The following is a 121,592-nucleotide window of genomic DNA, read 5'->3' as shown; positions in this document are numbered from 1 at the left end:
TAGAGTACAAATATTTTCAGGGAAAAATAATCTCTTGGAATCCTAATAGTTTGAAGAAAACAAAATAATTAGCCCCCAAAAAGTGGTCACAACATAAAACACTAACTTTTCAAGGGTTATGGCATGAATGATTATTCTTTCTCAATACATCAATAATAAATCTAGCTATGGCGCAAAACAGATGTCTGGATGTAGGTCAGTCCACTGGATAAACCAGCGTTTGAAAAATTGCTACACGTTATTTGTCAAGTACTCCAAGTAGGGCCTCGATTTCACTTTATAAATTGTACTGTGAGAAAGAATAGTTTTAAAAAAAATTGTTTACTTAAACTCTTATTGATTCTGAATCAAGGTCAGGAACTAGGTCAGCATAATATACAAAGTTTATATTATTAGGTGTTTATGAAATAGAGTCAGGCCAGACTTAACTGAATTTCTGGAAAACGTAAACTCCAGTAAATAAAGTTATACTACAATAGCATGTAATAGAATCAATTTTTATATTTTAAACTAACAAACAAGCAATTAAATTAAATAAAATATAAATTAAATCAAATATACATAGTAGCTGTCATATAGGCTATCTCTATGAGTTGTCATATAAGCTATATCTATGGGCTGTCATCTAGGCTATCTCTATGAGTTGCTGTATAGGCTCTGTCTCTGGGCTGTCATTGGCTATGAATATGGGCTGTCATATAGGCTATGTATATGAACCGTCATATAGACTGTCATGTGGGTTGTCATATAAACTATACATATGGGCTGTTATATAGTCTATTTCGATGGGCTGTCATATAGGCTATCTATATCGGCTTTCGTATAGACTGTCTCATGGGCTGTCATATAGGCTATGAATATGGGCTGTAATATAGGCTATGTCTATAAACTGTCATATAGGCTGTCTATGGACTGTCATATAGACCTGTCTATATGCTGTCATATAGGCTGTATGTGAGCTTTCAGGTAGTCTATGTATTTGGGCAGTTATATATGCCATGTATATGGGCTGTCATATAGGCTATCGCTATGGGCTGTCAATGGTCTGTCATATAGGCTAGAGCTATGTGCTGTCATACAGGCTAGTTCTTTCAAGATTTTGAAGCTGAAGATGAGAAAGCCACATTGATGGTACCTAGTACACTTTTAGCAGGACATGTAGTCTGAGCAGATACAATATTTGGCAATCTGTGGACAACTGCTTGCTTATAATTGAAACGTTGACATGGTTTCTGTATGAAAGTTAAAGTTAAACTTTGGTCAAATTTTGGAAAGTAAAATACCAAGAATGGTATGTTATTACACATTAAATTGATATTTTGTTCAATAAATGTAATTTAGTAATTAAAACATTATTTTCAATAGTGGCTGCCTCTTAGGGAAAACACTGCTAATTTTCAGTAAAGTCTAAGAAAGTTAATGTGACGTCATGGGCGCCACTCTTAATTTACTAGACTTAATTTACTAGTTTCAGTCAATAATAATGTCGCCTAACTTTAACCTCCGTAAAGGATATCATTTGATGCCCCAATGCTAGACTGCCACACTGCAGACATCATAGCGATATGACTGAAAAATTGTTACAGTTACGTTAAAAAATCCAAATCACACACACACACACACACACACACACACAAATACATCAGGAATGGAATGCTTATAATCACACTGCTTCACACTCACACCCATTGGCAAATGGAATAGTATCTCTTTTCTAGAGTTTTGGGTAGCCCTGAAAATGGCTGTTGTTTTTTTTTGAACTTCAGAGTCTCCTGGCTAATGCTGGCATCTTCCAGGTCTGGCACCGCACACGCATCGTCTGCTCGAATCCCCTTCCCAATTTACCCTTGTGGTTGGGAGTGCAGAGTCTTGATGAGTAGCCTCAGTACCGAAATCTTCAGTTTCTGGGATAACGAAAACTTCCATCTGTCTTCTTCTTCTTCTATCCCGTAGTCTAGGATGCTGTCCTTGTCTAGGTCTCATCCTAGGGTGAAACCTGATTCCTCTCTTCTTTTCCTCCTCTTCTTTCTTTCTTCTCTGCTCCTCCTCTTTCATTCTTCCTTCTTCTACAATGGTCTCCGCTGTCAGCTCATTCAGGAGACGCCTGACGTTTTCCAGGTGTATCTGGAGTTCCATCAGTTTGCTTATTCTGTTACTCATTCTTCACTGATGTCTCGTCAACAATGGATGGTCAGACTGGAGATTGCCCCGGTTTTATGGTCAAAGCTCGGACGCGAAGGAAAACATCCCTACACGGTTTTCGAGTCGGAACGTTCAAATAGTGTCATGTGAGGGATAGAGAGAAGTCAAAGAGCATGAATCACGATACCCATAGCCAAACAAATGACAAAGGCATTTTTTTTCGAAACACAAAATTTTTTATTCAAAATAACTTAACACTAACAAGTAACAAAATTGTTAACAATAACCATATAATTCAACTCACAATATTTTAACACTAGCCATTCAATTTAACTCACTAACGTTTTTTCAACTAACACTCTATTTTGGACAGGGTTGACAACATGGTGAATGAAATTGAGATTTCCAGTGTGGAAAGTCATTGAGTCATTGATGTATACTACATTTCATAGCTAAAAGACAAAAGATAAGTATAATGGTCACAAAACCATCGATATACTTTGTCATCGTTTCTAGAAGAATGACGATCAAAATAAGTCAAAAAATATTCTTTTGGTGATAATAAGTGATCAATTCGATTCGGACTTTCTCTTTGAATTTGTCTAACAAGTAACCGTTTCTTCGTTTTGTCTTCCCACTCTTATCCAAGAGGGCTTCGATGTAGTGGATCTCTTGAGTCGTTAGTGGAGGACAGGAATGTTCACGCAAGTCTTTATGCCACCGATGTAACACATCTTTTTCATGCATGAGACTCCACGCTTCGTCCAGATATTCGTCGAATTTTTCTTCTTGTCTGATGTTTTGACATCCACAGTAATCGTTCTTCATCCATATCGTAATTGTTTCTGCCAAGTATGTAGCACAGCAGGAGACCAATTGCTGTTCTTGTTCTGGCCATCTCGACTTGATCACGATGTCCTTTCCGTCTTTGTCTTGGGATTCTCCTTCCACGGTCTCCTCACATTCCATCCTCAAAGATTCTCCACTAGGTAAAGAGGGAGAACAGTCTTCCATGGCTTCTAATAGTCTAGAATGACTTCTCTCAAACTGTTGATTTCTATCGTATTGTCAAATTCTGCATACATGATGACGTTCACTGTGTTATCTGGGGGTATTGGATTCGCAAAATGAAGTTCCACACGAATCTGGCCTGATTTTATAGGGTGGAAATGTCCCTCGTCGCTACCTTGGTCGGGAGTGAAATCAAATGCCCACAAAGCATAGCCTCCTGCATAATCGTCGTACGAAATACCGTGACTGGTGTTGGTCCCTAACTGCTCCGTGGCTTCGTACAGGGACAAGTACGATCTCAAATAATTCCTGTCACCAAACTTAGGCTCAAAGGGTCTGGTACACAAGGTCTTGCAATCGCGACTGACTTAGATTTTGGCTACATTGTAATGTTGAAACTGGAAAGGGTTTTCGTTGTGAAGTCTTTTGAAGGCTGAATTCTTGACGATGCCAATGATCAAACGTTTGGGTAATTGTCCTTGGAACAGATGATCTTCGATCATGGATCGTTGTCCAGCAGGAATAGTGAACATTTTCACTTCCACTCTTCGTATAGGATACTTGGCGGTCGTTCTGCTCAAAGTGTGACTGATGTCATTTCCCACTTTAGGTAACACTTCCACACGACGCACGTAGAGCCTGGCTTCTTGAATGATAGTTTTGTATTCGTTGGCATGGGCCATCAAATGGAAAGCAGCAGTACTACGATTCAGTCTCAGGCTGATATCCACGCCGTTCAGCAAATACGTTTCTTGTAACCACATGCCTAAATGCAAACGATCCAATAGTTCTAAGCTACGTCCTTGCAGAATTTTCTTACGACGGTCATTAAACCACACATTGTGAGGATCGTCATCTGCTGTCAGAACTGTGTCGTTAAACGTGTTCTCACCCGATGTGTCAGGTTTCCATACCACGCAAGCATCCAGATGAGTATTCTTGGCTTCTTTTCCGTACGTCAAGAGATTTTCCAGGTACGCTCGATAAGGGTAAGTATCCATGCTGCTGATGACCAGTTTGTTATTCAAGTACAAGTCCACTTCTCTGAACAAGAAATGCATGAAATTGTTGACAGGAGCTACTCTAGCATCGGCTCCTGGATTAGTTTTGTCTGTTTTGATCACTTAGACTTTCAAGTACATGTAACTGCTATTCAGATCGATGTAATCTTCGGGCTGACCTTTGATATCCAATTCAATGGGAGCTGAATCCATCAAAGAGGAGACGGGATGAAATTCCACCCACTGGGATTCTTGCATCGTCATCATGGTGGGTGGCATGGCAGACAGATCCAGTTCTGACTTGGAACAGGCGCAAGACTCTCGGTGCATCATTTTTCTGTTTCTAATACTTTAATAATCGAAAACGTCTAAGTTCTTCTTTTCGTTGTCTTTCTAGCTTTAGAAGTGTGAAGTCTTGTAAAAGGGTGTTTTCTTCTTCGTCTTTTTCTGCCTTGTCGTTGCTGTGTCGTCAGGGAAGTAGGAATGCCTGACTCGCTAGTGCTCAGGGCATTTACACGAGTTTCTCATCGACCCAAAAGGTCTTTGCCTGTTTGCAATAAGACATTTTTGCCTACCCTCAAGAAGGCTTCTTAAGGTTTTGTTTGTCGATGATGACATTTTGGAGACATTCTTTGCCTTGCGTCAGTGCGGCATCTTTCAAGGCGTGTAATCCTCGTGTCACCATCGGTTTCAAATGGAAGCCACCGAACAAAAGGCCGATTTTAACATATCTCCTAAACCATGTTCTTGCTGTCGAGCAACTGCTCGGTACACTGGATACATGACTTACAACTCGTTAGAGAACCGTTTTCGAAAATGGAGTTTCACTGTGACTTTTCCTTTGGTGAATGTAATGTTTTGTCCCAGATCTCCTCTTATAGCAATGTTGACAGTGTCAAAATACAACTTACTGACCGGCAAATAATGAAGATGTACAATTTCGTGGTGAACGTGATAAGTGTTTCCACCTTCCTCATCCGTGACCGTGGCAGAATCCACTTTGAAAGGAATAACACGCAGTAACGGTACGGAGGCGTGTCCCACCACATTGTACTCCACCACATCGGAGTACACAAAGATCAAATTCAAATCTTGGTTCATTTCTACTGGAAAACGAAATAACTTGGTAAAATAATCATTGTCGGAAATGACTGGTAATTCGTTTTTCTTCATCATGGTCATCCTCATATCGATCTGCCCGCTCAACATGTCAAACAATTCAGGACAAAATAAAATAGACATGATTTTACCCCCGTCAAAAATTTCATCAGGAAGCGACGAGCTGCTTTGTGGTACTCCAGGGTGACACTTTTTCTGACACTTTCCAGAGCTTTAAGAAACACGACATCAAATCGGGAGGCAATGGTGCTCACTAAATGTTGACCACTAAAATAATAGCCTGGGGGAACGAACAAGTGGTAGGTCCACTTTTGAGTTTGTTCATTATAGGTTTTATTGTCATATTTTAAAGTATTCAAGTACTTTTGCATTTGCTCGTCATGAACTTCCACTGAAAAATTTTTGATTGGGAAGGACATTGAGGACTTGGGTCGGGTGAATGATTTCCACTAAAGCCACTTCCCAGTGGGTTTCGTGATCTAATTGAATGTTCTGAGGTAATTTGACCGTGTAACAGCACAAAGTGTTATTGGGAAACACGTTCATGGAACTGTCACTGGGAAAGGTTAAGTAAAATTGGTTAGGGCGACTCATAATAATTCCAGAGTTTTTGGTTGTCCGAGGGGTTACTGGAAGTCAGAGGAGTGTCTACGCCCAAAATGGGGCTAATGTTGTTGTTGTTGGAGTGGTGACTGGCACTGGTACTGGACACAAGGTTCCCGTTGTTCCCGTTCGAAGTGAATTTCAGGGAGGGATTGGGAAGCAGGTAACCGATGCAACTGCTTAATAAAATGGTCCACAATTGTTTGTCTCCTTGTTGCAAACTCAAATTGGCAATGGCTGCACCGATGACACAATACACCACGAAGATTTGACAGAAAAAGACGATTTGCGTTTTAGGCACACGTTCTCCACACCACACCCACACGGGTTGTTTCTATAAATCTTGCAGAGAAGAACTGGGCGAAGGAGTGGTAGCAGTAACTGAGTCTGTGTGAAAGGGCATGATGGTCATTTCTTTTTATAGTCGATGACTTGCGAAGCGTCGATCCAAGAATCAAAACTGGGTGGATATCCTTTCTAACGTACTTTGACTTCTTTGACACGTCGTTTACCAACTTTACGGGTTCTGCGTTCGAGAATGCTTTCGATATCGTACACGTCGTCTTCTTTTTTTGGTGACACGTTGTAACTCGGGTAAGCAAAACGTTCCTTTTAACACTTCTCCGTTCATGTCTTCCAATTTATAGACGGCAGGATGACGACCATGCACTCGTCTAGTGACACGAAACAATTCAGTGGTCCAGTTAGGTAAGTAACCTTTGTCAAAAGTGGGTTTGGTTTTGCCAATGCGCACCCAATCTCCTACGGTCAACACTCCACTTTTCTTGAGGACAGCCCTCGTCGGGGACGTGCCAAACAGGCAATCAGAAACCAGCACTTCCTTGTCGGGAGTCACTTCTTGCGGGGCACGTCCAATGCTTCGATGGTAAGATTGGTTGTACGCTTGCTCCAGGTGCGGCAAGATGTCGATGTACATCAGAGTGTGGTGATGCGTAAAATATTTCCACATGCGTTCTTTCAAAGTGCGTTGAAAACGTTCCACGATACTCTCTTTGGTTTCAGGATTCTCGGTGGTAAAAAATGAATGTCACGTTTCTTTAATTCTTTTTGGAAAGCTTGGATCAGAAATTCGGTGCCTTTGTCGGTTTGCCACCTGTTGCAGGGCTCGCACTAACTCGCTGCTCGATTTGGAAGTCAATGGCACGACCCAGGCAAATTGGGAAAAGACGTCGATGACACAAAACAAGTATTTGTAGCTACCATTGTAGGTGGCCAAATGAGAGACATCGGCTAAATCGGATTGCCATTGATGATCGATGCCTTCCACTTGGGTGCGACTTTTGGTAAACTTGCATCGAATGGGTTTTGTGTAAAGTGAAGGTAGCTTGTTCTTGTAACCATTGTTGTACTTGAGGTAAACGGAGACTTTTCAGTCGAGTTTTGGCAGCACGATGCAATTTTTGAACTCCTGCGTAACCTGCAGGATTGGATGGATCGTAGTAAATACTGGCTAACACCTTTTTCACTTTTTTGTTTGTTAATAAGTGACCCACTCTTCGCTGATGCTACTTGGAATAGGGTGTAAGGATGGTTTGGAAACGGATTTACGTGTCCGATGAGCCAAGGGAGTAGAAGTCGAAGCTAGTGGTCGAGGTGGTAAGGGAATGGCTTTGGTTTTCTTTTCCTTTTTTTCACTTCTGGTTTCACTTCTTTTTTTTCTCACTTCTGTCGAAGGGGGAGTGGACATCATCTTTTTAACCCAAGCTTTCATTTCTTCTCGTTGGGGTGTGGGGGAAGGGGTCAACAAGGATGCTTTAAACTTACTAGAAATGGGAGCTGCTGACGGTGTTTGAAAAACTTCTCGTATCTCTTCTTCCTTAGGCCTTCGTGGGGTAGCCTCTCCCGTGACCACTGGGAATGGTGGTGGTGGCGGTGGTGTGGGGGATGGACTTTTCATCAAGGTCTTAAAATCTTACAGAGTGGGTAGAGCTGTTTCGTCTAAAGCTTTCTGGTGAAAGAGTTGCAGTCGTTGCAAGAGTTGACCGTACATTTGCGATTTTTCTGTTTTGGACAAATCTTGGCCATCCATCAAGGACTGCAATTCGTGTTGTAACTGAGACATCTCGGTCAGATGGGGATTGGGAGGTAAATGCGGGGTTCGTTGTTCTTGCCAACGATGGTATTCCATCCATCCTTTGTAAGTCACTAAAGCTAGTTTTTGTCCTTCCATTGGATGTCAAGGGTTACGTCTGAGATCTTGGGATTTCAGAGGTCCTTTTTATCTTGCTCCCACGAGTACTCCCAACATGGTTCCCAAGACTCCTTTCAGCAAAGGTCCTAACAAGATGTGTAAAATTCCTCCACGTTGGACCAACATCTTCTTTTGACGAATGGTGATTTTCTTTTGAACTATTTGGCGAAGAACGTGACGATGTTTGCCTAAGCATTGTTTCTGGTGTTTGGACAAAGGGATCGTATCTTTCAAAACGTTCAAACAACTTTCGCACACGGTATCGATGACATCTTTGGAGGCCGCTTGAATGAGTTTTTTCCGCATGGGTGGAGAAGCTTTGGACAGGACAGATAACATGTCCCCATATTTGACTAAACGAGGAGGCAGTCCTTTCCTTTTCTTTCCTTAGGGTTTAGAAGAGGAATGTTTTCTAGAGGGTGCCATCTTTGCTTGTTGGTTCCGGGACATTCATCAAAAATACACTAACGTCAATGACTAAGGACGCGCCCTTTTATCATTTTTTTTTTGACTATTGCTTTGTCTTAAAGGTGACATTGTGTTTTCCAAAATCGCCAAGGAATCCTCCCTTTTGGGGACTCCTCTTTTTCTTTGAACGATGGTGTCTTCTAAGGGTAACGTCGATGCTTGGCTAAGCGCTTTGTCGAATGACGAGACTGTCTTTGTCTCTTTTTTTTTTGGACAGGAGAATGATGATAGTGCTGGTGTGCACTTCTTTGTGGTGACATCTTTTGGGAGATCAGGAGCTGGAACGCGTCGGCATTGATTTTCTTTACGTCGTAGCAATTTGAGGACAGGCAACACGCTTCGTGGAGGGGTTCGCAACGGACGAAAACGAGTCAGTTCTGGCTAGGACAAATCCAGTAAACTCTCTAACATGCCCGATCTCTCTTGGACTTGGATTTTGGGAGCAGGTACTTTGTGAGCATCTGACACTGCTGATAAAGAGGAGGAAGGTGTCACCCCTGGAGGAGAAGTTCTTGGAGACACGGGCTTCCAAGGGGTCATCAACGGAGAAGTGGATGAACCCGAGGCTGCCGGAGACGCGGTCACCGTCGTTGCAGGTCGTGGTTTGCGAATGTAAGGTTGCGTCCTGGCCGAAGTGCCTCTCTTGCGAGTAGAAGCTGTTTTCGGTGGGCTTTTCTTTTTCCGCCGTGGTGATCTGGTCTGGACACCATTGCTTTTTTTCTTCGTGGGACTTCGTTTGGCTTTTTTGGGAGTGGTTTTTTTCTTGGGGAGAACTTTGGGGGCATCAGGATCCCATCTTAAGAGGGAGCGAATGATGACACCTTCTAGATTACCGCTTGCTCCATGTTTCAAAATGATTTGCTTTTTGGTTTGAGTGTCGATGCGGCGATCGGCCAGTTGGGTCAGAGCGACTTTGTTTCTATCAAAAAAGCGTTTGGTTTGATGAGGAATCTGAATGATGCCTTGCAGTAATTTACGTGCTGTCACCGTGAACCATCGTAAGACTTCTTTGAGACTGGCTTCAAAGACACGAGCACATATTTGTTGATTTTTTTCGCGACTGATGTCATACAAGGCACGAATCAATTTGACGGAAAGATGAGACTGAAGGGACGCCATGTTGACGCTGTGTGAGACAGACCAAAAGTGACCGAGGTTTTTATAGATTTGTTTTGTTGGTTAAGTCGAGGATGGAGACGTGTACAGGACAGGCCCTCCGTCTTGACACCAGTGGTGAAACAAATGGGTATGAAATCGCAAATCATCGGGGGTAGTAGGTTTCAAATCGACAAGTAAATAGTCGTACTCCTGAGTGCGCCAAGGCATTCCGAACTGTTTGGCTAAGGCTTGCACTTGCAATTTATCTCGAGGGCTTTTAAACAAGACCACGTAATGAGCATTGAGACTGATGGTGCGATGGGCTTTACTTTGTTGAAACAAATTTTGAGTGCTGTAAACGACACTGGCATTACGATGATGCCCTTTGCACGTAAACCAGTTTAATTTCTTCTTCGTCTTCTCCTAACATGTCGTCAAAAATGACCAAATGGGTTTGACGGGGGTCAGACACGATTCCGTCGTCTTCGTTAGGAATGCCTTCCACAAATACGATGGAATCGCCTTGACTTTCTCGCAAGAGACTGTTACGCCGATTGCCACTCTTTGTAACACCACACGATACGTTGAGGTGGACGATCGATCAAATGATGTTTATGTTCGATCAAACGTTTGACAAATTCGGTTTTGCCTGAACCGCTAGGTCCAGCAATGAGCATGTTAAAGGGATGACGAAGATATAAAGCCTTCGAACTGGCACGATCTAAATGTTCGTCGATGACAGTGGAGGAAGAGGGAGCAGAGACAGTAGAGGTAGCCATAGTGTCAGGAATGTCACTTGTCACACGATCACAGACAAGACAAGAGTTTATATACTTCTTCAGGACACGTTTATTAATGTTATTTAAATATAAAGACATAAGACAAAAAATACATCAAAGTCAAATAGTTATGTACAACGATAAATGACACATGAAAACGATCAAAGTGGAATACACACAAGTCTCTGTACATCATGTTTTGGGTAATCTTCTGACAAGATCTACAGAAGGTAAGGTCACACAAGTGTCCTCCCGAAAGGGTCTTTCAGGAATGTCCATGACAGCGAATGTTCTCTTGTAAAGTATCCATTCAGGGCTACTGATATCGTCCCACTAAAAGTAAATAGTGACAATTGGGAGACCATCGAGCATGTTCCAGGTAGGCCGTATCTTGTGGTTCCCAGTGGTGAAGTGACACACCGCAACTGAAACACTTGACTTTATCCCCTTCGCCCAAGTAGAAAAATCCGGCTCTGGCTAATTCTTCGGGGGTCCGTCCTCCCAGATACTTAGGCCATTTTCCTTTGAACGATTGAAAACGATTTTCAAAGTTACAGAATTCAGGCAATTGCACAGGAAACGAATATTCGTCTTTCACAGGATCTCGATGAGGGTAGGGTGACATGGATAGGAGTTTGCTCAGGGCTGGATGACATCCATAGGGTGGTAGACGTGAAGGTTGACATCAACATTGACAAGGAAACCCAGTAAAGTGTCCAAGATGACGAGTGACATCGCTTTCGCATCCATCAGGTTTGACACGCACAGCATCACTTTCCATCATAGGAGTAGTGGTAATAAAGTTCCCATGATGCTTTACTGCATCACTGAGGTCACAACGTTCAGCAGCGCTCACATCGTAAGGTTCAGCATCGCATTCCACTTTAGAGACCCCAAATTTGAATTGTGCCTGTCTGAACTTGTTTTGTGTTTCTCCGAAAGAATTCATCTTGTTCGCTTGGTCTTGGTAGTCATAATACACTATCGATCTTGCACATAGTCCCTTTTTATATGCTGACCAATATCGATGTGACCGTACGGCAAAGTAAAGTGGTTGGGAAGTCGCACTCGCTTCTGGTACACGATTTGATAGACTTTTTCCAAGGGTCAACTGACGATTTGGTGAGTGGGTAAACGTACAATCTTGTTTGGTTGATAGGTGGTCACTTTAAACTTTCATCCTCTCTAGATTGCAAGGCTTCTTTCAATACGCCAAAGTTCACCACTCGACTGGTACGATAATTCAGAGTCAATCCTTTCACTTTACACTCGGTGTACACTTTTCCTTGCTTGTCCCGGTATTCGTAGCCGTAATTTTTAGGACCGCCACTAGCGAAACTTAGAATCTATTCGTCAGGTTATTCATCTGTCCAGGCTCCTAAACGGTCTCCTTCCATGTTAGGGTGTTGCTGACCCGGTCGATCGATGTAGATGCAAATGTCCGTGTCAAAGTACAGGACGCGATCCCCTAACAGTTCTAAAGCATCGTACAATTTTAAGCGAGCATGAGCTGTCACGTAAGCCGCAATGATGACATTTCCAAATGCGTCGACTTCAACAAAGTCCAGATCTTCTTCGTGATTGACTAAGATCAAATCCTTGCGAACGACGTCCACGTGTTTCATGAATTTGGTTTCGTCGTGAATCATCTAGAAGTAGCGGGAAGGTTCTGTCAAATACTCCGTCTTGGGTAAACACGACCGTTGTGCCATTTTACCCCACAAGCAATTTAACATCGTTTTGGCAAACGATCGCCTACCTTCGTTTTTCTCAATGTGGTCCAAAGTGATGCCTTCTTGTTCCCAGTGTTTCTCTTTGAATGTTTTTTCGTCTTCGGGAGTGTGACACCAGGAAGGATATCCGCTGGCTTCTTGTTTCAGTTTCAAAAAGGCATTCATGGAGTCTGCGAAAATGCCTTTCTGAGTGGGGTTCCCTTTTTGGTATTGTTGTGTCTTGGGAAAGTGGTAAATTTTGTACACTTCTAACAGTTGATATCCCATGTCCAGAGCTTTAAACAATTCTACGCTGACCCACGTCCCCGTCAAGGCCCGTTCTTCCGGGTTGTGCTGACAAGGCTGGTCTTGGTTGCACGTTTCGGAATAAGTACGGCACAAAGGAAACATCAGTTTGCCTTGACAATGGCGAGGTAACACGGGATGGTACAAGTCTGTGGGAGGCAAAACTTTGCACTTGATCAAGCCTTCGTATTGTCGAATGTTTTTCAGGTCGATGCATTCCGTCAGCAATTGCGGGCGTCCTGCAGGAAAGTGACACTATTTGCACACGTAGGGATACAGTGAGCACACGTCCAATTATTTGATTTCTTCTCTTTTATCTTCGTCGGCTTGGGACAGCAAACAGGTGGCATTGGTCCTTCCTCTGTACAAACTGTACCTCGGGTTCAGGGGTCCACCCACTGGTAACTTTCTACGATGCGTTTAAACTCGGGATCAATTTTTAAACGGTGATCGTACTCGTATTCCCACATTTCCACTACTTGGTATCCTTGCTGTTCTAAATTTAGGCGTCTCTGACAAGTGGCCTGGTACAAGTCTTCCATGGTTTGGTTCGTTGTAAAAACTGATTTTTAGTGCCACGATCAGGGTAGCAGACGGGACATCCGTGAAATAAGCAACCGTTAAACTCGTACACGATCTTGGGGTTTTCTAACTCCCAGCCATCTAACGAATGTGTTCCGATGTTCTTTTCACCCCTTCCGTTGAGGACATGTTGAATCCATTTGTCTTCCTTGTCGCACAAGTAATGTAACTAACGTAGGGCTTTGACCGAGTATTGACGTTTGACATAGTTAGTCGTTTGAGGACTGATGTCAGCTAGGCTGTTTTCAGGCAAGGATTATTGTCGGTACACTAAGGAACACGCTTTGGCAATGGTGCAAGCTTCTTTCAAAGGATCGACCCCTCCGTGTTCCATGAACAGTTCTCGAAATTTTCCACAGCAACGCCGTAAAATGTCCATGTCGGAACGACAATACTTTAACATTTCTTCCTGAAAGTCGAAAGGGTCAGAGGGATGGGTGCGGTACCAAGCGTAGAAGGCTTCTCGTTGTTCGGTACGCATGTTGTCTGGGTCGTAAAAGTGAGCCTCAGGCAAATGGGGTAGAACGGCATGGTGATTGGCTTCTGTATTGAAAAAGTGTGGAAAGTAACCTTTGGCCATTTCTGTCATTCCAAAAGTTTTAGGCATTCGACTCAAAGGCATAGCCAAGTAACTCATCGAATCTTTAAACTGTACTTGTCCCACTTGCATGAAAATGATTTTGGCTCCGTTCAAAGTGACTTTAGGACGTTCGGTGCCTTGTTCCGTATAGTATCTCAAAAGAAACTGTCCATCGTATCCCGCGAAATTGTGGGCCATCACTCTGGCATAGCGATGAGAATCTCCGTAACGTTCGATGTCCTCTTGGCTCCATGCCTTGTCGATGGGGTTTAAGACCCATTGGGCAAAATCGGCTAGCGTGTTCGGTCCTCGAAAGATTTTTTCACGTCCTCCAGGAATCTTGCTTCAGTGAGGGCAATGACTCAAGATAGGTTCTTTAATGTACTTTTTGCACGCTCGATGAGCCACGCAGAAATTAGGAATGTGAATGCCGGTCTCATGCATGATTCGAAATCTAAAAAGATGAAATTGCCTTTCTTCTTGTGGTCCTCATCTTTCTCTTGTTGGGGTTGGTATTTTTGCATGTAACATTGGTGTTCCAAATCTACGATTTGGTGACAAATGTGACATTTTTTCTTTCCTGAACATATGTGTGCCTTGGTACTGTTGGTACGTATGCCTTGTCCACACGTAGGATACAATCGCAGCAGCTGACAAGCACATTTCTGCCGGAACCTTGTGTCTTCAAATGTTGTTGGTAACAGGTAGGGCTGACATACGTGCGCTGAGAAGCTGGACAATGCACTCGTTCTTGTCCTTCGTCCAGACAGGGTTGAGAGGCCAAACATCCTGAGCATTTCGATCCACAATGTTTGTGTTGCTCTCGATTGTTATAGCCATAGTCATATTGTTCACAGTAATAACCGTATCCCAGGAATGCACTGTTCCTGGTAATGGCATCGAAATGTCCATGGTAATGATAGACATGAATGTATTTTCCATCTTTAAAATCTTGGCATCGGAACAACAGAGGCCCGCGCACTTCTTGAGGGTGCACTTTCAAGGTGTAGCGTGGAGCTAGGACATCTTGCAATTTTTGAATGTCAGGAATACCACAGGGTGTGTCTTTGGACAGGCCGGCTTGTTGTAACAGGAGTTCTGCTTCACTTCGTTGTTTGGCTCGGTCCGATTTTCGAATATTCTCCCAGGCTTTTTTCCATTCTGCCGTGTCGTTCTTGTTGGCATAGGTTTGTCCCACCACGATAGCCCTGGTTAAACACATCTGGTGTTGAGGGTAGTGAATTCGGACGAGGCTACGCTTAATGCTGCGAAGGTCGTCAACCAATAAGACCTTTTTGCGTTGTCTGGTCCCTTGAGGAGGAGAGACGTGGGTCATGGACAGTGTGGCTTTTCCATCGGTGATGTCAAACTGGTCATTCGATTGTTGTACGTGTTGAATCTTGTCCATGACTTTGGAAGCGGTCAATTCTGCAGGGCTGCTAAACTCGATCCAAACAGGGGATTTCAAACCGTCGTGTTCTAGTGAAAATCTGAAGCGATCGTATTCTTTGGGTTGACATTGTCGCTTTAGTATGGTGAGCAAAGAATCCCACACCTCGGTGATGAACCCTTCTGCTTTCTCCAACAGTATGTGGGACTTGAAATCTTAAAACTTCATCGTGTATTTGTAAGCCGTGGTTTTAAATTTTCTAGAGGGGCGCATTTCCGTCTCTCGAATGTGATTGTACTTTTCAGGGTTGACTGGTGAACTTTGGCTAGGTGTAGACTCTATGAGTCTGGATTCTGGTTCACTCGTGTCCTCTTCAGAATCACTTACATGAATTTGTGCCACGACTTCAGCGATGGTACGAGGCGATAGATCACGTTTCTGCCTCTTACTGTCTTCTTCTCCTTTCTTCACGAATCAATGTGATCGTTTCATCTTGATAGCAAAAAGTCAAATGACTACATGTGAAACATCATGGGTCACTTTATATCCATGGCAGACCAGCGTATATAAAGGGTGTGTGAGTTGCCTTCCACTATTCATTTCACTCTCATTGGATCAGAATACACCTGACATAAAACGTAAGTGTCTCTTGGTTGTAGAATAAGAACATATGGACTAAGCAAAACTCTAGAAAAGAAACAGTATTCAATTTGCCAATGTGTGAAAGTGGAGATTACTTTTTGCTAGAAGATTTAAGGCTTTCTATTGTTGAAACAGTATTTATGCTGTATAGTCTGTTGCTGCAAAAGGAAATATCTAGAGCAAAGTGCTTAAGTTTGTTCAGTTTTTTTATTTCAAGCCCTACAAAAGGATACAAGTTTGTCTTGAAAGAGGATTGAAACTCGGACGGGAAGGAAAACACCCCCTTTGTTACTACAGTTAGCTTCCGATGTGTTCATTCTAATCACGCTTGCCGTATATCTTTGTGTTTTAGAGGTCATATTTCTTCTTAAGTAAATACATGCATCAATAGACAGACAGCTTGGATCATCATCCTTGAGGTTCACAATTTAAAAAAAATTAAAACAAACAAAAAACCATGCAACTCAGTACTGTATCACTTCTGACTCTACCGATGTGAGCGTGTATGTCAAAATGTTTAAGTGAGGTAAAAAGAAACTGACAGTTTCAGAACGTGAACCAGTACTGTGACCTTTCAGTAGTTGATGTTGTAAGAAGAAATGGTACAATACTCAACACAGGGATTTCAAGTTCACACTCCAGTCAGTCTGCACTACATAGGTAACAACGCAAGAGCGTAGGCATTATTTTGCCACACTAACTTCGAACAAAACAATGCATCGCTCATCATAAACGATTTCAATGGCTAGACTTATTTTCTGACCACGTTAACTACGAATTGACTTAAGTAACAGTGTCGAGTTAGGTCGTGTCTCACTGCTAGGTGATTTATAAAATAATTAAAAAAAGTACAACTAACGCAAGAACAATCGTACCCTGGGCGATCCCACATAAATTGTGTCAGTTTTATAGTCAAATACATCACATCATATTTGGATGAACTATTCTGTGAGAACTCTACATCCAAGTTATCAAAAAAGGAGGAATTTTTTGGTCTCCATAATCTTCAGTTCACTCTGGTGATATTTAATAATAGTGAATTTTTCTATGGCTGTGATTATCTGAGTGGATTGAGTGTTTCTTTGAATCTTTCTTCAGGAAAATATACTGTAAAAACAGACTAAGTATCTTGATATGTTCTACAGTAGGAATAACTCTCTCTCTCTCTCTCTCTCTCTCTCTCTCTCTCTCTCATAGCAGTTATTATTGAAATTTTAATGGTATCTGTTCCCGTGTGAAGATACCTCTCAAAATTTGTGATCAGTAGTCACCCTATTTCTGTGAACTGTTTCGTTTGTCATGTAAAAAAAAAATTTTTTGAAACACTTACATCCTTACAAATTGTAAATCAGTAAATCGCTGGATGAAATAAAATCTTGAGTGGACGAACTTGTACAATTCAGGTATCTTGGCTTTCTCTTTATTTTGGCACTGCAATGTGTAAAGGAAAAATTCTAACATTAGACCTACCGTTTTTCAAGAAAGGAAACAAACAGAAGGCTTTTTCAAGAATGACGCTTGTGACATTGCACTGTATAACCCTGCCTATGGTTAACTCTGAAATCTAAAACCAAAACACACGTTCCGAAAAAATGTAACAATGGTCAAGAATGACGCGAGTGGCATTGCACTGTATAACCCTGCCTATGGTTAACTCTGAATTTTAAAACCAAAACACACGTTCAGAAAATATGTAACAATATTAGACCTATTTTCTCCCAGTTTAGGCTGTGGATAGAACAAGGAACGTTATGGTGCTGTTTTTTTTTTCTTCGTTTTTTTCTCCGCCTTAGATTTGTGAAAACTTTGCAACATTGTTGGTAGCGTGTGATGCGAAATACAGGATATATCTTAAATCTGAGACATGTTAAGCAGTCAGTCGACAATAAACATCACATTACCTTTTGATGAAATTGAAGAATGAATGAAAACAAAGAACATATTTCAAATAGAATGTATGTTTGACTCAATAGTTATTTGTCCTATAATACCGCAAGAATAACGGAGCCAAAAATGGTGTCCTACGTTTTTTTTTTCTTTACCATTTTTTCTTTCTCTTTCCACTGTAATGTTAAGTCTATCTGACCATCTCTCAAAACATTCCAGACTAAAGTACTGCCCGTTCTACTGTCACTCAATGCAGTAACACTTGTATGTGTGTGCGGGCGTGTGTTAGCTTTCGCTTACACGCATATCGTTTGCATGAACATTTAATAACAAAGAAATAGCAAACATTGACGTAAACAATTTTATGTAACCGTGTTGGTGTATGTCATCGTTCTAAATTTTGGTACAAGTCACTTTCGGGTCTACTAGATTGTACAAAATAATCTTCATGAGGTATCAAACAAATTTATTTCTTCACTGGTCGTGTTGGTTCTGTCATCCTACTGGATTTGCCACTGTTGTTCTTTCACTCTCTTGATCTCATTGAGCGATGCATTGTTTTTCTAAGGCAGTGATGCAAAATAATGCCAACGCAACAGCGTTGTTACCACTGCAGTGCAGACAGATTGGAGTGTAAACTTACAATCCCTGTGTTGCGTATTGTATCATTTCTTCTTGCCACATCAAATATTAAAGGGATAGTAAATGTGTGTTTAGTTGTTTGCTTCTCCGCGTGTGTGAATAGTAGAATTTGGGTTTAATTTGGCTTCTTCCCGTGTGTGGATAGTAAGTAGTTGGGGGGGGGGGGGCACCCTACGTACAATGGGAATTAGCATTACAGGGACCCCTGGGACACTCTACGTACAATGGAAATTTAACATGGCGAAAACTCGTGGGTCACTCTACGTACAAGGGGAATTTAACATGGGAAATAGAGTTTGGGCTTGTTTAGGGACAAGGGGAATTGAACATGGGATTTTTTTATATTTTTTAAAAAAAAATTTTTTTAAAAAAAAAGGGGTAGGCAATTGAAAGGCTATCTCTTTTCGAGAAATATGGGTGGCCCTGAAAAGGGCCTTTGGGTTTTTTTTTCTTCTTCTTTTAACTTCTTAACTTTTTCCACCATCCTCTTATTTTGTCCATCATTCCTTTCTTCTTCTTTTCTATTCCGGCAGCCAGTCCGGGTGGCCCATGGCCCGGAACTTCTCTTGGATTTTCATCCAGTTTGTGTTCAGTTTTTCTAGTTCATCCTTTTTTTTCTATTTTCTTCTTCTTTTCTTTCCTTTGACCACTTTTCTTTTATTATCTTGACTTGTTCTCTCATCACTTTCCTCATCATCTCCTCTGCTTTCATCATTTGGTTTAAACCCTATTTCACATAGGACCACTCAGTCCACTCCAAAATATCTTTTAAAAAACACCTCACTTCAATAGCATAATCAAGGGCCTCTTTCAGTTTACCTACTATCACATAGTCAAGTTTTATGAAGCCTCTTAACTTTTTAACTTCCTCTTCAATCATGTCCACAATCAGATCCCTGGCAAGTTTTACATTCGTCACTTGACTTTGACAAAGTCCTTAGTAACTTCATGCATCCACTCCTTCTCTAGCCTTTCCACCACATAGGCTGCATCTGTCATCCAGTACCAACTATCCTTTAGCTCATTAAATAGTTCAATACTCATTTTCTTGGGTTCTTCCGTAGAATGGTTCCAACGACAAACTTGGTGGGTTCTTATAGTGAAAGCGCGGACGTCATGGAAAACATCCCCCTAAGAACATAAAATTGATCTTACCTAGATCATGACCTAACAACGCGCGTACGTGAAGGAAAACATCCCCCTACTTTCTCATTTCATATAATAAAACCCTAACTCTTCACATACGCTAAGAAACCTATAATCTGCTATTCACACTAACATACCTGAGCTCTTACAAACACTAACACACATTCACTCACATTTTTTTAAAAGAGTTAGTGTTTATATTCACACTACTCTACCTACACACATTGGCAAATTAATAGTTATTTCTTTTCTAGAGTATTGGGTAGCCCTTAAAAGGGCTGTTTTTTTTTTGAACTCCAGATGCACCTATCTAATGGTTGCACCTTCCTGGCCTGGCGCCACACACGCATCTTCTTCCCCAGTCTCCTTTCACCTTTCTTCTGGGGAGCGCAGAGGGAGGATGATTCGCTTCAACACCCCAATCCTCTGTCTCGGGAATATTGTACGACATCCTCTCTTCTAGTTTCTTTTCCTCCTCTTCCCTCTGTCTTCTCTCCTCCTCTTCGTTCTTCATTCTTTCCTCTTCTACTATAGCCTCCGCGGCCAGTTCATTTAACAGGCGTCTGACATATTCCAGATGTATCTGGAGTTCAAGAAGTTTGCTTATTCTGCTATTCATTCTTGTGTTGATCAATCAACAAGGGTAGCTAGACTGCCCAGCGAGTTTCAATTTATAGTGAAAGCGCGGACGTGATGGAAAACATCCCCCTAAAAACATAAAATTGATCTTACCTAGATCATGACCCAAAACAACAACGCGCGGACCTAAAAGAAACACTCACTCGCTTTTTTATGCTGCCCATCACTATTTTAAATTTTTTTATAAATCACTTCAATAGACTATCCACATACACAAAGCAATCCAATCTAACCCCAAATATACACCTCAAACACCAAAAAAACATTATTTTAATCTACTATCCACACCAACTTACGTGAGTACTTACAAACACAAACACACAAACACATACCCTCACATTTTAAAAAAAAAAGAGTTAGTGTTTATTTTCACACTACTCTACCTACACACATTGGCAAATCGATCGTTATTTCTTTTCTAGAGTATTGGGGTAGCCCTGAAAAGGGCTGTTTTTTTTTGTTTGCTATGGCATTCTTTTTTAGTTTCTAAGAATGCGATGTCCTCTGAGGATAGACTTTCTGGCGATAGGTCTGCTTCTTCGGAAAGAGAAGAAGAACTCTTTGGTGTCGATACGACAATCGACAAAGCCTCTGTCAGCTTCAGGTTGTTGCTGCTGCTGTTGCTGTTGTTGCTGCTGTTGCTGCTGTCTCTGAAGTCTGTACTTCTCTGTCCATTCTTCTTTTTCCCTGTTCATTTCTTCTCTGAAGAGCTCTTCTATCAGGTCTTCAGTGATTTTTAACATTCTCACATTCTCTATTTCTTCTGGCTTCGGTATCAGACTGTGTCTGACCCTATGCAAATTCACGTAGGCTTCGTTGAGCTTAGCTAGTTTGGAACACATCTTCTTAGGAGGATGAGTCGACAATGGATGGTTAGACTGGAAACAACCCCGGTTCTTAAAGTCAAAGCGCGGACGTGAAGGAAAACATCCCCCACACGATTTTCGAGCCGCAACGTTCAGTGAGTATCATGAGAGGGATAGTAAGAAATGAAAGTGCATCAATCCAACATTCTTATAGCTAAACAAAAGACAAAGGCATTTTTTTTCAAAACACAACATTTTTTATTGAAAAATCACTTAACACTAAACAACAACTCTAACATTTTTAACAATAATCCAACAATATAACATCAAACAATTTTTTCTCCATTGACAATCTACTTTAAACAGGGCTGACAACGTTGTGAATGAAATTGTGATTTCCACTGTTGGAAATCATTAGGCCATTGATGGACACTACGTTTCCTAGCTTGAGACAAAAGATAAGCCTAATGGTCACAAAACCATCGATCTACTTTCACATCGTTTCTTGAAGAAGAACGAGGATCAAAATGAGTCACTAAATGTTCTAAGGAATAGCCCAGGCTGCGATGATGCAGAAAATACACACAGTACTATCCACACACCAAGGAATCTGTGCCTTGTAATTTCACATTATTGAATCGGGTGGTCTGAGCATTTCTTCTCATAAAGTCGATGATATCGTCTTCCAAAGGGGGCAATCCGTACGAATCGAAATATTCCACACATCCTTCTTGAGGAAAGTAGACGGCTACCCAGTGGGTTCCTGGGAGATGACTGTCGTCCGTGTTGATCACGTAAGCTTGATGGTCTTTAGGTTTGCGATGAGGGAGTTCATCTTTAGCACAGACGACAGGATTCCAAGAAGCCGTATACGAACTGTGGTTCAAAAGGTAATAAAGTTCCCAGGTATCCATTGTTTTGTGTGTTGTTTTCTTCTTCACAGGTAATAATAAGTCGTCAATTCGATCCTGACTTTTTGCTTGAAAATGTCTGACGAATAAACGGTTATTCGTTCTGTTTCCTCACTCTGATTCAGGAGAGCTTCGATACGATGGATCTCTTGAGTGGTTAATGGTGGACAAGAATGTTCACGCAAGTCTTTATACCACTGGTGCAACACGTCTTTGTTCGAGATGAGACTCCAAGCTTCGTCCAGATACTCGTCCAATTTTTCTTCTTGACTTAACATCAGGCATTTATCGTGTTGAATTTGACTGGGATGATCGTTTTGACATCCATAGCAATTTTTCTTGATCAATTCCGTCATTTTTTCGACTAAGTGTTTGGCAAAACAGCAGACTAAATGGGCTTCTTGTTCTGGCCATCTTGACTTCATCATGACAACTTCTTCGTCTTTGTCTTGGGATTCTTCTTTTTCCACGGTCTCCTCACATTCCATGTCCAAAGTTTCTCCACTAGATAAAGAGGGATAACAGTCTTCCATGGCTTCTAATAATCTAGAATGACTTCTCTCAAACTGTTGATTTCTATGGTATTATCGAATTCTGCATACAGGATGACGTTCACTGTTGCTGGTAGTTCTTTTGCAAACTGAAGTTCCACACGAATCTGGCCGGATTTTATAGGGTGGAAATGTCCCTCGTCGCTGCCTTGGTCTGGAGTGAAATCGAAAGCCCACAAAGCATAGCCTCCTGCATAATCCTCGTGCGTAATACCGTGACTGGTGTTGGTTCCTAACTGTCCGGTAGCTTCGTACAAGGACAAGTACGACCTCAAGTAATTCTTCTTGTCAAAGGCGGGTTCGAAAGGTCGGGTACACAAGGTCTTGCCATCGCGACTGACTTCGATTTTCTTCACGCTGAAGTGTTGAAAGTTGAAAGGATTTTCTTTGAAGGCTCCGTTGAAGGCTGAATTCGAGACCATACCAAGGATTAAACGCTTGGGTAACTGTCCTTGAAACAGATGATCTTCGATCATGGAATGCTGTCCAGCAGGAATGGTGAACGTTTTCACTTCCACACGTCGTATGGGATACTTGGCGGTCGTTCTGCTCAACGTTTGACTGATGTCGTTTCCCACTTTGGGTAACACTTCTACGCGTCGTACATGGAGTTTGGCCTCTTCGATTTTGCTTTTAGGAATGCCAGTCTTATCAGGATCAGCCTGCAAATGGAAAGCGGTACTGCTGCGATTCAGTCTCAAGCGGACATTGACCCCGTTCAGCAAATATTTCTCTTGCAACCACATGTCCAAATGCAAACGATCCATCAGTTCTAAACTCTTCTTCTCTAAGATTTTGAGTTCTCTTTGCTCAAAGCCGGAATTGCTTTCATCCAATTTTTCGAACTTGCCCGCTTCGTCAGGTTCCCACAGCACGCAGGCATTGAGATGAGTATCCTTGGCATCTATTCCGTACGTCAAGAGATTTTCCAGGTAGGCACGGTAAGGGTAAGTATCCATGCTGCTGCTGACTAGTTAGTTGTTCAAGTACAAATCCATTGAGCTGAACAAGGAATGCATGAAATTGTTGACGGGAGCTATTTGTTCAGCGTCATCTACTCCATTACCATCCTTATCTAGAACTTGGACTTTCAAGTACAAGTAACTGCTATTCAGATCGATGTAATCTTCGGGTTGTCCTTTGATTTCAAACTCGATGGGAGCGGAATCGGTTAATGAGGAGACGGGGTGAAATTCCACCCATTGGGATTCTTGCATGGTCATCATGGTAGGGGGCATGGCAAACAGATCCAGTTCTGTCTTGGAACAAGCGCAAGACTCTCGGTGCATCATTTTTTCTGTGTTTCAATAATCGAAAACGTCTAAGTCTCGAACGGTTCTTCTTCTTTTCTTGGCCTTTTTAGCTTGAAGTCTAGTGAAAGGGTATTTTCTTCGTCGTCGTCTCTTTCTGCCTTGTCCTTGCTGAATGCCTGACTCGGTAGCGTGCAGGGCATTTATAGGTGTGTCTCGTCGGCCTAAAATGTCTTTACCCGTTTGCAGCAAGACATTTTTGCCTGCCCTCATGAAGGCTTCTTTAGGGTTTTGTTTGTCGATGATGACATTTTGGAGAAATTCTTTGCCTTGCGTCAGTGCCGCATCTTTCAAGGCGTGCAATCCGCGTGTCACCATCGGTTTCAACACCGGGGCCACCGAACGAAAGGCCGATTTTAACATGTCTCCTAAACCGTGTCCTCGCTGTCGTGCAACCCCTCGGTACACTGGATACATGACTTACTTACGAATCGTGAGAAAACCGTTTTCGAAAATGGAGTTTCACCGTGACTTTTCCTTTGGTGAATGGAATATTTTGTCCCAAATCTCCTTTTATAGTAATGTTGACCGTGTCCAAATACGACTTGCTGACAGGCAAATAGTGAGGATGGACAAATTAGCGGTGGACGTGGTAAGTGTTTCCACCTTCCTCGTCAGCGGCCGTGGCAGAATCCACTTTGAAAGGAATGACACGCAGTAACGGCACGGAGGTGTGTCCCACCACGTTGTACTCCACCACATCGGAGCACACAAAGATCAAATTCAGTCCTTGGTTCAGTTCTACCGGGGAACGAAAAAACTTGGCAAAAGAATCGTTGTCAGAAATGACTGATAATTGGGGTGGTGTTTTTTGTTCTAATTTCTTCCTCAGATCCATGTCACCGCCCAACATGTCAAACAATTCAGGACAAAATAAGAAAGACATGATTTTGGACCCCTCAGGAAATTTCATCAATAAGCGACGAGCTGCTTTGTGGTACTCTATGGTGACTTTTTTTGAGGTAAGCTCCAAAACTTTCCCAAACACGCCATTAACACTGGACAACAAATTTTTACAAAAGTCATGTTACTGAAATAAAATTAGTCAATTCTTATCAATTTTTATGTGCTGAACACGAATATGACAGTCAAATTGCAAAATTGGCTCTAGTTTTTTTGTAATCTGCAAGAAATTAATGTTTACATAACGAAATGCATTCCAATAGTAAAAGGTCAACTGTAATAGCCTACCTATAAAAAATCAAGTCATTGACTACATCTTAGATTTCTTCGCCTGTCTCTTGTACAGCTGTTCGGGAGCATCTCTGAGGAGTGTCCAGCAGTAGTCAGCCAGCATTGTAGTGGACCATTTTCCCTGGTATCTTTGTTCCATTGTTGCGATATCTTGATGAAAACGTTCGCCGTGTTCATCACTAACAATACCACAGTTGCTAGGAAAGAAATCCAAATGGGAATGAAGGAAGTGAATCTTTAGAGACATATTGCAGCCAAGTTTCTTATACTTCATCAACATGTCTTCTACTAGTTCCTTATAGTTTTCTGCCCTAACATTTCCGAGGAAGTTTGTAGAAACTAGGCGAAAAGCATTCCATGCTTGTTTCGCGTCACCTTCCAGCAAGTTGTTGAACCGGTCATCTTTGAAAAGCTCTCGAATCTGAGGACCCACAAAAACTCCCTCTTTAATCTTTGCTTCGCTGAGTCGAGGTAATTTTTCATGCAGGTATCGGAATGCTGGCAAAGTCCGGTCAATGGCTTTCACGAAGTTCTTCATCAAACCTAGTTTGATGTGAAGGGGTGGTAGCAAGATTTTCTGAGCCTCAACCAGAGCTGGGTGTTGGATATTCTTCTCTCCAATGGCTACATTCTGCCTGTGAGTCCATTCCTTCCTCATGTAGTGCATTTCCCTTGCTCGGCTATCCCACTCGCATAAGAAACACATGTATTTTGTATATCCTTGCTGCAGTCCCATTAAAAGGGCAACTACCTTCAAATCACCACAGAGGTGCCAGCTGTACTTGTTATACTCAATGGAATTCAGTAGCTGCCTTAAGTTATCGTATGTCTCTTTCATGTGGACAGCATACGCTACTGGAATAGATGGAAGAATGTTTCCATTGTGCAAAAGCACAGCCTTGAGACTCAGTTTCGAAGAGTCCACAAATAGTCTCCATTCTTGTGGGTCATGAGTGATTTTTAAAGCATTCATGAGGCCCTCAATATCGGAACAGAATATCAGATTACTTTCCTTTCTGAAGAAAGGCTCCAATTGCTGATGGCGCTTTCGATATGCAGTAATTGTGACATCTTCTTCTAGAAGATTCCATTGTTGGAGTCTTGATCCTAGCAATTTTGCCTTGTTCTTTGATAAGTCCAAATCACGAATCAGGTCATTTAGTTCTTCCTGTGTTATTCTGTGTGGGGTTGATGATGCACCACAGTGAAAATCTGGATCACTGCATGCTGATGGACCAGGAGAAGAACAGGTCGACTCACCTTTGTCTTCGTCAGATGAATCAAGAGAATATTCTGCTGGAGGTTCTGGAATAGGAAGTCCCTCACCATGTGGAACTGGTCTCAATGCAGACGGAATGTTTGGGTAGACTATTCTCGACTTCTTTCGCTTCGTTATTCCGCCGGAAAGAGGAGGAACGAAGCAGAAGTAACAGTCATTTAGGTGGTTGCTTGGCTCTCTCCACACCATTGGGACTGCAAACGGCATTGATGACCTTTTGCAATTCAACCACTGTGAAAGCTGTGTTGTACATGTAGCACAGCATATATGCGGAGCCCAAGGCTTGTCTTGGTCACCAACCTTGCATCCGAAGTAAAGATGATATGCCTTCTTCACTTGAGAATTGATACTTTTCTTCTGGTTGGCAAATGTCACTTCCCCACAAATATAGCAAAAATTGTCCGCGGTATTAACACACTTTCGAGGCATTACTGTTCTTTATTGTACGTAAATGGATAAAATAATAAGTTTTATGTAACAGTAGCTTGAACTGTCTCGCACAACGTCTAAAATATTTTAAATGCTGAACCTATCTGATTGGGCTTTATATAGTACACTGCTTACGTCAGCTTCAGCAGCCGCCTGGCATTAGTATAATAGGCCTACACATGTATAGTACACTGCTGACGTCAACTTACTTCAGCAGCCGCATGGCATTAGTATTGCATTGCATCAGAAAATGATGCAATCAACTGTGGATGATGTGAGCATGATGGTATTATGCAATGTTAAATCATTATTCCGGATGTTGCTGCAGTCCTACTGGAGAAATTTACACAGTGAAACATAGAAAATGAGGTATATGAATATCTTCAAAACGAGAGCCAATACAAATTTTTCATGGTTATATTCGTGTTCGGCACACCAAAATACTACAGATTAGGGCCTTTTCAAGTCAGTAATGATTTCACTGTTGACCAGTGTAAACTTGGAGCTTATGGTGCTGACCAAATGATGACCACTAAAATAATAGCCTGGGGAAATGAACAAGTGGTAGGTCCACTTTTTAGTGCTTTCATTATAGGTTTTCTTGTCAGATATGGTTCTCTTATCCAACTCCAGTTGCAATTGTGGGTCATGAACTTCCACATCAAAAAAATTTTGATTGGAAAGAACATTGTGGACTTGGGTCGGGTGAATCATTTCTACCAAAGCCACTTCCCAATGGGCTTCGTGATCTAAGGGGATGGCCTGAGGTAATTTGGCCGTGTAACAGCACAACGTGTTGTGGGGAAACACCTCCATGGAACTGTCACTGGGTAAGGTTAAGTAAAATTGGTTTTGGTGACTCATAATTCCAGAGTTCTGTGGCTGTCCGAGGGGATATTACTGGACGTCAGAGGCGTGTCTCCGCCCAAAATGGGGTTCTGGTTGTGATTGTGGTTGGAGTGGTGACTGACACTGGCACTGGACACAAGGTTTCCGTTCGAGGAGAATTTCAGGGAGGGATTGGGAAGTAGGTAACCGAATCAACTGCTCAATAAAATGGTCCACAATTGTTTGTCTCCTTGTTGCAAACTCAAATTGGCAATGGCTGCCCCGATGACACAATACACCACGAAGATTTGGCAGAAAAAGACGATTTGCGTTTTAGGCACACGTTCTCCACACCACACCCACAAGGGTTGTCTTTGTAAATCTTGCACAGAAGAACTAGGTGAAGAAGAAGGAGTGGTTGACGTAGCTGCGTTTGCTGTGTGAAAGGGCATGATGGTGACTTCTTTTTATAGTCGATGACTTGCGAAGCGTCGATCCAAGAATCGAAACTGGGTGGATATCCTTTCCGACGTACTTTGACTTCTTTGACACGTCGTTTGCCCACTTTACGGGTTCTTCGTTCGAGAATGCTTTCGATGTCGTACACGTCGTCTTCTTTTTTGGTGACACGTTGTAACTCGGGCAAATAAAACGTTCCTTTGAGCACTTCTCCGTTCATGTCTTCCAATTTATAGACGGCAGGATGACGGCCATGCACTCGTCCAGTGACGCGAAACAATTCGGTCGTCCAGTTAGGTAAGTAACCTTTGTCAAAAATGCGTTTGGTTTTGCCAATGCGCACCCAATCTCCTACGGCCAACTCTCCACTTTTCTTGGGGACAGCCCTCGTCGGGGACGTACCGAACAGGCGCTCAAACACCAGCACTTCGTTGTCGGGAGTCACGTCTTGCGGGGCACGTCCGATGCTTCGATGGTAAGATTGGTTGTACGCTTGCACCAGGTGCGGTAAGATGTCGATGTACTTCAGAGTGTGGTGATGCGTAAAATATTTCCACATGCGTTCTTTCAAAGTGCGTTGAAAACGTTCCACGATGCTGGCTTTGGTTTCGGGATTCTCGGTGGTAAAAAAATGAATGTCACGTTTCTTTAATTCTTTTTGGAAAGCTTGGTTCAGAAATTCGGTGCCTTTGTCCGTTTGCCATCGAAGAGGGTGACGACCGCTTTGTTTCAGCACTCGTTGCAGGGCTCGCACTAACTCGCTGCTCGATTTGGAAGTCAAGGGCACGACCCAGGCAAATTTGGAAAAGACGTCGATGACACAAAACAAATATTTGTAGCCACGATTGTAGCTGGACAAATGAGAGACATCGGCTAAATCGGCTTGCCATTGATGATCGATGCCTTCCACTCAGGTGCGACTTCTGGCAAACATGCGTCGAATGGGTTTGTGCAAAGTGTAGGTAGCTTGTTCTTGTAACCATCGTTGCACTTGAGGTAAACGGAGACTTTTCAGTCGACTTTTGGCAGCACGATACAATTTTTGAACTCCTGCGTAACCTGCAGGATGGGAAGGATCGTAGTAAATGCTGGCTAAGACTTTTTCCATTTTTTTTTTTATTTTTTTGTGTTGGTTGGTGTGTTAATAAGGCACCCACTCGTGGAAGAGGCTACTCTTTTTCTCTTGGGGTATTTTCTTGGATTGCAATGCTTTGCGTGTGCGACCGGCAATAGGTGTTGAAGAGAAGGAGGAGGAGGATGTCTGAGCGGGGGATATCGGTTCTTGTTTCACTTCTGTCTTCACTTCTGTCTTCACTTTCTTTTTCTCTTGTGATGAAGAAGGGGTGGCCATCATCTTTTTAATCCATCCAATTCTGGAGGTAGGTGGTGTTGTTAACTTGCGTACTTTTTCTGGTGGAGTTTGAAACCCTTCTTCTTCTTCTTCTTTTCCTTTTTCTGTCTTGGTCACTGGTACTGGTGGTACTGGTACTGGTACTGGTGATGGTGCTGGACTTTTCATCAAGGTCTTAAAATCTTTCAGAGTGGGTAGAGCTGTTTCGTCTAAAGCTTTCTGGTGAAAGAGTTGCAGTCGTTGCAAGAGTTGACCGTACTTTTGCGATTTTTCTGTTTCGGACAAATCTTGGCGATCCATCAAGGACTGCAATTCGTGTTGTAACTGGGACATCTCGCTCAAATTGGGATTGGGAGGTAAATGCGGGGTGCGTTGTTCTTGCCACCGATGGTATTCCATCCATCGTTTGTAAGGCACTAAAGCTAGTTTTCGTCCTTCCATGGGGTTGTCAGGGGTCAATTCTGAGATCTTGGGACTTCCGAAGGCCTTTTTATCTTGCTCCCACCAGTCCTCCCAACATGGTTCCCAAGACTCCTTTCAGTATGGGGCCTAACAAGAGAGGCAAAATGCCTCCACGTTGGACCAACATCTTCTTTTTTTGACGAATGGGAATTTTCTTTTGAACCATTTTCCGAAGAACGTGACGAAGGTTGTGTCAAATATTCCGTCTTGGGTAAACACGGTCGTTGTGCCATTTTACCCCACAAGCAATTTAACATCACTTTGGCAAACGATCGCCTGCCTTCGTTTTTCTCGATGTGGTCTAAAGTGATGCCTTCTTGTTCGTAGTATTTCTCTTTGAGTTTTATTTGGTCTTCGGGAGTGTGACACCAGGAAGGATAGCCGCTGGCTTCTTGCTTCAGTTTCAAAAAGGCATCCACGTAGTCGGCGAAAATGCCTTTCTGAGTAGGGTCACCCTTGTGGTATTGTTGTGTCTTAGGAAAGTGACAAATTTCGTACACTTCTAACAGTTGGTATCCCATGTCCAGAGCTTTGAACAATTCTACGCTGACCCAGGTTCCCGTCAAGGCCTGCTCTTCCTGGCTGTGCTGACAAGGTTGGTCTTGGTTGCACGTTTCGGCACAAGTACGGCACAAGGGAAACATCAGTTTGCCTTGACAATGGTGAGGTAAGACGGGATGGTATAGGTTCGTGGGAGGCAAAACTTTGCACTTGATCAAGCCTTCGTATTGTCGAATGTTTTTCAGGTCGATGTGTTCCGTCAGCAATTGCGGGTGCCCTACGGGAAAACGACAATATTTGCACACGTAGGGATACAGCGAACACACGTCCAAATATTTGATTTCTTCTCCTTTCTCTTCGTCGGCTTGGTACAGCAAACAGGTGGCATTGGTCCTTCCTCCGTACAAACTATCCCTCGGGTTCAGCGGGTCCATGAACTGGTAACTTTCCACGAGGCTTTTAAACTCGGGATCGGTTTTCATACGGTGATCGTACTCGTGTTCCCACATTTCCACCACTTGGTATCCTTGCTGTTCTAAATTTAGGCGCCGCTGACATGTGTCCTGGTACAAGTCTTCCATGGTCCGTTGTAAAAACTGATTTTTAGTGTCACGGTCAGGGTAGCAGACGGGACATCCGTGAAATAAGCAGCCGTTAAACTCGTGCACGATCTTGGGGTTTTCTAAGTCCCAGCCATCGACCGAATACGTTCCGATGGTCTTTTCGCCTCCTCCGTTGCGGGCATGCTGAATCCATTGATCTTCCTTGTCGCACAAGTAATGTAACCAACGTAGGGCTTTGACCGAGTATTGACGCTTGACATAGTGGGTCGTTTGAGGACTGATGACAGCCACGGTGTTTTCAGGCATGAATCGTTGGCGGTACACTAAGGAACACGCTTTGGCAATGGTGCAAGCTTCTTTCAAAGGATCGACCCCTCCGTGTTCCATGAACAGTTCTCGAAATTTTCCACAGGAACGTCGTAAAATGTCCACGTCGGAACGACAATACTTTAACATTTCTTCCTGAAAGTCGAAAGGGTCAGAGGCATGAGCCTGGTACCAAGCGTAGAAAGCTTCTCGTTGTTCGGTACGCATGTTGTCAGGGTCGTAATAGTGAGCCTCGGGTAAATGGGGTAGAACGGCGTGTTGATTGGCTTCCGTATTGAAAAATTTTGGAAAGTACCCTTTAGCCATTTCTGTCATTCCAAACGTTTTAGGCATTCGACTCAAAGGCATGGCCAAATAGCTCATCGAATCTTTAAACTGTACTTGTCCCACTTGCATGAAAATGATTTTGGCTCCGTTCAAAGTGACTTTAGGACGTTCGGTGCCTTGTTCCGTATAGTATCTGAGAAGAAACTGTCCATCGTATCCGGAGAAATTGTGAGCCATCACCGTGGCATGACGATGACAATCTCCGTAACGTTCGATGTCCTCTTGGCTCCACGTCTTGTCGACGGGGTCTAAAACCCATTGGGCAAAATCGGCTAACGTGTTCGGTTCCCGAAAGATTTTTTCACGCCCTCCAGGAATCTTGCTGCAGTGAGGGCAATGACTGAAGATAGGTTCTTGAATGCACTTCTCGCACGCTCGATGAGCCACGCAGAAATTAGGAATGTGAATGCCGGTCTCTTGCATGCATTCGAAATCGAAAAAGATGAAATTGCCTTTCTTCTTGTGACCGTCCTCTTTCCCTGGTGGGGGTTGGTATTTTTGCACGTAGCATTGGTGTTCCAAGTCCACGATGTGGTGACAAATGTGACATTTTTTCTTTCCTCGACATACGTGTCCCTTGGCCTTATTGGTAAGTATGCCTTGTCCACACGTAGGGCACAATCTCAGCAGTTGACAAGCACATTTCTTCTGTGAACCTTGTGTTTTCAGATGTTGTTGGTAACAGGTAGGACTGACAAACGTGCGCTGACAAGTTGAACAAGGCACTGGTCCTTCGCTCAGACAGGGGGGAGAGGCCAAACATCCTGGACATTTCCATCCACAATGTCCAAAGACACACCCTGTGGCATTCCTGAGATGCAAAAATTGCAAGATGCCCTAGCTCCACGCTGCACCTTGAAAGTACACCCTCAAGAAATGCCTGGGTCTCTGTTGTTTCGAGGCCAAGATTTTAAGGACGGAAAATACATTCACCTTTATCATCACGATGAACATTTCGATACCATTACCAGTATCACTGGATTCCTGGGATATGCTTATTATTGTGAGAAATGTGATTATTGTTATAACCATAATCACATTTCTCACAATAATAAGCATATCCCAGGAATCCAGTGATACTGGTAATGGTATCGAAATGTTCATCGTGATGATAAAGGTGAATGTATTTTCCGTCCTTAAAATCTTGGCCTCGAAACAACAGAGACCCAGGCATTTCTTGAGGGTGTACTTTCAAGGTGCAGCGTGGAGCTAGGGCATCTTGCAATTTTTGCATCTCAGGAATGCCACAGGGTGTGTCTTTGGACAGTCCGGCTTGTTGTAACAGAAGTTCTGCTTCGTTTCGTTGTTTGGGTCGATAGGAACGTTGAATAGTGTTCCAGGTTCTTTTCCATTCTACCGTGTCGTTTTTGTTGGCATAGGTTCGTCCCACCACGATGGCTCGAGCTAAACACATCTGGTCTTGAGGGTTGTTAATTCGGACGAGACTTGTTTTGGTGTTGCGAAGGTCGTCCACCAATAACATCTTTTTGCGTCCAGTCCCTTGAGGAAGAGAGACGTGAGCCATTTTCAGCGTGGCTTTACCATCGGTGATGTCAAACTGGTCATTAGATTGTTGTACGTGTTGAATCTTGTCCATGATTTTGGAAGGGGTTAGTTCTGCGGGTCTGCTAAACTCGATCCAAACAGGGGATTTCAAACCGTCGTGATCTATGGATAATGTCAAGCGATCGTCTTCTTTGGGTTGACATTGTCGCTTGAGTGCGGTGAGCAAAGAATCCCACATCTCGGTGATAAACCCTTCTGCTTTCTCCAGTGGTACGTCGGCCTTGAAATCTTTAAACTTCACCGTGTAGGTGTAAGCCGTGGTTCTAAATTTTCTAGAGGAGCGCTTTTCCGTCTCTCGAAAGGAATAGTATTTTTCAGGGTTGACTAAGGGTGACGAACTTGGTTTAGAGGTTTCAAATTCTGGTTCACTCATGTCCTCTTCAAAATCACTGGCATGAATTTGTACCAAGATTTCAGCTCTGGCGATAGATCACGTTTCTGCCTCTTACTTTCTTCTTCTTTCTTCTCGAATGAATGGGATCGTTTCATCTTGAGTGCAAAACGTCAAATGACTCAAGTGTAAACACCATAAACTAATTTATAGTCATGGCAGACCAGCGTATATAAAAGGGTGTGTGTCTTGTCCTTTCACTATTCATTTCACTCTCAATCCGAGCACAACGATGGAAGAGACTAACCAAATCGAACGTTTCGTCAGAGCTTTGCGAGGGGTCATTAGAAAATTCTCTTCAGACCAGCCGACGGACTACTCTCCTTCCTTTCGAGATAAAAGTCAAGATACTAGCTATATCTGTCAGAAGAAAGGGCATTGGTCTTCAGAGTGTCCAGACCGTCAAAAAAGAAAAAAAACAAGGGCTAAAAAAGACAAAAGTAAAGATACCTGTTATTATTGTAAAGAAAAAGGACATTGGTCTCCAGATTGCCCAAAAAAGAAACAAGAGGAATCAGAAGAAAAGAGGAATTCTTCAGAAGAAGAGAGGGATTCTTCAGAGGAAGAGAGGGATTCTTCAGAGGAAGAAGAGGAAGAAAGAAGACAATTCTATTTACAAGAGGCAAAGAAACAGGAGAAGAAAAGAAGAAGGAAAGAAAATGAGGAGAAAGAAGAGGAAAAGACGGTGAAGAAATTCAAAAAACAGAGAGACTAAACAAGGAGAAAGAAGAAGTCAATGAACTTTTAATTAAAGTGTTGTGTTGTGAATTGTGAATTGGATTGTAAAAAATGGAGAAAAGAATAAATTAATGATACAAGGTAAATGTCTTTGAGTTTTGATTTTAAAATAAGAAGCTACACTCACGCACTCATACACACAAACGTACTATAAGGGTAAAATGGGTGTTTTTTTTTTTTTGAGTTATTGGCAAATTGAAATTGTATTTCTTTTCGAGAAATGTGGGTGGCCCTGAAAAGGGTATTTTTTCTTTACGGTGTAGGGGTGAGTTTAAGCAATCAACTTTAACTGCCTTAAGCCTTTGCCACGGCCAAGGCCTACTTCTGGACTACGTAATGTTGACGATGATTGGGTTGAAATCACTAAGGGTGGTACGGTAGGCTTAGTCACAGGGTTAACGTGTTTCGCTCGGGAAGGTCGTATTCTCTTCGGTCGTAATAAAGAAGTCTGATACATTTGTTTCAGACTTCTTAACTCCGCTAAAATGTCCAACAGTACCGTGACCGTTTGATTTTCACCCTCTTGTTTCTTTGCTGCTACTTCTTCTTGCTGTTGTTGCTGTTGTTTTTTTCTTACCTCTTCTTCTTGCTGCTGTTGCTGTAGGAGAAAAGCTTGTTCCGCTTCCTTTTGTCGTTGTATAAATTTCTCCAATTCTTCTTTCTGTCTCTGTCTAAAATTCTCCACTTGCGGTAATGAAGAAGGTAAAGCAGGTTCCGGAACAAATTCTTGCGAGGAGAGAAAATCCACAAAATCCCAATTCACCTCTTCTGAAAGTAAGTCCGGGTTCCCTTGGGCAGTCTCCCCTGTTGGTGCACCCCAATGGATCGTTTTCTGAATTTCCGTCATGTTGAATCACTGTCGCATAGATTGACTGCACACAAGCGCTAGCGAATCTATATAGACTACGTGACGTCACAGACTGCTCTCTTCGGATTGGATGCGGGCTGACTGAATTTTGTAACGCGTGTTCGGATTGGTGAATGAACTCAATCCGTTTCAATCCTACCTCTACCTATAAATAAGCGCAGTTCACTGCATTGATTCACCTGTTCTCGTCGCTTCAAGATGTGGACCGATGTGCAATCTTCTACGCTTGTGTCTTCCATGATGTTCAGGACAGACATGCTCATGTATGTCCGATCCAAGTGGACCGTTGTCCACAGGACAAACACCAGTCTGTGGATACGTAGGATCTATGTTGAAAGACAAGGATGCCTGAAAAGAGTGCTGATTTACGGGCCAACAGTGAGACGCAGCCTAAGGACAAGAAGAAGACCAATGCGGTGCCCTTTATGTTAATGAATACATTAACATAAACCCAAAGGCCCTTTTCAGGGCCAGCCATATTTCTCGAAAAGAGATAGCCTTTCAATTGCCTACCCCTTTTTTTAAAATAATTTTTTTTTAAAAAAAAACATAAAAAAATCCCATGTTCAATTCCCCTTGTCCCTAAACAAGCCCAAACTCTATTCCCCATGTTAAATTCCCCTTGTACGTAGAGTGACCCATGATTTTTCGCCATATTCAATTCCCCTTGTACGTAGAGTGACCCACGATTTTTCGCCATGTTAAATTTCCATTGTACGTAGAGTGTCCCAGGGGTCCCTGTAATGGTAATTCCCATTGTACGTAGGGTGCCCCCCCTAACTACTATAGTAGATTATTGGGTTTCGTAAGGGCTCACGTACGTTTGTGTGGATAGTAGATTATTGGTTTTGTAAGAGCTCAGGTACGTTTGTGTGGATAGTAGAGTGTGTGGTTATTTAACCTTACCTTCTGTGTGAATGGTAGATTGTGGTCATGTTTTTGCTGCTTCCCGTGTGGGGATAGTAGTGTATAGGTTTAAGTTTGCTGCTTAGCGTGTGTGGATGGTAGATTTTGGGTTTGATTTGGCGTCTCTGCATGTGTGAATAGTAGATTATGGGGTTTGTTATGGCTTCTCCCCATGTGTGGATAGTATATTTTGAGTTTGGTTTTGCTTCTCGGCGTGTGGATAGTATAATGGGGTTAGTTATGGCACCTTTCCGTGTGTGGATAGTATATAATAAGTGAAGTGAATGTAAGGGTCACTCATAGGCCTCGAAAAGAATTGACTTTCTTGCCTCCTCAAATTTTGTTTTATAATGTGTTGTATCAGTGTTTGTCTATTGTCTGTGTTATATCAATCTCCCATGTTCAATTCCCATTGTCCCCCGACAGTCCCATCCATGTTCAATTCCCATTGTCCCCCAAGTGACGGTCCTGTATTTCCCATGTTAAATTCCCATTGTTCCCCAAGTGCCGGTCCTGTATTTCCCATGCTAAATTCCCATTGTCCCCCAAATGTCGGTCCTGTATTTCCCATGTTAAATTCACATTGTCCCCCAAGTGCCGGTCCTGTATTTCCCATGCTAAATTCCCATTGTACCCCAAGTGCCGGTCCTGTATTCCCCATGTTAAATTCCCCTTGACGCCAGAGTGCTGGTCCTGTATTTCTCATGTTAAATTCCCCTTGTCCTTATATTGTCCCAGGGTGATTTTTAATGGTACGTCCCATTGTCCCTCCATCGTCCCCATTCACTACTTTTATCGGTTAACGTGAAACTCGTTTATTATGGCTATATTTTATGTAGTTTAAAACAATCTACAATGGACGAGTCCTGCAATTTGTATTAATTGAAACACAACTTTTTCTTATGTATAACCATGATTTAAAAAGTGTACCATATATTGGGGTATGTCATCCAATAACCAGCATCGATGAAGTTTCCCCAATAACAACCCTCTTCAGTCCAACCCCATGGGAGTAGATCAGGATGAATTGTATTTCGGTTGTATTGATGTCATTTGGGAAGAAGTTCATCGGAAAAAGTCGAAACATTAATTTTTAACGAAACAATACAAATATATTATGCCTATTAGAACTGTAAGCAACGGTTCGTTTCGTTCAAGAAACATGTCACAAACATCAACCTACTTGAACTTACTTCGGCATATCTCGACTACCGTCGCATTGCAACAAATTCAAATGTACGTCAACGGAACGTGAAAATGCATCCATTTGCTAGTGTCATATTTTCATTCCACCAGGATAAAGACAGCACAGTAAGTATATTAATTACACATAAATTAGTGGAAAAATGTCGATATAGGCTGACAAATGTGTGAGATGTTTGTGAAACTTTGATTACTCATTCCGATGTCAACGACGTCGGAACGCACTATACAAGGCCGTTATTTGGATAGTAAGACATAGCACCTCAACAAAATCAGAATGTTCTATGTCTTACATGTAGGACTACTTTTACAGTAGATATGGCAACGTCATCAAAGTTTAGATTATGTGTTAAAAATTTGGAAAGTCATAAATCTTATGTATTGGTAGCTGTATGCAAACAGGGCCGACAAGATGAGGAGGAGGGGCCACCGGAGGATATATTCCCAGGGCCCGTAAGGAGGACCGGGGCCGAACAATACTTTTTAATTTTATAAAAGATTTTGTTTTTGTTTTTGTTTGAACAAGAACTAAGAGGCATGGTGTTTCTTACCCCAAGGCCCGTGATCGCTCTCTACGGCCCTGTATGCAACTTGAACTTTTGTGTATTTTCTGTTTAAAGTTTCTATACCTTGGGATGTAAATATGACTGTAGCATACGTAAGCAAAAGCCACGTCATAATAAAGTTACTGGCAGGCGCCAGACTCCGCATTCAGAGAACATTTAGTTTTGCATTATTCGTTGTTTTATGGGGTTATTTTTTCTTGGAGTCGGTGCATTACTTCATATTAATTATTTCAACAGCAAGAAAGCAGACAAGCAGAACGACATGTCTGCGTTAACTTACCCTATAGTGTATAATAAGTGCAGCCTATGAGTAATATTTTCCGTTTCTTTTGTTTCCGGTTTCTCGAAAAATGCCTCCATAAAGCACGATCGGAACATCGCTTGACCTGTTTGTCCGATGATGGTCCGATTGCTATTGACTTGTCAAAAAATATTTGAACTTTGGATAGGATGTATTGAAGCTTTGTTTATCAGACCGCTTAATCGATTAATCGATTTTCTGAAAACCTTATGTAGTTTCGATTTATCTTCCTTGAAGTAATACATTCTTTATGCGCTTTTTTCCCATTGGTCGGTCTATTATGGCATGATATAGATGACCCCACGCCTATATACATTTCGTGTATTTATTACTCGGGTTCCATGTATACTAGAAAGGACACAAAGGTAAGATCTCTCTGTCTCTGACACACATACACTCTCTGACACACATACACACACACACAGAGGGAAAAAAATACAATTCATTACATTGCAAGGTTCAATAAGGGCCACTTTGGGTCCCCAAATTAGCGATAAATTAAGGTGTAAGAGTATTTGTTACGGTTATGCTGTATCCACTATTTGTCTACTGCAACGTAAGTTCACATAATATCATAAAATAGCGCGAAATTAACACTTAATTTTGTTCCTAAATAGACGTTGTTCAATAAAAAAAACAAAACCTCACATTTCGCCTGATTTCCGCATCGTCGATGTCCTCAAACTAGCAATTCTGTGGAGAACACGTCTGATTTTTGACAGAAAACACTTTCTGTAACCATCGGACACAAATGGCGAATTTTTTATTTTTAATTTGCGCTCATCCTTACCGAATAGAAAAGGAAGACCATTATTGACTGTAATAAGCATGAGAGATTGTTATTTTCTTTTGTGTTATTACAAAGAACAGTATAATCATTTTAAAACAGAAACTGCACACACACACACACACATATATCGCACATGAGAGAAATTGCAACATTTGGGAACATTTTTCGGGGGTGGGGTGGGCGGAAGGAGGGGAAAAATGAGGTAGACCTGCGATATTTCAGAACGGAGAAATCACTATCCTATAGAACTGTAGATCTTGATAATCATAATGGATAAACTTAAGTTTCCTTAACATTAAATAAACAAAAAAATTAATGTGTAAAGACTTAGGAAAATCGTGGAAATATATGCACGAAATACGGCAGTAATTTCTCCAAAACCAAAATCTAGCACAATTTGATCAGTATATTGACCAATAAATATGGAGGAGCTTGATGGATCAATAATCCTGCATTTCTTTCTCTTTTTTTTTCATACTAAAATGATGACTTCTACTTGGTTGAGTACAGTTATGACGTCGATAAAATAGTGTAGGAATGAGATGAAGAGCTCACTTGGGCAAATACATTTTTATTAATATGTTAACTGTTTAAGCTTTATATCGCTCCCTTCATTCTAGAGAACAATTTGATATAAAATAAGAAGGGATCCAAAATCTAAATATGCCAATAAGCGGCTGACAGGAAGGGTTTTGATGGTATAACACCGTTGTTCAGCACATGATAGGCCAGTATATTTGATGGATGAACAACCGAGGAAAACCCAAGGAAGAACCACCGACTCCATGAATGTAACTGGCAAAATATCTCACATACCAAAGTTGGCCGAGTCAAGGCTCGAACCCACGCGGACAGAGGTGAGGTGTGAGTGATCTGTAAAGGCGAGCGCCTGAGGCCACTTAGCCACACTGGGACCTAGACAGGAAGGGGTTGTTATTTAGCAGGGTCTAATAAAAATAAATATGCCCGAATGAGTCATATTTCTTTTTTGAACATCCCATATGATTTGATAGTTTATTTGATAAAAATATTTGTATTGAATAAATACGAAACAAACACAGGATACTAACCAGTTTGCACTTGACTCATTATTGGCATTGCAACATCTGGCACCCACTAATGAACGTTAAAGGGGAGGGGAGGGCGGGTGCAGGCTTGTGATTTTTGTGAAGTAGAGAAATCACCATGTTCTATATCTCGTTATTTATAAAGGATGAACTTTAATTTCCTAGACCTTAAATATAAAATTAAATAAAATTAATATAAGGTCATGAAAATAGTGAAATAAATGTATTAAATACATCAATAATTTCTCCAAAACCAAATCGTTTCATATTTATATTGATTTAGTAACAAAATAAGGTATACTATAAGTACCCCCGATGATGCTTGTACAAAATGGTATTGTTCGCCGGTGTTCTGAACATTTAGTTTTCATTCTATATTATAAGCTGTTATTTTCTGGCGATTTTATCGGCCGGATCCTGGCACGCATGTCGGTCCTAAATATATGCATAAATTAACATTTTGAGTGAAAATTAAAATAAGTGTCAGACGTAATCAACCACGCTTAAGGTTAAATATACACATCATTTAAATAATGTTGTAAATCAGAATGCTAGACTTATACATACAGTCAATGACTATTACGCACTTAATGTGCAAATGCATAATTGTAGATGTATCAGTCAGCAATTAGCTTGGAACGGGCTTATTGTCTTTAAAGGTCACCTGCCACCTATATTGTACAAACGTGTGATATTATTATAGTTATAAACAAAACGCATTGGTTATGTAAGCACACCATAAAAATGTTTAATTAGACTTAAAACTCCGCTTGATAAAATGAAAAAATGATTCGGCAATCTCCGTAAACAATCGGTAGTTTCCGCGTGCCAAAACCGGATATGACGTACATCTATCCCTCCTATTCAACCTAGCCGTTCAAGTGCTTGATTTCCCCACGTAAATGTCTATGTGATATAGCGTACGATCGTGCTTTTGTACTGCAAATATGGTGCACTGTGTTGCATACGGATGTAACCAAAATAGTGATGATGGGGAAAAGGCATTCTTTCTTTTTCCGAAAAACCATGTTTACCAGAAAAAGTGTATTTAATCTGTGGGATCGAATAGGGGAGGGATGGGAAAATTGTATCATTTATGCCGGATTATAGTGAATTTGACCCGAAGACAATTCGGCCCATCTCGAAATATAATTTGGCCAAACTTAACAATAGTTTGTACGTTCATTTTCTTCAACAAAAGAGTAGATTCAATGTAAGATAGGTTTTAGGGGGGAAAAACTAAATTTAAACAAACTATTTTGATATGCTTTGAAAGAAAATAATCATACTTCGTAACGTACATATTTATGAGAGAAAACACAAACTGACATATCTTGCTTGTTCTAATTAAAATATTTATATACATTTTTTATGCTAACAAATATATGCATCTGCACAACGACGTTCTCAGTTTAAGTCTTCCTGTCAAATTATCAATACTCATTTATAAAACAGAAATACGTAATAGATAATATTCTACATAATGCGTATAGATTTTGCAAAGGGTATTGTACAAGAGATATTATAACAAATATACTTAAGTTTAGGCTTCACGTTGTAACACAGCTGCATACAATACATACTAGATTATACATGAGAGAGAGAGAGAGAGAAGGGCGGAAGAATAATGTCGAGCATTTTGTCAGTATTTAGTTGCTGCAATATGAAGCTCTTACCAGTTAATTTTATTGTTTTTATTTTTCAAGGTGTCTTAGTGTTTGCGCGAGTAAATTTAAAGCTTGTCATTACTTGTCAATATTGTCAATCATATTTCCTCCATTATTCCGTACAAATTAGAAAGGAAACAATTGTGTGTTTAATTTGTGCCCCCCCCCCCCCACACTCACGGTACAAAATAAATTGATAAACATACACTTGTTTGAAAATAAAATGAAAGAAATTAATATTGCATTGTTATCATATATTCCTTCTGTTTTCATTATGCGAAAATTATTTTTTTAAAATATATGTCCACGAACTCCGTATTTGTAGCGGGTGCCGGCTTGCGTATGCATCCTTAGTGTAGTGGTATTGCTTATGTCAAAAAACAAAATCGCAAATGAGACGAAAGTATCACCCGATTGCTTGAAGGCACCTGCCATTTACGCATGACAAGTTACTTATTGCAAACTGACCCAGATTGTATTCTATCCAGGTTAACTATAAGTCCGTATCTCGCAAACAAACCACCAAAAAAGAGTCATTATTTTAAAATACATTCAATGTGAGTGCAAATGATAAAGTATTATTAAAGCAAGTTATTATTGTGTATAATATTTGCCCTGCAAAACATGAATTATGATTACATATGGCAAACAAATAGAAGCCCGGGTGATAAACACAGCTGGCATGGAGCACTAAACTCATTGTTTGAACTTACCGACAGGATATCAAATACATAGGTTATTTTATTACAATGCAAACCAACTCCGGAAAATTGAATTTGGTATCTTTTAGTGTGCCGATTTTTTCTGCTGAAGTTGGCCGACAAAAGGAAGTCAAATTTGGTTCCTTTGGATTCTTTAAGTGTGCCGATTTCTTTCATCTTTTTTTTTATATAAAGTCTGCCGACACAGGGAAGCCAGGATTGATTCTTTTACCTGTATTAACAGGAATTTTCAAAATAAATTGATACATGGAACAGTTTTGAAAGCGACACAATCTAGTGCGTCTTGCACGCATACCAATATAAGGCTGAACAGTAAATTAATTTTCATTAGTTTCATCTAAAATATTCCCTATCCGTAGTTTGTAGTGTTTTATTTTTCAACAACAAGAAGCATGTACTTCGTCTTGTAGGGATAAATGTACGTCATTTCCGGTTGCGTCCTCTATAGGTGGGAAATCGTAACTAATGGGAAGTAACAGCGTTGTATACTTATATTTCGAGTAATTAAATTATTATTTCTTCTTTACCCTTGATAATTTTTTATTTATTTTTTGTGCGAGTATAACTATTTTTAATCATGTAATGAAAATCTGATAAAAATAGGAAAATGTTGGAGGATGGCCGGTGACCTTTAATGTCTTTAGTCCACGAAATTTCGTGTACTATCGGAGGAGAAAACTACTGCTTTTAATGATAGCTCTTTATTACAAGCGGTTGTGGATATGAATTAAATAAATATTTATGAAGAGAGAGAGGAACCTCTTTTATCTGCTTGAGTTTCATCTGAATCTAATTGAGGCCCAAAATTGGCCCTTTCAAACACTATCCTTTGCATTACGTACATAATGACGTTTAGCTTGACTGAAGTGTTTTAAGGGGCAGCAGATGACGAATGTTACACTGTTTGGAAGTAATTGGAGTGCCTAGCACAATATTTTGTCCTCCTGGGCGGACATGTCGATAATACAATATGGTTGCATTCTGGATATGTTCGCTTGTTTCTTATTCGACAGATCTATACGGTCTTTCACACAAAATTAATTTCCGGGCTCAACGTTGACGCTAGGAGCTACTTAGTAGATTTTTGCTACTTAAAATTCTGATATGCCAGCAAATTGCTTGCTAAAAAAATAAAATAAAAAATAAAACTTTCTTGCAAGTGATATTTTGTACTCAAATTTATATTTGATTTAATGCGAATCACCTTATCTGACATCACCCGTGCTCCGGTAGCTATAACTGTACAGCATACCTATGATGGTGCAATTGCTTCTAGTTTACAATACATATATACTGTGCATATAATAATAAATAGGGAGGACACTTCTTTGCCTTGTCGCGCGACCTATTTATGGATCAACGCTATTTCAAGCTGCACTTCACGTAGCGTAATAAATTTGGTACCGAGGTTTAGCTCAGGCGTTCAATGTTTTATATCCCTTAGGCATTTAAATAAGATCACGTTTACAGCAATACACCGAAATAAATAAACAAGTTTTCATTTTATTTCAGCATTAAATTAATTTAAGAGTTTAATGTTGTTTTTCTGAGTTTATTGTCGTATAAACTGTCAGTTGCCGAATGACACAGCAGATAACGCCCGAAGGTGGTATAAACTTCAGTTGCCTACATAGTCAAATAACAATTCTTTATAACCTTTCTGAAGGTAAATAATTCTTTGATTAGGTTTGAAAAAGGCGGGGAAACTCAAAATCTGCCAAGAATATTGGAGCTATCTTGTACAGCACTTTCACTGCGGCTCGTTATAAATGAATTTAAAACTGTAGGTAAATGGATGTAGGGATTGAGATGAGTGGGATTCAAAGATTAGCATTATAATAATTTGATTTACAGTCGTACAATGTAAGACGCCGATCTTAATAGTTACGATGTAGGGGGTAGGGTTAAAGATCCCGCCACTACTCCATGGTAACTGTTGTGGTAGATGATTTGCACTGTTTGACTGTTGGACCCCATCACGAAAACCATTTTCAGCACCTGAAGGATTACTAAGAGTTTTCTGGCACATATACCAAGAGATTTTGAAGGAAATATGCATCCTAAATACTTATAATATGATTCAATCATTACCTCTGTATGGCCAAAGTACCACTTTTCATAACTTCTGAGATAGCCGCCCCTGCGAAATACAACCACTCTTGTTTTTTCTCCATAGTCACCTTTAATTTCCACATTAGGCAATATGTATGCAACCGACTGAGCATAGTTTGCAACTGGTGAGCATGTGTCAGCAAAGAGAATTCAATCGTCTGCATACAACAGTGAAAATAGTTATAAGGTTTCTACAGACATTCCCCTGTTTCCATCAGCTAAAAAGGGTTTCAAATCAATCAAAAATAAAGAAAAGGGTAAAAGCAATAAAACACAACATTGGCGCTGGCCCAAAGGGCAATTGAATACATTGGTAATAAGACTGTTGGACTTAGCACATGCTTTTACATCATTATAAATTGCCCTAATGATTCTTAACATTTTCCCACTAATATTTTCACTAACAAGCTTTTGGTACAGAAAACGTCTCTCTATCATATCAAAGGCTTTTTCATAGTCAATAAATACTGCATAGAATCTACCCCTACATTTTCATAAATGTTTACAAATTAATGTATATTCTAGAAATGTATTATCTGCTGTGGAATGCCCTACTCTAAATCCTTCTTGCTCTTTGCCCAGTAATTCGTTTTCCTCCACCCATTCATTTATTCTGTTATTTAAAATCGATGTAAATACTTTGCTTAATACTTTGCTTACTAATGCCTCTGTAATTGGAGGGCTCATTTGCATCCCCTTTCTTCAAAATTGGGATGATGATAGCCGTTGATTAATAATAATAATTCTACTACTACTACTACTAATAATAATAATATGCATATAATAATAATAATAATAATAATAATAGCAACAACTGCCACTACTAAAAGATGATGATGATAATGACTTGATAAGGATTTATCATTTGATTAAATGTCAAAATTCTGGAAAGAAAATTACAAAATATGGGTTGAGTACAATTCGTATTCAGATGCAGGTGGCAATTGTCACACAGATGAATTGGGTTAATGTGGTAGGTGTATATAGAACCATCAATAAAACAATAAATTTGAAGTGTGTTGAATTTTTTATTTTAATAAATATAATATGTTAGTGAATATAGGAAATAGCCTGATTTTTGCCAATTGAAAATATTACAACTATCAAACTACTGCTAGTGCTGAAAAAAGTTTATTTTAATAAACACCTGTCAATTTAAGCAAAAACATAGTTCTACAACAAGCAAACAATACAACAATATTACAGTAGCATTTCATTTGCAAACAGAAGTACAGATGTACCCTTGATTGGTTTGGAGTTTTGCAAAGATTAGAGGATGGGAGTAGGGACACTGCCGTAAAATGACTGTTAGGTAAATGCTGTAGTAATAATCACCTTTACTAATGTTGCTTGTGCCACAATACAGATTATCAACCTGAACCGCTCTATGACCATCCTGATGCTGTAATATGGCATGCACTCGCTGACTTCAGAACTAATGTCTTATTTTGATTTTTATACTCACTGAACACATACTTGGCACTAAATGCACACAATTCCTGTTTGTAATTATCACAGTTCCACAAGGTTTTAGTTTTTGGGCTTGGTCAGTGTGGTAATTTAATCTGTTCTTTTATAACAGACGAGATCCTAATGACACCCTCTACCACCACCTGGCCATGTTTCTAACCTGGTTAAATAGACACCAGTCAGTATAGTGTAATAGTACATACCCATCCCGGCCCCCTTTGTATTCCTTTCATCATCTTTTTGTTTCTAATTTTATATAGACTTCTGAATTAGTTTGTTCACACCTGTATGAACAAAAAGAAAAAATCATTTGACCCAATGGATCATAAATGTTTGGACCAATTATGGAGAATCCTGGGTAAATTAAATTGCAAGCTAATGATGCCATGCTGTTGTACAAGCACAATATTGGCAGTGTGTCAAAGTAACTTTGTAGCTACTGGAGCATGAGTAATGTCAGATAAGGTAAATCACATTGAATAAGATTGATGTATGAATAAAAAATATCACTTGCAAGAAACTTTTAATTCATTTTTTTTCTAAAATTTTACTGGCATATCAGAATTTGGACTAGAAAAAGGCTACTAACTTGAGCATGACCCAAAGTTTGTACAGAATTATATGGATGGGGAGGGGGTCATTACTTCATTGAATCCTACAGAACTGTATAAGAAACACACCTTGTGGCCACAAGAAAAAAGTATTTTGTGTTTAATTCTATTGCGTATACAACATAACATCTTGTGACCATGGGATACTTTTTTCACTGATTTTGCTTACAAGCTACCATGGTAATTCTTACCTGTAAATTTGTAGGTACCATGGGTATTTTTAAATACTATTTCTGGTGAGTTTTGTAAATTCTGCTGTTGGGAGGGATCATTTGAGACTTGGCCACTGCTTGGCTTGTGTGGAGGAAATTGCATGTGTTCACAGCTAGTTCAATATTTTATGAGCTGCAGAACCAGCCTATGTGAGTTGAAAAATGAAAGCCACTGATTTTTTTTATATACCTGGAATAAAGTAATATAATTTTTCCAATGTATGGATAAATTGTGCCTAATAGTAGGCTTTAATGAATATTTTAATTTTATCACTGTTGCTGGACACTTTATTGCTAGATGTAAGTGAGGAGACCTCACCAGGCCAATTTTTTTATTATAGGAATCTACAAGACCATTTTTCTCCAAAATGAGGCATGCAACATATCATTTCACCATTTTCTCTTGGATAGATCATTCAAAGGATGTAAGTGTGTTTTGCCAATCTTACTGTGAAAGGATACTAAGTTGGCCAATTGTTAACACCATGGTATCTGGGGACTAAATAATTTGTCTGTGTCCATGTTCAGCAACTTTATGCATCTAATCAAGTAGTAGAAAGATTACAACAGTGATAATGATAACAACTGCTAATACTATTATGATGAATATGATGATGAAAGGGTGTAACAAAAATGAGAGGAAGATAAATGCTTTTATTAGTAATGAACCATAATTATACTTCCTTTTGTCTCTTTTCAGTCCTTTGACAATGGTTATATGCGGACATATCACCTAATTTATCACTGAAACATTGTGACCATTAGAGTCCATTTTCCAAAAAATGGGTATGTAGCTAATGTACACAGTATATATATATATATATATATATATATATATATATATATCAAATAATTAAATTGTTTCACATAGAAAAACAGACTTTCTCATGAGAAATATTGGAGGAATGAGATAATCTTATATCTTTACTATAAGTCAGAATTGTGAATGAGACTACAGATTGTTTATATACTCTGTATAATTGGTAATACTCACAGTTCAAGAGCCTGTTTTATCTTACAGCTTACTCTGAGTAATATTGCTTTTGTTTACACAGTAACCCCTGGAGATTTTTGTTGTTTTCGCCTGAAATTTGAGTAGGGAACACATTATGAAAGCTATTTCAGAATACATCCTAATACATCAACTTCCTGATGATCTTCCAATAACCTAATGCCTAGTTGTGTTAGAAACATTGTTTTTCATTGGCTATTTGGTTTGTACATGAGCAGAAAGATAAATGTTGGAGTTATTTTTTATTTTTATTTTTTTGCTTAACGGACCCATTATTTGTGTATCGAGACCACTCTTTATTCCAAATGCCCATCTTATCCTACTTTTTGCAATGGTTCATCTGTCTCTTTGCTGTTCATACTGGTCTGCCTTGGATCTGAGACCAAAAAGTCTAAAATCCGGACACAAAATCAGATTCTGACCACAGGCAAATTTTGGGTGGAAAACAATTGGGTTCAAAAAATGAGGTTTTTCCCTCTGTATTTTGTAGTGCAACTAGAACTTCCAGATTATTTGGTGTGATTGAAGAACTACATCTGTCTACCTTTCTTTAATACCACCCACTTTAGTGTATCTTACATGACCTTGACGCTACAGAGCTTGGCAGTAGGCTACTACCTCCTGTCACCTAAACTCGTTGCCAGGGGTTAATATGTTAATGAGTCCATTTCTTGTGTAGCTAAGTAACACTCATCCAAAGCAGTTGTGAAGTTTTTAATCTTTGTATAAAACTGAGTGAATCTGGCTTTTAGAATACTGCTTTGTCTGTCTTTGTTGGCAGAGTATCAAAAGAGAGATCAGATGCCTGATTAATAAGCCCCTGATATTTGATTTTAAAACCCCCCAGAAGCAAACAGTGTTCTATTGATGACATACAACTGAGTACTGACTGGTAGCATCAATCACAATTAGATAATAGATAATAGGCTAATGAACCTTTTCTTAAAGGGCTTACCTTCTAGCATGTGGGTACATGTATTAATAATTCACCTGAAAAACTAACTTTATGGTGCAAAGACTTCAGATTAGATATTGTGTGTGTGTGTGTGTGTGTGTGTGTGTGTGTGCAATAACAAGGCATTGTGTGTGGTTAGAAAAATAAATCCAGTTCATTTAGTGTCAATTACTGTAAAATCTGATAAGTGCATACATGAAAATTGGCATTCAGTCCATTCAGATTGTCCTCTTATATGGGAAAAATAAGAACATATGTTTTTGCAAAAAAAGAAAAATTTATGATCTTGTCTTTACTCTTCTTAAACTTAAAACTGTTTTCTAATTTGATCAATAAAATAGTGTGACTACTCATTAATTGACCTTGTTCTGATTTCTCATTCTCCCTTTCTGTTATTAACCTTTTCTCATTAATCATATTTATGCTGTTATGTTGAATTGCTATGCATATATATCATATATTGTAAAATATTTGTATTGGAATAAATTTCATCAACCATAGACACATACGGAAAAAAAGTGCAATCAGTCTTCACTAATTTAAAAATTACAACTGAAGCTCAAACTATAGAAAAGCAACCAATGGCATGCCTATCTGCTTGCATGTTCTCCTTGTAAGTGCATGAAACTGTAGAGATATAACATTTATGACCTTTATCTAACTTCCTCAGATAGAAATCAATCAAATCATCACACAAACCTGTAATTACTGGCTGTTATCTATAGCAGGGTGGTTTTAATGTTGGGGCTGTTTACACCTATAAATAATAAAGGAAAACTAGATTAGTCCTTTTAGTTAAAAATAATTTAACTCCCATTTGTTACTACCATCCCAATCAATTCCACTTTATAACGAAGCGAGAAAACTTCTTTCCAAATATGTGAAATTAAAAAGGTGTCTGACTAGTCCCAAAAGTTTGGCCTTAAAAGCAAAATTGCTTGAGGATTAGAAATTAATCTATGCCCAAAATTCTCCCAATTTCATAAGTGCATAAGTGCTTGGAACACTATCCTCCGAGAAACCTCAAAACAAAGAGGACACTGTACCAAACACTTGTCATCTATTTACTCAACTGTATGAAATATATGTGAGACTAAAAGCTAATTCCAAGTGAGAATAAAAAAGCACTTGAGGAATATCATTAATTTTATAGATTCCCTCGTGTCTAAGCATTTTAATTTATCTGACCACAACATAGATTGTGCAAAATATCAGATAATAGAAATTATTAAATATGATCCAGAGCTCTCCAGTAGCACTATTATTTTAGGAAAGATAGATAACTTAATTGGATATACCAATTACATAATCAGCCAGCAGGGATTAACATCTTGGTGTAAATGGGAGTTCAGTAAGGGTTTGCCTCCACATCCAAACAGCCATTATCTCCCCTAAATTCTTCATATTGTTGATCATTATAGTGGGGAGTTTTAAAAACATATAATGAGTTAGTTTTTAAGTGGTATTTTAGTGTGTATGATCCCTTTATTATTTAACTGGTACAAATGCCACAATTGAATTGAATGTGTATATAATATTATCTTTTGTTCTGTTTTGTCTCTATTATGTAAATTGTTTCCTATCTCTAAAAAAAAGACAGCCTCGGTAAAAGTATATTAAAAGTAGCTTAGCTTAGGACCCCTGATGAAACCTCATAGCCATCCTTGCTGGCTTCTTTGTGTACTGGTTTACTTTAAATGGAGGAAGGCCAGTATACATAAAACATTTATTAGCAGGCAATAGTAATTTTGTGCACCTGACAACTTACATATTGATCAGTCCACTTTAAATTATTTAAAGTTGTTACACTGCACAGGTAACAATGCTCTGTTTCTGGAGTAGCTTCATTAACAAAATATATAAGAAAGATGTGGCATTTTTGACTGAACTGAATTTAACACATCAAATGTGTAGTTAGTATGTTTTAAAGTATCCTATCTGCATCCCTGTTCTTCTTGATACAATGTAGCCTGCCTTTTTGTAAATATGGGTCATAGTAATGGGCAGTAGGCAAACAGGTGTTATGTCATTCACTCAGTGCAGCATATCAGTTCAGAAGCAAGGGAGATAAGCTCAGCAAGTGAATATTTCTTGAAATGAAATTGTACATTTGTAAAGGAAAGAAAACTCTATAATATCCATGACATTGAAAAACAAAGTATTTTGGCAACTTTAATTTTATCTGCATACCATCTGAAAGGTCATTTATGAGACTAATTATTGCATAGACAGATTGTAAAAACAAAGTCTGTGTTGTTGTGCTTAATAACCCTACTGCACCCACCCTGAAATCCTTTATTCACACTGGTTAGAGTGTCTGCCTTGGATGAGGGAGGTCACAGGTTTGAATCTTGCAAAGTCATACCAAAGACTGATAAAAATGGTACTTAGTAGCTGTCTCACATCGCGCTCAGCATTAAGAGGTTAGAATTAGGACTGGTCAGCCTGGTGTTAGGATAATTTGACTGGGTGGGACATGATGCTACACATCTGAGCGTCTTGATGCCTCATTGGTAGACATCACTATAAACTGCCACACTGCAGACATCATAGTGATATGATAGAAAAATTGTTAAAGGTATGTTGCAAATCAAAATCACACTCACCTACCCATCCAATTAAAGCACTCCATATTTGTTTGAATTTCATTTATTTTTTCTGCTTAAAAATACCCATATTTTGAATCAGTTTGCCCCCCTCTCTCCTCCCCTCTCTCTCTCTCTCTCTCTCTCTCTCTCTCTCTATATATATATATATATATATATATATATACACAAGCATGCACACACATCCATCCATCAATATACATCTTCCTATGTTCAGTCTTCCTTACCTCACTCTCAATATTAAAAACAAAGTAGACATGATCGTTGTGTGCATACACATATATCAGGATTAGAGTAAAACACGTTTACATGCTTTTGCACTTGTGTATATGATCTGGCAATTAGCCAAGTAATAAATATATGGAAAATTTGACTTTATCTAACAGTAGACAGAATTTTTAAAAATCTTAATCTTTGTTTTTAGAATACTGTAACATAAATGATGACTACCGGGTATATTCTGTTTGTGAAAATAAATGTTAAGAATCATTTCTTTTTAGCGAATGAGGACTCTGGCTCAGATATTGAGGAGTATTCCTCGATGGAACAACCTCCTTTGATAAAACAACTAAAGACCATTCTAGCAGAGTACCCTGATGATGGGCAGATTATAAAAGTAATCTCTCTCTCTCTCTCTCGTTTCCATATGCACACACTTGTCTGTCTGTTCAGACTAGAACATTTGTTGACTTTTGTGGTGAGTAGCAGCTTTTTTCTTACAATCCTTATATGATCATACAATATAAGACTTTCTTATCTGACCATACAGTATAAGACTTTCTTATCATACAAGACTTTCTCATATGAATGTACAAAGAGCATTTCTGATGATGCTTATAAAGCCATTGTTGAGTACTAGGCGTTCAGCCTAACTGCATCTCAACTGTTCTTTATTTCTAGAGTATAGGCAGCAGTTTTGAGCATGATTTTTTTAGAACCTATCCCCATTAGAGGGGTTAAGAAGTCCTGATTTTCTATATAAATGTGCATACTTGGCACATACTTGCCAACATTTTTGCATTTTGCTAATTTTTTCTTTTTTGGCTGGTTATTTTTTTTTTTGTGATTACTGGTGTCAACATAAATCAAGAGCTGATTCATCATAAAGTGGACTTGGTGATAAATTAACCAATAACATGTGAAAAATAATTGGGAAAATTATTCACCTGCATTACATAACATTTACTTGAAGCAAAAGATTGAATCTTAGTCATTTTGCTCTCTGACTATCCTCCCTGCCCCCCCCCACCCCGCATTTTCAAATGTAGTGATTATTGGAAGGAATCTTTAAGTTCTTGAATGTGTCCCATGATAATATTTTATCTGAGAAGGTCTTGGACTTTTAAATGCATGCAGTTAATATTAAGATAAAGGAATTTCTATTTATATTTTGTGATTTTGTCCCAAACCAAAATGTCACAATAAAATTAAATTAGCTGAAGAAATTTTTAATTTTTCTAGATGTCTAAAATTAAAAGAATTTTTTTATGATAAAGCATACAATAATTCAAAGAGTAAATCGATTTCTTTTCATTCTAAAAAAAATGGGTTATTTTAACACAATTAAATCATCTTTTACACCACCTAGTGAACGTGATTCATATTTAGATTTTTATATTGACGCGATCACAAAAGAGATATTAACTGGTAATCATAAAAAGCAATATCTTAGCAATATTTCTAAGGATGAAATTAAGTCTTTATATAATCTAATGAATGATGACAGTATAGTTATTAAAAAGGTTGATAAATCAAACACTATTATTATCATGAATTAAGATTATTATGTTAAAGAAGTTAAATGTCAATTAAATGATGAAAAATACTACAAACATATTAACAAAAACCCGTCAATAGAAATTAAATAAAAAATTTCAACATGCATTAATGAGATTGCTAAAAATAATAATTCCATATTTGAGGAATTTGATACTTTCCCTCTTAAGATACGTACACCTCAATTCTACATATTACCCAAAACTCATAAAAATCTTGACCATAATTTACCTTTAAATTTTCCAGGATGACCGATTATATCAGGCTATAATTCATATACTGAAGACCTATCAAAATGTATTGATAGAATTATACAACCTTTAATGAATCACTTCCTTCATACATTAAAGATACAACTACTTTTATTAAAAAGTTGAAGTCTATTCCACAGCTATCTGATAATTTCAATCCTGGTATCATTAGATGTAACATCACTATATACCAACATTCCGCATGCAGATGGTATTGAAGCGTGTAAATATTTTATTGATAATAATCCTATTAATATCACACTATCTAGTGATGATATTTGTAAAATAATAAAACTTATCTTGGAAAACAATTATTTTCAATTTGAAAATATGAATTACATACAAATAATGGGTACAGCAATGGGTAGTCCTGTGGCTCCTTCATATGCTTCCCTTTTCATGGGTAAATTAGAAAAAGATTTTCTTCAAAACAAAAAGTTTAATCCATCTGTTTGGTTCAGATTTTTAGATGACATATTTATGATCTGGAACTATTCAAATAAGAACTAAAAAATTTATTGATCGCCTAAATCATTTTCACCTGACAATTAAATTTACTTATACTGCATCAAGTACACGTTTCATTTTTAGATGTAAATGTAATATAAAATAATGAATACACTATCTCTACAAATATTCATATCAAGCACACTTAAATATCCACCAATATGTAGAATATTCTTCATGTCATCCCATGTCATGTAAAAACGGTATACCATATAGCCAGGCCAAAAGATACCGACGCATTATTTCAGATGATTGTCAATTACAAAATTCTTTGAATAAATTATGAACTTATTTCCAAAATAGAAATTATCCTACAAATATAATTGATTCTGTGCTGAACAAAGCCCTTAATCTTACTCAACATGAGGCTTTAAACACAGCAGAATGTAAAATAGAGATGTAATTCCTTTCACAATACAATATAATCCTTCATTACCTAATATAGGTCGTATAATTAATAAATATTATAGTCTCCTAAATTTATCCAATAAAACCAGCGTCAAATCACTTTACAAAATTAAACCAATTCTCGCTTATAGAAGATCCAAGATTTTGCAAGATTTTTTAATTAGAACTAAACAGACAGAAAATAAAAAAATACACTTTTCATCATCTAAATGTAACAGACACCGGTGCTCTCAATGTGCAAACATAAGAGAAAGTACTTCTTTCAGTAGTGCTAATACAAAAGAGGTATTTTCTCTACGCGATAACACCAACTGCATATCAACTGATGTGATTTATTTAATAACTTGTAAAAAACGTAGCATGCAATATGTTGGACAAACTCTTCAACAAGTTTCTAAGAGAATGAATAATCATCGCATTCATAAAACAATTTATAGAGATCCTCAGTTTTCCTCTAATATTTCAACACACTTTAACACCAATAATCACTCTCTACTCGATTTTTCTTTCATGCCAATATATATTGTGCATGGTGACATGAATAGACTCATAAAAGAAACTTATTGGATTCATAAGTTAGATACTCTGTATCCTAATGGACTTAATGCTAATGCACTCTATAAAATTGTATAATTTAAATTGATATATTTTATATCCTTTATAACAATATAATTATATGTATGCCTTTTTGTCTCTATTTTATTTTATTATTTATATTTTGAAGGTTTTTGCCTTTATCTTTGTTTTGTATGCCTTTGCTGGGACACCTAAACTTACTTGGCACAATATAGCCAGGATTGTGCTGATGTACCATTAAACCATATACACAAATACTTACACACATATAAATTGATACATGTACCATGAAACTCTATTGCATTCAAGTATATAAAAACCCACATTCAAGGCCAGTGTTACGCATATTTTCTTTCCATTATTTTCTCCCTGATATCTACAAGAGGGAAAATAAAGGCTCAGTTTTTTAATTTCTGTGGAAATTGTTCATATTGAAATCAACATGTATCAAGGAAAGAAGTTACACATATCATCCATGGCATACCATTTTAATCTGACATAAATAGAAACATGCTGATAGGGCAATAATAAAAAAGGAAAGATCATGATTTTTTGCAGTATAATAAAGTATATGCAGTCATTTAAGTGCTTCCTTGGTACATTCGTTCATATTAGTTATCATTTTGGTCAATAATCACACTCCATAATAAATGAGAGCATATTTAAATACAACCCATGACATATTTATACCATACATATCATTTAAAATTATTAATTTGTAATAACAAATAATTCAAAACATATGAGGTTCAAACAAACTCTTTTATAATCTATTTTAAGAAAGAAAATTCACAAATTTCAGCTAACCTGCTAGACTCTTTCCTGATAATAATAATAATAATTACAACATAATTTAAACAAGGTGACACAATTAGTTGCATGGAACTAATCGTCCTTGTTGCCCTCTATTATATACTCATTTACATTCAAAGTACATGTACATAGTTACATCATTGATAATTAGCTGTGTTTATATATGGACATAATAAAGAAACAATTTAAATGAACATGCTCCAACTAGGTACAATTACTGCATGTGTGTGTGTGTGTGTGTGTGTGTGTGTGTATATATATATATATATATACACTTTGTTGTTGTTTTCATGCAAGAAACCAATACATATTTTCAATACATATTGTCACTGATGAAATTACTGCTACTTTCAGGAACTGCTTCAGAATGCAGAGGATGCTGGAGCAAGCGAGGTCAAGATTCTTTATGATAACAGATGCATCAATATGCTGGAGGACAGTAAGAGTAAATATCGGAAGTTTTTCAAGGTTAGTTTTAGCTATTCAAATGTATAATCAAGCCTATAATTTTTATGTCACTGGGTATAATGGAATATAATGCAGTGTGACCCTGCTATAATGTGCCTCGCTATAATGCAAATTTGGATATAACAAGGTTGTGGCATGGCTCCTCAAATTTCATATATTCATTCGCACATGAAAAATATTTTTTAAAATTCAAAGTATGTGAAATAGTGTATACAAAATTAATTATTATTTTGGGAAGAGATTGTGTATGAATTCGAATATAATAAGATCGTGGTGTGGTTCCTGGAATTTTAAATACTTGTACGTGTATTTTTCTTGTACCTGTAATTTTTTTTTTTTTAAAGTACGAGAATTAGTGTACAAAATGTTTATTATCATTTGGGGAAGAGTTTGCGTATTAATTCGAATATAATATGATCGTACCATGGCTTCTGAAATTTAACAATTTCATCAGGTTCTTGAAGTGTTATGCCAAAATAACCATTATCGGAAATGTTACTTTTTGCTCCAGTACAAAATTTTCCACATGGATTGGATATGGAATCCATACGTACATTTTTATTCTATAGCTGAACCACTCTTATGGATTTCAGTGTATCCATATGGAAATGTTATGGATTCCTTACGTACTCCGTATGGAAAATCCCATGAAACATGCAGATTAGTCCATGAGATCTGTAGGTTGTCCACATGGAATAAAATTAAAATTCCATATGGAATTTAGCATTAATCTATATGGAATTTGTGATTAATCCATATGGAATTTGGTAATAGTCCATCCCATATAAAATTTTCCAGGTGTACTTAAAGTGGATTTCAGACGGTTCTTTTAAAGCAATTTCTACCTAAACCATAAAAAACTGCTTCAGATTTCTATTAAACTGTCTAATGATTCTTAGATGTTATCGGGAATCAATGATAAATATTCACAATAATTTTTAAAATTCATTATTTTGACAGACATTATCAAATAAGATTTATTTTTTTCTTGTCATTTTCTTTCTTGCATACAAAACCTAATCCATGATGGCATCACTTAAGTCTTTTTCATTTTAATGAAAAGTTTGGTGAGATTTCACAAATATTTCAACCAAAACTTTCACTGAAATTGTGGTGAGATCTCACTAAAATTTCACTGAAATATTTGTAAGGTTTCAAAAATAATTTGACTAAAACTTTTGTGAGATTTCACTAAAATTTTGATAATTATATAGTATTTTACTGAAGTTTCAGTAGTTTTTCAGACATTTCAGAAGTATTCAATTAAATAATGGATTTAAATTAAACAGAACTTTATTAACCAAGGTGATATTAAGTGTACATGAAAACAAATATACAGTTGTTGTAATTAATTATATGACATCCAAGGCAAGTGATACAGGAGTTAATAATAATAATGCTAATAATAATAATAAAAATAAAATAATAATGACTTCATTTAGAGGATGTAACTCAATTAGTTACAGAACTAATCTTGAGGCCTTCTATATGTTATGTACAATATATACAAGATGATATGAAGAATTTGGCTTTGCACTAAATAATTGATTTTACAAATCAAAGTACACCACTCCCTCGATAACTCGCTCACATCGGGGTCCAGAAACATCGACTGCACTATAAGTGAGGCGCGAGTTATTGAGGGACCTATAAAATAAGCCCAAAACCAATAAAGTGATTGACGACATAACAGAAAAATAAGGGGGGAGGGGTAGGCAGATTATATTGTTGAATACTCACTTTATAATCGTTCTGAGATTAACTGTTAATAAATATCTCTTCATAACGGTGTACTTTATTATTTTCTCATAGGACAACATTAATTTCTGGATAAATTACAGTATATTGAGGTGATCATCGAAAACATTATTCCACGTGGTTTCCGTTCACTTAACATGTGTACCACTTCACACATTGTGTACTACGTCACTAATTTTTATGTTGCATTGGATACATTCTAGTTTTATTGTTTGATCCAAATTAGACATTTTTTTATATACAAAAGATGGACTCTTTTCGAGAAACAGTGTCAATCGAATGATAGATAGATAGATAGATAGATTTGAATGCGATAGAAGTAAAATGGAAAACAAAAAAAACAAGGGTTAATCAGTACTAACATATTTAATTGGTCTACAAATTTAAAACAACGTAAATTAGAACAAGCTAATACTTGCCGTTTGTGCCACGCTTGACAAATATCAATTCACTTTTTGAAAAAATCAGTTAATTTTTTTTGTGTGTGTTACTTATTGGTTTCTCTGCCGCCGAGCAAAATCACTCAGATTTCTCAACTGCGTGAGCTTTATGTAGTCAACATATTGGGTCTCCAGCCACCTTATGGCAATATCAAAATATTTGATTGCTTCCTGTGCAGAGGGGTGGTGGTGCAACATCTGCGTCTGCATCACTTTCAACACTTTTGTTACTCCAGTTAGAATCGTCTTCTGCTGCAAAGTTTTGCGCTGTAGGAATAATTATAGTTTCATCTGACATGTATTCGGCTGTGGGGCAATCATTGTTAGCACAAATCCACTCCTCCAAATCATCAAGAGAAACGCTCATCTCAGGACCATGAGTCTGTACAAATTTCTCCCAAACAGCCTCGGCATTAATGACATCAGTTTCACTGAAACATTCGAAGTCACTATATCATCGTTGTTGTCTCTGTTACTGTTTTGCTTTACGTCAAAGGCAGCTCCAAGACCCTTAATCCAGCACCCGAGGTCTCTTGTAATCGATTTTTTTTTTTAATGCAACAAACACTTCCCCAAGTTGTTGATCAAAACAAAGCCAGCATGTACATGTAATTAGGTTCTCACAGAAGTACTCACGGGTTTTGATGTGACGGTCGATTGACTCTTTTCATGTTTTCAATGAACAGAATATGTTGTGATTATAATGTTTACACTGAAACGGAATTAAAGAATTAGAACGTGACTTTCACACAGGAAGATGTTTAATTGGTGCTTATTTCATTCTCTGTTGCCACCTGTTAGCATTTACCAGAAGTTTTCATTGATCGCTATTTCAGCAGACTGTTTATTTACAGTATAATGACAACTATTTATCATAAAAACTTACATAATATATGATATCTTTAAACAGAGGTCTCACTAGGATTTTAAAACTGGGTCTTTCTGCCTCTGAATTCAATCACTAAATATCAGTACATTTTCTCACTCGGCCGCCAGTCAAAGCCTTTGAACTAGCTGCCTAGCTGTTGTATCATGTTCTTTTTTTTTTTTAAATGTACTCTTATAAAATGGCAACAGTACATCAAAGAGTCTTTCAGTCACTGAATTCTGTCATTGTAAATATCAGCACAGTTAACTGATCAACACATTTTCCCACAAAGCAGGTGTCTGAAACAGGACCGGCAAATCTTTGAATTTTCCCGCGCACCTATTACATGCGTACGGAGGAGTCCTGCCTCAGTGATTTTCTGCGTCCCAGATAAAAAATTGGCATCCAAATACGCGTAATTAAGCGTTTTCGAGATCTCTGAAATTAATTCTTCTTTAGAACCTGCAAATTTCAAAATATGGATTATATTTTTACAGGCATTAATCACCATTTTCGATGATAAAATGAGCAATTTATCAAGGTTTAATTTATCAATTCTTATCGTAATTTTTTCATGTTCAGCATATTTTGAAGATATTTTAAATACATTTTCTCTGGAAAAAATTGGGAGCCAAGACGGACACCGCGATATAAGCGGGATCGCGAGTTATCCGGGTGCGAGTTATCGAGGGAGCGGTGTATCAGGCCTGGAACATATGCACATGCATCTATGAACACATAAACATATATAAATATAAAATATTAATCCACATTGAAAAATTTAACTGTGAAAATAATGCAAAATTACAGAAAAGCATCCATTTGAGGCATTGATTTTAAAAAGAAGAAATGCTAGGAGCTTGCCTTATGTCACTTGTACTGTAGACGTGATTTTTGATTAATGTACAAACTATGATACTGTTGTAGTGTCTTGAATTAGTCCTTGTTCCATAAGCAGCCATGACAGATGTTTATCATGATATAATTATTCTTATTTTACACTGAATTCTAACATACCTATAATATTTTGATAATATACACAATAATGCCTCATGATATTGAAAGATGATTCTACATGTGGGCCACAATAATTCCGCAAAGATATGACTATCTTTGATAGACATGAGTATTTGGCACCAATACCCACCAGTGATCTATACGTTGTCCCTCCTTAAATTCATTCTTGAAGTTAATCGGTTTTGAGTTATGTAATTTTGAAATCATCCTGGTTTGATTCCTTGTTCTATTTAGCAAGTTAGCCGCTACTGTAAAGCTCTTTATGGCACGAAAAGCAAAATGCTAGTCCTGACATTCAGTTTTGATACAGATTGACCAATTATGTTCCTATTGACTTTGCGTTAAAGCTATTCTCATTGCTGCGCATTTTTCAGATGGTTATTCAATCTCGTATCCCCCTCGAAAATTCAAATCGCCATGTTTAGCAAGCATGCTCATCCCCATCAGTTTCCGTTACACAAATATTCATTGGGCAAGTACAAAATTTTGACCAATCAGAAAGCTCTTTACAGCGATCATCTTTTAAATAATAAACAGTACAATTAAATACTTATTAGAAAGCTCATTGCAAAATGGGACCAAATAGAGCATTATTTAAAAAAAAATATTCAGAGACGATACTAAAAAAAAAAGGTCCATATTGAGGAAAATCAGATTCAGGTCAGGAGAAAAGTGAAATTCTGATTTAAAACGGAAAACATGAAAACTTGTTTGAGGGCAGTTAAATCCAGTTTAAGTTAAACAAAAATACAACAACAACAACAACAACAACAAGATTTGAAAAAGAAATATAACAAGGATAGATGTGGAAAGAAGTTATTGTGCCCAAAATAAACAATAAAATTACAGCTATCAGAAACAGGAAATATAAATGCTGCTGAAAATCATTCAAATTGTACAAGAAACAAAAAATAAATTTTATTATATCTTATTGATATTTTTTATTGAAATGACTGGTATTACAATCATAAAGAATCACTATATTTTCAGAATTTTTGACAAACTCTCAGTGAAGTTTCAATCACACATTCCCACTGATATTTTCAGAAATGTTCGCAGAGTCAGTGAAATTTAAATGACAAACTTTAAATGATATTTTCAGAAATTTTGGTAAAATTTCCTAAAATACCATAATTTTAGTGAAAAAGGACATTTGAGTGAATGTCAAAAATTGTTCGCTGTGATTTTGCTGAAATTTCAGTCACATTTTCACTAGGGTATGATTTTTGTTGAGCATATTTTAATAGGAAGACCAACAAATTATTTTTCAGAGTACACATCAGATCAAGCCCAAAATCCACCTTGCACCATCTATGCTTGTACTACAAGACATTAATTTTTTGATCATGTTTACATTTTCTCTACTTTTTTTGTCATATCTTTGTCTGTTTTTAAGCATATATGTGGAAATAAATTAAAGAACACTGACATGCATGTGTTTCTTCAAATTTATATGAGTATATATTCATCCTTCTACATCAGCTACACTGACATATACATGTACTGCCACCAATATTTCTATTTGAATCAAATAGGTTAGGTTATTAATTCTTCAGAGGGTCTTTTCCATGATGCTATAATACATAAGCCTGCTCTCCATATGGAAAAAAGTGCTTATGGATTAAAGTTGCAACTTTATTCCATATGGAATTTTCACTTGCTGTGAAGTACTTATGGAATTGATATGGAATAAATTGTCTGATTCCATACGTTTTTCAGACCATATCTCTTCCATATGGATTCCTGAAGTATTCCATACGGAATCCATGAGAAATTTCTGTACGCTCAATGAGTAAAGCCAGAAATACATCTTCGTGATTGTCTTCAATTAATTCTGCTTACAATCATTGCTCAAACAATAGCTGACATGTGTTTCTTCTTTAACTGCATTCACAGCCAAGCAGCAGACAATGCGGTGGTTGATAAAAGATTCTCACAATTTAATAAACATCCAAAGTGAAAGCTGCCAACATGTTTGCTCGGCTTGGCGGTGTTATTAGATGCAATCAGTTGACCAGTGAATAATGTCCACTTTATTAGCTGGAAATTGAAAGGGTATGAAACTGTACATGTGTTTAGCTTTAAATCTTTATAAAAGTATTTTTCTCATGTTTCTTTCGATATTCACAAAATCTGAAGTAAAAGTTATATGCACACTGAAAGCATGTGTTGTTTGTTAATTATTCTTGTTGTAGTCATTCAGACGAATAGGCATACAGGTGTTAATTATTGGGAATTTACAGTGGATAAAAGGACACGGAAATGCATATGAGAAAATTTTAGCAGTATGAAATTTGTACAAACACCGTTCATAGACCCTGGAGCGCAATTATAAACTGTACATGTGCTTTGTCTTTCTTAACCTAATTTTGCTGTTAATTTTTTCCATTGAATTCAGACATATAATAATCTGTGACAAAATTACTGAATAGTTTAAATATGTATGCAAATTTTGCAATGGAATTATATGTATTATGGATTAACTGCATGCCATGATGGTACAATATCAGGCAGTAAGTAAATGGTGTTAATACTCTGTTCATGCTATATATTAGCCATTTAATTCAGACACAATGATTTGTGACAAAATTATTGAATATTTTAAATCTGTGTGCAATTTTTCAATGGAATTACATGCATTATGGATGAATTGCATGCCATGATGACATGATAGTAAATGGTGTTGATACCCTATTCATGATATACAATAGACATGAATAAACGTATATATGCCAATGTGTTGTTCTATGAAAAAAGTAACATACTATAAAACCCTGCATTAACACGACCTTGCTATTAATGCGGTCCAATTTTTGAAACCCAGTTATCACATTATAGCTGGGTTTCACTCTGTTTGAGCAGTGACTGAAAATTAATTTTCTGCATCTTACCAGAAGTCAAAGACAGTAAAATATCTTCTCATTTGTAGCATGAGGACAAAACAAAAATAGTGAACATATACCACACCTTTGATAATTCCCACCTGCGTAAGTTGTGAACCTGCTTATAATGCAGGTATGGATCGCAATTTTTTGTTCTAGAAGATACAAACAGAATGGATCATTATTGAATGTGAAAGAAATTGTGATCAAAATTGTTCATTTCATCATAAGGGACAGTGGTTGTTACCCAGAAATATGAATGAACATCATGAAATTCTTAGCTTTTTTAAAAAAGACTATAGTTTGTTACATTTTCTTTACCCAAAAATTGTCAGCGCACTGTAAATGACAATATTTGATGAAATATTTATCAGAAAAAATGTCAGTAATGCCTACTGGTGCAACACAGATGCAACACTGTAAGAAATAAATACCAACAAAATAAGGGTTGTGAAGGAAAATTTTGTGTTTTTCAGTTCTCTGTTTGACTTCAGTTTCTGTACAGTCATCATACTCTCTTGCATTCAAACATGAAAATTGCCAATCTGCTGTCACAGCAATGTCTGCAAGCATTTCTATGAGAATCTAATTAACTGCCTACTTTGTTTGAGCTCTAATTTGTCTATGTATTTGTTGTATTGTTTGCCAAAATAGAAGCAGACCTACTTTGCATTATCATGTTAATTATGTCTTTTGCATCAAAATCAAATAAAAGTAGTTGAATAATTTTTTTTATAAGACATAAGAACTAGTGCTCATGGTCATGTGTCAAGTCAACTCATTTCAACTGAACATTTGACCACTGCTATAAATATTATTGAGTTCAAACACTGTTATAAATATTATTGAGTTCAAACACTGCTATAAATATTATTGAGTTCAAACACTGCTATAAATATTATTGAGTTCAAACACTGTTATAAATATTATTGAGTTCAAACACTGTTATAAATATTATTGAGTTCAAACACTGCTATAAATATTATTGAGTTCAAACACTGCTATAAATATTATTGAGTTCAAACACTGTTATAAATATTACTGAGTAAGTAACAATTAATTAAATTACCTTATAGCATCCTAGTTATTCACATTTGTGATCAAAGATAGCAAGGAGCCAAGCGAAAGGACTACTCGACAGATGCAAAGCTTTATTTATATACTTGATTGTCAATAGATACAGTTCATAGAGAAGTGAGTTCCAAAGTTTGTAGTGAACTATAATTCCTGAATTGGTACTCAGAGATTTGCTCAAGAATCAGTTGTAGTTTCTGTAAAATTTAGTGTTAACTTTGATGCTTGTTTCATGAAAAAAATGTCTAGTTAAAAAAAAGAAGAATCTTGCTTTATTGTGCAAAAAGCAATGACAATAACACAGTGTTTTGCATATAAAGAATGAAGTACATAATGTGTGTTGAAAACTCTGGGAGTGATGTTTTTAAATACTTTTCAGAGATTGGTTATCTTGAGATAAAGGTAATTTATACTAAGAAGCAAACAGTTTAGTTAGAAAAAGCTCCTATATTGACATCTATTCCCAATTCAAATATAAAACAAGTATTCAGCTATGAAATAGTGTCGCTTCCCTAAATCTTCTTAATCTCTTGCTAGGATGGCATCTCTTCTTCATTTTTTAGAGGTCCCTTGGTAACTCGTGCACTCATTTATAGTGCAGCCTATGTTTTTGGACCCCATTCTGTTATTGAGGGACAGTTGCACTTTCATTTATGTTTACGTAACACAATAATTTACACAAGCAGATAAATGTGGCTGTAATGACTTTACATTCTTGAGTACTGTATCACCTTTCAAAACTTTACCTGTCAAATGATAAGTTTATTAAGTTTAATTATTTGAACTCAGTCTTAACTTGGGTTGAAATGATACACATGTGCCAAATATAAATATGATTAATGATACACAGCCTGTAATATATTATCAATACACTTGATCTCTTCATCTTTAATTTCTGCTAGTGGCAGGATGTTGCCATTTTATACATGTTGATATAATGGTTAAAATGTATTTCCAGTATGCAGGTTACAGACATAGACTTATCATTTGTTCATATGTCATTCTCGTCCTTGACAAAATTTTAAATTACTGTTGTTTTTAAACCACTCCAGTGGACTATTGGTTAGAGCTTCGGCCTTGGATGTGGGAGGTTCTGGGTTCAATCCCCGGCTGAGTCATATCAAAGACTTACAAAAATGGGACTAACAGCTCCCTCGCTTGGCACTTAGCATTAAGAGGTTAGTTTTAGGACTGGTTGGCCTGGTGTCAGGATAATGTGACTGGGTGGGACATCATGCTACATGTCTGTGGCATGATGCCCCAGTGCTAGACATCACTATAAACTGCCACACTGTAGACGTCGTAGTGACATGACTGAAAATTGTTAAAGCTACGTTAAAAATCCAAGTCACACACATGCTGTTGTTTTTAATTCAAGCTTTTAGGCCATTTAAGGCTGCTTCATTAAATCCAGTGCAGAGCTCGTTTTGGTCACCTAACACTTTGTTTTGCACTGCATGAATGCTTTAAAAACATCTTACATGTCATCGTTTACATCTGGAAAACGTCAAGGTGTTATCTTCAAAACAGAAGAAACAGCACAATTTCCTCCTGCAAGGAAATTTTATCTAGAACAAGTCCAAGTGTGAAAGCAAATATGACTAGCAACCAGATTAATTGCATCATACTGCCGATGCAAAACAATTACCCTTGTCACATGCACATGTTTCTGTCAATGAAAATGAAAATTATTGACAACACTCACTAATTTCTACCAATTAAAACAAGATGACTATAATTCATTGGATTGAGATCTGAGCCCTTGTTGATTCTGTGCTATTTCTGTTTTGTTTATTTTGTTTAGTCACTGGTTGCATATATCAGTGTAAAAGGGGACATACCAGATTTGTTTTGTTTAGTCACTGGTTGCATATATCAGTGTAAAAATGTGCATTACCAAATTTGTTTTGTTAATCACTGGTTGCATATATCAGTGTAAAAGGGGACATACCAAATTTGTTTTGTTTAGTCAATGGTTGCATATATCAGTGTGAAATGGGGCATACCAAATTTGTTTTGTTTAGTCACTGGTTGCATATATCAGTGTAAAAGGGGACATACCAAATTTGTTTTGTTTAGTCACTGGTTGCATATATCAGTGTAAAAGGGGACATACCAATTTGCCTTATCTTTGCCTTAATGCTTACTTCTTCTTTATTGTTATTAATATTATTATTATTATTATTTAAGGGACCAGCTCTTTGCTTCTTTAATGATGCCATCTTCACAGAATCAGACTGGAGGGGAATAAAAATGATATACAGCAGTGTTAAGGAAGATGATCCACTCAAAGTTGGACGATTTGGACTGGGGTTCAAGTCTATTTTCCACATCACAGGTAATGCAGTTTTCCAACATTTTTGAACTTGTGAAACACAAAAAGGACAGTGTTTGGAATCTTCTAGTGAAAGTTGGGTTAGAAATCATATATTAATTAATAAAATCTTCTATAGTTATACCTGTTTCTTTTCATCTTTGCATGTTAAGTCAGCAATGTTTTCCCAATTTTCTAAATATGTACATGGTTTACAATAGCTGAAGTGATGCCATTTAATTGAAAATAACATTCCCTCCATCTATTCATCTGGTCTGCTCAACACATGTTAAACCTCACTCAACTTGTGATTGTTTCATTTGCTCTATGTCTTTGCCTAATATTATGACAGGATTCAGAATTTAAGCTTTGCTCTTGTTGAATAATTTTGTCTGACAGTTAAGGGAAACATTCCTTAGACCATTGGGTTATTGTTTTCTACTGCTGCTTACATGTGTATGATGAAAAAAATCAACAGATAGATAAATCTAGACTTTCTTCTGTAAATGCAAATGAGATGCTTCTACAGTGACTAAGAAACCATATTTTGGCTTAGAAACTGTTTCATTAAAATAAAATGTGACATTTAAAGGTTCTGTTAGCAAACATGTTTTTCAAAGTTAAATAATGAAGTTTCAATAAAATGTTATCTGCTGGCAGCCTAATGTGTAATATGCACTTCAAGCAATTGTTGACAATTTTGAATTTTTGATAATGATGCCATAATATGATGTGAGTTTTAAGAAAATAAGTAAGACAAGTATTCTACTAAACAGCCTTATGCCAAGATGTCAAAATATTTGATTAGAAGTGGGTAGTTCCTGCATCATTGACAGTCATGTGCATGTAAATATTGCAGCCTTAATTGATGTGCTATATTGCATTTTCATGCATACATGGATAACATTATCCCAGTGTTATCTCTCTCTCTTAATCACAGCACTCCTTCAAGGAGTGTTGGTTGGGTGTGTAATTTCTGTTCCTGGACACTATTTTAGTTTGTAGTTTTTGCAAGCTTTGACTGTTTCTTAATTCACTAAATACATTGATTTGTAAAAGTAAAAGAAAAAGAATATGCTTTCTTTATCTTAGTGTTATCTTTGGGTTTTCAAAATGGGAAACATACTAATAATGATGCTTTTGCTGTAAAGCTTGTTTTAAAAGAGTCATGGGTACTGCCGATATTACTCCAAAGGATAAGCTATAAATGGTTGACCAGTATAAATAGCTGAGCATGTTCTGACCATATGGACAGTCGGAAAATATGATGACTTGCAAGTTGAATGGATGAGCAATCGACTCATTTGCTGTCTGGGTGGTATGCCTGGCTGTTTTTTGGGTGGTGTGCTGGAGTGTCACTCTTGGAACCACCAATGTGAAAGGTAAAGCAAAAAGGAATGATCAGTCAGTGTGATTCCCTTATGATTCTAAACTCATTACAGGCTGGTATTTGGTATTAACGGATCTCTGCTCACTAGACAAAAGGTACAGCAGGCTAGATGGCTGGACTCACTGCCAGGCTGGTTTGCAGCTGGAAAGTTGTCATTCAGTATAAATGTATGTTGAAATGGAACATTAAGGTCCAGTAAAAAGGACACGCACCTGGACTAACTGACCTGAAGGCCATGCATGGATATATGGAGGGACTTATGTAAACTGGACTCCAGGGAAATGTGAGGATACTCCATTATAGGATCCAAATGATAGATTGTGGCAGAAGCATGGGCAAGAACTGTTCCATATTTAGGAACTGTATTTTCAGCTCCTGCACAAGTGAATAAATTTGCTAGTCATCACTTAAGTTGCATCATTCCTTGGCAATCCAGTATTGTTTGGCAGAAGGACAGAGGAAGTGAGGAGGCAGCGCAGGAGCTGAGACATTCATGCCGAATCCATATAGGCCTCAGAGGAGAACCAGTCATTGGCAAAAAGACAACATGTCAAATACTGTGCAGCAACAGTAATAGTTTCAATCTCAGTCAAATTTCAAGAGACAATTTAATCAAAGGGATAAGAAATAAGGTTTTTATTTTCCTAAGTCTCCTAACAACCACTGCTGACTCAACACCCCAACAGCGTACTGGTTGGCACCAGACTTCTGCATTCCATCAGTGTTTGATAAAACTTTCTTTGCAAAATGAATGGGTGATCCAAAGTTATTGTGGAGGGGTTTTAAATTTCATTTATCTAACCCCCACCTTTTCATCGTCTCCTTTCATGATAGACATTCAGTATGATTTTTAGAAAGCAGAGATTATGCAGAAGGAGATCAGGTCATTGCTCAGCAAGCAGGCAGTGGAGATTCTTCAGAAAGTAAACTATAAGGTTTTTATTCCAGACTCTTTTTAGTATCTAAGGCCAACATAAAAGACAGGCTGATCAGTGACCTCAGCCAACTCAAAAAATAAGTTGCATTGTGGAAGTTCAAGCTGGAAATGGCTTGTTCAATAAGATTTTACATCTAAAAGGAGGAATTGATGATCAGTATAGGCTTGACTGCCTATTTCCACATCCCTATTCATCTCGCACTGCACAAGTTTGTTTAGTTTTTCTACCCATGGAAAACTATATCAGTTTTATGCACTCCCATTTGGTTTCAGCAATTAAGTCTTTGGGCTTCATCTGATGATAGGTCTATTTGTGACAAAGTGGAATCACAATCTGCACATCTTTGTGTCCCTTATTTTGAACCCAGAAGCATAGATTGTGGATGCACTATCAATATTGGATTGGTTTTTAGACCTTCCCTACTCTGCTTCTTTTCAGTCCTTGTGACAAAATAATGCAGAAATAGATGGGTCAGAACTAATAGCTTGTCTCTGAGTCCTTGGTTAATGATCTAAAGATAGACATGTCCAGACAAAATCCAAGCAGCACTGAATTAACTAGACTACCTGCTTTTGCAGAAATTTCATCTGTGTCCTGTCTGGCTCCTTCTTCATGTTTAGCTCCTGCTATGAGAACCCTGCGAAGAAAGGAATTACAGTCTTTGATTGTCGAGATGATATCACAAGCTAGAAGGTCCTCAACTTTGAAGGCATCTAAAAGAAAGTGGTGTATATTCAAGGACTGGTGCAAAGTAATCAGCATTGTCCATTTGTATGCCTCAGTCCCACAACTTTCCCCAGCTGTTTGACGAGAATATGAGATAGTTACCAAATACTACAGCTCCATGATTTCCAACACATATGCATCATGGCAGAGTGAATATTAACCATGATACAAGAACTGTCAGACCTACTGGCCACTTTTGACTTGAAGAGACCAAAATCTCTCACCCCGTTTCAAAAACAGAATCCGTCATGAAAATGTAATTGCCTAATTCAGCTAAGTTGGAGCCTTTAGCCAGATGTCTGCTTAGCTACTATTATATAAATCACGATTTCTAATAGTCTCACTTTCTGCATGCAGGGTGAGTGAGTTGCACACCCTTTCAATGGACCCAAACAATATCCAGTTCTCATGGGATGCTTATGTGGCTACAAGGACACAACCAAGTATTGTGGTCAAGGATAGACTTCTATAAACAAGTAACCAGAAGGTCATCATATTCTTCCTGACTTTGACAGATGCATCAAGAGACAGGACGATGCAAGACCAGACCATGTTCGTGTCCTCAAATACTACTTGAAGTGCCCAGAGAAAAGTTGAACAAAATAGCAACTTGCCTGGAAAAGGCCAGGAAAGAAATTATTGTCCCTCAAGCTCTATCATGATGGGTGAAATGTGTTATTTGCTTGGTTTAATCAAGATCAGAAGATTTCAGCTCATTACATTTGGGTGATCTCTGCAAGCCTCATTTTATAATGTGTTGAATCAAGACAAAATAGAAGCTGTTGGCTGGCATGCCCAGACCACTTTCTAGAGCTTTTGTCAATGGATTTAGGTTCACATTGACAAGATTTGAATCTGATATGTCCAGTGTCTGTTGCCCAGATGACCACAAAATCCAGCTTACATCAGCACATCATCTAACAGACAAACAGACACTATAGTAAAAGTCACATGGGTCATGTATGTACATTTACTCGCATTAAATTAAATATAAATTGTTCTTGAAAAATGTAACACTTATTTTCTTTAACCAAAGTCTATTCAGTCCTTATTATTGAATGCTCTGCACCTTAACTGCCACCAAAACACATCCAGATGAAAATTACCTATTGTTATGGACTTGAATGGTAGCCATGTGCTAAACTTGGATCAGAATAAGAGTGCATTGAGTGGAATCATCACAATCATTAGCGTAGTACAAATTTGTTTATCAATATACATAGCTTTCATAATTGTGTCATCATAGCGTGCAACATTTAGTCGGGATTGTACTGTATAACATCCTTTGGTTCATTTTGTTACAAAATATCTACGTATTTTAACATTAATTTTGCCATATGTACCTATTGGGGCATCTAATTAATGACCTTCCAAAGGTCCTATGGATGTGTATGACTCCAAATGAAGTGAATACTTACCACTTAAAGGTATGTAGAATCAAAGTCTAAAAAAATTACACCCATTACTGAAATAGTCGGTGTTGAATGCCTATAAGACCTGTATGACTTGTATTATAGTTTGGCACTAGATTCACCCATAAACATTTTTCCTTTTTAGTAGGAAGGTTTCAGTAATTTTCTTCTTAACTAGATAATAGTTTTCATGGGTCCTTTGACTGTCGGATGTGCTGCTCTCATGTTAGGAGAGCAGGCTATCCTTCTTGAAGAGAATACAATCATGTTTCTTTAAAAGTATGCCCTTAGTGGAGGTAGGATGGTCAGCAGTCTCTCCTCCTATTATCTTTTATCTTTTTCTCCTAACGTTAATGTGATTGAGAAATGTATTCAAAGGAGAAAGCAAAGTTTTTAGTAAACTACGTTTGTCTGGAAATACATGATCACATCATGATTAAACTGTCCCAGTCTCCCCACAAATGCAAGCATCCTCGAGGCATCATTTGACTTAAAAATGACAACACCTAGCCATAGTCATTGGTAGGTAATGAGTGTGAGTTTCTTCCCTCGGTCTCTTTATGTAGATTGGCAGAAAAGACTAATTTTCATCTTTACAGCAAGGCTGGATTCTTAAGGTAGCAAACTTAACATTATTCAAAATTTCTTTATGTACTTGAACTTTAGTTTTTGATCGCAAACCATGACTAAACTTTGTTGAAGGCTTGTATATGGGTGAGAAAGAAATATACCCTCAACTCAGAGAAAAGTGGTTTGTTTTAGACAACATACTTTGACCAGACTCTGAGGATGGCTTGCACATAGGACTGCTAAAATAATCAAATGTCAAGGTCAGTGTAACATGGAGAAAGGTGTCTAAAAAAAGAATTACAAATACATCTAGATAATCACACCCAACATTGAAGAGGGAATGCATTCAAGGATGTAAACAAGCCTCACCTGTTAAGTTGGACAGGTCAAAGGTCAAGGTCACACTGATACAGGGAAATAGAGTTGGTTCTCTGCATCATCTTCTTCAGCAAAATTCACAGATGGGTTTGCATTTGGGCAAGTATGGAAGGGACCACCTGATTGTAGGGTTTAAAGTGCAGAGTCAATGTCACTGTGCCATAGCTGACCAGAGTCAGCCACCTCTGCTAATGCCAGCAGGCAGGATTATGAAAAACAGCAGTAGCATATAATGTATAGGCCGATAAATCAGCCCCTCACCTATAATACTATTGACTGGTGGTATAGGGGCTGATATCGCCTATTCATTAAAATATGCATAATCTGATGCCACTTTTGCCTGCATGCATCAGTGTATATTTTATAAACTTATCGGTATTTCTAGTGTCTGTTGAGCTACCGTCTGCTGTAGGGTTCTTTTGGTGATATGTGCATAATATTTCTGGATCAAATCCTGTTTGGTGTGTAAATCCACATGGAATAACACAACCCTCTGTCCTGTTGCCATTTTGAATGTCACACTTAAATTTTGGCTGTTACCAAATACCGGTTAGTGTATAAGCTGTATACATGTGTGTTCCAGAAAGATCTGCATGCAGGGAAATTGCATATTTTAGTAAGCAGGTGACATAAGACCCACGTATCATCCATCAGTATCAATGCAGATTTTAGGGATCTGATTTTATTGGACTTTATAATGTACTGTTCAAGGTTCCCTTGCTTCCATAGTTATATCTGTCTTGTTTCAGATCACCCCATTGTGTTGAGTGGCGATAGGATTCTATTCATGGATCCCCACAGAAGTGCTGAATGTGTTTGTCTGACAATCCAACTGTCCAAACTTAAGAAATGGAAGAAGTTGAACATTGAGGACTTCTTCCTGGCCTTGGATGGAACATTTGGTATTTCAAGGAAGATTTTGCAGACAGGGATTTATAGGGGAACCTTATTCAGGTTTCCCTTGAGATCGGAGGCTTCGAAGCTGTCAGATACATTGTACAATAGAGTGAAGGTGATGGATCTTTTTACTTCATTTCAAACTGAAGCCTCAAACGTTTTGGTCTTCTTGAAAAATTTAGTGAAAGTTTCTTTGCATGAGAGAAAGGGTGATAAAAATACAATCAATTTACAGTTTACTGTGGAAATTGTGAAGAATGTAGAGGAAGTTAGAGAACTCAGAAAAACATTTATGATGAAGATAAAAAATTTGAATAAATCTATTCCACTGAATTCCATTGACTGTAGATATCACCTGTCCTTGTGCACAAAATCATTTGATGGAGACTCTGTTATTGAGGAAATCAATAATGACTGGATGGTGATTCATTACTACAAGGGAGGTGATATGTCTGAAGACCTTCAAGCACTTATTCAGGATGATTCTCTGGGATACTGCCCTCTTGTTGGCGTGGCTGCTCCTATGGGCCAAAATCATACAGAGTTCAAAGGTCACATATATTGCTTCCTGCCTTTGCCACAGAAGACTAAAAGCATGTCAGGATTGCCTGTGCATGTAAATGGATTCTTTGCCTTGAGCCAGAACAGACGCCACATCAAATGGCCTTCAGCTGAACAGGATATGATGCACCTACATAGGGACAAACAATTGGTGTGGAATGAAAAACTGGTCAAAGAGGTACTACCAGATGCGTATGAAATTCTTATAAGTGAGTTGATTGATCATGCTATGAAAAATGGAAATTCAGATGACGTTGTTCAGTGTGTATATGCAGTTATTCCAAGAGTTGACATGGTTGTAGAGGAATGGAATTCCATCCTTCCTAGTCTTTTCAGGAGACATACTTCAAAACCCACTTTAATGACTGTCAACAAGTATGGAATAAAGAGCTGGATTAGTTGTTCAGAAGCTCTTTTCGCGACATTCCATAAGTACACTAACTTACCACCAGCTGTTAGGTCTACCCTGGTCAAAGTTCTACAGATTTATGACAAACACTATGTGGATGTGCCTTTGCATGTGCTCAGGTTTTTCTCTAAATTCAACAGTTGTCTCATGGATATGAATTCAAAAGGTTTTGCTGCTGTGTTGAAAGAGAATCCAAGGTACAAGTCCTTCTCGTGGGAAGAAAAGCTCAACATCCTTCGGTTCCTTACTCTAGACTGTTGCTATGAGATTTTAGAAGGCTTAGAGCTTCTTCCCCTACAAGACTATTCTTTCATAACATTTGTTTCCAGATGCAGGACATCTGACCAGATTTTGCTTTGCAGCAAGAAGGAAAGAGAACTACTCCCAGGGTTAGAGAAAACGTTTGTGTATCAAGCAGACCAGAATCAGTGGCTTGAGAAGCATATGCAAGCTATTGGCAAACAAGGTAAGGATATAATTGTTGTTTAACAAGTATCTTTAATTTGTTTATCTCATTTGCAAATGGTGAACTTTATACTGATTCTTTGTATTCCAAAGGTTTGATAATAATTTCACTCAAAAATGTTTAACAAAATTCATGTAATGCTTGAAATTTGAAAGTCCAAGTTAATATACAATTTTTCTCATTTTTTATGTGACTGAAACCAGTTTTGTACCTTATTGATTGAAAATAATGATTAATTGATATCATATCTGACGATAATATATTCATGATTATGATATGTCCATCTTACCTTTTGTCCTTCTGGTCTTTATTAGCTTCTCCAGCATATAACCTTATAATGGTTATCCAGATTTACCAACAACTTGCACAAATATATATCATGACCAGATGTTGTGTCACTTCCAATAGCAATGCCTTCTGTCTCAAGTTTAAGGTCATGGCAAGGGGAAATATAATTCTGACTTCTATATTTTTTAAGACTGTAACATCTCAACCACTGTAGATCTTATAATGAAACTGTACCCAAATAAATATCATGACTAGATGGTGTGTCAGGTACCATAGTCTGCTCTGTGCCTCAGTGCCAAGGTGAAGGCAGGGGAAAATGTACTTTTGTGACTTGCATTCTTATTAAGAGTATAACATTTTAACCACTGAAAATATTTTAATGAAAGTTTGCAAAGTAAATGTAATGACTAGAAGGTGAGTTGTGTACAGCAGCCATGCAGACTGCACAAAATCAGGGTCACAGCAAGGGAAATTTAATTATTTGATTTGTATCTTGTTTTCATGTATGAATGTTTCAAACACTGAAGACATGGTAATGAAACTGACTAAAACATGTCTTGTATAGATAGTGTGATGCTTGAATTGACTATGACCTCTACTCAAAGTTAAGGTCACAACACTGGAAGATGTATGTGTCCTTGTCATGACGGTAATGTTTGAACAGCTGAAGATATTTTAAATAAACTTTAGTATGGCTAGACTGTGTCACATGCCATAAAAATGCTTTCCCCAAAATGAGTGACCTCTATCAATTTATGGATGTAACTTTTGAATCAGTGAAGATATTTTCATAAAACATTAGCCTTTTATCTTTATTGACATGTCTCAAATATTCAGTCATAACCCCAGCACTCAATGTCAAGGTCATAATGAGAGATAATGTAAATGATTGGAATATTTCCTTGACCAGTCTGTCACTTTCTGATTTAATCATAATGCTTTACCAGGTCTAACCATTTCCATGCAATGGTCAAATCCCTAATGTATATTTCAGTAACATTATTAGTACAGAAATTGTCAAGAGACTGGAATTTGACGTGCTCTTTTTGGTCCTCATCTTTATATTGCTGAATATTATTTGATTTAGTTAACACTTATTCAGGTACAGTGTCATTGATATAAATAAGTGTTGAGATAGATATATTATTTTAACATCATGTTAAAGAATATATAGCAGCCACCTGTCTTTTGAATAGTATTATGTAATTTTTAACTTCATGACCTTGTTTATTCCACCAACACATTAATGGCCTTATTAAAACTTAATTCTGATATTGGAATACTGTAATTATTATTTGAGAAATATAAAAGAAAATATTCAAAATAATTCAAATCTTTCCTGCAACATATAAATAGAGAGAGAGAGAGAGAGGGAGAGAGGGAGAGAGATTCACTCTGAAAATGGCGTTCAGCTTTTCCCCTGCTCCTTGATCATTTATAGATATGGGATGTTATGAAAACAACATTTAACAATTTAAAAAATGATTAAAATAAATTAATTAATTAATTAAATTGATTAAATTTAGTTTAATTTGTGAACTTGAGTTTTGTTTGAACCTATCTCATACTGAATGATAATTTATCAACATTGACCCTTAGAATATATGATTTGAAATATGGTATGAAACTAAAAAAGCTACATGAGTTTTCTTATATTTTAAAATATTGAAACATTTTCCTAGAATATTGAAATAAATTCTGCTAAATAACTTGTTATGTATCTCAAATCATGAAAAAGCTTTTGAACTTCTAAGTTATTGGTTGATGTGATGCCATATGAGTTTGTTTTTGTAGGTTTATACCAGATGCAGTTTATGGATGCTGCAACATTTCGGAGTCAGCTGGAGACAGTAATTCAAGAGCACCTTGATCCTATCTATCCACCGACTGTAAGACCATTTTCAGTTTTGACTGGCAGCTGGATTCAAAAGGTATGGGAACATATTTTCTCATGTAAATATGCTGTGAGTCACTTTCAACATATGCCACTGATTCCTTTGCTTAAATGTGGCTCCTGGTCAAATATCAAGGAAATAGAATTATACAAGCTTACAAACTTTCTGATCATAAAACAGACACAGAATGTACCCAGCTTGGATGATGGTGTCTACAGATGCTTGGAAGTTTTATCCATCAAAGTACTTCCCTCCCTTCCAGATTGGCTTCATAGGTCACAGATATTACAGTACATCCATTATTTCACAGCTAATGATGTAATTCAACTCTTGGACAAACTTTATCTCTCTTTTGAACGGGAAAAGCTCATTTCTGATTTCAACAAGTCATGTGAAGATGGACTAAAGACAGCATTTGTCAGTTTTCTGGCAGGTTGTAAATCATGGACCTCAAATAGCAAAAAATTTGTAAGGTGTCTTAAGTTATTTACAGAGACTGGATCAGTTGGAAGGACTGTATCAGTTAAAGAGAATACAATGGTTTGCAGAGTTGCGGACTTTCCAGTAAAGTTTCCTCGACCAGTAATCATGGGAAGTTATGATGAATATTGCTTGTCTAATGTGCTAGGGGCAACAGAATTAGATAGAAAAGGTTTGATTATGGAGACTTTACAAATGATGCAAAGTGCAACCTACAGTGTTTCCGAGAAGCAAATTTTTATGCAATACTTCATCCAAAATATCAGGGAGTTTGAAGGTGACAGAAATATGCTGAAGATGGCTAGTAAAGTTTCTTTTCTCGAATCAAACATCAAACATACCTTTTGTACACCTGCAAGTCTGTTTGACCCAATGGATTCTCGGTTACTCAAACTGTTTTATGGTGAAAACCGCTTTCCAGTGGAAAGCTGTTTCCAAAAACATACAGATATTGTGGCCTTAAAGATGCTTGGACTAAAGTCTTACAGTGACTTGTCAGCGATCGAGTTGTATGAAACAGCTCAGCTTATCGAAAGCAGGTGTGAAAATGAAAATGTAAGACATGAAATCCTCGTGAAAGCAAATCAGTTTCTAGAGGTTTTAAATGAGAAACCTTCACTCCTAAACGCCTATGTGCAGGGAGAAACTCTGAAGGTAAAGTTGATGGACATCAGGTGCATGTCACATGCAAAAGTGAAAGATCGAAGCTTTCCGAGAGTATTGCCATGGTTCCAACCACAATATGCAATGAGCAAACCTTCTGAATTACGAGTTCTTAAATTTTCTACATTAGTTGGGTCTACAATGTCACTTATTGACTGCCAGATCAAGGAGTTGTCAGAGTCATTTGGATGGAACAGAAACCCACCAAAAGATAAAGTTTTGGAGCAGTTGAGATTGCTGATCAATGTGTATGATATTAATTATAAACCAGAATTGCTGCCGGTGTTAAAAGATATATATGAGAATCTCAGTAAATACAAAATTGGGGACTTAATGGCTAATCAAATGTTTCAAACACTAGTTCAGATAGGCTGTATTTGGAGAGAAGATGGCTTTTCTTCACCACAAGAGATTTTCCTTGAATCAAAGAGAAATGACCTTGACCTTAGTCCTTATTTATACAAACTTCCAGATGAGTTTAAAGGGCTGCACTCTTTCTTTCTAGGATTGGGTTGCAACAAGGAACAGAACTTTGATGTTCTTCTAAAGGTACAAGTTGTTATTAAAGAAAAGCATGCATCTGTTAAACATTCTCTTGATGACGTAAAGAGTGATCTGACACTATTAATTAGCATTCTTAACAGACTGAGACAGGAAAGAAACAAGCTTCAGGACCAATTGCACAGGATTCTTTTTCCCGTTCACTGTAGCAATGAGTCTGTTTTAATCTTGAAACCAGGACCAGAGTGCACATATTGTGATACACAATGGCTCAGAGAAATGACAGAAGATGATAATGGTGAAGAAAAAATATACTATGTCCATGAAGATGTGTCAAATGTAACTGCTGAAATGTTGGGTGTAAAATCTCTGTCACAGCAGTTTCTATCAGAAACTGAAGAACTTCCAGTGGAAGAATGCGGTCAGGAAGAACCACTTACAACAAGATTGTACCATCTGCTTAAGGAGGGATATCAGGATGGATTTTCAGTTCCAAAAGAGATAGTACAAAATGCTGATGATGCTGGAGCAAAGTGTGTATATTTTCTCTATGATGAAAGAGAAAATGAGGATGCAAAGAATAATCTTTTAGATGAAGGTATGGCAGAATGCCAAGGTCCAGCATTCTGGGCATATAATGATGCACATTTCCGAACTGAGGATTTTAAGAATATCACTAGGTTAAATGCAGCAACAAAGAAAGATGAACTGGAAAAGATTGGAAAGTTTGGTTTAGGATTTTGTTCTGTGTATAATTTGACTGATGTACCAAGTTTCATCAGTGGCAATAATATTGTCATCCTTGATCCACACAAATCTCACCTTGGAAAAGCCTTGCCTGGATCAAGTCCAGGTATAAAAATTGACTTTGGAAAACTGAAAAATAAGAAATTGATGAACCGGCTAAAAAATCAATTTAAGCCCTTTCAAAATGTCTTTGGATGCAATATATCATGCAATTTTCAAGGCACTCTCTTTCGTTTCCCACTTCGAACTGCCTTGCAAGCTCAAAGGAGTGAAATATGTGACAAGTACTATTCAAAGGCAGAATGTCTAAAACTCATGCATATGACAATAAAAGCTGCTGGAAATTTGCTGTTGTTCACCCAACACATTCAGGAGATAAAGATCTTCCATCTTCCTGCAGACTGTAATGACCCAACAAGAGCCAAAGTGATATTTTCAATGACGAAGGAACATTTTCAAAGACAAATACAAGATTCAAATGAGGAATCTATTCTGAGACAAGTATCAACATTGAGATCTGCCAGTGATTTGAGATCCTGTCCACTAAAAAGGTTGCAGAAAATTGCCATTAAGGTAAAAATAGAACAGTATGCTGGATCTATTCTGCCATCACTGGCAAAATGGGCTGGTAAATCAGTAAGCGCTTCTTGGCTTATTTCTTGGGCTACAGGAACAGATGAGTCAGTTACAACAATATTTAGAGATGTTGTGGGGGCACTCCCTCTTGGTGCAGTTGCTGTTCCATTTGAAATGAGAGCAAATCGATTCTGCCCAGTGCAGCTAAAGGATTTACCATTTGGCTTTTATAAAAGAGCTCATTTATTCTGTTTCTTACCACTTCCTATAGTGTGTGATTTACCAGTGCATATCAATGGATGTTTTGCTGTTACATCAGACCGTCGGCAATTGATGACATCGACTGAAGATGACAAAAAGCTTCAATGCAGCAGTTGGAACAAGGCTTTGATTCAAGATGCATTGGTAAATGCATACATTTATTTGCTGGAAGTAGTCAGAGAAAATGGTCCTCCCCCAGAATACGAATATTTTTCATTGTGGCCTTTGAAGTGCCAGAATACTGAACTTCCTGTCAGGGAATATTTCTTTAAGAAATTAATACAACTTAATTCAAGACTATTTCACCGGGATCTACATTGGGAGAACTTCGATAAGTGCATATTTCTGGACCCAGCTCTTCGAAATGATAAGAGTATAGGAGAAGCAGTATTTGAAACATTGCTAACATTTTATTCTGGGGAGAGTTCTGTGGTCATGGAATTACCTTATCATGTAATGGAAAATCTTGAAGTATTTTACCCAAATGAGTTGAGGGATAGAATTATGTCTGAAGAACAATTTGTCCTCAATGTCTTTCTTCCAAATATAGAGAAAGATTTTTGGAGCCAGTCACAGACATATATTAATAAAAGGGACAAACTTGTTATTCATTTTTTAGAGCTTGAAAATGAAGCAGTGAAAATGGCTCTTTCCAATACAAGATGCATTCCATCTGAACCTAACGGTTCCCTAAAACCTCCCAAAAATCTGGTGAACCCACTTGGTAAATCAAGTGATATGTTTAGTGACAATGATGAGGTATTTCCACGAGGAAAAGAAACATTTAGGCAAAGAAAGGTCACTGAACTCCTTGTTGGTTTTGGCATGATAGATGATTACCTGCCTTTCAGTTTCCTTCAAGACAGGTGCCAATCAGTCTTAAAGTTGGCACAGATATGTGGACAATGTGCAATTGAGCGTTGTTCTAAGATACTGAAATACCTCAGTGAATATAATGTTCAGAGAAAACTTGAGAAGAATCAGAATGATCTTCAGACACTTAGAAATATAACATTTTTGCCAGTTCTTGAGAAACCATCTAATTGGCAGTTTTCTTGGAAGGGAAACACAGACGAACATACAATCACAAATAGATGTCACAGAGGTCATCCTTCTAAAATAATCAGACTATCGTCCCCAGCAAATCTTTTCACACAATGTACTGAAAAACTGGTGGGCTGTGTGGAGCTAGTCATGGATGAAACATCTGTTGTAGTCGCAGAGTCCAGTATCCAGTTGTTTGATCTCTTCAAACTCTTAAGATTGCATGGGTTACAGAAGAGTGATGTTCCATATGAAGCAGTGGTTAGGCAGTTGAAGATGGTTGCACAAGAATACAAACAGAATCAATCGAAAGATACAATTGAACATTGTCATTCCATTATGCATGAAATCTATTCTTTTTTGAATCAGCAATGCGAAAATTCTGAAGAAATGAGAAATGCATGTTTTCGAGATCTTTCAAATGAAGACATCATTTTACTTGCAGATCAAATAATTGATCCTTCAAAAATTGCCTTTCATTTGAAACAAAACTGCTCACCTGTTCTTCATAGCCTTGCAAAGACTGACTTAGCAAAGTATAAGCACTTGTGGAAAGCAATAGGGGTTAAAGAACAGTTTGACATTGAAGATATTACGAAAGTCCTCGGAGACAAAAAGAGTCAATTTGGAACAATGCCATTGTCAGTTGAGGACATTGATCTTGTCCATGAATTGCTATCTGCACTACACAGTGCAATGGAAAATAAAGGCATTATTTATGCAGCTGTTGATAAATCCCTTTTGATCAACATAGTAGCTCCAGATATGGATGGAGTACTAAAAGAAACAAGCACATTGTGTCTTGATGACAGTGAATTTGAGACTGGTCCGGATACAAAAACAGTACATCACAGAATTTCTCCTAGCCTTGCTCAAGTGTTGGGCGTGAAAACAAAACGAAGAAAATGCTTTGATGACTTTTCTTTTCTCATCCCAAGTGGCCAGAAGGAAAGGCTAGTAACCCGACTAAGAGGAATTCTGTCTGCGTATCCATGTGATGATGGAATAATGAAGGAGTTGTTACAGAATGCTGACGATGCACAGGCTTCAGAGATACATTTCATTAAAGACTTCCGAACACATGGATGTAAGAAGATATTTGATCAAAGGTATGAACCTCTACAAGGTCCGGCTTTGTGTGTGTTTAATAATAGTGCCTTCACACAAACAGATATACAGGGCATACATGAGTTAGGCCTTGGAAGTAAGCAGGAGGACCCATTAAAAACGGGGCAGTATGGAGTTGGATTCAATGCTGTATACCACTTGACAGATGCCCCTTCATTTCTTACAAAGGGCCCTGAGCTTGAACATGGGGAAATATTGTGTGTGTTTGACCCTACGTGTCAATATTTACCGAAAGTGGATGAACATAACCCTGGAGTAAAGTGTGTAGTTAGCAAAATAAGAAATAATTATCCTGATATATTAACTGGTTACCTAGAGGAAAATGTCTTCAAAGAAAACAGGGGAACAATGTTTCGGTTCCCACTCAGGAATAAGAAAATGCTAAACGCAACCCATATATCATCAAAGCAAGTGGATGAAGAAGAAGTGAATAAAATATTACAGAATTTCTGTCTTGATAGCTTTGAAGCACTTCTTTTTGTGAAACATGTCTCCAAGATAACTGTGTCCAATATTTCCTCTGGGGAACTGGCAGAAGAATACAAAGTGGAAACAAAAATTTCAGAGGAAGACAGAACGAGAAAAGATGACTTTTTTCAGTTTGTCAGAAATATTTCAGATGAGTACAAAAAAGACAGAACAAGTATTATCAATATGCCTTCTAAGGAAGTTGGTTACACAGTAACTGTGACAGATGGAAAATGTAGATCCAAGTCCTTTTATGTAGTACAGAGAATAGGATTCAAGAAGGGATTCAGTCTCCCAGAAACTGTGGTGCATGCACTGGAAAACAGAGATCTAGGTCAGCTTCCTTTAGGTGGTGTGGCAGTTATTATGCCAAATATGCAAAAGTTACTTGAAAAACCAGAGAAAGAGAACGACTCTTGTCGTGTAATACATAATAAACAGAATCTTTTTCTCAAAGATGAAAGTGGGAGAGCTTTCTGTTTTCTTCCCTTGCCAATGAGTACTGGATTACCATGCCACATAAATGGACATTTTGTTTTAGACCATGAAGCAAGACGATCGCTGTGGAAAGAAAAAAAGGGTTATCGTTGTGATTGGAACCATTCTCTTTTTCAAGCTATCATATCACCAGCTTATATGTCCGCTTTGTTATTTCTGAAAGAGCAGATATTTGGAGGCCATCATGAAAGGTCCAGTCATATTATCTACAGATCATTAGATGCTTTTCATTCTCAGTTTCCTCTAATGGACTTAGCCAAAGATGATGACTGGAGGGCTGTTGTTCAATACTTCTATTGTTTAATCATACAGGATGAAGCAGATGTTTTTCCAGTTCTGCATGAATCAGTAGGTAACAATCTGTCAGTTAGCAGCAATAAGGAAACCATCATAGATTGGATAGCCTTGCGAAAATCAGGGGACCTGTTTCCTGCATATTTTCATGAACTAGATACTCACTTAGCAGGAATCCTGAAAGAATTGGGAATGAAGCTTGTTGATTCTCATTTCTTAATCAAAAAATCATTACAGGACTCTGCAATTCGAGTTGAGGAAGTGAGCCCTGATGCTGTTGTGAAATTTCTAAAGTCCCACCATTCAGCAGAAAAGGACAGATGCGATTTGGAAATAAATGTACCAATATCTAGCACAAGACTGGGTACTGCTGACAATGTACGAACTGTAATACAATATCTAGAGAGTATGGCAAATTTCACTAAAGAAGTTGACCTGCTACCTCTGCTTCTCACGAATGATGAAGTTTTAAGATTATTCTCATCAACCAAACCTATTATTATCTCAAACTTCTGGAATCTATTTAAGTGCTCTTCTGACCATTTCTTGCATCGTGAATTAGTTTCTACTTGCCAAACTGAGAAGTTCACAGATAGTGGAGTTTTATGTGAGCTCAGTGTACAAAAGCTTGAAGAATTATTGTCATCAACAGTATCACCCCAACAATTCAAAGCTGGTAAAGATCACCTTTGTTGCAAGTTATCCAAAAGTATTCCAAATGAATTTTGGATTGTTCGGTTCTGGGAATTTCTATATGAAATATCTGTTAGATATTCAGACTGTAGATTGCCATATATTGACCATAATCTTTTAAAGAAAAACTTGAAAGTACTCAAGCAATGGAGTTTTCTGCCAGTGAAACAGAATGATAAAAATGCCCTTCTGTTGAGGCCCATCACCCAACTCTTCACGATTATTGATCTATGGTCCTTTGAATTGAAATCTGACCTAAGAAGTGCTCTTGAATGTTTGAACCTTCCAAAAATTGATACAAGTATATTTAATGCACATCGATTCAAACCTTTAGCAAGCATGTTGTACTCATTAGTGGCATCACATAGAAAACCACTAAAATTTCTGAAATGCTTGTATTACCATAGAGAGAAAATCAGAAATGCAAGTTTGACAGTGCAGCAGTACAATTCTTTTCTTGTGTTCTTCTCAAAGCATATGGATGAACTCAGAATGGTTGCAGAGGAATGGTGGATATGTGATCGTCTGAAAGCTTTGCCTTTGCATATCACACAACAGGGGGAAGCTACAAGTCTTGATGGAAATGAAGAAGTGCTTGTTATCCCTACTGGAATACCAACAGGTGGTATTGGTGAATGGGCAGCAAGTACAGGACATATCCTTCTTCAGCAGAATGCAGAACTTGACAAACTTCACAAGTTACTGGGATGTGCAAATTTATGTACCATAGATGTATATTGTTATAAAATCCTACCTAGATTTGACACCCTACCTCAATGCTATCACATTGAGCACTTGGTACACATCAGTAAAATATTGCTCCAGCAAACAGATTTTGATCCAACATTCACTAAAGAGCAAAATAATTTAATAGAAGTTCTGAAGTCAACTGCATTCATTTCTACAGATGATGGTATGAAGAAAGCATCTACATTTTATGATCCATTTAATCCAGTTTTCTCTTGCATGTGTGATGAGGGGGAGTTTCCCCCCATACCATTTAATGCCATCTGTTGGAACAAATTTTTGAAACTTGCAGGATTGAGAAAAGAAGTCACTGAAGAGAAATTTGTTGAGTTTGCAAGGAAACTGGAAAGAGAAGGTGCATCACATGTTACAAAAGCTGTTGAGGACAAGTGTAAAATTCTTATCAACTATTTACTTGGCTCAGAGACTCCAACATTTGGAAAAGACACATGTGAAAGACTAGCAAGAATTAAGTTTATTCCATCACATGTTGTCTCAAAGGATTTGCTGTCTATATGCAGTCAGTTTTCAGACAGTACAAGTTTTGTATGCTTTTCAGGGTCCATACAAGCTTCCTTTAAAACATTATGCTGGACAAGCATGCCTTTGCTTCCAGGGTGGATTTTTACATCGTCAGAAAAATGGAGTCATTTGTCAAAAGAATTGGGTGTGTACTCAAAGCCACCAATTGAAAGGGTTGTTTTACATTGTCAGAACATCTGTGACACACAGAAGAAAGTCTTATTAGGAAAGGATCACAATATATTTCTTACAGATTTTTTTAAGACCATTTTGGAGCATGTGTATGCCTACTTATTCCAACATAAAGATACATATCCTCAAATGAAAGAACGGCTTAAACATACTCCTGTTGTATTCATCCCAGAGAGCCAAATTCTTCTGCCTGTTAGAAACATTGTTTTAGATCTTAACGAAGAAGATGCTGTTGAACCGTACTTGTGTAAGGCACCTTCATACTTTGGGAAATACCATGAGCTTTTTATTTATTTGGGTGCTGCAAAAAAGGTGACATGTAACCATTATTTCATGGTTTTGGAGTCAATATATCAACAACAAAATGAGGCTAACAAAAAGCTGTTACCTAATGAGTGCATAATTGTACAGAAAGCCATTGCAAATCTTGTGACGCTGCTAACAAAAATGGCAAATAAACAAAAGGATTTAAAAGTTGGAACCCTGTATCTTCCTAACCGGGAATTAGTGCTGAAGGATGCAAGGAGTTTGATTGTATCAGACCTAAGATCCCTTGAAGAGAGACTGTTAGAATGTGACATAGATTTCTTTGTTGGATTCATCAAGCTTGATATTGATGTGTTTGATCCAAGACCAGTAGTGAAGGCTTTACCAGAATGTTGTCGTCCTAGATTGCTATCGGAGATTGCAAAGGAAGAGATTGACATATCTGACATTACTGTATTAGAAAGCAAACATGCTGATAGCATAGAACTTTTTCTTCATTCCAAAGACTTCGTGCATGGTATTTTGAGGCTTGTAAAGCATATGAAAAATGAAATGAACAAGCAGTTTACAAAGGATGATGAAGAAATAATTTATGCTCATATACAAAGTTTAAGGGTAAGAGAAGTCATAGGGCTACACACATACTTAGTTTTTGAAGGGAAAAGAATTCAGTCTTCAAAGGAGACAGAAAAGTGCTTCATTCATCAGGAAGTTATTGAAAACACAGTTCATTACACTATGTATTTTCAGTCAGATGGTGACAATGAAATGAATGAACACTTTTTTTATACTGTTCAGCATGGAATAATTTTGATGATCAGAAAATGTATTGAACACTCGCTTGAAATAGTCATGACAAAGATTCATGAATTGTATGATTTGCTGAATTGCTACAAAGGAAACAGAAGTATTGATAAAATACTTGACAAACATCATATTGATCCATATGATCGTTCTCAAAGTTTGTCTCACTCCGTATTCCCTTCCCCTGGGACATATGTTCCCAAAGAATTTCATGCTTTCCTTGAGCAAGGGTTTTCACATTTCCAAAGACATGAATATGATTCTTTAGCATATGAACTTGAAGATGACATTGGTGCATCAGACAGTGCAGAACCTGTCTATATCTATGTTCGCATTATTCGCCCATTGCAATTAACAGAACCTGGTATATTTGGAATAAAACAGCAATACTTGATTGACATTGGATATCCCCCAAGAGAATATATCACAGTATATGGCTATACATTATTCAAATTTGAAAGAAAACAAGACTCAGCATCTCAAGATCTCTTACCAGCTGATAATGTGCCTATCGGGTCTCTTCCCTTTGACAATACTTGTCACCAAATTAAGAATATTCTGCAAGAAGCTTGGAGCCTACCAACGGAGGAACGCCATCGCATTTTGAGACGTCTTATGATGAGATGGCATCCTGACAGGAATATTGGACAAGAACACTACTGTACTAGAGTATTTATGTACATCGGAGAAGTTGTTTCAAGATTGGACAGTGGACAGCCGTTAGATGATGTCAGCATCAATGGTGACAACTTTGACACCAGAAATGTCTTCACTGGTACAGTGTATGAAAATCTTGGCAGAAGAATTGACAGAAGAAGCGAACAATATAGACAGCAACACAGTGAGCAACAAGATACTTTCTACCAGGCGCATACCAGAAATTATCGTGCATGTCGAGGTTCTAGTCCCAGTTTTCCTGCCCCCGATCAACCTAATGCTCGACGCTGGATACTGCAAGCAAAGAAAGACCTTGTATCAGCTAAGGTTTTTCATTCATTAGCCGAAGATGTTCCAGCCTTCAACTGGATATGTTACCATTGTCATCAGGTAAGACTTTCTTATTCATGAATTTGTTTCATTTTAAGAATAATTGCTGGTGAAGAGTCAGAGTAGAAAATATTTTGAGAAAGAAAGATATCTTGTTGCCTTGGAATCTGTAGTATGTACATTAATGATAAAAATAGTTTATAAGCTAAGCATTCAGATTGATATATTGTCATCATCTTTCTTTAAAATTATTATATTTGAAGCATTTAAAAATATACATTTTCTTCTGGTGGAATATCATGCAATGTTCTCAATTTGAAACATCCAGGAAAAATGCAGGTTGCAGAGATAATGTTTTTAGGAATTTGTGAAGTGCAGGGAAATGCAAAGTACAGTTCATCCAATTTTTAGGCAGTTTGTAAGTTTATAAGTATTTCCTTTAATGTCATATTTTACTATCTGTCTTAGTGGTTTTCATAAGAAAAGAATAAAAAATGATTTTGAACCACAACAGACAGCATTTTGTTTGCAACAAAAAAAATAGGCTTATAAATATATGACTTCTATAAAGGCTGAAAAACACAGACAAGTGATTATTTTGAGTATAGGACCTTTTGTCCATTGTGCATTGCTGATGTGCATTAATTTACATGCATACAAATGTACTTTCTGTCTTTGCCTTGCACAAAATAACATTCATTTTGTTAAGACAATAGACAACAAAGAATTTCCTTTTAGATTGCTTTTTATACTATTTACTTCTAAAAATCAAAACATAGATGATAGCGACTCTTCAGTTTTTGTTCCAGTTTTGTAGTTCTTTTTTTCAATTGGCCTCTTTCTTAGAATTATCAGACAGTACAGTAATCATTCCCATTGCATACATGTTGACCTATATGTTTGAGATTGAATACTAGAAGAATAATTAGCAAACATGGAAACACTGTGGCAAACTGGTATTAATAAACATATTTTCTAAATCCATACATAAATTAATTAAATTCATGTGCTTACAATGTAGTAAGTCACATTTGTTTATTGAATTATGCCAAGAGGTATTATCCCATGATAAATGTGGATCACACATCATTTTTCAAAGAGAGTCACTGAATAAAATATATGTTTTAATTATTTCTCTTAATTTCAGTCCCACATTGACACTGTTTAATCAGTTAGAGTAGATAGATACCAAATATAACTCATTCTGACCAGAAATCAAACTATTGCCACTCAATCAATCTGTAAAATATACTCATCCTAAATCCTATAAAAGAATGATATGGCTGAGTGGACATGGAAGGGTTGAAATGAATGAGTATACAGTAGCTATACAAACATACGCTAATACTAAGTTACAGAAAAAATATTGAATACTAAATATTTTGACACTTGCACATTTAAAGCAGAGAAATATTACACATAATTATTTATCTCAAAGATGAAATCGTTTGTGTTTATGATAGTGGTAATGTTGTGCAGTACCTAAACATTATAATACCTTCTGATTATCATACTAAATAGAGACATTTCTCAAAGCAGGTTTCAGTATTTAAAAGAATTTTGTGACTGAAATTTGTTGTTTGATTCAGCCTACAATTTTGAGAGAAGTGATTTGTTATAATTTTTTATATTAAATGTGATAGTTTCACAAATATTTGACTATAGGAATGCAATATCCTTATTGCCAAGATAAATGTTTTTATTGACTTTTCAAATAAATAATGTGTACTTGAAATGAGCATTGCTATATCAACATCAATACCTGTGTAATCTTACATGATCAATTCCATTCAAATTAATCTTACACATATAATGATGTCCGCAGTATACAAACAACCACTTAACAGAATCTTACCATGCTTGTCATGAATCATTACGATGCAAAAACAATGGATGCTACAAATTGCTCCCTTACCCCTTTGAAGTCAAGTTCACAGTCATAGGGAGAAAGAAGGTAAAAGATTTGGTGAAAGTTTACATTTGAATATATTCTTAAACCCATTAATGGATTCTCTTCATTCTTGGAGTGAATGGCATGTGCCTAAAACAATCAATTCTGCAAGACAAACATACCCACCCAATTCACCTTGGGGTTAAGATTACAGTCACAGACAATTTGCATTAAGGTTTTGGTTAAAGTTATTTCATTTTTATATATTTTCTAAACCTCTTCATGGATTTATTCATGCTTGGAATGAATCTTCATGAAACTATGATAATTCATTCTGAGATGTGCTTGTTTAGACTTATGACTTTATGGACAAGATCACACATTTTATCATAACAGGTCATTTGTCTGGTCAAATTGAAGACCCTGGCCTTATTTTTTATTACATAATATGCCTATTGAAAAATTGATGATGAAATCATATAATATTGACTACTGTGTTTACTGTAGGCATATATCTCGCCTGAGCATGAAAGAAAGAATTTTGAATTATAGGGCTTTGCATTTGTGATAAAACTGCACTTGTGTTATGACAAAAGTTCATATGAATCATACTTTGTATTATGACCATATATAAACCACATCTGCACATTTCTACAATTTTTTGGAAGCTAAACTTAACTTCTAAATTATCTCCTACCTACAACAGGCAACTGAGAAAGCTCTGAAAGCAGCCGTGTATTCAAAAGATGCAAACAAAGTGGATCTAAAAAGTCACCAGCTTGCCAACATTGCTACAAAAGGTGGTTTGGGTCAAGATCTTGTCCATTTAGCCATGAATCTCCAGTCATGTCTAGGAGAACACACCAGAATGAGGTACCCTGACCCTATTGCCAGAACACAGATTCCATCCGAATTGTATACAGAGTTACAAGCTAAAACTGCCTTCAGTATCGCAGAGCATGTTGTTCAGTTGGTGGATGAAACTTATATCAACTAGCAGTGAGTGGAGTAAGCAAGGTATGACATTTTTGCTTGAAAATTTAAATAAGGATCAATTCAGCCAGATGCTACCCAAAACACTGTGGCTGGTTGTAGAATAAAACTAAACTGATTTGTGCCGTGACTTCATTTCACACATAAGTGTTTTTACTTGAATGATCATATTTTGTTTATATATCATAAGTCTAAATCTTAGGATGTATTATGTTCTGTTCATTGGTAGTATTTCCTTATTGCCAAGATCTGGTATATTTATCTCGAGGAAAACTTTTTAGATACAAAAAGAATATGTTCATTCCTTCCTTGGCACTCAGCACATAAGAGGTTAGTGTTAGGACTGGTCGGCCTGGTGTCAGGATATTTTTACTGAGTGGGACATCATGCTACACGTCTGTGGCATGATGCCCCAGTGCTAGACATCACTATAAACTGCTATACTGCAGATATCATAGCAATATGACTGAAAAATTGTTAAAGCTATGTTAAAAATACAAATCACACACACACACACACATCTTATATAGATCTGTGCTAACTGAAACTTAATCAAAGACATTATTTATTTCTCGATAAAGGTTGGTGGTATTTGAAGTATACTGACCAATATGAAAGCCAGAAATGAGATTCTCATTTGTCAGCTACTGTATTCTTAATAACCATGTGGTTATCATTCTTGACGTCAGATCTGTCGTATGTCTGAAAAGTGTCTTAAATTTAGCTTAATAAAATATATTTTACAGTTAAGATCATATCATAATGGTTTCAAATCTTCAAATTAGAAGTGCTCAACAATTAAAAAATATTGAGAATTCAAATTCTGTGCAGTTTCCTGTATGTTGTTTTGAACATGGATCACATCCTGGACAGTAAAGACAGTAATTACATCTTTGACAATGTCATCAGTAACAACAATAACATCAATAACAACAATAACATCAGTAATATCAAACATTTGAATGTTTTTCTATAATTTTTGTTTGCACAGATCTTTAGTGAGGGACAGTTACATTCTCCCTGATAATCATGAGTGGCAGCAAGATCTCTTCTCATCATTATAGAGTTGACAGGAAACTTTAAGAATAAATTTGAAGATTCTCAAAGACAGAATGGTAGATATCCTGTAATAATGAAGGTGAAACCTTGCATGTTAAAGTTCTAAAGGCATAAATATATATGTTGTAAATATAGTAATTATGTAATTTATTTCAATAATTCTTTTTAAAAATTCATGCATGATGTGAATAATGAAAATTTGTATAGTTTGTTCTTCAAATGTTATATTGAAAATCATTTTTTGATATGCATGTTTTATGTAAGAAATGATGTATGATTTTTTTTTTAATTTGACAACTATATTCATATTGCTGAACCTAACTTTGAGAATGTGAAAATTTTAATTTTGGTCTTTCTTATTTCGGATAATTTTTAAATGTATTCACATTTTGCAATACATTATTATGCTCATTCACTTTCGTCCTCATTACAATGTTTTGTCATATCTTCATTTTCATAACATATTCAGTTCCATCCACTTCTGGAGACTTTTATCATCATTATAATGTTTTGTCATATCTACATTTTCATAACATATTCAATTCCATCCATTTCTGGAGACTTTTATCATCATTATAATGTTTTGTGATATCTACATTTTCATAACATATTCAGTTCCATCCATTTCTGGAGACTTTTATCATCAGTATAATGTTTTGTTACATGTACATTTTCATAACATATTCAGTTCCATCCATTTCTGGAGACTTTTATCATCAGTATAATGTTTTGTTACATGTATATTTTCATAACATATTCAGTTCCATCCATTTCTGAAGACTTTTATCATCATTATAATGTTTTGTTACATGTACATTTTTATAACACAGTCAGTCCCATCCATTCCTGGACACTTTTATCATCATTACATTGTTTTCTCACATGTACATTGTATTAATGATCTGATTAAAATCATATATCTCATGTCCTATGTGAAGATCTGATAGCGACTGCTTAGGGGTCATCTTCTGGTTGCCTTTGAAATAGCCAATGGAAATGCAGCTTTCAGAAATCTGTAAGTAAATCAGATCATTTGGCACACATTGATGCTCTTCAACCATACTGCTCAGTCACCAGAATGCAAAGATATAAGACTTCATCTGATTGGCTGATAAAATTTTCACTGATACTAATAAGATAGGTCACCAGAATATGACCCCAAAGCAGTCACTGCCAGATCTTCGCATTGGACAGTGGACATCTGATTTTAATCAGATTGATTTTCGTAACATAATCAGTTCCATCCATTCCTGGACACTTTTATCATCATACACTGTTTTGTCACATGTACATTTTCATAACATATTCAGATCTATCCATTTCTAGATGTTTTTATTATCATTGGAATTTTTTTCCACACATGCATTTTTGCAACACATTCAGTCCTACTCCGGGACACTTTTATCATCATTATAATGTTTTATCACATGTATAATTTTGTAACATATTCAGTTCCATCCATTCCTTGACACTTTTATCATCATTTCAGTATTTTGACACATACATTTTTGTAACACATTCAGTTCCATCCATTCCTGGTCATTTTTATCATCATCACAATGTTTTGACACTTGACACATATACCTTTTTGTAACACATTCAGTTCCACTCATTCCAGGACACTTTTATAATCATTACAATGTTTTCTGACATGTACAATTTTGTGACACATTCTGTTCCATTCATTCTTGAATACTTTTATTGTCAACACAATGTTTTTCACACATATACATTTTCAGAACATATTCAGTTCAAGCCATTCCTGGACACTTTATGATTAGTGTTTTGTGAAGGCTTTGCTTTTGGAAAAGTGGCTACATTCTCATTTTCTTAAAAAAGCATTACCAGTGATGTTTTTTACAATATGTATAATGTTAGGTATATTTATTTGCTTAAATTATTTCATGAAATGAGTACTGGTGTGGATTGACTAAGTGGCCGCATTCTCAGTTTGTAAATAAAGCAATACCAATGCTATTTTGTACAATATATTTCTTTAGATTTATTATTTGCTTAAAGTTGTTCATGAAAAGGGTACTGATGTGAATATCTGCATGCTTTTTGTACCATATCAATATCATTTGAAAGGCAAATGTGCATATGTTGCATTGGAAAACCAACTGCATACATTGTGTTGGAGTATTCTTGCACATTGTGAAGATAATTATAGTTGACTACAACATACTGTAGGTTTTAAAACAGAATTGAAACAGATACATATTGTAATATTTTGCATCATGATTTTTCTGGAGAGACTTGTCAATAAACCATTTTTCTCTTGTATAGATAAATTTGTCCAGTAAATCTGGTGTTGTGGAATGTAAATAAGATGTGTAAAAAATGTTTGTATGTATCATATTTATTATATATAACTAAATCAGATGATATACAACAGTGTAAATGAAACAAATAATTATTATGGTGCTCAAGTTGTAACTGTTCAGAATTTCAAAATTCTGACCCAAATAATTAGAAAAATAACTTTGCATACTGTTCTCATCTTGTTATATTCTGTGTAAATATAGTAAGGTACAGACATGTCTTAAACAAACCGTTAAAAAACATAAAATGCTAGAATACAAAATCTACAATATACAATTACATAAAAAAATGTTCATATTGGTCACATAAGCAAGATTTATTTTATCATGGACATATAAGGACAAAGTGACAGTCTTGCATTGTAAAGCTATATAATAAGCCAGAGTTGCAAATATTAAGGTACTCTTTTATCTGCAGTTTTATTTGTATATACACTTTTATTTGCAATGTTATTTTCAACTTCCTTTTACATATACTTTTTTCAGTGGGAATTTTTGAACTGTAGGTTGAATAAATGTCATATATATATATATATATATATATATATATATATATATATATATATATATATATATATATATATATATATTGTGGCAAGAAGATATAAGCACCTGTATATCATATTAAACTGACATGCAAGTAGATACATGTACATAGTTATCAAAATTTATATGCGTTTCCAGCTTCACCGAGTCAGTCTTTTTCTTAGATGAAATAAGTTTATGCATTATGCAGTACTTTAGCTCACACTAAATGAAGTATAAAAAGACAGTTACATATGCATGTACACTCCTTTGTAGGGCTCTTTGCTATTATTTGTATAATGTTACATATACTAATGTGTCTGCATAAAATAGTAGTGATCATTTTATATTGATGTGCATAATTTTTTAACATTTCTTTTTGATCTTTCTTCTGTTTCTTTTCACTCTGCAAGTTCAATATTTTTGTAAAGGTACAGAGTAAAGTTGTCTGGTTATAAATTTTCATTGACTTTGAGCTTTTAATCAAACTAATACCATGAACTTGTATGAAATCAAACTACTTCTGTGAATTAATTTACTTTATTAGGTATCACTTTTAACTTTGTAGTTATTCAAAAATAAAAATGGTATTTTCAATGATTCAACAGCTCTGATATTGTGTATGAAGATTCGGATATCTTAACATTATTTATGCTTGTTAATTGGGCCTTAAACTACATCACTGAAATAAGCCAAAAAAAATTAAACACCATGCATGAATGAGAATTCATAGTTTGATAGATTAAAAATAATTAGTACACATTTTTAATACTTACCCTAGCAAAAATTATAATATTTTGTTTGTATATATTTACAGTGAAATGAGGAATGAATCCATATTGTATAGATCACAACTGCCTTTATTCTATTCAATTTAAAGAAATTAACTGTATGTTTGCTTCAGTTTGGATATTTTGTACCCAGGTGGCTGTGATTTTGATTCTTTGCTTGTATACTAGTGTCCTCATAACAGTTACGGAGAATTAAACATGTTGTATATATCGATATTAAATGGGTTATTATAAATAATTTCACATGTAACTTTTTTAAAATGTATATATTTTGTTTTTGAAATTTTGTAGCTAGCTGTATTACTTGAAATTGTTAGCATCAAAAAGTTTTTCATTTTGATCATATTGTTGTGTTCAACATTAATATTTTTGTATGAAGTTTGTTTTCATGTTCACTTTTAATTTTGCATTAGGGATGATTTATGGTAGATAATTATACCACATCCCAGCTTGTGTTCATTAATTTGCACACAAGCCCATATGTAAATGATATCTTGAAGTTCTGAAAGATGTTTAAGAGAGATAAATTTATAACAAGAACAAAAATATATTTTTGAAAAGAACACATTATTTTATTTTCTCTCTCTTTCAGTGTCTTTTTTATATGAGATGTTACAAGAGATACATTTTGCCAACATTTACCCATTTTTGGTCCGATCCACTTCTATTGATATAGCTTATGTCAACAAACTGCTCATTTCAACAAAGAAAGAAAAGTCCCTAGTCTGTGGTCTATTGTTACTACCTAATTTATCATGGTTATGTCAACATCAAGATAAATATAAATGTATAGATTGACAGAAGCCCTTTGTCCTAACTTGAATAAATTCTTTGATTTCAAATCATTTATGTCGACAACCTCATAGTTATGACCCACACTTTGTTTTACAGTTATTTGATGTTGCCATGAGGAGTTAATGTTGCCATCACATTAATAAACGGACATTTGTTTGGTCCTCCAAAGTTGACCTTTGATGGCGATGTTATTTTACCCTCCAACAAGCAAGCCAGCTACAACTTTTATACCCCTCAGCAAAGAAATCATCACCAAATAATAATAATAATAATGATAATAATAATAATAATAATGAGGACTTTATATAGCGCCTAATCTTTAGAAGCTCTAAGTGCTTTACAACATTAGACAACACCTGTAATATAAGAAAAACGTATACAATGATATTATTACAAAAAACAAACACCATGAAATTAAAAAACATAAAAACATGCTGAAAATATTTAAGGTAGGGAACATTATTAGGTCTTTAAGTTTGTTCAGTGGATATCAATGGATCAGGCTATATATATATATATATATATATATATATATATATATATATATATATATATATGTATATATATATATATATATATCATTACTCTATGTATATTCTGAAATTTGTCAGTCTTTTACTTGTGCTCAATTAAGACTTTTAAAAAAAAATGTCATTAAATATTTTTCTGATAATTTGTAATCAACATTTTTACTGCACTAGAACTCATAACTTTTTTAAGGTTTTCATTCCACTATGAATACCCTTACCCCCTTGGTAGTCTCCATAATATGATTACATTTCTTGCCTCAGACAACGACTCTGGGGGCCTCTTGGTTAGAGCATACACCTCAGATATGGGAGATTGTGGGTTCAAACCCTGGCCAAGTCATGCCAAATACTTATAAAAATGGCACTAACAGCTTCCTCGCTAGCACTCAGCATTAAGAGTTTAGTATTAGGACTGGTTGGCCTGGTGTCAGGATAATGTGACTGAGTGGGACATTATGCAGCATGTCTGTGGCATGATGCCTCAGTGCTAGACATCACTATAAACATCCACACTGCAGACATCATAGCAATTTGACTAATTTTTTAAAAAAGCTACATTAAAGAATCCAAATCACACGCAAACACATGCATCATTCTGACCAAAAGCTAGGCCAATTTTATTAGCATATGAATAACTATCTAGTCATGTGCTAATGGCGATATTGAATATCATGGTGCATCGTCTAATAACACGTGTTGGTTGACAATGGGATATAGATCAAACAAGGACTTTCAGTTCTTTATATGTATGTCTTCTAACAGATGTGACAATACATGAATTTTCTAACATGTAACCTATATTCAGAATCATGTAATTTTTATCTACATGTACTTCATTCATTATTTATTTAATTGCACAAAGTTACCAAAATGTAAAATGTCAATATACAAATGTATATCACACTGGTTTAGTCTTCAATGAATCAAACTTTCCATTGATTGTTTCTTTTCTTAAAGTATAAATTCTACTCACTGACCATAGGTCACCCCTTACAGACAAATTCCACTTTTATGTGGACGAAAGAGAGATTTGTTTTATTTCAGACCCCCGACGCCTTATCTCGACATCCAGCATATTACCTTGGGCACAAGGATATCAAAACAAACAGTTAGGACTGTATATATTGCTGTTACTTAAGTAATACTTTTGACATCATTGACCCATTTTTGATATATATGTTTGTTAGCTAAGAAATGTTACAAGAGTTAAAGTATGACATCATTTACCCATTCTTGATATACGTGTTAGTTAAGTGACATCTTTTTATATAATTTATTCAATTTTGGTACATACATATATATATACATATATATATATATATATATATATATATATATATATATATATATATATATATATATATAATGTGATACAATAAGAGATACTTTGTAACATTTACTGATTAATGTTTAATATGGCCTTTGTGAATGACAATGAAATGAAATATGATATAAAGATATAACAAAACCTACTTGAATTCTAGTGCTAGGCATTAATTTATGTTCTGCCATTACAGAGAGTTCTCTTGATTACAGTTTTTTTTGTTTGTGTTGCAAATTTAAATTACTTCTTGATTTTAAAAAGGAAAGATCAGTGTATCATTCAAATCACCGCTCCGGTGGCCTAGTGGTTAGAGCGTCTGCCTCAGATGTTGGAGGTTTTGGGTTTGATCCCTGGCCGAGTCATACCAAAGACTTACAAAAATGGTACTAACAGCTGCCTCGCTTGGTGCTCAGCATTAAGAGGTTAGTATTAGGACTGGTCGGCCTGGTGTCAGGATAATGTGACTGGGTGGAACATCATGCTACATGTCTGCGGCATGATGCCCTGGTGCTAGACATCACTATAGACTGCCACATTGTAGACATCATAGCAACATGACTGAAAAATTGTTAAAGCTACATTAAAAATCCAAATCACATCACATCACATCATTCAAATCACTGAAGTCTGAGAAGAAAGCAAAGGAAAGATCATTTCTAAACTGAGTATAATAGATGTGATAGCTTTCAAACTCCATGATAAGGGACAAATTTAATGTAACTATATCAATTATAACATTATTATTATTGTAAGTAGTAGAAGTAGTAGTAGTAATATTTTGTAAAATGATATATTATCAGGGGATTCATTGTATAAAAGTATCATGATTTATGCATATAATGCAATGTCAAGAGTTTGCAATTTATATTTCATTATACTTTTGCCACCAATATCTTATTCAGGTTGTCCCCGGATAGTATACATGATCAGAAATAATAATTTGGGCAAAAAATTGCTTTCCTTTTATACTGTCAATCTGTGTATAGCAGTCACCTTGGGGACAAGCTGAGAGAGGCATTTCTACACACGTGTCCATTATATACAGGGTCATCCACCCTGTGAACCTTAAAAATTCATGAATGGGACCATGTCTTAGCAAGAGATACTTGCACAGTATTTCGAGTTAACATACCAAACTAATAACCCATATGTTTTGTTGATGTATTTGATTTTACATATTTGTAACCATTGTTGAGAGAAATGTAAATATTCACGTGAAAAAAATGTAATGATTACAGTTTGAACTAACAATATATTCCAAATAAGGTTATCAATTTTAGCTTTAATAGTCATAGATCCATCATCCATCCATCTGTTGGTACAAATGTGTTACTGATACTCCTAAACTACTTCCAGGCTTGCCATGAAACTTTACATTCATGCCGTCATCTAGATGGTCCTGAATGAAAATGGTGCTGCTTTGAAACTTGGGTTCTCACTGAAGAATATCAAAGATGGTTTCAACACTCGGCAGCTAAAAGAAAGAAATGGTCTTATCTTGAATTCCTGGAAACTCTTTTTGCCCACTAGAGTGTCATTCCATTTTGAGGGACTCTTCTTAACTTGAGCAGAGATTCATTTAAAATCACACAGAGTGATTAATATAAGCAAACATTCCAAAGTCACTCACTTTTGAAATATTTAATATCATTAGTCACCTGTCAAACATTGATTAATGGATGATGAATTGTTAAATATTACCTACAAATTGCAAGCAATCACTACTTATTTGGTAACTGATATTACATAAAAGGTAATATTTATTAATAAGAACTGTCCTGTAATATCTCACAAGTCAGACGTGAAAAGTCTGTCTGTAAACCTGAGTTAAATTATCATTCAAGCAAAGTATTGTATCAACCACTTCTAGACTTATTTATCTCTTTGTAATATTCATTTCATACATTATTTATTCAAATGCTTTCCATTTATGGACAATTTGTATGTGTTTTAAATAATTTGATATGGTGAGGAACTGCTGTGTATTATATTTGTATTTTATTTTTAATGCTAAATTGTATACTCTTTACAAGATGAAACTATGTACTTCAATATGTGACTATTGGTATGTTTATATTGTTTAGTTGCATCTATGTTTGAAGGTGAAGATAAATTCCTTTGTATATTATTATGTGAGTTTTCTCATTTTGTTATTATTTTGATAGAAACATATTGCAATGATTAGTATGCTTTAGTGTTTTATTTTATTTGGTTCTTATGCTTCAGAAAGATTACCAAAAGGAGAGATTTAAAATTTATGAAATCGAAAGAGGATTAAGTTTTCCTCAACAAGATGTTACTGATCACCTTTTATAGAACATAACAGTCTTTTTGTTCAGTTATTGGGCCCTTTTGGGCACAATAATCACAGAGGAGTCAAAATCCCGCAGTGACATGGCCACCCATAATCAATAGCGATTTTTACTAAAATATGTATTCATCTAATGGAAATCACAAATTTACCTAACATAAAGTCTTGCACACATTATAGATGACAGGTGATGATTGGAAAATGGGAAAATTTCAAGATAAAATCTTAAAAAGAGACTAGATCACATATTATTAAACATACTTAAGCTAAATGATGGTACCTCAAAATAAATATTCCATTAATTGCATTAAATTTGTATATAGATGACCCTCAATGAAACATAATAATTTTATCCTTTGTTAAAGTTGTCCTTTGTGATGAGGTTAAACTGTGCATGTGTAATTAATCATTACGGTTTACAAAATTGTTTACCTTTATAAATGAACATATTCCTTTATTAATCATGTCCTCTTAATTCAGGTTTCACTGTATTAGTATTTTTGTGGAATTGAGTGTTTCAGTAACCAAAACCTGTATAAAGGTCAATCAGTTGTTCCAAATAAATGATTTCATTAACAAAGCAGTTAAATACATAATCTGGTAAAAAAATATTTTTTGTGTGTTTTGTCCTATATTAATAGGCTCCTTTTAAGCAAGGTGACTGAAGGATTAAAAAACTGTGTATAAATCTAGAGAAATCATATATATGGAAATTTGCATTATTTTCATATTTGTTATGGCTTTTGTTTGCTTTTCCTGCATGAGGTAGTTGCTGTGCATGTTTACAAACTTTTTATGGTAATGAAGTTCTGCACTGCACATATGATATCGTTTCACATCTTTGATATCAGGAATGGTCTATCAAAAGGAAATGTGAGGGGTGCTCTTTTATTTGACACTGGATATTGATGATATCCTAGGCAAGCTTCACATTTAAATTTGTAGTTTTTCAATTGTACTTTGCATTGTTGTAAGCTTTTTGATTAATATGAGGTGGTAAATCAACAAATGTTCCACACAGTCGAGTTGTAAAGACTTAAGTCTTTGCTCTGATGTCCTATTTTTGCACAAACATCAACTATAGACAGCATCTGCTTTAATGTTTTTCAATACAGTTTTTGTGGTCAACATTTAATTACTCTCTAGGTAATATTTTTTCTTTTTGTTATTATTATCACAATTATTACTTAACAGTCAAACTATATTTCCAGTGATTTAAACAAAGATTTTTCCAACTTGCTTTATGTCTTGATAGAATTTCTTTCTTTCTTTGTTTTTGCAAAATACTGACACGGCAATATGTGTTTTCTGTTGTATTTGTTTGGTATATCTGAGAACTATGTAAATTTCTGTAAACATAAATTAGCTAAAGTTTGTTGAAAATGTAGGAATAAGATCGCTATAAGAATTTGGTAGGTCATGCTTGACAAAATCAAAATGCTGATTAAAAATAAACAGTATCCTATGTATATTATCTATCTTTATATCAGATAAATTTTTTATTTCTTATTGCTGATTTAGTTGTAGTCAACCTTTCATTACCTATCCCCAGGATTTTTCAACCCATTTGCTTTTAGGGTAAATTATAAGCTATATTCACACATGAGGAAAAATTAGATGCAGATGGTTGTCTTGTAGAGTAATGATACCTGAGTGACATTTGAAACTCTTAACGAACTGAATGAGCATTCAAGAGAAACTAGTCTGTTTACAAACTGAAAATCAATGTTATTTTTCTGAGTGTGTTTGCTAATATGAGGAGTAAAACATTTATTTTAGGACTGTTTTGAGAACAGACAATTTTGCCCTCGTTGCTGTAGACAAGCATCAGTTCTATTGCCTTACTACATAAGGCACAAAACACCTGCTTGTTCATTGCAGCTCAGGGCACATAGTTTGGTTTCTTCCTGCATAACCATTAAATAACTACATTTCATTGCCATAGGAGATCTACAGATAATCACTGTGTACTTATATAAACTTAATAATTAAGATTTATAACAACATTGCAAGGAGAAAAACCATGTCATGCTGGAAATTTAATAGCTAGCTTTTATAGTTTGAACAGATATTGTGTTGCAAATAAAATTGATAAAATTGTGTTGAAATTATTAAAGAAATTTCATTTCTCCTTTCTTGACTTGTGACTCTTTTAATTTTAGCATTTGTTTTTATTTTTATTTATTTTTATTTGCTGTTTCTTGCTATTTCAGTCAGACAGGCAATGCATTTAGCTATCCATCTGTATCTAACTATCTAGCACTTTAACTTCACCCATCATGCAATGAACAGTTTGTACAATATGAGCATCTGCTATGAAATTATGCAATGTGTTATTAAGATATTAAAGATTGTTAAGATATCATTCATGAACTTGGACCTTAAATGAGGTTAATATTTTGCAAAATGTTATATTTAATATATTTTTGCCGCAGACACATGGCAGAGAACTGAGCAAAAGCTTATGCTTACAGAGCCCTGTGAGAAACGTATTTGTGTGCATACCAGTGCAAAGAATACTATCCATCTTGTTTTAATCCACTCTTTCTTACTTTGCTCATGGAGTATAAAATCATGTTTCTTTCTATCGTGTTTCCTGTCACTCATAGTTAGAAACAGATGTCTTCCAATATAACAATTGGGAACATGTTAACCACTAGACTAACAATTTGGACTTTTGTACAAAACAATACTAAGGAAAAATCTGAGAATTCCACCAATCTACCATTAGCGATCAGTCAATTGTGGTTAATTAAAATGTCGATGTAGATATATATTCTCACATAAACACAACATTCATTGAGTCGGTAAAACTACTGGTTGTCACTTTGAATTTTATGCTAAACTTTAATCAGCAAATAACTGAAATGAAGCATCTTAGCAAGTGTGGTCAAATGAATTGGAAATTACCCCACAACAGAGGGATGACTGGCTGTGTACTAATCTTTCATCATGGAAATTTTCAACCACTGTCCCCTAAATTACTTTCCAGCTGTCTCACGAATATGTCTCACGAATAAAAAAACTCCATGCAAGAGATCTCAAATTTGTCTTTAATAATTTTAAAAAAAATATACTCTGCACTTTTGGATTTGGCAAATCTATCAACTCTCCACCCGATGGATGAAGGCCATGGCATTTTAAGTTTCAAAATTGTTAAACAAAACAGACCAATGTACATAAATGATCTCAGACTAAGAAATATTACATGTTCAACAGTGCATGGATATCAGAGTCTTAAGCATGATATGCAGGCGATTAGTCAAGGTCCTGAGTTTGCATTGTGTGTTTCAAAGGTATGCATCTTTTGTATTTCATGCACATGAATTAGTTGATTGGAAACATATGTTTAGTCTATTTGGTGAACATACTTGAGTTTGTCACCCATATATATATTTCATCGATTTAATTAATCAAGTTGGTAAAAATAAAACTTGTATATTCTCACAGAAAATATGAGTAGAAAACATATTTTCATTTTGTAATTCCAGTTAAGAAAACACGTACTTTGGAGTATAAAATACAATTTGCCAAAACAATTACTTTCATGGTCGAATTCTAACTGTTTATGTTTTAGATTGGTTGTAAGTGAAGAAATAAAACAAAAAATTCACTCCAGTGAAGTATCAAAATTATTTCTCGAGAAAATCCATAAATTCACAAACAAGCATATATATAATTAATAGAGAAACTTACTGGTGAGACTTGATTAACGATTCTGTGCGACAAAAGTTTCTTTCAAACTAAGCGATATTAGCCGCACGACCATCGATTTCGTACGGTGTACTCACTACATTCACATATTAAGTAATTTTTTTTCTCTTCATACCATCAGTGAATGTACAGTTACATTGTATCATTCATTTGTTATTTTCATCTATTTCTTGATGTATAAGTACTTCAATCCATAGACTGTTGTATTTGTCATGACAAAAGACAAACTGTTTATTCTAAACATTCAAATAGATTCCGAACATACAAATGCAACATAACTTGAATGCTTGCAGACGACTGTGATTTGGGATTTATTATACGTGCAGTGAGTTTGTCTTAAATAAATTGATGCTGTATATAATTTAGTATCTAAATATATTTGAACATAAATAAATTGTTATTTTCCTCCAGAAAGCTTGTTCAGGCGAATTTTCCAGCAGTCCGAGAACTGAAGAGAAAAGCCAATAATATCATTACGTGAACCAATATAAACCCTAATGTAATAGAAACCATATTCAATTTACCAAAAGCGGATCACGAATATTTCTATTAAGAATGGAATTAAACTATTTTCAAAAGCCAAATAAAAATGTTAAAGTGCTTACGATTATTCTATGCAATAATTTGTTTTTGCAGTCAATTTTCAAATAACATAAACTTTCGTGATAATATTGTAATGTTTGCATGCATCTCCATGCAAACATGACGGGAAAATTCTCGACAAAACGAACAATGTCATCAATTATGCTATTATGCTGGTTATTCCAAAATAATAGCTTTGTTTTGTATGAAAATCATTGTATGTGTCCATTATGGTAGAAACGTCAGTTTAGATGTAGTTAAAACGTGATGGTTATAGAGATGCGGGTATCAAAGAGTGCAAACTGACTTAAATTTTCTCGCTTTTCAGTTTCCACAAGTGAGAACCAACACGATCTTATTATAATTCACTATTAATATGTATCATCATATCCTGTAAGAATATGAAATTGATTCTTGCGTGTAAACCACTTCAGAGTTTGGAAAAAAAGCAACGATTCTGTGTAAAATGGTTATTTCAGTTGCAATATTAAATGTCTCGAATGTTGATCACATTTTTGCCATGGTATTTTCAATTGGAGTAAGTTTGTAAAAGTTTCATTTGTTGGTTTAGTGAGTGAAAAATTACCTTTCGTAGATGCATGGTCTTTATTTCACTTCGGCGCTTGCCGTTAGTCCGTATTATTTTCAATCCGAAAACCAGTCATTTCTCCTTCCTTACCATTGTACTGGAGTTCACCACATGGACTCCTCTATGACAGCAGTTCTAGCATGATGTTTCTTTCTCTACATTTCTTTGGACGAACATTTGCATGATGAAAGTCCTGATCCGGTCTGTAAATTATTATAGCAAATTTCTGTGTTTATCTCAGTCTTTCTTCAGTCTTTAATACTCTATCGAATTTTATTATGAACTTTGACAACTGTCATAAAGCTCAATACTTCTTAAGGATGGATGTCTTTTGATCATTTTCATTAATTACCTTAGCACGGTAGTATTGATCAATGTTTGGATATACTTAACAAAGAGAAGCCACACCAAGTTGATAGTACGGTTTCGGTTAATCGCGCCAGCTAACCTCAATATCGCTCCCTCGAAATGGCAATGAAACATGAATACAAACATTAACAGAAAGAGGCCGTACATTTTCGAAGTCGCTATTATTTTGCTATTGCTAGGCTGGTATGCAGTTACTATCAAGTGGTAGACGACAGCCATCGTACAGAAGATAGTTAAATATAAAAGCAGAATGATATACCAGAATTGATTTGTTGGCGGTGTGGTCAGTATGGACACTTGAGGTACAATTTTAAGCGTTAAAGATCAATCCAGTTTCTTCAAGGGGCGAAATAAACCAGAGAGTCCCAGCAACATATGTATGTGAGTTATGAATGTAAATAAATGGATCTTTTTTAAATATCGTACTGATTAATGTAGATATTAGAGAGTCCCAACATCAAGTGCCTGTAAGTTGTGAATGCAAATAAATGGATTTTTCTTTTTTAAATTGAATACGATTTACGAACATGTTAGATACTTGATCCACAGTATTGACACAAGTGAAACTATCTTCAACTCTCCTTTGAAATGTCATAATTGTGAAATTCATCCATTAGAAAACTTGATGGAAAATGAAAGACATACAAAGGAAACTCTGCTTCATTCTTGTCGCACATTAAGAATGGTCAAAACTTTAAAAACAGGATTATTCTAACTCATTTCAGGGAAGACTAAAATTAGTGCTATAGCGCCGTTTTCCAGCTAAACCCAAGAAAAAAGACCTTCACGTGCAGATATTTTTAAACAACCCATTACTATATCCACGGTCATAGCTACTTAGATGCCAGTTGAAGCAGTAGGAATTACTGCTACTAGTACCACTACCATAGCCGTAACAGAATGTTTTGTTAGTTCGGTATAGTCTCGTTTGAATCACAATGAAAACTTCATAACACATTACAAAGTCATATGTTTTTCATTCCTTATCTCACATTTTGTTTCTATGTTTAAATTCCTTTACTGGCAAGGGTTCTTCCTCTAGCCGTCTTGACGTTTTGCATTTCTTGATGGCCGTTGCGTCTTCTGTTTCTGAAGAACTCCCCTCCTCCCGTTTCTATTGCTTGTTCTTCTCTTTTTTTTGTGCCTTTATCTCTCTTTAATCTATTAGTTATATCTTTGCTTTTACGTTGTGGACATTCTGGAGCCCAGTGTCATATCTCTTGACAAATAAAGCAGGTATCTTGACTTTTGTCTCGAGAAAAATAGCCTGTATACTCATCTGAAGTATACCTTCTAATGACTCTACAAATTTATAATCAGCGCGGCGATCTGTTTTGACTCTTCCTTCTTCTTTTCTTCACAGTCTGAAAGATGAATGAATTATATAACATTAGGGTGAGAAGTTCTCTCAATATATAGCTAATAAGTCTGTATAAAACTTAGTCAAATCAAATTCTGGAATGAAGATGAAATAATCACTTTGCTAAAGAAGAAGGAATGAGACGACAACTTTGAATGTCGCTTCATACCCTAACCGAAGTGCAAACCCGTGATTTTGAAGATGAAATGACTGAGCCTTAACCGACACTCAATTTCTTCCACAAGACAAGGAGAATCCATGGCCACCAAAAAGAAAGTCGCTCATTAGCTCCCAAAATTTCTATTACATTGGAGAGACGGAAAGGTTGACTTCAAGAAAATGTATAATCACGGCTTACACATGCACAGTGCAATTTAAAGAGTTTACGTCTGAAGTTACACCAGAGAAAGCAGGAGATGTCATAACATATTTGTTGATTCCTTGTCGGAGAGACTGAAAAGACAGTGCCAACATCAGGGCGGACGATCGTTTGAGACTATCCATTCATAATGATAGCTTGAAGTCTTCTTTCTAGATAGAATACAGCACGTCGACTCAATTAGTACCGTCCAAAGATATCGATACAATTCAACACGTCCAACAATCCAATGACGAGGAAGTCGCAGGCTGAACGTATGCTGAAGAGAATGGGACCGCGGATTGGAAAGAGTATGGGAGAGCATTCGACAATCGAACAGGGCCAAATAACAAATAGAAGTAGTACGCCTGTTATAGCAGACAGGCATATCTAAAGAAATGGTAAGTAGCGTCCCTGAAATGCGAAAACTTCAAGACGTGTTTTCCAGGCTGTACGTTGAAATGATACGCTCAAATCGTATTCTCGTGCTTCGTTGACCAGACATCTTATTCGACCTAATAACTCCAAGGCAGGTGCGTTTATAGGATCGAAAAGATATATAATTTGTGACCAAATCATAGACTTCGTACATCAATGCAACATCCAAAAATAGGAGAAGGAACTAGAGTCAGACTCCAATGAAGACCAACATAAGAAGAAAGAGAAACAAGAGGGATTTCATCTTCTTTTTAACTTTGAATGTACACAAGAGACTGGAATTTATATCCCTAGGTTTTGCGTAGCTCATTGGGCTTGTGAGAAGTGTATACAAGAACATGTGTCCCAATTGTAGTAAGATTCCTGAAAGACGTGAACAAATCTTTCGGGGACCGCGCACTCTTCTTGGATTTGCCGAATAGATCTTGTACCCTTCCGTCAACTCTTGGAGGGAAGACGACATTCAGCATTACGGAGACTGCCATACATATGCTACAGTCACGACACAATTTGTCAATATACAATGGGCGATTTTTTAACAATATTATTCAGAACAACTCGCCGGATGTCCCAAGGAGTATACTCCTCTACCTGAAAGTGGGACAAGTACAGTTCAAAGTTTACACATGTTATTTAGCAGTGCCTGGGAGTAGAATGACTAAAGCGATTAGAATGACAGAAATGGACATGGCTATTTCCCATACTTTTTGAATACCGAGGCTAATAAAAAAGTGCTTCCTCATTTGTCAGACGTTCGCAACAACGCCCTTCCCGTCCAGAAGCATTATGCACGTAGTACAAAAGTCACCTATTGAGACACGTTTGATTTATAGAAAGCAATGTTGAAATATTGCTGATCTGATGTGGACATTGTAATCTGTTGCTGTGGACAATTTCGACAATTATTCATGGTTTACGGCGGTATGGATTCTTTAAATGAAGCTTCTACTATCGCAAAAGCGTGTGGATTAATGTACTGAAAAATGTTCATACATGAGCACAAACTTGCCATCATATCTCTTCAATCTTACCTCTCAGTCAGCTGTCGATATTCCGCCAAAGCTTTGCATTGGTGCATTATTTGTGTAAAAATGAAGACAAATGAACACAATGCGCTATAAACGGTGGGCAAAAAATTGGAATTCTCTCTGTGGATGGCTGAGATTTAGAAAATCTCCAGATGGTCTACGGATACAAAGTTCCAAGAAAAACTCTCCTGCCAAAAAGAGAGTTACTTTTGGTAGGACGCGTACTTACTCCCAAAAACCACGCCACTTGCTGCTATCACTTCTTCGCCGTTTGCCATGATGCCTGTCAAGCACGATTTAACACATGTATTTCATTATTTCATGAAAAAATACAAACCAATTTCTAAACGAACTTCTCCGGCAACAGCGGCTTCCTCTTCTTTAGCCACTGAAGCTTCAACTAAAACTGTGGCTTTGTCGAAGACAAAAGTACAAGACAGAACAGTTTTATCACAAAGTTTACTTGATGTATCCAAACAAGAACTGTTACCATTTTATCTGCTGAAAATACATCATCGTCGAGTGCTGTTGATACGACATGCCAAGAATCAGTGGATACGAATTATAGGAAAGAAATGAAGTATGTAATACGATTCACTTTAGTGCATTTGCACCTCAAACAAAAGATATGACCAAGTAAATGTGCATACCATCCTCTGAGCCGTCACAACATACAACGTACCACCCAAACGGGAAAATAAATGGACTCCTTTTTTGTTTTTTCTGGGATATTTGTTGGGTAAGGACTAAACCCACTCCTCCGATGCGAAGACAAATCATAAAGAACAGCACCCAAAGAAATCATCGACACAGTGTGTGGATGGTGTTTGAATATTTTAAAAGGAACGATAACTTATTGCAATGTACGGAAACAACGATTAAGAAGAAATGAGACCCTTCCCTGGAAAGACATTATACTTGTACGTTTGAATCTTATGGAAGGACGAAAACTCATTTTTGTTTCATACTAACGATATATATCGAACAACGGATATCTCATTTGCTTCCGAATCACCTCAACGATATCTCACAGTTACAGCAAGAATTACAATTGTTGATGCATCGAACTGATTTGTCAGAAACAGAAGACTCTCAACTGTATATTCAAGTATTGCAACGTCTTCAACGATTTATCAGTAAGCTTTAGACGTAACAGCTTTACCCACTCTGAGAGATGTCAAGACTATTATGAAAAGTGAGCCAAAAGCCACGAAGACTCACACAGCTGTGGGGATGATGGAGAAAGGAAAATAATAATTAGAAGAGTTTAAAACTCCACCAGCTAAACAAAATATTGAAGTGAACAATTACACCAAGAGATGTTGAATCAAAAGACAATGTGTACACACTTGCCAGCACAAGAAAATAGGACAAGGGTAAAGACAAAAGTCAAACTGGAACCGATTACCCCTTTACAGTTATTGCTCGTTGGACACGTAACGATTGCAATTAAAAAACCACACGTACCAAAGAGCATTAGCAGTTGGTTAACTTATTGAAAATCAGCAACAACCACAGCCGATCCCATCACCACTTTTAGCAAGCATTTATTACAATGCTGCACATGCTGCCGGTTCCAGAGGAGTTAAAAAATTGTATCGTGGTGCTCATATCAAACTTAAAAGTGTATGTTTACCAGATGTGTGATAATAATTAGAAGAACAATCGACGTACAACTTACGCAAACCCGTTGAACGTAAATGTTTTCAGAAGTCAAATCATACTGGCTGGCATCAACCGTCAATGGCAAGTAGATTTTGCTGATGTGTCTTATTTGGCAGCCTAATTCTTGGTTACAAATATCTGTCTTTTTATATGTGAAAATCACTTGAGTCGTTTCATTGACTTCGAAATTCAGAGTCTCAGCATGAACTATAAAACTGGTTTTGAAACAAAGTGGTCGTCATTCTCAATGATGAACTCAGCTTTGCAAAAATAATTGAAAAATACATTAGCACAATCTCAAGTACATTGACATTTTTAGCAAATCTCGTCAACGCTTACCATCAATAGTACCATGTCAAATTTGAACCCAAAGAAGCAACCTCCAAAATGGAGTGATGGTTTTTGATCGATTGTTTGGAATGTCACCTACTGCCCCAGATAAAGATATGTTAAGGACTGGAGATTGGATTCATATTAGAAAAATCAAACCCACATTTGACAACAGATTTTTGAGTTATTTGGAATAGCTGGACTTGAACGAAGGATTCGATTTATTATTTTAGCATTCTGATGTGGTCGAGTAAATACAGCCATTCCGTTACTCTGAGCCATACACTTCAAAGTGGAAAGGTAGAAATACATATCACGCTCACACTGTATTTATACATTTTAGGATATATTTTCCTGTCAGTAAATGTTATTTTGACAACATCAGCAGACAACATCAGCATTAATATAAAAGGAGATCTTGGACAAAGTATTCGATACTGGAAAGGAACTGTCACATCTAAAACGATTCTCAGTGAATTGTAACCAATGCATCCTGTGTACCAGAGGAGTCGCTCGACAACGAAGAAATGGTTTAGAAAATACGTTAAAATGAATTTTCGTAAGGTATAACCCATTTTAAACCATAGGTGGCTCAAAGATTGCATGCTTTAATCGATATCGCGTTGACAAAAAGGAAATTATTTATTCAAAATGTCGCCATTGAATACAAAATCTAAAGGAAATCTTTAAGATAGGAGTTAAAATAGGTTGCTCCAAACCACAAAAAATCTTAAGGTCGTTGAAACATAGCCTAAATTTGCTTCACACTTCTGGCCAAGACGTATTGCTTCTTCAACGACGTAGCAAGTGCAAGGCAAGGACATTGCATCCTGTGTCATCTTTGACCACCTCATCCTTTATCAATTGCAAAATCAAAGGACGAACCAAATATTACATCGATAAGAATAGCAATCACTTGTACCTGAAAGTGAAAGTTCTGAAAGTGGACAACACTAATCGAAGTACCGATGCCAGAGTAGTTCCTGTCAAAATGTCATGTATGCGTTGCTTAGCGACGTGGATTTATAATTGAATAACAAACTAATTGCAGGCTTGAGAATGAATCAAAGTTCTATTGGATGGTCAATGCTAAGAGTGCAATAGCATCGTCAACGATGCCATACGTAAGTGTGCAATGTGGTCGTTTTACTAAAGTAGGAAAGGGCATCATTCAAACTTTGATCATAACGACTGAAAAGTATCCGGCACGACAAGTGGAAGAGAAAACATTCACAGCTACCTCTGCAGCCCAATCCAAGTTCGAAGATCGTATTTTCTAAAGACAGTTAACGAGACAATGCCATTTAACCATTCATTTGCTCATCGGCATCGTCAATAATGCAGCCTTCAACGGTGCCATTGATCAAGATCCTTTCGAGTTTCAACACGTTAACTTGACCAAGATAGAAGTTGCTTGAGATGCCTAGGCGTTGTGTACAAGACAAAGCCTGACTTTGCCCAGACGAACTGCTTCAGGTCACAGCACAGTTAGGTACCAACACGAGCCACTGTGTTTCGTACTCTAACATTGCATGACAATATGCCTTGTGGGGCTGGGATTTCACTCCAGACGAAGGGTGCGACGAAGAGGATTTCCACTGCATAATATCGGGTCGACTTCGTGGGAACTTCAGTTTTCAGTAGCTCTAGCCATCTCAATAAACACCATCATGTACAGAAAATTTGACAATACCCTGGAAATCAACAGTCTGAGGGAAGTGATTCTAGACCATTACAAAATGATGGAACACAAGGAACCTGAGGAGACTTGGTTGTTTTTAATATAGAAAGGAGAGATGCTACCCAATGAATGCCAGATATTTGTATTCTGTGTTTAGCGTTTGTATGTTTGTGCTTGTATATGTCTTTGTCGCCCCCACCAACTCTCATATAACAATCCTTAACTCTCATTCCTTTACAAAATGATTGTTTGCTGGGCACTAAGTGATTGTAAGGGTATTGTTATGTATTTAGGCTCGAATAAACAGTAACACAGAAAGAGTGAAAACAACAAGGTTTTTAAAATTTAACAAATAATTTATTTTCCTGGAAAATTCTGTAAAAATGAAAATAAGGAAAAGAACTTCAAGAATCAAATCCAAAAATAATCGAAGAATAATCCACGAATTAAATTGTAAAAGCTCTAGTAATAAATGTTCTAATAATTTCAAGTTCTAATCCTGATGGAAAATCCAAGATCAATGACGATGACGGATGCTGTAGTCAGTACTGTGCTTATCCTTGTAGAAATACATATAATGGCATTCCGGTGTTGGAAATCCAATTAAACTTGTAAGCAATGTCTTTCCAAAATTTCTGTGTGAGCACTCATCAAAATGTTTCCAGAGAATAAAGAATTAATCCTTTTGAAATCCAAATGATCTGAAGATAATTAACTCAAAATCTGGCAACAAAAAAAAAACTATCTGATACCAAGTGTAAAAGCCCAAAAACTGAGAGAGATCTCTCTAAAACAAAGGTTATATTGTATCCTAAGACGCAGTTTCGATATTCCCCCAAATTGCAAAATCGGGGGGGGGGGGTAGTACGTGATTGTGTTTATATCACGTACACAGAATATGGCCTTGATTAGACCAATGATTTTATTCCCAGAACAAAAATAAAAATCATGTTTACCTCTTAACCCACGTAGTCCCATCAGGACCTTGTCAACAGCCAATCATTTTAAAATAAAATAGAACTTTGTTTACTAATTTTGAATCAAGGTCAGCTTCCAGGCCAACACCTGATGTTTATGAAAAGAAATATTCAGGTCAACCAATTTTCTGAAAAAATATCATCTCCAGTGAATAAATTTACATTACAGTAGCATGTAAGAAAAATATATTTTTTTGAACTGACAAACAAACAATTAAATTAAAATAAATATATAATAAATCAGATATACGTAACAGCATAGAGTGTGTGTATAAAGACTTCCTAACCTTGTCCTAATTTTCAATGACAATCTGGGATTCCTGTTGTAAACAGTAGCAAGAAGAGTTTCTAATTCCTTGGATATTTTGTACTTATAAGTTGTATATAGTGTGAGGGATATTTTTCTTCATGTCCGTGCTCATACCATATAAAGCAGCGCGTTCACAGGTCGTGTCATTCGTCTCCGATCCTAAAGAAGAAAGTAGAATGACACCAATCCAACAGAGTAAAGTAGAGAAGTTGAGGGAAGCCAACAGACTGATGGACATAATACAGTATTTCCTAGAGCAAATACGATAGATGGGTTGTTACTCAAATCAAAGTCATGTTCTTGGGAAACTGGCTTCACTAACAACAGCAAAGAGGTTAGAAAGAGAGACGGTGGATGAAGAAGTTTTAAAGATCAATGCCTTGTATGGTAGCCTCAGCTTCAAATGGGCTTTTTGATATGTATATTTGAGTGTCATCAGCATACAGTTAGTGAGGCACCGGATGTCGATCTATGAAAGGTGAGAGCGGCTGAGTGTATAGAATGTAGCGAACGAGGCCGAGAACAGAGCCTTGTGTAACACCAAAATATAGATTAACTGGGCTGGAATGTTTTCCATTTACTGACACAGCTTATGTCCTCGCTAAGTAGGATTTGAACGATAGGAAGGCTGTTTCGTGAATACCAAATACATACTGGAGACGGTGAAGTACTACATTATGGTCTATTGTGTCAAATGCCGGAGACGACTGTAATCTTTCCGGAGAGAATGTCGTTACTACTCTCAGGTGGAGAGTCACAAGTACTTTGGCGAGGGTGATATGCAGACTGTACATTGCTAAAAGACTACTTGAATTCCGAAGAGATACAAGTTCGGATAGATAGAACAACTTTTTCTAAGATTTTGACATGAATGGTAGGTTAGAAGCAGGGAGATTTTCTTTAAATCGTTCTGGTTAAGCATCGGTTTCTTCAAAGAGGCTTTGCAAGGCAGATTTCAAAAATGATGGGAATTCCCCGGATGAGAGAGAAGTATTGCTAACATTGATTAATGAAGGCAATATCGAATCTAAGCACTCAAACAGCAGAAATGCGGTATCGTATCTAATTCACATGACTATTAGTTCTTGTTCATCACAATTGTATGAAGAAAAAAATAGAAATAGGTTCAAATGCTGCTACAGGTTTGTCGTGTATATTCTGTGTCACAACTGTATGGTGCTGATGAGTCAATTACAATTGTGATGCCAAACGGATTTATAATGGATTGACCGTCTGTTTAGCTCATTTGATGAACGCGATATTTTACTGATTTTGGCTCCTGCGTGTTTGTGTGTCTGGTATTTGAATTTGTGAATACAGGTGTAAACGTAGCAGTAGGATAGGTATTTTGTCGAAATATTAACATCGGAAGTGAGCTAAAAGTTTCTGAAATATCAAATTGAGAAATATAGCAGGTCTTGCTATCGTTAGTACCAATACAAATAATGGCTTCATATCCTAATGAATACTACTCACTGTTTTTATTTTTAAAATTTCCACGTGTCACCTGAACGTCCGATTGGTGGATGGTGCTCTGATCGTGTGCCAACCGTACAACCGTATTATCAGATGTATTATACAACGGCTCCATCATCGTAATAGTAGGAATATGCTCATCATAGTCTTTTCTGCGTACTTCGTAGTTTTAGTTTGGTAGAGAAAAGAAAGACTTTATATTTACACATAGGTGCATGAAATAAGCCTGTGAGTGTCTGATTTTTCTCAACTAAGTTTACTTTATAACTGGGATTAACAAAAACGTTCGACAAATGTTTTTATCTTGTAATTGTATGATAAATGTGGGGTGTGACAGCTTGTCTCTTTATTTGAAGACATTATTTTCCAAAGTAGGTCAGTAGATTAAATGAAAAAAAATATCCGCCATCGATGCTTTATAAAGTAATCAATGACTACAAAGGTTAATGTTGCGGGTGCTTCATTTAGTCCTAAACCCAGTTTTTTTACTCTCCAAACAAGATTCTAACACTGTTCCATATGTTATTTAGAAATGAATATTCAAGTCACTAGTTGTTGTTTATGTTATGGTATACACTGTAAGATGGCCTAAATTACTTATGTCTCTTGATTTATTTTTAAACCGGTACATAACACATATAATGCTTTTATCATAAGTAAACATTCTAAACTATCGTTATAATATTATATAAATGTAAATATTATGGTAACTAAATATGGTGAATGTACCCGACTTGACTACACACAGTTCAATATGTATGCCTTCTATATCACTCAGATATCTCTGTGTGAAACTGATTCATGTTCCTCTTTACTGGTATAAACTGACCAGCGTCGTTATAAGTTTGTAAAAGGCCTAAGGTTTGTGAGACAAGTTTTCTACTGTGAGTTAACTATCTTTCAAGTTTGTAAATTTAGCATCTCGTTTGATAACATTTTACCGGAATAAATACTCTGTCAGCTTTCCTTGTCTGTGATAAAGCTGCCATTAGCTTCCTTCAGGACAATTAGAATACTTTAAATGAGTAGGCGTACATGGTTTCAAATAATCCAGATCATTCGATGATTTTCCTAAAACGTGTCTGGTGAACTTCTAAATTTAAGAAATGACGAATTTCATGGATATTTGTTTTGGTAACAGTTGTGGATTTTCATATGAAAATTAGATAATTAGCTATTTGTGTATGATGATGTTAAACAGTTGCTGTTGTATTTAGATAGTGGATATAAGAACTCTTCCCGAAAAAGATACAATTTTTATACCTCACATGATATTGCAATTATTACACATCACTGGTATAATTTGTCTTACGTCCCCTTTATACTTATCACGAGGTCGACACGTCATCCAGGGACAATAAAAAGCCAGAAAATGTGGACCAATGCTGACAATATATGCCACCACTGACAGCCTGCCATGCCCGAACCCAGACCCTTTGACCATGTAGGCAATGGATGACTGCGGAATTTACACCCTGGTTAAATTGTCCTTCTCCAGTTGTGGTAATAGCCTGTGTAACTCCTTCCAGGACTATCTCTGTCTCGACTTTATGTTGGAGCCCAGTCATTGTATTAGTGAAAAAGTAGATACCTGACAGGGGACACACAAACATATGAATATTCACACTAAATCCACCTCCTACATTGACTAGAACTTTGTCAAAAGGGAAAGTTTCATGGTTAGACAGTCCAAAGTTGTAACCACAATCTCCGTATGCCGAAAATGCCACTGCTTGACCATTGGAAGATTTACGTACCCTGAAATCTAAAAATAATGACGAGGTTACCGACACTCGAAAACGTGTTCTGCTGTAAATTCATTTAACAATTTAAACATGCAATGATATTGTTTTTTTTATAAATTGTCGCTAGATTGCTAAGTCTTTACTAAATCATTTATTTTTTCATTTTCTAAAATTAAGTTAGAAGTGTGTCCGTTTGATTGGACCTCATTAGATCCACCTTCGTTATTGATGTATCAGAGAGATTCAAAAACAAACACAAATGTCGTGGGTTAGTAAACTAATATATGCACGTGCTTGCTCTTTAAAACTTGTTTTGACTCTAAGACGATATTCATGCATATTTCAGAAAATGGCGTTACAATGATAAATTATTTCTTATTAAGTTTTTATTTTGATAAGTAATAATCCTTCTACATAGCCAGCACAATATCACCTTTTGCAAAAGAAGTGGACACAAACGCCGTCTTAAATCTCTTAGGATCATGAGGAAACACGACCATAAATATTGAGGTAGCTAAAGTAGTTGAAATAATATTTGGACTGAAAATAAGGTAGCCAACAATTTTATATAAAAAGAACAGTTGTTACTGACCTCCGATTAGAGCTGTGAGCATAATTTCGATGATCGCAAATATTATGACGGGATCATGGTTGATAATGTTGGTGCCAAAGTCGTATTCTTTTCGGTTTGGTACCAGAACTCATCTTAATAAATTAATTAATGGTACAATGGACTAACGATACGTGCTAATATGTAACGGGAAAACTTATTAATTTAAATTTTATTTCCTGCTCTTGTCTTTTCATCTTCATTTTGTTTTCTCAAATAAAACTGTAACTAGTTAATTTATCCAAATAAAGAAAATACTGTAAATTTTCCTTGATATAATACTGGTCTAAATTTATAGTGTTTGTTTTGACAGAATATACCATACCCACGCCTGCTTAAATGATTGCTTGTCTCTAGGTTGAACCATTATATTCTGTTTGTCTTCTGCTAACCTGATGAAAATAACTGCGCTTTTTTCTCTTCATTCCTGAAGCCATTCCATGAAAAATTACCTTCAGGTGTGCTTTTTAAATGTTGGTTACCACTTTTACTTCTGGAAGAAAGAGAGTGTGTCGCTTGTAGTCCCGAATCATTTTGATCACCGTTCTCTTTCCTTGATTCCAATTTTTTCTCTAACCCTTGAATCCGTTCCTCGGATTCCTGTATACGTATATTTGCCAGGTTAAGACTTTGTTCCATGCTATTTAGTTTCAACTCGTATTTTTCCTGTAGCTCATTCAGCCTTCGAACAAGAATAGCAATATCATCTTCCTTGGTATCACTGGCGATCGTAAAATTACACACAATCAGTACAAATATACAGTGGATAAACAGCGGCAGTGCCATTCTGATGGTTGACAACTGAACCGATAGCGCTAACTATGACATATAAATAGTCAGTCAGTACCTTCTTATCATTTTAAACACACGGTGTAGGCACATATATGCACTTCATAGGGTATAGTTCATCAGCTGTGAGTGCCTCAGCACTAGCACTCCAGGTTGAGCCAGCCAGTTTGAGGAGTAGGTTGTTTCGAGTGCTAAGTTTTGCTGCAGTTTTCTTCGGGTGGTTGTAGAATGTCAGTGGTCTGCCCAGAGTTACACGAACGTATGTTGTTGTAGGGTCGTGTTTTATTTGCTGCCCATTGAGGAGGAGGATGCAAAGCTCACGGTTCGCATCTGCATTGTTAAGGTGGATGACGCTGGAGACTCTCTTTGTTGTGCTTGGCTGTAGACGTAATTTCTTGAAGAAGTCTGTCATATCCTCCAAGTCCTTGTTCAGTACTTCCTCTGGTTCAGTAAATGATACAAAAACAATGCTCATAATCTCTGGAACACTACCTCCTACTCCTTTACCATGGTTGTCGGTACTCAGCAACATTCCTCCCCCACATCTGCGTCACCAGGAAGCAGCCACAAAAGTGTTGGCTATGGTCTATGCCATTGAGAAACATCCCCTGTACACGGATATCAACTCAGATCTTGCTGTCCGCTTGACTTCGAGGCGTCCAATCTGGTTAGGTTCGTTGCCGGAGGATATGATATCTATCTCGGCATCGAGTGTCGAGTGGTCTTCAACAGTTGTTGTAAAAAACTCCTTCGTAACTGAGACATCTGTCTCCCCTCCTGGCTTCAACCTTCCACGTCATCTAAAGACCACGCTGAACCGCTTTCGGACAGGACAGGAACGTTGTGCTGTCAGCCTTGTCCGATGGGGCCAGACCATTGACTCATCCTGTTGCTGTGGAGCTCTACAGACCACGTCACACACTGTGAACAACTGACCACTGACAAAGTTCCCCAGCAGACTGCAGGCTCTGCACCTTGGTGATGATAATGCTGTTAAATGGCTGAGCATGCACTGCACACGATAATATAATATATTCGCTCTGAAATGGGTACACATTCGAATGAAGTTATTTGCAAGAAAATGAAATTAATCAGGCTTTCATACATTCATTGTTGTTGCTCCGCTGGTGGCGACGTTAGTTTATTCTGTTTTCCTGCTCGTTCAAGGTGTGGATATATATATATATATATATATATATATATATATATATATATATATATATATATATATATATATATATATATATATATATATATATATCAAACACTATTTATAACGTTGTTTCAAAGGGGACTTGAATTATTATAATGTTTTAACAGGGGAAACGTGGTAGCCAAAATTATTGTTTAGTTTTAAAATATATATGTAGTTGTACATGTTAATGACGTTGAACAATAAGTTAATTAACAATTTATACTGGTGTGATTTTAGTCAACCTCGCATGTAGATAAATGTTCTAAACAACATACATTTACATCTTATCATGGGGAAATAACAATTACAAACCACAGAGTTCTACCATTGCATGAAATTGTGAACAAACATAAACATATACATGACCAAGAATCATTAAAATTACGTACCCGATGCAATTGTTTATATGGCTTCAGCGAATCAGGTGAAACAAACGTTTTAGTTCAGCTAATTTTCTTAGGCGAACCAAACAACCCGAACTAAATAACCAGTTAAACCTTGCAACAATGGAATGTTATAACAAAGCATTTGGAATACATAGCAATAGGAATGCGGCCGGGGAACTTAAAGTTGAACATTTTATTTGTTATTTTCCTTGTTATATTAATGCGAATTCACATAATACGACATCGCATAATACCATCAAGTAGAATTCAGTTACTGCCGTTTCACCTATCTGATTGGATTTAACGTTACTGCCGTTTCACTTGATTAACTGGACTGAATTACTAATCTATTTCTTTCCATAACCTAGAGTGAGGCAAATTTTTCTTGAAATAAATAGAAGCAAATGATGCAAATCATTTGAGAAATAAACCAATAATTAGCCTTAAAAATGCACGTATGACACTGTGTTCATTGTTTAAACCGAAGAAAGTTATAATCATATTATATTGACAGTTAGCTTTCATGAACTCATTCAAAACTCAGCACTATCAAGAAAGGTTACTGTCAGTTGACAAAACGTGTCAAAACTAATCTGGTTTCGTGTTGAGTTGGTATTATCTAAGCACGTTTTCTCTGATAGGGGTGTTAAAGGTTTTGATAAATATAACGAATTCGGAGGCTCCTTGAAATTGCTCTGAAAGACTTTGGAATAACCATTGCAATCTCTCTCTCTGTCTCTCTCTCTCTCTCTCACACACACACACACACACACACACACACACACACACACACACCGCTCCGGTGGCCTAGTGGTTAGAGCGACCACTTCGGAAGCGGGAGGTCGTGGGTTCGATTCCCGGCCTAGTCATACCAAAAGACTTACAAAAATGATACTATCAGCTGCCACGTTAGGCGTTCAGCATTAAGAGTTTAGTTTTAGGGCTGGTCGGCCTGGTGTCAGGATAATGTGACTGGGTGGGACATCATGCTGTATGTTTGCTGCATGATGCCCAAGTGCTCGACATCACTATAAACTGCCACACTGCAGATATCGTAGTGATATGACTGAATGTTTTTTAAAGCTACATTAAAATTCATAATCACACACACACACACACACACACACACACACAAACACACGCAAGAACAAGCGAACATCTTCAAGCAGATGCTATTTTCAAGATAATCCAATGCTCGTGTGCATTGTTTAAATTTAGGCCCAAGATCAGCCCCTTCTTTCTAACGAAAATTAACGTGTTTATTTAAGAAAAGGTTAGTAAATCAAGTTATGATTAAATGAGCTGATTAATTTTCTATTTAACCGTGAAGGGAAAGAGTAAGCATTTTGATGGCTCAGTTGAATTGCCTGATGTGTTTTATTGACTGGGTGGTGTTATAAGTAGTGTAGTGGGCCATCGTAGCTTCAATGGGAATTAGCATTACAAAACCCTTTAGCAATTATAGCCTCAAAATGTATAGCCTCAGTGGGAATTAGCATTACAGACCCCCTCTAACAATTATAACCTCAATGGGAATTAGCATTACAGACCGCTCTGAGGATGTATAACCTGAAGACTTTGAGGTACACCCTGGGCAACTCTAGCCTCAAGGGTGAATTTAACATGCGAATATATCGTGGGACTGTATAGTGTCAAGGGAAAATGAGCATGGGAGATGGAGATAACACAGACAACAGACAAGAGACAAACACTGATACCACATTTTTAAAAAATATTTTGAGGCAAGAAAGTCATTTCTTTTCGAGACCTATGAGGGTCCCTGAAAAGGGCCTTTGGCTTTATGTTAACATCCTTCCGTTAAGAAAGAGGGCATAGCATTGGTCTTCTTCTTTTCCTCAAACTTTGTCTGACTTCTGGTCCGTAGATTATAACTCTCTTTAAACAGCCTTCTCTCTCCACATAAATTCTTCTTTTCCAAACGCTTGTATCCGACCTTCTAACAATGACCCACGATGATCTGACATACATGGGTAAGTCCGTACAGAACAGCAGTGACGATACGAGAATAAAGGATTATACGTCAGTCCACATGTTGGTGACGAGAACAGGTGAACAAATGCAGCGAACTGCGGTTGTTTATAGGGGAAGGGAGGATCGAAACGGATTCATTTGGTTGACCAATCCAAACACGCGTTACAAAACTAAGTCACCTCATGTCCAATCCGAAGAGAGCAGTCTGTGACGTCACATTCCCTATATAGAGACGCTAGCGTTTGTGTGCAGTCAGTCCATGCGACACCGTTTTCAATCATGACGGAAACTCAGAAGACGATGAAAGGGGATGCACCGGTCGTGGAGACGAGAAGCGATGGAATAGTAACGACTACCCAAGTGAACACGGTGCTACTTCAGAAGAGACTAATTTTAATTCGGATTTTGTGGAATTTCTTATCTCGCAAGAATTTGTTCCGGTACCAGTACCTTCTCCTTCCTTACCACTCGCTGATCATTTCAA

The 121,592-nt window shown here is 36.9% G+C and overlaps 2 protein-coding genes across 3 annotated transcripts; one reads left to right on the top strand and one right to left on the bottom strand.

Moving 5' to 3' along the window:
• The first annotated feature begins 47,145 nt into the window (after positions 1-47,145).
• Positions 47,146-91,022, top strand: LOC149786236 (sacsin-like). Its single transcript, XM_089975913.1, has 8 exons — positions 47,146-47,233; positions 51,521-51,636; positions 55,706-55,819; positions 66,049-66,196; positions 72,336-73,919; positions 76,002-87,034; positions 89,572-89,882; positions 90,850-91,022. Exons 1-7 carry the CDS (start codon positions 47,230-47,232, stop codon positions 89,860-89,862), a joined length of 13,290 nt encoding a protein of 4,429 aa, XP_089832039.1. The 5' UTR covers positions 47,146-47,229; the 3' UTR covers positions 89,863-89,882; positions 90,850-91,022.
• Positions 91,023-112,001: 20,979 nt separating this feature from the next.
• On the bottom strand, positions 112,002-117,572 carry LOC149786235 (caprin-2-like). 2 transcript variants are annotated; one of them, XM_089978162.1, is made up of 2 exons: positions 117,139-117,572; positions 112,002-116,156 (listed from the first exon to the last, which is right to left on the bottom strand). In XM_089978162.1, the coding sequence occupies exons 1-2, from the start codon at positions 117,530-117,532 to the stop codon at positions 115,720-115,722; spliced, it is 831 nt and encodes a 276-aa protein (XP_089834288.1). In that variant the 5' UTR covers positions 117,533-117,572; the 3' UTR covers positions 112,002-115,719. The 2 variants fall into 2 exon arrangements, with proteins under 2 accessions (XP_089834288.1, XP_089834290.1); XM_089978164.1 differs by having other exon boundaries at positions 117,199-117,572.
• Positions 117,573-121,592: the final 4,020 nt, after the last annotated feature.

This window comes from Sinohyriopsis cumingii, chromosome 12 (genome assembly GCF_028554795.1).
Source record: "Sinohyriopsis cumingii isolate HCF-2022 chromosome 12, ASM2855479v2, whole genome shotgun sequence".
NCBI classification, from domain to species: Eukaryota; Metazoa; Mollusca; class Bivalvia; order Unionida; family Unionidae; genus Sinohyriopsis; species Sinohyriopsis cumingii.
The sequence above is the reverse complement of the archived record's forward strand: the minus strand, read 5'-3'. Positions and strand labels throughout refer to the sequence as shown.

Coding starts and splice junctions, on each gene's coding strand:
- LOC149786236 (XM_089975913.1), top strand. Junction 73,920..76,001: donor GCAAGCTATTGGCAAACAAG/GTAAGGATATAA, acceptor TTGTTTTTGTAG/GTTTATACCAGATGCAGTTT. Junction 87,035..89,571: donor TATGTTACCATTGTCATCAG/GTAAGACTTTCT, acceptor TACCTACAACAG/GCAACTGAGAAAGCTCTGAA.
- LOC149786235 (XM_089978162.1), bottom strand. CDS start 117,532: ATGGCACTGCCGCTGTTTATCCACTGTATATTTGTACTGATTGTGTGT. Junction 116,157..117,138: donor AGCGCAGTTATTTTCATCAG/GTTAGCAGAAGA, acceptor CATTATTTTTAG/ATTTCAGGGTACGTAAATCT.